This window comes from Ambystoma mexicanum, chromosome 5p, assembly GCF_040938575.1.
Source record: "Ambystoma mexicanum isolate Mex_15411 chromosome 5p, UKY_AmexF1_1, whole genome shotgun sequence".
Lineage (NCBI taxonomy): Eukaryota > Metazoa > Chordata > Amphibia > Caudata > Ambystomatidae > Ambystoma > Ambystoma mexicanum.
In genome coordinates this window covers 623,532,630-623,676,808 of record NC_090930.1, presented here as the reverse complement: position 1 = coordinate 623,676,808, position 144,179 = coordinate 623,532,630, and positions in this window count along the sequence as shown.

The window sequence follows — 144,179 nt, the reverse complement described above, 5'->3', positions numbered from 1 at the left end:
GGGTGCACATCTTGATGTCATACAAATAAAGCTGTCCACTGTCTAGAAACCTAGTCTAGCTGGATCCTAATCCTACAACTACAAAGTAATGAAATGGTTAAGGAATTCTCCAACATAGGTATGTTCCCAATGGCTCCTGTCTGTGGCATCATGACAGCAAAGTATTTTTTACACCTTTGGGCATGCAGTTCAGTTATAAACAAGGTTTCTTAAAATGTCTTTTGTTGGCTGTCCTTTCCCGATGTGGTCTGGAAACCCGCTGGTTTCTGCCCCTCTCCGGGGTCTCAGGTTTAACACCCCCGCTCAATTTTCTTGCCCCGCTTGAGCTGTTTGCTCTATTGACCTCTCTCCGGCTCTTCGTGCTTTCAGCCACCTTCCCTTTGCTGTGGTTCCCCCCCCACATGGGATGATTGGTTTTGCAACCTAACTTGGTCCCTGCTTGACCTCACGCTCCATCACCCCTGCTTGGCATATGCACCCTATTGCCCCGTCTTGGGCAAAACAGTCCCTTTTGGTCAAGTGGCACAGCGAGTAGAGCGCTCGCTTTGACATCCGTGCAGAGCCTGCTAACACAGGTTCGAATCCCAGCGGGGCCAAACTCAGCCTTTCATCCTTCCGAGGTCGATAAATGAGCACCACACACCGTGGGTAATAATAAGCAGCGCTCAGATACCTGAGGGTTTGTAGCGCTATATAAGTGCCAAATTATTATTATTATTATTATTATTATTATTATTATTATTATTATTATTATTATTATTATTATTATTATTATTATTCATTCCTTCTCCCTGACTTGGGTGAGTGACCTCTGTTCCTGTCTTGGGCACTATAATGGTTCGGTCCCTCTTAGAACCTCTGTTCCATCACCCCAGCCTGCAACATCTCTAGACGGTCTGCCCTCCTCTCGTATTCCAGAGTATAACAAATTCTTGTCTCTTGGTTGGATTGTTCCTCGGGAGAGGTGGCAGCATGGCTCCTTCTTCTCTTTGGTCCTCCGCAGTGGTGAGTGCCTATCATTTTTGCTTGTCAGCATCTGCAGACTCTTGTCGACTACATCTCAGGCTGTCACATCACTTCTCTGTGTGGTCAGTCCCGATTTTATTGGGCTCCTGGCCTGGTAGTAGGGATCAGCACTCCTCTCTCTCTAGCACTCCACGCCCCCTGAGCAAGATGGATCTCTTCCTGACTTCACCTCCAAGGAGGATGGACCCACTTCTGCATCTTGGCTCTGCAGGCTAGCGAGCAGTGCTCCAGCTCACTCTCGCATTCTCCTTCATATCAGTGTTATGCTGCCTTTAAATCCATCTCTGAAAGGATTTTGGTTTGTAATGGCCACTGAACTGGTGCAGAAACCAAGCAGGTAAGGAATTCTCACAGTGATTTGGTATAATTTCTTAATTCCCTATGAAGACAATGGTTTTCTGTGATAAGGTAGGAAGAATCAGATCCCTACTAAGGGACTGCTTGTCACCCCCAGTGCAATCTCACTTGTCCTCTCCCCCAAATGGAATGTATCTTAGCAGGGCCATCTCCCTAGTCCCAAATGGGATAGCTACCCATTGGGAAGAGGGAACACATTCACAGGATTAGTCACATCCCTTAAAAATCGGTTTAATTTTTTCTTGTAGATCTTCAAGGACGCAAGAGCCTTTACCATAGGATACCACAAAGGCCCAAGGTATGGGTATTCTTAAGCCTAAATAATGGCCCTGTGGTGCTAAATGTAAGTCTGAAACATCAAGGAAAAGGGCACATCATCAAGAAAAGCATTTTCCTTTCTACAGAAACTCATTCAATAAAAGATGATATATTGAATAGCGCATCTCATTTGGACCACATATGAAAACCTAAAGCAGAACAAAATGAGTGAGAAAACAGAAATGTGGCAATTTAAACGGAGCTGGAATAGCCATCACACACTTGTAGCTTTAGAAAGCTGTAAAACTCACCCCCGTGAAAGACACATTAGATATCAGATCCACAGAATTCCAGAAAATCAGCTGAGAAGCCATCAGAGACTGTTACAAAAACTGTGCTGGAAAAGGTGGAAGGTCTTAGAGATTTTTTGCAGACTTTCACCTGTGTAACATATCCTCAGGAGGAAAGGTAGGCATGGAATGGCGAATTGAGTCAGGTGAGCACTTCAACCATTGGTGGATGGGGGTTAAAAGCAGTTAAATGCTGAGTGTGATATTTAGGGGTGAGAGGAGTGAACGTGGACTGAGAGTCCAGAGGGAAGACAGGTGGTTCAACAGAGTGCTGAGGAGTTGCTGGCAGAATTGATGTGGCATTCCGGTAAGGTATTGCTAGGATATTACCCAAAGGACATTTTCAAATTGACCCTTTGTCTTAATTGACCTAATAATAGTGGTCCTAATTGACCTTCTGCACAATTGACCTTTACCTGTATCTTAGTTCTTTTATATATGTGTGTGGTGGGTTTGGGATATTAAATAATATAAAGGGATTGGTTGGGGCATTGCAGGGGGTTTTGATTGTGTGGAGGGTTGCGGGGGGTTTCCCCCACATATATGTCCTATTTGACTGAATAAATTAGATCAGTTTTCCCGCAAGCAATTCTCCTGCGATCAATTGTGATTAGAGCAATTTGTATACATCCTTTGCTAGTGGGCTAGAGTGCTTCCAGTTTGTGAGAGTGAAGCAGTGATGGAGCAAGTGTGCAAGCGAGTAAGAGTAACAGTGAGAAAGAGTGGGAGATACGAGTAGATGATTGAGGGTAGCACATAGAATGGGAAGGAGTGAGTGCTGGGAGGGTGACCGGATAGCAGAGAGAGATGAAAGACAGGGTGAGGAGAAGGTTGCAGGAAAGATGAGGATACGAGTAAGAATAGTGACAGTGAGTGTATAAGGTATGTTGAGAGAGATAGAAGTTAGTAGAGAAGGGTGAACAGGACAGCATATCCCAGAGGAGCATAGTGAGGAGGGTTGAGCGTAGAGTATTGAGGGGGTTGGGACTAGCATAGTGGGCAGGTGTGAGCATAGAGTAGCAATGAAAGGTGAGTGTGAGGAGGAGAGAGAGAATAGAGATTCAATGAAGAAGGTTGAAGAAAGTGAGCAATGGTGTTAGTCTGAAAAAAACAAATCCCTAACCATCGCCTTGCCCCCCCTGAGCAAGCATGCTCCGGTCTCAGACAATCTTTGACAATCCCCTAGGGGGTTATGGATCACTATACCCCCCCCAGCCCCCCACCCCTGCTGCATTCGTATCTCAGGCCCTATGTGCACTGTGTTACTCCTAGATTACTTCTAACAACAGAATAACATAAGACACAGCACAAAGATAACACATGAATCAATTCAATTATCACAACGGAATACATTTATTTATGATCACACAGAATGCAAAGCATAATAATTCAGGCAATGCTAAAACTCTAGCTACTCTCGAATTTGCACCTTGTATGCGTCTGGTGCAAAGCTACCATGCAGTAACTATAAGCCTTTCAGGTCTCTAATACAAGCCTGTAATGTCTAATGCAGTCTAAATGCAAGCGTCAGCATCCATCTCCTTCATACAGGACCAAATCCACACCAATCCACACCATCTTCCCACTCTCACTCTAATCAATCCCTGTCTGATTTCCCCTTCACCCAAAACTCTTTGTGTGTGTGTGTGTCTGTTCTAATCAATCAGTTTAGACTAGGCCAAAACCATACTTCCCATTTTGCATGTGTTTCCAGCTCTGTCTTTTCCAGGCCTCTCCTCTATGCAATCAGTCAGTCAGTGGCAGGACTCAAGAACTGCCAACTGCCAAGCTCTCTCTCTGCCAGATCGATCTCATCAAGGCCTACGGATTCTGCTGCACCAAGTCATCTCTCTCTCATTGCATCTCGTACTCCATCTTGCACCATCTCCAGCCAACTCTCTGCAACTCTCCCGAACTCCTTCAGCAAACAACTCCTACCAGAAAACACCAGGAACTGTAACGGGCTCTCCTCTCCCCCTTGGTTATACTCTAAACAATGACGCACCCATCCCTATGGTTACTTGCATTCTATAAGCTAAGAATGTCTGTCTGTCAGCCTTTAGCAAAAATGCCTGCCAGACTGTGTTTGCGTGTACTGTCTCGTGCGTGTGCTGTCAAAGAGTGTCAAAGTGACATTGGAACATCGTATCTTCTCTCACGGCCATCTGTGTCTGCAGTGCAAAATACTGTCTATTTCCCCATTCATACCCATTCTCTCCACTGTAGGCATCACAAAATGCTCTCTCTGTCCAGAAAATAGGCCATCTCTCTCTCATGCAAAAGCACTCCCTCCATCTCTCCATGTTGCTCTCTTCATGGCCCCAACCCTCGTGTTGTCTCCGCGGCTCAGAGCTCAAGCTGATTAGGCTCCCTTCTTGGACAAGGGTGACTTCTTATCTTTCAGTGTTCCATAACAATCTTCGCGCTGAGCCCAGTGGCGCTTCTAATGTGTCTCCTTCAGAATGGATTCAAATGCCAGCCTAATGCTTTTTAACGTTTACAATTTCTCTCACAATGCAAAGGCTAACATAATGCAAACTCATTCAAAGTACATACATACATACATACATACATACATACATACATACATACATACATGACAGTCTCTTCATGTCTCTCTACAAAGCATACATGTGTACTAAATGGCTCTTCATGTCATTTAAAATATGCCTGTGTGTGTCATTTCCAGGCCTAATTCATTTATTCTGCTCTCCTGAAAACTATACGTTTCTCTCAGCCTAAGCGCTATATTCTAATGCAAACATAGATGCATAGCAAATCATTCTATAAACAAATTGCAAATGCATACAAAGGTGGCAGTCCAATAATGTGGATAGTGTCTACTTTAATAATGTACTACTCAAAACTGGCCTAAAGGGGATACTACTAATCAATGGTTCTCTACCAGAGGGTACTAATGGTTCTAATGATGGGCCTTATGATTCTTCTAATGATAACAGTCCAGTGTAGAAGATGAAAAAGACAGGAGAGAGGGATGGAAGGTCAGAAGGAGTGAGGGGGAGGGTTGGAGTTTTGGATCAGAGTACGAGAGGGAGGAGAGTGGTGTAGTAATGTCAGGGGAAGAAAGGGAGTGACGAAGTGAGAGAACAGCCAAGGTTTTCTGTAATTGGCACACATAAAGAAACTGGTTATTTATATTGAGTAAACTGGGCACTAGTAGGATACGTTACCACCTATATGAAGCAGAGACTGAGCCAGATAGATAAGGCTGTGGTCTTTAAGCCCTTACTGAAGATAGGCTTTTAGATGGCAGGGGTTACCAATCATTAGTATACTGGGATTTAGAGACACATGGGCTAGGGTGGGGAAGCCCTCTAGAGATAGGAGAGGGATGCCCAAAGGAGTACCCCCATTTTGTTCCAGCACAGAACCTTACTTTTAACAATGGACTCATTGATGAGCATAGCAGTTGATACACCTTAAGCTGTTTTTGAAAATAAAATAAAAAACCTTTAATCGTCCTGGAAACTCCTAGAGTGTGCAAGACAATTTATGACACTACACATAATGCTCTTTCTCAGATTGAGAAAATATTCCTCACCGGTAGTAATGTCCACTTCTTAGTTAAGAAGGCTATTGTTCGATTAATTTTCGTGGCTATTGTTTTAACTACTATTTGGTATCTGGTTGGCTCTATCATCATCTCAGTGTCAGTAGAGAAACCAATGAGATTAGAGAAAATATTGAAATTGTTAATAAGCAATTACTGCTCTAAAGATGACAAAAGGAGAACAATTGCCCATGACAATGACATACTTATGTCCACCCATGTGCAGCTAATTGTTTTAATCTACATGTGAATAAATTCCAGTCTTTGTCTGAACTGTGGGCATTTAAGGAACACTTATAATTCTATCAAATAGGGACATTGTGGAATCAATGATCTCTTAAATTGAAATGTTCCTCTTTATTTTGTTCCAAAACAGAACACAATTTTGAAAAATGTACATGCCAGTAAGAAATGACTAAAAAATATTAATATGCCTTTGAGATTGGTAACAATAAAACAGTTACATGAACAACTGTTTAAGGTAGAATTTCAGGCAAATGTGAGTACTATGATTTACTAATATCTTGAGTAAAAAACGCATTTTGACAAAATACATGTCTAATCTGGAGTGGTAATTTATGGTGGAAAGTGACACATTCAATCTGAAACTCATTTCTATTCCAAATAGGACAACATAGATAAGTGTGATGCAGTCATGTTCAAAATTAAATTTTACAAAGACACACATGAACAGAAACAGACACACAAACTAAATATAGACTGAAGCAGTATTGATATCTAAGAGAAGGTCCAGAATGCAAGGCAGCATTGACTGTTGGCTTCTGGAAAGCTGGTTTGTAAACTATCAAGAAACAGCAATTCCATCCTAGAATATGTAAACTGTGACATTTTAGTAATATCTCAATGTATTTTGACACAATCTCTTTATTTTGACAAAGTCATTAATCCATACAATCACATCCCCTTTATTTAACCTTGGCCCGCGCTGCTGTAGGTTGAATAACACATCATCAAACACTGACTGTGGTATCTGGCTTGTAGGTGGGGCATAGCATCACACACACAAACTAGCCACATTAATAGTAGGACATAGGTGTACTTAATGCATTGATTAATGGTACAATTACCTAGGGAGCTCATAACAAGGGAACCCTCCCAGCTTGCAAGTACAGGAGCTTACAGAGGAGCAGCCATTGTGAGAGTTGTTGACCTGGACCAGGACAAAGGTAGGGCTAATGCCTCCAAGACATCTAGTGAAACAGAAATAGAGAGACTGATAGAGGTGATCTAGGATTCATAACTTAATGCATTGATTAATGGCACAATTACCTAGGGAGCTCATAACAAGGGAACCCTCCCAGTTTACAAGTGCAGGAGCTTACAGAGGACCAACCATTGTGAGGGTTATTGACCTGGACCAAGACAAAGGTAGGGCTAATGCCTTCAAGACATCAAGTAAACAGAAATAGAGAGCCTAATAGAGGCGATCTAGGATTCATAGCACAGATGATGTGAGTGGCAAACCCACCAAGAAAGCTAATAAATACTTGACAGTCCCGGAATCTAAGCCACAGAAGCTCAGTAAGAACCTGAGAGAGGGAGATTCATTGAGAGGCAGAGACAAAAGGTCTCACTGAAAAACCAAACAAAGTGTCTCATTGATTACCCAGGCTACTAATGGACAATGATCACTACCAGCAACTGTGCTTAAACTGAACCTTACTGTTTAAGTTGGGTTGGGAATAGTGAGAGTGAATGAAAAGTAGAAGCCAATCCATGTAGGTATTTGGATAAGTAGACTAAATCAACCAAACATAAAATGTTTCTAGACCCGGACTACGAAGATGACTTTAGGATCTGAAATTATCTGAGCCAGTCAAGAGTGTTCCATATAAAGATATCATTCATGGTTGCCGACTATGATAATGACAGCCTGAAATTGGATGACAGGGTTAAAGTGAATGGACCATTCACCACGCGCAAACCATGGTCCCAATGCATTATGCTTAGGCCAGGCAGGCACTCATCTCTACGTCCAATGGAGTTACAGTGACATATAGGCCCCTGAAGCCCTATGTGAATAACCTTAATGACCCATGTGTTAAACCTACCCTTTACTGAGCGTATTCACTGGAGTCCAGTGCTGCAATAAATCAGTGAATATGTAAAAACATAATATATTATAAATGTAACAATAAATAATGCCCCTTTCAGTCGGTTTATTCTCTGCCCCAAAATTAGCATTAAACAAAAGAAACACACACACATAATCAGGTAATACATGAAAACAATTACTACTAAATAGATAAATAGAGAAACATGGTCAATTATGCTCAGCAGTGTCCACTGTATACAACAAAATACTGATTGAAACCTGGTGTCAAGTTGTTTAAGGGGTCACCCAGTTAAGGAAGCATCTGCCCAGATTATGAGGATTTAACAAGGCCCATACAATGATTGCCAATCTTTTACATATTAAACAGTGGGGTGGACAAGTCAGTGTCTTCTGATGTATCAGTGAAACATGAACACCTGAGCGTCTATGTGCTTGAGGGTTTTACTGTACTTCAACTTGCATTTGTCTACAGGGACAGCACATGCATTTGAACGTCCTTACGTAGTGGTGTAATGATGAACAGCATCGCAGAAGTCGATATCTGAGATAAAATGGGGTCAAAGTTGTGGCACATGTCAGTGACACTGCCAATTGGGCCATTAAGAAAGTGCCAAATATTACAAATGTCAATCTCAAATACATAATTTAAATCACTGTTCAAATCATGTAATGGTACCAGTTATGCTATGCATTGGATGACTAATAGTCAGAAGAAAAATTGGTGTTCTCAAAAAAAGCAAAAACAGGACACCTCCATCTCCTTCAAGAAAATGACACATGTGTTTTGGGTATGGTTAATCCAATACAAGCAGTACTGCAATGACACAACAACTTTTGGGAGTAGGAAATCCAAGACCAGAAACTTCATACACAGAAGCATATTTTTGATGGCAGAGCTGTTGTTACAGCACTCCTTTTTGAAGCATTAGAGACACAGGACAATGGGCCTCATTACACGGAAGGCGGTAAGGGTTAGCGGTCACCGGTAATGATACCGGTGACTGGTAACCCTTACCGCCTTACTACGAGGTTCCTTTGCGGGTTGGTACTTTAACGCCTGCTTTTTAGCAGGCGTTACTAACTAACCCGCAAAGGGACCAGGGTGCTAATTACGGTACCGCAATTTGCGGTACCGTAATTTGCACCTTCCCCATTCCCATTATGCCCTATGGGGCAAAAATGGGAATGGGAATGGGGAAGGGCAATGGGGGAAGGGGGAATTACCGCCCCGCCAACCTTGGAATAGGGTGGTAATTCCCCTTTCCTCCAAGGCGGTGCCAGTATTTTACTGACATGGACCAAGGTGCTAATAGCACCTTGGTCCACCGCCTACCGGGTAATGAGGCCCACTGACTCAAGAAAAGGACACATAGTAGTTGAAGAAATAGCTGCTGTAACACAAACAGAATAATCTCCACATGTAGATTAGAGTGTTGGAGAAAGGCATAATATCAACACCTGCACAGGCAGGTATTGATGGTAATGCCAATTTGGATATCACTCAGGGCTAAGGGAACTATGGGAACAGAAAAAACAACAGATGTTACACCACTTGTTATAGTAAAGAACATCCAACTGATATTGTGTGAAGATAGGATGTCTAAGCTGTGGAATCATTTTTTGCAGCATTATAAACAAAGGGAATAGAAATATCACTCTGATGTTAGAGAATAATAAGAAACTCCATAATGTAATACAGTTGCAACCACACTAACAGCAGCAGTTGGCTGTAATTTCACCAAGTCCACCAAGTACCACAACTAGCGACTTCATCAATGTAACCACACAAAGTGCAGCATTAATGATTGATCATTATTATTTATAAAGTAAATATTCTACTTTCAGATCTACTTGTCATTAGCAGATGCAATGTCACCATTGCAGTATGTGCAATCTGATGAATTTGCATGGAGAAAACCCACAATGAAGCTGATTTACAATTCCATGTTTACTTTTTCTGTAAACTTTATTTTGTGAAGTTGCATAGCAGTTTCAACTAGTACTCCGATGAAACAAGATAACAACAACATAACATTCAATCAAATTAGGTTTGTAGTTGAATTAAATACATGATTCACAAATGTTAACTGCACAAAATAGTGGATTTAATAAATAAAACAATCCTAAGTAATATGAAGGTAAAATATGTATCTAATCAAAACAAGGGTCCAGAAAAAATATCCAAACAATATAATCACAACATATACAAATACACAATAAGAAACACACAATGGGAGCAGGGAATTCACAATTGTAAACTTTCAGCCATACCCTATCAAACACAATCACATAAACATGAACACATAAACATGAAACAATTTAAATATAATTTACTTCTGCATAATCTGCTAGAATCTACTCCAACATGTGCACATGGTATTCACTCAACCCAACTGAGCCATTTCACTGCATTTGGTTAAGAGAAAATTGGCCACATTTTCTAAGCATATTTCGGGGGAACAGAGTTCTGGGAGTAGGGAAAAGAGGAACTTAATGCCATGGGTGTAAAGGGCAAGCGAGCCTGCCCCGCAGAAAAAAAATATACAAATTTGGTGATATGTCCCCTGTCCATAGTATTTACTATCATTACTTATTTATTTATCACATTTGTGTAACGTCCAAACAAGGGGGTATCAAAGTGTTTGCACAGTGGGACAGAACAAAGGGTACTGAAATAGAAAATAATCATATATGAAGACTAAAGATTAAACATATTTGTTGAACAGCCACATTTTCACAGATTTTTTAAGGTTGTACAGGAACATTAATTTCTGATGTTGGGAGGTAGAGAGTTCCAAAGAGAGGGTGATGTGACACAGAAGCTTACGCCTCCTGCTTTTTTACTTTTACAGCACAGGGTGAGCAGGGTGAGGCTGCTGACAGATGTTTGCAAGAGTGCACAAGATGTTTCTGGGCAATGATGTTGTTTAGATAACGGGAGGCTTCTTTGTAAATAAACTAGTGTACAATGGACAATGTTTAAAGTTAATGCAAGCTTTGATGGGTAGCCAGTGGACCTCTCACTTGAATTGCAGGGATATGGTCTGAACGACAAAGGCCCAATGCCGTGCACAAGGTTTTATTTTGAAGAAGTTGGAGCTTGGCAAGGTTTGTTGAAGACCTACCATGAGGAGTACTTTGAAGTAGTCCAGTTTAATAATTAAGATGGCTCTTGCTAGTGTAAAACAGTGGCAGGGAGAGAGAAATGGTCTGCTCTAAGAGATGAGTTTGGAGGTGTAGGCCAGGGAGGAGGCCAAGGTAAGGAGGCAAGTACATTTTCTTCTTCTATAAATGTGGTTGTAAAATTAAAAAGTCTATATCCTTTAGGGAGTGTGTTTGGCAATTAACTGAATAGAAATAAATAACACTATACATGCATGTATTTCCAGATTCCAGATTTCTTTTCTCGTGTATTGTATTAAACCTTAAATTACATAGCATCTAAACTGGGTACCACTTCTGGCTTTTACATCCCCAAATAAGGTTCTATTGTCACAGTCAATGTTTCTCTGAAAAAGACATTTGCTTCATCAACAGTAAGCATTTATTTAAATGTGTGCTGCAAACTCTCATCTCAGAACAGGTTATCATGCCATGTTCTTTCTGGGGAGGAGCACCTGCTACTTTTTTTGAAATATTTGCAAGGAACTTGAGGTTGGTCACCCTGAGTTACTTGGGGGCAACCAGAAGTGGACTCCCTGCTCACTGTGCTCAGAGAGGCAGAGCTTCACCTCACTGATGAGGACCAACAAGGCTGAAACACGTGTATGGGGTTGCTGATGGTACTCTTATTCAGAGAGGAATTGCCATAGCATTTCGGTGCTGGAATGCCCATGTGGGTGGGACAAAGACTGATATGCAAATGTATGTATTCAGCTTTTGAATTTGATTTCTGCTACATTGTTTGCCAGTCATTAAAGCTGATTGAATTCCCAACGGCATTTCAACTCAAGATCCATCCAAGAGTTTTCACAATTATCTTAATTGGATAGCCAGCTTGTGCAGTTGAACAGTAAAATGATGTATTATATATGAAATATTTAGCCAACCCAAACACCCCCATTTCTTTTAAGTCTAATCTGTGTATTTTCTTCCAAGGCAATGCAGGCTTCTGTTCCATCTGTATAGAAATGCCCTCTTAACTTTATATAGGTGGTCATTCCTTGATTACTCCTACAATGCATACATCTGGAGGTATACAAGAGACTTAGCAAGATGTTGGTTTCAATTATGTGCATAATTAATTAGGTGGGTATGGAATATGATCCATCACCATCTAAACAACCGCCTTTATTTTCCTCTCCACTACTTTTTGGTTAGATTGAACTATTTCCTCATTGACACTAGAGACAATTAACACACTTCTCCAATAGATTCCCCATTTTCCCCTGAAATTGAATAACGTCCTGCTCACTCTGAAATTGATATTTGAGGGGTAACAGTATACCACAAGGCTTGCAAGGCATAATGAGCTTTGCATCTTCATTGATGAGGAGGAATATAAATGATCCGTTTCATGTATTTCAACGAAATGTAGCAGGGATTTGGATGTTACTGACCATTAATACTGCCCAGAAGGCAAGTCAGAAAATAGAGGAGGAGCTGCAATTGGCTTAACAATCCTTTTTGTCACACAATACCATCCAAAATGCCAAGGAAAATTGGAAATTATTCAGAAACAGGTGATGGAATATATTAGAATAACAACCAACAAAAACATATAGACATTGAAAAGGGAATTTCAGTAAGGAGGTGTTTACCCATATTTGAGTCCTGAATATGCAAGTCCCAGTTACTGGAACAATCAAGAAGAAAGTAAATGGCCACATTAGGTGCAGCCATACAGAACAACTGTTACATTTCCGGATACATTTAGAAAGTGAAGGCCAATACTACCGTGGTGAGGGCCAATATAATACATTAGAAGAGCTTTTTTAGGAAGAGGTAGCCTAGGTCAGAGAAGACATCCAAGAGGTGAATTCTATCTGCCATTACAGGCACTTCCTCAAGAGCATGTCCCTTCACTACCCCCACAATTTTTTTTAACCCCACAGGAGGACGTATCAGAGGTAAATGGCACCATTGCAGGATTCTATCTTTCCTCAGTCACTTTCTAATTCTGAATTGACTCTGTTGAGCAAAGGATTGTCCTTTGTCCCTATCTGTTATCCTTCCAAGATGCTATTTGAGATTGAGTTGAAACAGTTTATTTTGCAAAATCAGCCTCAAAGATATTTTTGGGCAATGTGGCTACATAGAGGTCTACTCCATTTAGAGCCAAGTCTACATTTGCTCCCACTTCACAGATGGTTTTGAATGAAACCCAGGTTTTTTAGAAGGCGATAATAAAGGGCTTTCACAAAATCTTTGAAGACCCTAATTCCAGAGGATCTAAGATGTGTAATCTGAATAACCAGGAGAGGGTAATAAATCAATCCTTGTGCAATGATGATTCCATCGTCATAAAAAATGCAGATAAGGAAGGTGGGATTGTGGTGTGGGATGCTGAAGCATACAATACTGAATGATTATTGTTTGTTCAGGAATGAGCCTAATAAGATGACCACATGAGGATTTCTTGACATCACTGAGGGATCCTTTGACATGGGCTTTCTGAGTCTGAAATAAATTGAGTTCTTGAATCCCAGGGTCACCCATATGCCCCTATTTTACATTCTGCCAAAGATCCATAAGGACACATTCAGACCACGTGGCAGGCCGATTGTGTCCCTGTCTTGCTCAGTGCTGAAGCAGAATGGTAAATTAATTGATTATTACCACTGGCATCCATCATTAGAACATTCTTGGCAGATTTCACTTCAGTCATTAAGACAGCGGAAGGAACAGAGTCCAATCCGGCTTGGGGTGTCTTGGTTACACTTGATGTGGAAGCTTTGTATTCCAATATCCCAAAAGCTGAGGCATTACTCATTTTAAAGACAGTTCTGGATGGATGAGAGAGACCACACATTATACCTAGTGAGTTTTTGGTACAATATGGTCTCACCACAAATGTCTAAAAGAGAACTTTTATATGCAAATAAAGGGAACACCATTGTGCACAGCTTTTGCATTCATTTTGCAAAATAATACATGGCCACATTTGAGCTGTGGTACATTTGTCTTCAGATTTAAATACTTTTCTCCCAGCCATCAGATAATTCAAGCATAACATACATGATATTCTGATGGTATGGGACACTAGACAGGGCAATCTGACTGAATCTTTGCCATGGATCAATGGATGCAATAAACATTTGTGATTTAAACGCCATACCAACTTTTGTGAAATTGCATTCTTGGATCTTAACATCAAAGAACACAATGGTGTTTTGGTGACTGACTTGTTTTGAAGGAAATGGACAGGAACACCATATTGCACTATAAGTATTTTCACCCGCAAGCATTGAGGAATAATATTCCATATGGACAGTACTTGAGAGTGTACTTGAGTACTTGAGAGCGAGACACCATTTTTTCAATACAGAGGATCATCATAAACAAGTTAAGATCCTCAAACAGAAGTTGAGTAAAAAAGTTTATCTCAATAGGCCATTAAGACAATCTGCCAAATAAGCAAGTTTTCAAAAAGAGAAAATGTATAGGCCCCTTAAAATAAAAATCAAGTGGATTGGACGGTGTGTGCGACCACGTTTAGTACCTGGAGTAATGCCATTAAGAATGTGAATATTAAAAATGTAAATCTGTTGCAACTTGTGGATTCGAGTCTACAGCCTCCACTATTTGCTTTTAAATAAAGAAAACAAATTGAAACAGATGCTGACGACAGCAGATAAAAAGAAAAGTAAACCCTATGAAACTTTAAGTCAGTTATGGGGAATGGGCCCAGTACCGGTCCACTTTCCATGTGATAGGGTATGATTTGGTGTTTATAACATGCCTGTACACAAGTGTGGTGGCTGCAATGTGTGCAAGTACACTACGTAGTTGAAGAATTTCTTGGAAACACTGAAAACTTATACCACATGTAATAGCGCCAAAATAATATATCCAATACAATGTCCTTGCAAGAAAATGTATGTGGGCAAAATAAGTAAATCAGTGAAAACACACATTATGGAGCATAGTTCTCGCATTAGGACATCGATATGTACTGTTGCACCTGTTGAACATTTTCAGTCTTCTGGACAAGCCCACATGGTATGATATGAAGACCGATAGAAAAGGTGACTAATCAGAATTTTTAAATGGTCAAATCTCGGCTATTGCAGCAAGAACAATTTTAGATATATCTCTTGCAATGTCATATAGATGGACTTAATTTACAAGACGACTAGCACAAATTGGGCACATAAGGTAAACAGATGCTGCGCAAATGGCCAGAAATACACTTTTATGGTTCATATGTCTGTCCATTATGGAGCAGACGATACTCAATAGTGGTATGTACAATTTTAATTGTTATATTTTAGGACTTTGGTCTATGATAGTGAACGTATCCACAGAGGTATACATCATCCCTACTGAGTTGTGACGCCACTGTTGGTAGTTTTTCGTGTGTTTTAATTTACTGGCTGTGGTCTTTGACAGCAGAATGCCCCATTTTTCAGGGTAGTGTCAGTTATTCATTACAGTTGATATCTTTTATTTCAGTGGGAGTCCTGTTGGGAAATTGGAAAAGTTTGAACTCTGCATGCCATACCACTGATTGGGGGTTGTACACGTTATAATCGTAATTTCTGTCACTTTCGCAAATTGCTACAAATTTTGCAATACTTATGGCAAATGGGATAAGTGTTACTTTTAGGTTACTTTGTGTTATTTTGTGTAGAGGCGATACATTTGTAGATTTGCATGCACACAGCAACATAACAATGAAACATTGTCACACGAAGGACCCCTCCCCACGCAGGTGAAGCAGTCAATCAATACGTGCACGTGGAGTTTAGGTGTATGAATGGTGGTAATGAGAGAAGATTGTAATAGGTATAATGTGCACAAATAATGGTGCACATGTACGGGAAGTATTTTTTGAATTTAGTAAAAGATATGAAATATATGAGGTGTGGTCGCTTTGTGTATGATGGGTCTCTGTATTGTGGATTAATTAGAAGGGTGTTTTCGCAATCATGGCAAAGGCCCATCAGCAGTCTGGGAACATGTTTCGTAAATTGGCCAGCGGGTGGTTGCGGTCAGTTTGCAGATGGCTGAAGTGCTGGAGAGTGAAAAGATATGACCCTGGTAAACAGGAGAGCTCATTGTTGTAAGAAATAGGCATCTCGCCAGGGTATTTGGAACAGGTAGCTTCTCCCAGGGCACTTACAGAGATCAGTAGTAATACATTTCAGGAGAGCGATTGTGTTTTCAGTGTCGGTGGAACTCATGTGAATAGGAAAGGTCAGTAGACATACAAATCGGACACCGGACAGATTTGGGCAAGGCGGTTAGCAAACCCGAATATGTCAAAATGGAATCTACATGTCATTCTCTCAGTTTCATGTGCTTAGGTATTTTTAGGGCAGGTCTGTGTGCGTCATTAATAGGAATTATGCTATTGTGTAACTAAGAGGCAAGGCTGCCACCAAATATGGAGAGGTTTTTGGAAAGGGGTGTGTTGAAAATGTAAACCTTGTAAATATACGTTTTTAGGGGATTGTCCTATAATGTCTGTGTCCAATGAACTGTGTGGGTTTTAGATTTCTCTGTACAGGGCAACCAATCATGTTTGGGGATGCCTTTGTAATGGTATCTGGGGGAGTGTACTAACTGTTGCAAACTTTATATAATATGTGTTCTTTGTGCAGTTCAGGGAGACCAGGGTTAGTGTGACTAGCACCCTCCCGGCTGTTTGTACAAAAAAAATGTGCTTTGTGGAGAGAAGGCACACTTACTATTTCTAGAGGTATGCCTAATTTGGGTAAAGGGATGAAGCTAAAGGTCCACGCCTACAGTCTTCTGCTCGTTGGGCGCTTCGGCACAGGCTTGCTTGGCATGCATACCCAAATATCTACTTCTTCAGGTTAGTTTCATTTTGTGCTCTATTGAGCACATGCATGAGGTTATGATGTCATGGTCATTAACTAGCCTACCCCCTTGAAGGAATTTAAGTTTGCGTACTTCCGAGTGCACACTTCACGATATGAGGTAAGCAGTTTATCACCTGCTGACACATGTTTCCAAGCACTCCTCTTTCAGCAACACCGATGGGTCATATGGATTGATGGATGATGCGTTCTAAAAACATCTAATAGAAGAAGCCTATGCCGTGTTAAGTTTGGATTGTGTAGTATGAGGACCATGGTTATGCAATGTAGTGCATACCAATACATAACCGCACTGGGAGTTGAGCCGTACATTGGCGTTGTAAATTTTATTAGGAGTTCACAGCCTGACACACGTCTTTTGTGGGGTCGGCGATGTCTCGATATGGCATTTTGAGACTAGTATGGCTATCAGTGCCTCGAGTTTTGTCCTGTGACGAGCATTTGTACGATTTTGGAAGTCACAGAGCATATTTATAAGATGTGTAGATTTTTTCTGGACTAGTCACAAAGGGACAGAATCTGTTCCTTTTATTCTTGCGTTTTCAGCAGAAAGAAATTGAGATTAGGGGGCTGATTCATGGAACAAACGTGCGCCGAAAATCTACGCGCAAGCAGGCGCAAGCGGAAAAAAACAGGCGCACGAGCACGCGTGCGATTCATGGAAGTCCCTGCGCGTGTACACCCCGGGATGTGCGCCAAACCCGTGCATTGTGCACAAGTCACAGCAACATCCCGAAAGGCGTGCGCGACGCGCACAGTGAAAGCGCACAACCTCGGCGCATACACCAGAAAGTGGGCGGGACACAGGGCGTAATGCGCGGAATGGGGAACAACGCGCGAAAATAAGGGCGTAACTGGGGATGTACTGCAGGGAAGCAGACGGAACGCCCACACGCACTCGAACCACACGTATTCATGGAATCGAATAGGGCAAAGCCACGCACAGCCAAAGACACGCACAAGCCGAAACACGTCCGCCACACGAAGGCAGACGGTAGCGTCCCTGCGCATTACAAAAGTGGCAACATACAGCAATTGGGCCTGTGCGAGCGAGCTACGTGTATTTCAGGGGTTCGCGTGAACTTTTTGACGCGATCGGGCATGGGGGAGCGGGCTATGTGTATTTCAGGGATTCGCGTGAACTTTTTCACGCGATCGGGCCTGGGGGAGCGGGCTACGTGTATTTCAGGGGTTCGCGTGAACTTTTTCACGCGATCGGGCCTGGGGGAGCGGGCTAAGTGTATTTCAGGGGTTCGCGTGAACTTTTTCACGCGACCGGGCCTGGGGGAGCGGCTACGTGTATTTCAGGGGTTCGCGTGAACTTTTTCACGCGACCGGGCCTGGGGGAGCGGGCTACGTGTATTTCAGAGTTTCGCGTGAACTTTTTCACGCGATCGGGCCTGGGGGAGCGGGCTACGTGTACATCAGGGGTCAGGGGTTCGCGTGAAGTTTCTCACGCGATCGGGCCTGGGGGAGCGGGCTACGTGTACACCAGGGGTTCGCGTGAAGTTTCTCACGCGATCGGGCCTGGGGGAGCGGGCTACGTGTACTTCAGGGGTTCGCGTGAACTTTTTCACGCGATCGGGCCTGGGGGAGCGGCTTACATGTATTTCAGGGGTTCGCGTGAACTTTTTCACGCGATCGGGCCTGGGGGAGCGGGCTACGTGTATTTCAGGGGTTTGCGTGAACTTTTTCACGCGATCGGGCCTGGGGGAGCGGGCTACGTGTACATAAGGGGTTCGCGTGAAGTTTCTCACGCGATCGGGCCTGGGGGAGCGGGCTACGTGTACATCAGGGGTTCGCGTGAAGTTTTTCACGCGATCGGGCCTGGGGGAGCGGGCTACGTGTACATCAGGGGTTCGCGTGAAGTTTCTCACGCGATCGGGCCTGGGGGAGCGGGCTACGTGTACTTCAGGGGTTCGCGTGAACTTTTTCACGCGATCGAGCCTGGGGGAGCGGGCTACGTGTATTTCAGGGGTTCGCGTGAACTTTTTCACGCGATCGGGCCTGGGGGAGCGGGCTACGTGTATTTCAGGGGTTCGCGTGAACTTTTTCACGCGATCGGGCCTGGGGGAGCAGGCTACGTGTATTTCAGGGGTTCGCGTGAACTTTTTCACGCGATCGGGCCTGGGGGAGCGGGCTATGTGTACATAAGGGGTTCGCGTGAAGTTTCTCACGCGATCGGGCCTGGTGGAGCGGGCTACGTGTACAAACCATGGGTTCGCGTGAAGTTTTTCACGCGATCGGGCCTGGGGGAGCGGGCTACGTGTACATCAGGGGTTCGCGTGAAGTTTCTCACGCGATCGGGCCTGGGGGAGCGGGCTACGTGTACTTCAGGGGTTCGCGTGAACTTTTTCACGCGATCGGGCCTGGGGGAGCGGGCTACGTGTATTTCAGGGGTTCGCGTGAACTTTTTCACACGATCGGGCCTGGGGGAGCGGGCTACGTGTATTTCAGGGGTTCGCGTGAACTTTTTCACGCGATCGGGCCTGGGGGAGCGGGCTACGTGTACATCAGGGGTTCGGTGAAGTTTCTCACGCGATCGGGCCTGGGGGAGCGGGCTACGTGTACATCAGGGGTTCGCGTGAACTTTTTCACGCGATCGGGCCTGGGGGAGCGGGCTACGTTTACTTCAGGGGTTCGCGTGAAGTTTCTCACGCGATCGGGCCTGGGGGAGCGGGCTACGTGTACTTCAGGGGTTCACGTGAACATCAGGGGTTCGCGTGAAGTTTCTCACGCGATGGGGCCTGGGGGAGCGGGCTACGTCGCGATCGGGCCTGGGGGAGCGGGCTACGTGTACATCAGGGGTTCGCGTGAAGTTTCTCACGCGATCGGGCCTGGGGGAGCGGGCTTCGTGTACTTCAGGGGTTCGCGTGAACTTTTTCACGCGATCGGGCCTGGGGGAGCGGGCTATGTGTATTTCAGGGGTTCGCGTGAACTTTTTCACGAGATCGGGCCTGGGGGAGCGGGCTACGTGTACATCAGGGGTTCGCGTGAAGTTTCTCACGCGATCGGGCCTGGGGGAGCGGGCTACGTGTACATCAGGGGTTCGCGTGAACTTTTTCACGCGATCGGGCCTGGGGGAGCGGGCTACGTTTACTTCAGGGGTTCGCGTGAAGTTTCTCATGCGATCGGGCCTGGGGGAGCGGGCTACGTGTACTTCAGGGGTTCGCGTGAACATCAGGGGTTCGCGTGAAGTTTCTCACGCGATCGGGACTGGGGGAGCGGGGTACCACTCACCGTCTGCCTTGTGTGTAGAAGAACGCGTAGCCAACACCCGCTGTGAAGTAATAGCGTGTGAACCCCAACGGATGGAAAACACACGCACCGCACGAAAAGCACGTACAGAACAGTGTAAAGGCACGCGGGATCTCCAAGCCCTGCCAGGGCAACGCCCGTGCGCAAAACGTCACAGACGCGCTTACGCTGTAAGGGCCTTTGGTCCAATGAAATCGCGTACGCGTGCTGACGCGCTTACGCGCTAAGGGCCTTTCCTCGATTTTCACGCTGACGTGCATAATTTTCACGTGCCAAATCACTCCGTATCAAGCTGGCCACGCGAAAACACACGGAAGACCACGCTCCTGCCCAGAAGGCCGAATTACTGCCCCCCAGTGCCCCGAGCAGCCTCCCACGTGCCATCTGCTGCTGCCTGCCTGCCTGCCTGCCTGCTGCCACCGTGCCCTGCCATTTGGTGCCTGCACATCAGCCATCTGCAGGGGTCCAGTTGCTGTGTCCACCCCTGCTGGAACAGAAGACTCCCGACTCAGATAACATCGCTCCACAGCCCAGCCCCAGGACCCAGTTGCCCACCCACTCCTGCCCCTGGGGTTGCCATGTCGGGCACACCCACATCTGGCACCAGTGGCAACCCCCGGCCAGAGGGGCAGAGGGGCACTAGCTTCACTGCCACCGAAGTTGGTGTCCTGGTGGAGCAAGTCCTGGGGCAGTATGATGCCCTCTTCGGATCGTCCCGCGCCAACAAGGAAGGACGGGAGAGGATCTGGGCCGACTGTGTGGTTGCCATCAACGCGGAGGGGGTGGCAACCCGCACCATCCAGAAGGTCAAGAAGCGCTGGGAAGACATGAGGTCCAGGACCCTCATGAAGGCCCGGCGCCTCGTGGAGGGGGGCCGGGGCCGCATGAGTTCCATCCAGATGGGGGTCCTGGAACGCGTACACCCAGCGCTCCACGCCCAGGTCCTTGAGTGGGAGACCCGTCTGGAGTTGAGCGGTAAGTGGCCAAGCATTGCTGTGTGAGACAGGGCATGTTGCAGTGTGCTGGTTGTCTGATACTTGCCTGTATGTGTGACATAGGCCATGTACGCATGTATGTTTGCAGGGACATCATGGTAATGCATGTGCGACCAGGAATGTGTGAACCGCACGGTTGTTGCATGTGTTTAAATGCGACATGGGGAGCCCTATGCAGATTGTACACATGAGAGCATGGCAGTCTCTGTTCCTGGACATGGGTGGGGGTGGGGGATGGGTGCTGATGCCAGGTACATATATGGTGTCCATGTCTGTGTGCCTGACCTGCGTGTCTGTGACTTGTGGATGCCATGGATGCATGACACATGTCTGTGACAATGTACAGATTCACTGATGCAGCCTAGTCATCCTTGTATCCACTGTGATTGGGGTGTACTGTGCCAGATGGATGTGACTGAGGTGAAGTGTGTGCATGTGATAGGCATGACCCATGATGCATGTGAGTTCCATTACATTGTATGTTTCGAGAGTCCATTGGACATGTATGGAAATGTCCATGGCATGCACCATGACTGTCACTGTGTGTGTTTTGCCTGGACTGACACATGTGTTGTGGAGGGACATGATGGAAGTGTACTTTGACAGTGGCACTCATCTGCTATTGCTTCCTGTCTAGGGGACCATTGTACAGTACCCTGATGCTTGTGTTCTATGTCTCCCTCTACGCAGCAGCTAGTGAAGAAGAGGGCGGAGACGGCGCTGTGGAGCAAGGCGGCGGGGATGCCCCCACGGCTGCAGCGGAAGGGGTGGGTGAGCCCCCACAGGGGCCTGCTACGGCGGAAGACGGTGAGGAGCCATCCAGGTTGGTGGTTTCCACAGAGGAGGAGGAGGCCGCCACTGAGGCGCACATGGGGCCTGGTGGGGGCATCCCTGCTGGTGCAAGTGGTGCAGTCCAGGGGCAGGGGCAGGAGGCAGCACAGGTCACCGTGGAGGGGCCTGTGCATGTCGCTGTCCCTGACCCTGTGGGTGCACCACCATGCACCAGCAGGGATGCCCCGTCCCAGGCCCGTCCGCAGGTAGAGGGGATGTCCATGTCATCTGACTCCCCTCCACCTGCGGACGAGGGGACCCCTGGCCGTATGGAGAAGGTCCTGATTGGGGTCGCGATGTGCACGGCTGTGATTCGTGATGCCGTGCGTGCTTCCCAGGAGGAGCACGCACGTCATCACGAAGAGCACCGTGCCGACGTGGCCCAATTGGGATCGTCCATGTTCGGGGGTTTCCTGCATGTGTCGGCCAATCTGGTGGCCCTCTCCTCCTCTGTGGAGACTATACGCCAGTCGTTCTCCTTGCCGTCTTCCGGCCCAGATGCCACCAGGGCCCCCTGTGGACCTGCCCTGACCAATGCAGCCAGCTCGGTGGGGATCCCATCCCTGCCACAGTCGGGAGTCAGAGGTCCAGCAGGCGTGGACACCACAGCAACTGTACCCCAGCAGATGGAGGATGTGCCGGCATCATCAGGCAGGGCACGTGCACGACGGCGTCGGTGGATTCCATCAGCCTGGATGCCGTCGTGCTGGCAGAGGCAGTGGCGTCGGAGGCAGCAGCAGAGTCAACGTGGTAGGCATCATGGCTCGGGTCCATCAACATCGGAGGGGCAGGCATCGGCCGGAGGGCAGGAGGACCCAGGATGGGAAGTGTCTTCCGTGTGGCAGCGGTTGGGCCAGCATATAGGAGCGGCGGCGGGCGGAAGAGGCGCGGCTCACAATGGTCAGGGCGGAGAACTCCATGCGGAGGGCCCTGAGGCGGGCCGAGTGCCTCGAGACAATCCGCAGGGGGTTGGATGAGCAGATGGCGTCGTCCCTGCGGACCCTCGGGGCCATGGAACAGGACCGCCTCCGGGACATAGACGAGGAGTTTGATGATGCCCTGGCCCGGAACACCACGGAGTGAGCCGCTGGACTTGCCCTCCGCCTTTGTATATAGTTCTTTAGTTTTAGGTTTCATTTGTTTCTTCTTATGATTTGGAGTCGACGGACACAGCTCCACTTTTTGTATATAGTTGCATTTTAGTTAGGGTTTTTTGTAGGTTTCCTTTGTTCAGTTGGGCTCATGGACCCTTGGATGTTTTGTACATAGTTCTTCATTGGATTGATTTTATTTTTAATGTGACTTTGAACAACTTTTTTTTGGATTTGGATTTGTAGTTTTGATTTTTATGGACGGACATGCAGCTTATCTTTTTTTCATTGCCATTGTAGTTTGTTTCATTTCATTTGCATTCAATTTTTTTTAATACAATTTTGTTTTCATACTTCACTGTGTGGTATCATCTCATTGGTTTCATGCATGTCATGTTGAGTGTTTTCCCATTCATTTGCAACCATTGTGTGTGACGGACATGGGTTCATTTGCTTTATGAACATTGGGGGTGTAACATGTAATTTCCATTTCCATGTGGGTGAATGGGTTACTTGGTAGGGCCTTTTGGCTGTGGAGGCTGACCATAACGCACATGATTGGGGATTGTGAGGACCTGGGTGCAGGGGGACATGAGTGGGGGCCTGGTGGAGGCTGCCCCTGGTGACTGGGGGGGTGGGGGTGGTGGGAGACATAGGTGGGGGCCTGGTGGCAGGTGCCCCACAGTGCTGGGGGGGTGGGGGGCGGGGGGTGGGGAACAAGAGTTGGACATGGGTGGGGGCCTGCTGGCAGGTGCCCCACAGTGCTGGGGGGTGGGGGGGTGGGGAACATGAGTTGGACATGGGTGGGGGCCTGCTGACAGGTGCCCCACAGTGCTGGGGGGTGGGGGGGAGTGGGGAACATGAGTTGGACATGGGTGGGGGCCTGGTGGCAGGTGCCCCACAGTGCTGGGGGGTGGGGAACATGAGTTGGACATGGGTGGGGGCCTGCTGGCAGGTGCCCCACAGTGCTGGGGGGTGGGGGGGGGGGAACATGAGTTGGACATGGGTGGGGGCCTGCTGGCAGGTGCCCCGCAATTCTGGGGGTGGGGGTGCAAGGGGACATGAGTTGGTGATCATTAGTGCAAGGAGACATGTGCCTTTGCTGGGGGGCATGCCCATGTTGGGTGGGCTGCCTGCGGGACATGACCAGGGATGCAGGGTAGTACCCTGTGGTGTGGGCTGCCTGCAGGGGCCGTGGAGGGTGTACAGGGAACACCTGGGAGGACCCACACTTGCAAATCACATGTAGGACTCCCCGGCACCCCTGAAATACACGTACCCTGCTGAAATCGCGTGTAAAACTTTCCGCGCACCCCTGGTATACACGCACACGCTCCCCCAGGCCAGATCGCGTGTGGAACTTCCCGCGCACCCCTGAAATACACGCGCCCAGGCCAATCGCATGTGGAACTTCCCGCGCACCCCTGAAATACACGCGCCCAGGCCAATCGCGTGTGGAACTTCCCGCGCACCCCTGAAATACACGCGCCCAGGCCAATCGCGTGTGGAACTTCCCGCGCACCCCTGAAATACACGCACCCAGGCCATTCGCGTGTAGAACTTCCCGTGCACCCCTGAAATACACGCACCCAGCCCAATCGCGTGTAGAACTTCACGCGCACCCCTGAAATACACGTATCCTGCGGAAATCGCGTGTGTAACTTCCCCTGCACCCCGAAATACACGTACCCTGATATAATCGCGTGAGGTACTTCCCGCGCACCCCAGTGATACACGTAGCCCGCTTGCTGTGCTGGTACAGGGTTAGCGCAGCCCTTTGCGCTGGATTGGGTATATTGATGGCTTTTGCCTGCGCGAGAGGCGTTCTTGGTGGCGTAACTGGCGCTGCTGCAGGGTCGCTGCGCCACTGTGCGCCACGGCTGGTTTTGGTGGCTGGAATCCATGAATACGCTGTGCGCGGAAATGGATTTTAGCGCACGCTAAAATTCACAGGGATTCGCACGCGCACACTGTGCGCCAGCCGCGTGGGCCACTTGTGCGCTGGATTCTATGAATTACCCCCTTGATGTCTGTTTTGATGTTTAAGAAGAATTGCCCATAGAAAGAATATTCTCAGTAGAAATCAGACCAACTAAAATATTGGATATGATCTGTGTAGGTTTAAAGATACAGATGAACTGAAGGATTACAAGGTAGCTGTGCATTTTTCCAGGAACTTTATTTTCAAGATAGGCATGCTCATTGACACATTTAGATTGCGCATTGGTGCATGCGACTTTGTCTTCTAGGTGATATAATACACCCAGATATTTTATGTTTTGAATGATTTCATTCTCCACAAGAACAAGCTGACAGATTTGCTCGCAGAGGTATATTTATGGTTGTTGTAATCTCCTTACCACCATTGTAGGTGCTCTGAGATATGGAGTTTGTAATGGTTTATTGTTGTGAGTTTTTATGTTTGTGTTTTTGTTTGTTATGTAGATTTGTTTAAGAAGTCAAAACTAGTATTGAATGAGTTTACATACACAGCAATACAAAATGGACTTTTATGACCTCTGCTAGTTGACCACATACTTGATCAACATAAGTGGATTTAAAGAGTGAGCCACACATCATCTCAGTCGATGTTTCATCAGTATCGGCATTTTATATTTCTGAGCACTGTAGCACAGCATTAGCACTTTACATGATAAATTAGGAGTGTGATTGAAGCTGAATGAGTGATGGGGTTTTTGATGTTGGAATGAAAGTGTGAGTTACCACGAGAAAACATTAGCACAAATGCACTTTTGGTTATATTGAAAATGAAACAAATGATCTTGTGTCATGGTCTTGTATTTTTTACCATATTTGTTATAATAAATGATGGATTGTTTACTGTCCTTGCAGACTCTGTTATCTTTGATATGGCTCATCGGTGGGATAGGAGTATGATTGCTGGCTTGACCGTTGTTTATACTTGGAAATGGGGCATGTCCATCAGTCCTCATGTGACATCATGTTGCTGTCTTTTGCATTCTGAACGTGATAGACACACTAAACCAACACAGGAAGCCTGAGACAATCTGGGTCTTTTAGAGATACTTGACTCCCCTTGCCAGTCTTGCCTTGCAGTCGAATGACAAGCCTCAAGCACTGCAGGGGGAACCAAAGCAAGGGTGTTACTTCAGGAAATACCAGGGGGATTCTGTGGAGAAGGTCGAACCCATTTAGTAAGACTTTCATGCAGGACGCATTTTGAGAACTTCATGTTCCCTTATTATAGAAAAGGCACACAAGACTCAGTATCAGTTTTGCACTGGCCATCCCCCTTAAGTACATTATTATTAGAAGTGCGCTCCAGACTTTAATATATGACAGGCTCAAAGCATCCAGCTGAGTGCTGGGAGCTCATTTCACAGTTATGGGCCTTTGAAGGACTCATCAATGTAAAATGGCAAAAAGGATAAAAACATTTCTATCACAGTGTGAGGGTTAGAAATGTAAGTGGGAAAACAGTAGTGGTTCAACCATTTGAAGAAGGCAACACATTATTTAGCCTGTGGGCTACATCACCCAGCAAGGCGCTACCACTGGAGTAACTATTGTAATTGGAACTATGCAACATAATTCAGGAACTGGTGATTCAGACGAAGGGAAATTGGCTCTGACTCTGCTCACAACCTTCTGACAAGATCCACACATTGTTGTGATGAAGGGAGATGGGGAGTATCTCCTGGCATTTTCTCTTGACCCACAGATTAAAGTCAAGGTTGCAATTTGTATACAGCATGTGCGTGAGGATGGAATGATTCCAGAGGGTTTTCAATTTCAAAAGGACATTCCAGGCATGTGTTGCATTGCAGAGATGTTAAAAATCCTAGTTGGAAAGAAAAGCAAGAACTAACAACCAAGTGTGGGATTACACGTTGCGAATATATTTATCAAACCGTGAAAAGCCAGTCTTCAAAGTTCATGACAATATTTCATGTGGCAACAAGGTGATATTTTGCAGGGTGGAAAAGACTAAGAGGATGTGGGGAAGACACCACCACCATCTAGTTTACTGTATGCATCAGCCTCCACTTGGGAATACAGCTGGCCCGCTGCAGACCAGATTGTTGATGCCTGTGTTCTCGACACCGCTGTGTATTGATGATGATTTGCTGCACTTTGGACTTGGCAAGCATTCCTGTGACTATTCATACTTGTCTATTGTGTAAGCCCACAAGAGACATCTCAATTGACACTCACGTGAGAGAGCTTACTTTTATAAAAATGTACGTGAATTTGATCACCAAAAGACATTTCTCCCTTTTCCAATCAGCCCTGGCTGTTCAGTCCAAAACAGTTTGCATTTACATACGTGTAGTGGCTTTCCCACCACCAATTACCTACCCTAGATGTAGTGTTTGAACCAGAGATATGTATTTCCCCACACCGTGTCTCTGGCTTGTTAGATTATTTGCATGGTTGTATCCGCACAGTATGATTTCTTCTCACTAAGTCCCGAAATGTAGGCAGCATGATGCAAAGATAAAAAATATTCTGGACTGGATGGACTGTTGCCATCTGTGACACAGGACAATCATAGTTGTGTGTAGTGTTTACACGACAAGATGCAGCACACAATTAGATTGCAAGTTTGTGAAGCAGTTTAATTATTTTCATTGTATTTGGGTTCTACATACTATAAACAGCAATCACCCCAACGCACCTAGAGATTTAGTTGAAACATCTTACTATCCGTTATGTTGACTGTGAGTGGTGCATCCCCTGCTGTTTGTGTATATGCATTCTAGTACGTGTTTTAATTTTCAATTATGCATGAAGATCTGCAAGTTACAGAATACAATAAAAGAGGGAGGCTGAATGTCCAAATCGCATGTGACAATTGAGACCATTTGAGATTATAGTATAGTATAGGTTTTTTTGGGATTCATTATAATAACACGTTTTATTGCTGTTTTCATTCTTTTGAACAGGCACGTAGCATGTTTTGAACTCGGTGGATAAACATGCAGCTTTTCAAAGTTATTATTTGTGTGCTTGTCCATTAAATGAGGCAGCTTTATGTATTTTCGAAGTATACAATTTGCATTAGTTAAAAAAAAAAAAATCAACAATCAACTATTGTTACCTGCATTGACGGGAGGAGGGTTAACATTTTCACTTTCCCTGAATGACTGGAATTTTGCATTCGAAAGGGGCGCCGAAGATTAACTTGCCTCCATGACCAATTTAACACTAATTATTTACTGCTGGGCATCACGTTTCTGAAAACTGGACTACACATCGCAATTGTCAAATGTAAAGGACAGCCGGAAAGGAAGCCCAGCGATGACAGTTCTGGTCTCAAGGCAGACCTGACTGGGCTCTGTAAATCTTACAACTGGGTAAACATTGGTGGGGAGGAACACCCCCTTCTCCCTTCAACCCTAACCTACACACCTTGTTACATGTAAGGTGAACCATGCTTCTACATTTACGAACATGTTTACCTGAGACCAGCCCCACTACAATACACTCTTGAGAGAGTACGCTTCATTGAACAGTTGCCCTTATTTCTTTACCTCTATAATTGTGCAGCAACATGCAGAAACAGCAGTGTGCTATGCTTACTAACTGAATAACTCTTCCACAAAGTGGCTTCACACTCAAAACAGGCAATTGGGGGAACCTGAGGGAGGCTAAGGTGGTGGGCAAAACAAGGAATTGCTCTCACACCTTGCTTCATTTCAGAATATGTAGCTAAAGAAAGCTCTCCAGAGGGCAAGCAGACTTCACACATTGTCAAAATTCAGCATTATCTCGCCAGCTCTGTCATTCCAAGAGTGCAGTGGGAGTAAACCGGACAGTAGTCAAGGGCCTGTATGGCATCAGCCAAAGCTTTTAAGACAAGGTCTTGTAATATTCTACCATTCGATATTTAGGGTGTTTTGACTACCTTACACATGCACTTGTTTGTTAACTTCACGTTACACGGTTAACATATTTTAAACTGCATACTTTTAAAGCCTCAAAATCAAATGTGTGTGAATATTTGTCCCCAAAATCATATGAAATTCTAGAAGTTAGACTTGGATGCATCCACCAAATTGTGGAGGATTGGCAGACTTTGCTTTTTTTTCCCCCCAGGAACACCCATTTTCTTAAATGTGAAGTGCCCTTAGTAACATTTCTGCCTTTATGCCTGCTAACTTGTAACTAAGAGCCTCCAAATGTAATCTTAAATCTGTGTTTCCTCTGTAACAGCGCCTCGATGCCTCATGGGCTGCAAGTGCGCTTAACAAATGCAAATAAATAAATAAAAAAAAATAACATGTTCTAGGAATGCCAACCAGTCATCTTCAGGTTTATCAACACTTCTGAGACCTATGCAGATTATATAACTTGGAAACCGAGCCCATTTCAAAGAATGATAGGAAGTGTTTCAGATTATTGAATGGCTCCTTGGGCCAGAACACATACATTTTAGGGCAGTGCTCATTTGGTTTCATAGTCATTTTTACAATGTTATATTGCAGTTATGTTGTTCCTTTGAGATGTTGTGCTGGTTCAGTTTTGTTCAGGTATCTTGTATAGGTCCTGCATTTCTCCTTTAACACTTCATCACAATGGACACACGCGTGCTAACATGAAAGTGAAATACTCAGACTGGTTCAACGTCTCATGCAAAGCCTGTGCTCTTTCGACCAATGCAAATTATGTTGATCATTACTCATTACCTTTATAAAGTCAAGCATACGTTTATTAGTAACAGACATAACCCAGAAAGGAATTGGAGAACACAATAAACAAACCATTAACAATACTCTTCCATATCCAAAAAAGACAAAGTAATATCCATACTGTAGTATGTGACAAACCTTGCAACAAAGTTGGTATGCAATTCTAATGTTCTAGGATTACATCTGCCAAAATAGTACTTTGTGGGCTTTATAATGTTGGTAAACTTCAATTGGAGAAGTACGATCTAGGCCCCCGTTTACAGGCATAAAAGGAATTCTTGGGACTGGAAATGTGGTGTTACCATAACATTTAGTCATATTATTATGCCAGTTACAATGGGAATGGATCTTGTTTTTGAGCCCATTCAAAGATAATGCTAACAGAGCAGGACGGAGACTGGCAAGTGGATAATCAATGTTTAGCATCAGCGCTGACAAAAAGAGCTGGGAAGACTTGTGTTCCTTGTGCTTTCACAGATGGGATGTCTCATCAACGTTTAGAATACACAATTCGGGGTCTGTCAGAGGGTGGATCATTCTTCCTGTGATGCATGTTAACATCTGGGATGCATGTACACAGCTGTTAGAATGGAGCTAAGAAGGTGCTTGATTACTGAAAGAAAATGTTGAGTGAAAATAGTGTTAGCACATGCACAATTCGTTAGCGCTAGTGCAGATTGCATTGTATTAAAATTATTTATAATATTTTGTTATAATTAATTATAAAGCACAGACCCGGGGATCAAACCTATGTTTCTCTGCACCGTCTTGATTCCAAGACGAGCACATTGTCCCTGAGCTATCCTTCCAAGACATTAGAGCTAACAGTAATGGAATTGTGCATGAACAGTGCTTCCAAATGCACTAAAATGCAAGTGCACTCAACTAAATAATTTGTAACTCAGCTTGTTCCTGTTGCAAATCCCAAGAGGACATATTTATTAGAAGAGAAGGGATTCACAATGTCATAGAACATGGTATCATGGGGGATATAGTATTATAGGGAAGATCAACGGGAAGACAGAGTTAAGCCGGCCCTCAGCTAGACAATGCGTTGTATTTCAGGTGTTTTGTTCTGATGATAAGTTTCTTACCTTAACTGATCATTAACTCACGTTTTTTCATTGAATATAATTATATATGTAACATATCTACATGTAGGGACCTATACCACATGCAGCTCTAATATTTTACATTCAAAATATTGATCAGAACAGATTGTGACACCACACCTTTTTCTACGAAATATTGCAGTATGATCGAGCTCTCGCTACCAGCTAGTATTCTCTATTGGAACTACAATTGCTATCAGAGGGGGACTGGCTGCTTCTTGCCTGGGGGGCAAGTACAATTTTCTAGCCCATTCTGCAAGTGTCCAAGCTGTTGTGCAGGTGCCCAGGCCCACAATGCAGTGACCCCAAATGCCAAGGCAAGTAATGTGAATACCAACCGATCTATCAATCACACATTCTCAAGTATGTATAGTAGACATTATTAACAATACGTTCCTTTCATGCAACATTCCTTCCAGTATGTTTGTATTTTTTAAAAGACTCGGCCTCAAGCAACCCCTCCACATACCAAACCTATTAAATTAGTTAATCAATAGTTAAATTAGTTAACATTTGGTGAAGTGGGAAAACTATGATTCGATCCCAGGCATCCTCATGTCTCAGTTTGCAATCTGACAGCAGGTTACATCTCCTTCCATATTATCGCATTCCATGTTTAGTTTTATGCCCAAGTAAAGAGGTGGGGAAGCTAGTGAAAACATTGTAAAAGCAGGACCATAGCTGAGCCAGGGTCTCCGGCTTTTCTCTAAAATCATGACAGGAGCTGGCACAGCAAAGACCTATACCTGGCTTCCTGCCCCTTCACAATACATAGACCATACCTGACACCCTCTCTAACCATTGCTCGACAACATAAGACACAGACTTGGCATCCTACCTGCCCACTAGTATGGTTAACCTTGTTAACGGGAGGATGACTCAGGGGCACCGCACTTGCCTTGGCAGCAAGGCAACACTGAACAATACAGGTTTGATCCCCGGGTCAACGCTTAGAAACCTCTCGGTATTAAGCATGTTATAGATAACCCATTAGACTACAATTACAACCGTATAATTACAAAGGTTGTATATATTTGGGTACAGACTTTTATTAATGAAGAAAGGGTTGGAAGAAGGCTTTTCTATCCCTAAAACTAAGAGGGCTTTCCCTGCCTCAAAGAAAACGAGTGAAATTGTCAGTATCCGAAAGAAAAAAAAAATCCCATCACTGTCATGTCTCAAAAGCCTACCTCTGCCCCTAACACTAAAAACGTAACCCAACTGTGCAATGATGAACTCTTCCCATAGTAAACTGTTCATGGTAGTTTTAATGAACAGAGAAGATCCCAGTCTCTCGGGCAAAAAGTGATTAAATAAACAATGTTCATAGGTATATGACTCCAATTCCAGGGTTGTGTTCCCTTCCCCTAGAATTCCTTTTCAGCTTCTGAACGCTGTGTTCTTTTAGGTAAATGTTACTGGGTAAATTACAAGGATATTCTTCTCAGCTTTACGATTCTTTAATCCCATCAATTTGCACAGTTTCCTACCAAGCATCTGATTTTGTCCTTGTATTGAAGGTCCTCCAGGGCTCATAATAAGTTGCCACTAGTAGTAGTCCAAAAAGGAGCAGACAGCAGGCAAGAAGTAATGACATTTATTACAGCTGGGCAAGCACAAAACAAACAGCACAGTGTAACACAACTGGCTGATGAGAGCTGACAAACTTTCACACAGAAAGCAACACTTTTATACTGCTAATGCAATGTGTATACAGTTAGAAACAGTTACACTTCAAACTTCACGTCTTCTCAGTTCCCATGAAGCTGACTGGTTAGAATATGTTATATCCCTATGGCTAGACATACATTAGTTTGACATGGTTGGAGCAAACAGTCCTGACTTATCCCGGCTCATCCCTTCCCCATGTGACACTGCATTGCTTGCTGCTCTACCCCACAAACAGTTTGCAATTAGTAATGACATAATTGTGCTGACCTCCGATCTTTATTCATCTGCCATTGGCTAGCACCGGAAAGGAAGGAGCTTGTTACACCCTGAGCTGGTGACAAGGGAGACATTCACACGGCACCTATCTGATAATAGCCTTTGAAAATACGATTATGGACACTCGGTGAGCTTGTCACATTCCAGGCACACCATAACTTACCGTCTGAACGGCTCTTCTTGGGGCGCCCCTCCATTCCACATCCTAATTCTCATACCCGATGGCCAAGGGGCAATTTGAAACTGCCTTGGTGCCAGGCGAGTGCATCTTTGGATTAGGCCCATTTCACCAGATCCCACGAATAGCCATGGGACTGGTTTCCCGGTCTTGATTGTACATCCTCAGGCCCATTGGGGTGACCTAGTGCTAGAGAAAGAACTGCCTCTCTACCAGTCATATCGTTACCAAGAACCTCACCATGCTGAACAGCCCCTGCAGTTGTGTGCCAGCCACCCCCATGGTTGGGAACCTGAGAACAAGGACTAATCTCACCCTTGAATCCATGGATTGGGATTAAACGCAACCTGAGTGTCAATATACCAGGATCCCTGTGCTTTCATAATCAAACTGATTCTAACTGTGATTCTAGGTTTTTGACCCAATAGAACCAAGAGGACCCACTGGTGCTGCCTTTGGCAGTCAGTCGATATACAAACGGCTGTGATACATCTTTTGAACCCGTTTGCTGTGACACTGTGCAAGCTTAGTCCATCATCACCTCAGCTCAAACAAGAAGCCATTGCTGCACGCACACCTTCTTTTTGAACCACCAGCATCATCAACTGTTTACCAGACCCTAGGGGACCCATCTACTACAAACTTCAAACACTGCATCAAACTGCCCATCTCAAACTGCACAACCAGTCACCAGCATCTTGGCTTACTTGAACAAGCACGACATAAAATTACTGCCTCGTCGAACTGCACCTCGGATCATCAGTTTCATGGTTTCAAACGATCACTGGACCTCAACTCGAAACACTGGAATGTCAATCTCCGACCTTAACCAGTCACTACCCTGACTCGAACAAACCCGATCTTTTGTATAGTTCGTTTACTGAACTTGAACTTAACTGGGCTACAGTTTCAAGGAGAACCATAGCTTCCTCAAGATATCTCATTGCCATGAGCACATAACCTAACTTTATTATGTAAATACAACTGTAAGACATGTAAGATCGCTTGATTCCTTTGTTCAGAAAAGGCCACAATTCTGTTATACAGGACAATTGCATATCTATCGTTTCTGTGCACACAGTGGCAGGTTTTGTTCACTTAAAGTAACCCTAATCCGCTTTTTTTAAATTGTCAAACAAGGTCATACAAATGCAATCAGCATCTGTTAAACTATAATAGGGAAAAACTATTTTGATCTGTGTAGCATACATCTTGGTCATGGAACACTGACACCGGCTGAGCTCCATGTTCAGCTCATGATGAACGGCTGTTGAAGGAGCCAGTGGGGCAATTTCATGATGTATAATAAATTAAGTCTACCATTCAACCTGGAAAGAATGATAGTTTAACTGTACCAAGGATATTATTGTGTTCTTAGATATAATTTTTAAGAGGGAAAGGTATCCCACTATTGTACTAACTGGCAATGGTGTACAATTGGTCTCCAAGGAGATGGAAAGTGTTCTTAAAGGAATGGCAGAGGACATCAACAAGTTCCATTTATCCTCCTGAGACAAGTGTTTTACTCGAGAAAGTTATCCAAGTAAAAAAGCAAATCTTCTATGCTGTCATATCCAAAGGGTCATGCTTAATACTGGCGTTCAGCTCCTAAGCGCGGAGCTGGGATTCAAACTTCTGTTTCTCTGAGTAGAGAGAAATACCGAGGCCCGTTTATCTGAGTGATTATGTTAGTTATGTTCAAGATTTGTACCCCCATTTCTACTCTCTGTAATTATATATAAGTTATCAGTTGTGTAGTAATAGTAGTATTAGTCTGTCATTCATATATCACCTTTGTCCCATTTGTATGGCCGAAACACGCTTATCGGTGAACATTCTCTAGGACCATAGTCCAAGTATGTATATTGTGGAATATTGTGGAACTGAGTAGAATGCGGGTGCGCAAATGGCCAAGGTAGGTGTCAGGTGGCTGGCCATGCTCCACTAAGCAACCCAGGATGGTCAGGAATATATATATAGGTGCTGTGGGAGGACAGGAGATTTAGAGAGTGCAAGAGATTTGCGATGTGACCAGCTTGACCAAATTCTGTCTTAAGTTGAAGCTGCATTCTAGTGCCAGAGATTTGTTATGTGTCCAGCTAGGCCACTTTTTGTCGTAGGCTGTAGCTGCAGTCTGATGCCTGTTGTGCTTTGTGTATTAGAGTGGGGTATGGATGTATGTGTGTGTGGGTAGGTTGCCATGCCTGCGGCTGGTGTCTACCTATTGGTGTTTTACTACGTACCTTGGTGCTTCACTCAGAGCTTTGCTTTTGGTGTTGGTCAGCGAATTTAAGTCGTCCCAACTGTTCTGAGAGTTATACTTTACCTTGCACTGGGAAATATTCTGTATGTACACAAAACTGTGACAGAGGTGTATGGTGCCATGGAGTGAGAGAGAGAGAGAGAGAGAGAGAGAGAGAGAGAGAGAGAGAGAGAGAGAAAGAGAGAGAGAGAGAGAGAGAGAGAGAGAGAGAGAGAGAGAGAGAGAGAGAGAGAGAGAAGCGGGGCAGAGACACTTCAGGTAGCTGCCATGAATAACCATGGTTTGAGGGCCTTTCTGAAGGAGTGGAAGTCTTCATTGCGGCGGATGTGTAATGGAAGGGAATTCCAGAAAGAGGGGGCTTGTATGGAGAAAGCAGATCCTCCCATTCTGGTGGTGTTGTAAGGCAGGACCATGAGGAGTGCTGCAGAACCAGATCTAAGGTCTCTGATGGGTTGGAACCATGTGAGGTTGTCCTGGAGGAATACTGAGCTGACATTGTGCATGGTATGGTGTGTAATTTACATGGCGGTGAAGTACACCCGTTGGCTGATAGGAAGCCAGTGTAGTACTCTGAGGGCTGGGGTGATGTTTGAGCTGAGTGAAAGGGCAAGGAGGAGTTTGGCTGCAGAGGTTTGGATTAATTGGAGTTTCCTGAGCTAATACGCTAGGGCACCTAGACGGAGGGAGTTGACATAGTCAAAGCAGGAGAAGATGATGGCAAGGATTGCAGAGACTCAGTGTGGATAGGAGAGGTAGGAGAAGATTCACCTGAGTATGCGTAGGTAGAAATGGGAAGTTCTGGACACGCTATTGATGTGGTGAGAGAGTGATAATTCTGAGTGAAGTGTGAATCCAAGATTCTTTACAGAGGCGGATGCTGCCGATGGGGCTATGAGGCAGTGTGCCCAATGGGTTGGTTGGGGAAGAAGAAGTGTTTTTCTGCATATTAGAATTTCAGTTTTGCAAGGGTTGAGGGGGATGTGGTTAGCCATTATCAAATGTTAAATATTAGCGAGGCAAGAGGTGAGGTCAGGGCGTGGGGAGGCTGTCGAATTGGGATCTTGAAAATAATCTTGTGTCATTGTTATAGCAGGTAAGGTTTTGAGAGCGGATGTGTGCCTGGAGGGAAAGCAGGTAGAGATTGAAGAGGAGAGGGGACACAGAGGCTCTTTTTGGGACCCCTTTGTGAACAGTGCAAGAGGGGAGAAGAAAGGGGGAAAAGCATGATTTGTGAGTGGTTGGAAAGGATTGAGATGATCCATCTTAAAGCTGAGTATATTATGCCTAGAGTGTGAGTCTGTCTGTGAGTATGTCTTGTTCAATGGTGATAGGTCAAGGAGGGTGAGTGCAGCACAGCCTTCATAGTCTGATGTTCTTTTTAAATCATCCCAAAAGGAAACAAGCAAGGATTCTGTTCCTCAAAGAGGTCTGAATCCAGATTGAATGGTGTCAAGAAGGCAATTGGATTCTGTGGATAGCCAGGGCTGCTTGAAAGCTGTGTGGTCTAAGAGTTTGGCAATGAAGAAGATGTTTGAGATAGGGTGGTTGTTTTGCAGAAGGAGGGGATCAAGAGAGGGTTTTTTAAGAAGTGGCTTGACATGGGAGGTTTTGAAGGCCTCTGGGAAATAGCCAGAAGAAAAAGAATAGTTAATTACGGATTGTGCAATGCTGCTTGCACACGTGGTAGATAGGATGTTCTTAAGGAACAATAGTTACTTCAAGGTCATATTAGAATGTTTGTATATTTATGTAGTTATTATTATTAATATTCTTATCATCATCTTAGTTCTGAGTTCAGTAAACATATGTTTATGGTATATGAAGAGAGGAGATGTTTAGCATTCATCTTGGTCATGGAATATGGAAGCTGCCTGGGTTTGATGTTCTACTCATGAAGAACGGCAGTTGAAGGAGATGGTGCGGAAATGCCATGATGTACAATAACTTCTGGGTACCGTTCAACCTGAAAAGATTGGTCATTTCAATATGTTTGCTAGAGAATGAATTTTGAACTTGCAATCCTGAATCGGCACAAAGAAAACCATGACCATTTATAGATTAAGAGCATGATTTACAAAAATATTTTTTTCAATGAGATTTTCCCATGTTTAAGAGATAGAGAGAACTAGGCTGTTTAGCCTTCGGTGTGGTTGCACACTCTATCCACTATGTGGTTATACTATATGATTGAATGATTTTAATTGAATGTAGAATTCTCAATGTAGTTCTTTGTATAAAGAATAATTCTTGATTCTTCTGGTTTTCCAAGTATTTGTAAAGTTTAATCAAGTGCAGATGCAGACAGTGCAAATGCATTTCGGAAATTGTGATAGTCCTTCATCAGGGCTTGTAATCCTCATCTGATCCATATTTTGTCAGTGACAATTTATAATCACTTTTAGATTCAACCCCCAATGTAATTCTTCATCATACATCATGTTTAAACCAATATGTACCCAGGTAGAGTATCATTTTAAGAAAAGAAATTCACCATATTGGGCCTCATTACGACCCTGGCGGAGTGGGATACCGCCAGCGGTAATCGCGGCGGACCCGTCCGCCCTACTACGAGTTCCCTTAGCGCCATGGAGGTTTTCTCCGCCTGGTTTTACCGGGCGGAGAAAACCATGGCGCTAAGGGACCTCGTTGTTAATTACGCCGCCGTACTTTACGGCGGCGTAATTAACTCCTTCCCCACTCCCATTATACCCTATGCGGCAAGAATGGGAATGGGGAAGGGTAAAATGGGGATTGGGGATTTACTGCTCCGCCAAGGTCGGCATGGGGTGGTAAATCCGCCAACCCCCATGGCGCTATCGGCGGCTTTCCGCCATGCTCCGCGGTGCATTTTGCACCGCGAATTCCGCCAGGGTCGTAATGAGGCCCATTGTCCCATGTTCACCACATGAAGTATTGGTCACATTTCCGATGACATTACATATCGTGCTAGCCTTGCCTGATGGCTATTCCATCACCAGGAAAGATGTGAACAACATCTAAAGGAGGTGGAGTCTCTTTCATCACCAAAACAAACCTCGGCCTAAGAGAAATAATCAACCAAGCCTTTCTGGCAGGATAACTGTTGTCTGCCAAATTAGCCCTATCGGCCACATCATCTCTCTCATTAAACCTCATCTATAGAACCCCAGGCCCAAACTCCTCATTTGAGGAAGGCATAGCCTCTCTATTGGCAACAAATACAAAGCCTATTTCCAAAGTTATCTTCCTAGGGGAGTTTAACCTAGGACCTAATCACATCACCAACACCCAAACACTAACAGTAGCCAACTCCATCGAAGCACAAGGCTTCACCTTGTGCATATCAAACCCACCTTGGACTGGCTTGCTGACCATATTTGCATCACTAATATTTACAACAATGACCCATGCCCCTGGTCTGCCCACAATATTATACTTTTCTCCATCAGCACCCTGCACAACTCTTTCCATCCTCGCCCATGCAGCTCCCGCAAGCAATCATCGCAACATCACACCTGATAACATGTTGTCTATGTTATTGCCTCTCACCTCCCACACGGATCATACTGCTAATCCTACATCTTTAGTAGATCTCTACAACCAATCCTTCAAGGCAGCTATTAATGAAGTGGCACCCCTGGGCATTTGTAAAGCTAAACCCATAGCTCATATAAACCCTTGGTTCACCGCAGGCCTCAAACATCTGTGTAGAAGAAAAAAAGAATGGCAGAGATTAACTGAAAAAAAAACACCCACTCACGTCAATAAACAGTATTTCACTGCTCTAGCTGCTGAATACAAAGAAAATACTTTCCAAGCTAAGAGCAACACATACAATATAAGAATAGAGAACGCTAACACAGGCACCAGAGAGTTCCTTTCCATCCTGCGGGAGCTGGAATTACCTTCCCAGGCCCCAGACAACTGTAATAAGGACCAAGTATGGTGTGAAAACATTCAAAAGGCCCTTACGTACAAGACCTCATCCCTCCAACACAAAATCCAAATAAGAAAACACAAGCTTTGCCTGACCACTCAGTTTACAGCTGATGATTCCAAGACACCAACCTTACACCCCAGCTTTGAATTCACACCCAACACCACCCCGGAAACCATTAAAATCATAAAGGGCTTAAAACCTTTGAGTTGCCAAGGTGATATCTGCCCAGCCACACTTATCAAAGATTGTGCAGACAAACTGACCCTGTTTAACCAAATCAAATACTTTAATGTGATATAGATTGAAAATAAATTAAAACTTTACACATATTTCATTTACAAACACAACATATACATAAAACCATCCATATCAACATCAAATATTAAAACCGTTTCAAGAATCATAAGTTCATCAGTATACAATACATGTTAAATTTGAAATAAAATAAGATAAACAGATGACTAGGCAGTTATTATTCAGATCTAATTAGAGACCTAAGCCTAATTCAGTCATTTGCCAGACGTTATAAAGTGCTATGAATAGGTGCATGTTGCAAGTGTTGGTACAGTAATGCCAGAAGGACAGTTCATGGATGGCTAATAGATCATGCACAAATTCACCCAAAAAGTTTATAATCGGCTCCTTCATGGCCTGGCATTGCGTCAGAAGATGCCTAGCTGTTTCTGGACACGATAAAGATTTACAAAGCCGACATGTCCGCTCATTAGCAGGGATATTATTCCAAGCTCCTCTATTGGTTAGAGTAGGCAACTGTTCCAACCGGAACAGAATGATAAATCGTCGGAGTCTTCTGGTAGGGCAGAGATATAAATAGGCCTGTGGTTTCATAAACTGATATGTTCGGTATTTCACAAAATTATATGACTTGAGACTACTCAAGTGGGAGACATTTTCTAACCAATCCAAAAGTTCTACTTTTTTCTCAAATGCATTTAAAGTTTCATTAGATACACAAGCCCCTCTGTGAGTCCAGCCAATTTCGGTAAAGAATTTACTCATATCTTTATAAAAAGGTGAGGTAGTATGTTTTTTAGTTAATTCCTGCTGAATAACCGACAATAAAGGATTTGAGGAACCACTTATCTTCAAATAAAACCCAGCTCTTTTTTTCAATATCAAAGCTTTCAATGAAGGAAGGCCCAATTCCAATCTTATCACAGCCATCGGTACCCCCGGGGGAAGTCCCAACATGCGTCTCCAGAACTTGCCCTCGATCACTTGAAGCCACTCTAAATCAACTGTTAACAGCGACTCAATGCCATATATAACCATAGGTACAAAGACTTGCATATAAAGATGGCGAGTCCCCCATAAGGTGAAACCACCCTGCTTATTAGTAAAAGATGAAACAAGTGAAATTACTTGTAATGCACGGGTGGTCCGCCCCTGTTTGCATAGTGTATAATCACCTAGTGGTTCTATTTCCACTCCTAAATATCGGTAAGAAGGGGCATAGAGGATAAGATTTTTATGTACCACCAAATTTACACGGGTTACCCTTTTCCTGGTGAATCTGAGTACTTTAGTTTTATCCAGATTAATGGACAAACCATTGGTCCTAGCATAGTCCCAAAGAATATGTGCCGAGCGTCTTAGGCCACCTATGGTGTTGTCTAGGACTACCAGATCATCAGCATAGGCCAAAACGGCACTCAGTACATCCCCCAATTTTGGAGGGCAATTGTCCACATCTGTAAGAGCCGCGGGGATGTCATAGACATATAAGTTATAAATAAGAGGTGCTGTAACACAGCCCTGCTTAACCCCCCTATTTTGAGACACATTTCTATTTGTATTGCCCTCTTGATTAAGTCTAAGGCGCACCGAGGTGTCATGATGGAGTAATTTGAGATAGTATAATAGTCCTGAAGGGCATCCCATTGTTTCCAACTTGGCCCAGAGCCGCTCACGAGGGATGGAATCAAAGGCGGCCTTAAAATCAATATAGAGGGCGTACAATGGGGGCTGTCCTTTACTAAGCGCTCTAGTGCGTAATATGTCCATTACCAGTAAATTATGAGATGTAGAGAAATCCCGTCTAAAGCCGCATTGGAATCTGCTAAGTATATTGGCATTATCAACCCATTTTTGCAGCTCAGTTAGTAGTAAAGAGGCGAAGAGTTTCCCTGTGATATCTAACATAGATAGAAGCCTATAGTTGTTAGGGTCTGAGCGCCTACCTTTTTTGAATACTGGAATAAGAATGGCAGTTTGCCAGGAACTAGGGATAGTTCCCTGGGCTAGTATCTTAATAAAGAGTAAGGAAAATAACTCCGCCCAGAATACAGAATTATTTTTGATCACAATATTCGCTAGCCCATTAGGGCCAGGGGCTCTCGAAGACTTAAGGGAGGCAATTTTATTAAGAATTGCCTCCGGAGAGACATCAAAAGGGGGAATAATCGGGGCCTTCTCCATAGGTATACTCCAGGACTCCTCTTCTTTCGTATTACGATTTAATAGGAACTCTACCCATGTATTCTCGTCAATTGGGTTGACCATCGGGCCTATAACTTTCCCTCTATTCTCATTGAGAAGTGCCCAGAAGCTACGCGAGTTCCTAGCACAAATCGTAGTTATGAGTCGCTGATCCCTGTTATTTCGCTCTATTCTCTTAATATTTTTGATCTCAGCTCTATATAGGGTTTTAGTGGTTCTTAATTTCTCGCGGTACTGGGTTTCAGAAAGATTCAAGGTTTTTAAGCCACGGATCACTCTTCTAAGCCCTCTCTTGGCATCTCTGATTTTTCTGTTAAAAGGGGGTAAAATACCTCCCATTTTTAACATGTGGCCCTTTTTGGCTGAAGCATGGTAACCTACAAAGCCCGATATCCAATTTTCAATTTCGTTTATCGTCATATCGTGAAAATCATGAAGGCCCTGTATGGTGGTAAGTTTGAGAGCTTCAGAAGCCGCTCTGATGTTTTTCTCTGACCATATAATTCTGGTTCCTGAACAATTAGATTGTATATCTCCAATATGCGCAAGGGGAGTGAGGGGGATCGGTATATATATTGAGCAATGCAGCGCAGCATGGTCACTCCATCCATTAGGCTTAACCCACATATCCCTTACTTTGGATTGCATCTCGGGGCTCATAAATATATAGTCTAATGTACTGAGTGATGATCCATTTGCCCAAGTATGCTTCCCAGGTCTATCCCCAAAAGTGCGGCCATTAATCATCGCCAAGTCCCAGGTTTCAAACAGTTGTAACCACTCAAGTCCTTCATTCTCCCTCTTACTATGGGTCATCAGGGACCTCGCACTAAGACCTGGATTGGTGGGTATAAGAGTGTCGTCAGACATGTGGCAATTAAAATCCCCCACAACAATGATAGCAACGTTGCTAGTTCTTAATGTCCAGGTAGACAGTAAATCCTGTATGGCCTCATGTAAGGTGTCCCTTACTACTGCTCCGGGAGGGTTATACAGATTAATTAGTAGAAATCTGCTACTACCATTTTCAGTAGGATATTCTACTTCCACTGCCAATAACTGGTCTTCAGCTTTACACTGTATTTTCCGGGACTTCATAGTGTTGGTAACCCCCGTCAGCAGGCCACCAAAAGGGCGGCCCTTACAGCCTTGTTTCGCAGGTGATTGATGTATAACAAAACCGTCTAACACTAAAGAGTCTAATGACCAAGTTTCCTGCAGACAAATATAGCTATGTTGCGACAGGAAGGCAGAAGAACCATCTATCCTCAAAAGATGTGAAAAACCTCTGCAGTTCCATGAGAGTAATGATAGATATCAATGATTTTGCAACAGCTGGGGTAAGGAATATAACAAGGACTTGAGTGCTAGTTGTACTTCTACCAATAAAGGACTGTTTCCTACTCCTGTATTGCACTCATTACTAGAAGATGATATCCCAACAGGTTCCTCAGAGACAACTGAGAGATCCTTCTCTTGCGGGTCCACATCAATATCAATATCCACTGCTCTCAGTTCTTCTTTGTAATTTCTCAATAATTGTACAATATTAAAAAAAGAACAATGTAGGGCAGTGTCATGATCTCTGCTTCCAAAAGGTCAGGGTTTTCCCAACTCCCTTGGAAGCAGATCTATAACCCAGGTTCCGAGTGCCAACCAGTCCCAATTGGGACCTTTTGGACCCAGTCCTGGCGCCAGTGGCACCAGGCTCATAAATATGCCCAGTCCCAGCGCTGGAAGCGCCGGGCTCATCATGCTTGGGTGGACTTACCTGCAGGAGACCATGCTGCTTACTTGCCTGCCAGTTGAGCCTCTGATCCTCTTCTGTTTGGAACTACTTTTCCTGTTGGGTGGGGCAGGAGCCACTCCCTAGGTTCAGAACACTGGAACTCTTCTGGAAAGCAGGAACTCTTTTCTTACCTAGGCGTGGCTGTGGAAGGAGACACCTAAGCACTACAGGAGGCTATTTAAACCACACCCGATGGATGAATCTTGCTTTGCGTTATTCTGCATCCTCTGCAGCAGAACGCTCATCGTGTCTTCTGCATCTGATCCTGGGCCTAAGGAAAAAGGCTTACCATCCTGAATCCAGTCTTCAGCAATACCTATAAAGACAAGAAAGAACAGGTTAGCATTACGGTCTTCAGTGACAGCGCTTCACTTACCTGGTCCATCGGCTGTCACCAACGCCTCGCGCTGCATTCCGGCATCTGAAAGACAAAGGCTTAACTACTCTTCGTGCGCTCCGGAGGTCTTCGCACTGCATTCCGGCATCTGAAAGACAAAAGCTTACCAACTCTTTGCACGCTCCGGAGGCCTTCGGCGCTGCATCCCGCATCTGAAAGGCAAAACAAGGTGCGTTTAAAGACATTGGGGAACTTTAATACTCACGTGCCATTACTCCTTTCCACATCTAACCCAGTGGGTATTCTGGCACCCTGCAGCCGCTCCGAACTTGTACCTGCAAAATAAAAAGACAGTTAGAGCGCATCGTGAAGCAGGCAACAAGCGCTTACTTACGTGCTTCCAGGTGCTTCTATTCATCACACGGGCTCCATCTTCAACTCACTTCAGCCCGTCATCCGCCATCGCCGGAACCCTGCAAAACAAGAGACATCATTCCTAAAGACTTTTAAAGACATTAGAATTACTCGAAACTTACCGTTCGTGAAGTAAACGACGGACAGCAGTCCTCTGAAGTCAAGAGGCCTGCTCCCCTTATCCAGTGAAGAAACTGGTTACAGCACCCTGCCCCGAGGCAGATGGAGAGCACGGCGTTCACTTACCTAAGGTGAGAGCGTTAACCTTTGGGGTTCTACAGGAGAAGAGAAAGGGAAGAAGAGAGAGACATTCATAACCCAGTTCATTAATCCCATATTTTCTATCTGCAGACATCTTACCCTTCGAGTCAGACATACAGTGCACAGAGGTCCAGCCCAAAGAGCCAGCCGTGTGTTACACATCACCTTTGAAGATACGGTATACGCCCAGTCAAGACCGGCATCTCTACGGGAATCAGGTGAGCGTTACAGAACGCAAAGCCTACCGCAAAACTCCCGTCCAGGCGCTATGGAAACCTCGGATACCGACCAGCTAGCCCAGTTACTTGGGGAACTAAGGGCAGAAGTGCATGCAGCCCGTCAGGAAACGAACGCTCTAAGAAGGGAACTGATTATTTCCAAGGAGCGAACAGATGATCTCGCTAGACAATTGCTACAGTCACAAGCCGGACAGACCCCGTTACCCGCATCTGGGGGAAATCTTCCTTCTACATCCTCTATGAATCCAGTGCAGATCAACCTACCTGGGAATGTACCTCTGGCTCCGCCCGAACGATTTTCTGGTGACCGAAAGAGGTTTGCAGTATTTATCAATCAGTGCCGGTTGCATTTCTTATGCCGGCCAGCAGCCTTTCCAACTGATCAAGCTAAAGTAGCTTTCGTGCTTTCGTACCTTAGTGGCAATGTGGCAGACTGGTCGATCCCTCTCGTAAATCAAGATGATCCGGTCCTCCATGATTTTCAAGCTTTTCGGCTCAGTATGGAAAAACTGTTCGCAAGATATTCACAGGGGCAGGCCTTGGACAATGAGCTTCTTTCGTTGCGACAAGGTAATCAAGACCTTTTGGCTTATATTGCGTCTTTCAACAGACTGATAGTGGAAACTCAATGGCCTGAGGACAAAAGGATTACGCTGTTTTATAGAGGTCTACGTGGAGAGCTCAAAGATGTGTTAGCCCAAGTAGTGAATCCCCCACAAGATTGTTCGGACTATATAGACTTAGTCGTTCAAATAGATCACAGACTGCAGAACAGGAAGGCCGATCGTTCCAAGTTTGATGCTCGAGTATTTTCCAAACCGCCAACTCCTTCCAAAGGAGTAGACTCCGGGGAACCCATGCAAATAGGGGGTCTGAAAGGTCCTCTAACACAAAAGGAGCGGGAAAGGAGAAAACAGTTGCAATTATGCCTCGATTGCGGAAACTCAGGGCACTTTCTTCGAGACTGTCCGGTGAAACCTGCCAAGAAGGCAGTAGGAGCTGCAGTTACCAAAGTTACAAACTCTGAGCAGGGAAACGACCTCGCCCGACAAGAATAGAGGTCCTCTTGCCGAGCGTGAAAACCAGTTCCGTGACCTCGCATTTCGTGATACCTATGGTCCTCATTAGCCCTGATAATCCGGATCGATTACATGCAATTGAAGCTTACGTTGACAGCGGTGCCATCGGCAATTATGTGGATCATGAAATGGTTTTGAGGATGAATCTAACTCTTTGTCCCAAGGCTGTAAAGGACGTCATTACTACGGTGGATGGTACGGAGATAGCCTCCGGACCAGTAACGCATACCACTCAAGAAGTGACGCTAGTAAGTCAAGATGGACACCATGAGAAGATCGTGTTCGATGTGATCAAGGCCCCTCAGTTTCAGATTATTCTAGGAATACCTTGGTTAGAGAAACACAATCCTCTGATCGATTGGCGAGCAAGAACGGTCCAGTTTCCAGAATGTGTCTCTACTTGTCACCCTCCACCTGGTGTTGCACTGGCAGCAATTTCTTCAGAGACTCCCCAGTTACCTCCCGAATACCTAGAATACCAAGATGTTTTCCGGAAGGATCAGGCTAACTCTCTACCTCCTCATAGGTCTTATGACTGCCAGATAGACCTGATACCTGGATCTACTCCTCCTTGTAGTAGAATTTATGCCCTCACCGAGCCTGAGAACCTTCACCTTCGACAATACCTGGATCAATACCTGGCAAATGGGTTTATTCGTCCTTCCAAGTCCCCTGCTTCTTCAGCTTTGTTCTTCGTTCCAAAAAAGGAAGGAGACCTTAGAACTTGTATAGATTATCGCTCCCTGAACCAGATCACCGTCAAGAATAGATATCCGTTACCTTTGATCCCTGAACTCCTGGACCAAGTCAGAAAAGCATGCATATATACAAAGCTGGATCTTAGAGGAGCCTACCACTTGGTACGAGTAAAAGAGGGCGATGAATGGAAGACGGCCTTCCGCACCAAATATGGGCTATTTGAATATCAGGTCATGCCCTTCGGACTTTGCAATGCCCCGGCCGCCTTTCAATATTTTATGAACAATGTCCTCAGAGAGCTCATAGATGTGTGTGTTGTTGTTTACATTGACGACATCCTCGTTTATTCTTCATCGGAATCTGAACATCGGAAGCACGTGAAAATGGTCCTCGAAAGATTGCATCAACACAAACTTTTCGCTAAGTTGGAAAAATGTGTTTTCAACGTGACTGAAGTTGAATTCTTGGGATTCATATTATCACCTAGCGGAGTGCGTATGGATTCAAAGAAGGTCGATGCAGTTCTCAAATGGCCATCACCATCCTCCGTAAAAGGTGTGCAAAGCATGTTAGGCTTCGCTAACTTTTACCGCATGTTTATCCCCGAATTTTCTCGAATAGTCCAGCCCATCACTGCCTTGTTAAAGAAAAACAAACATTTTGAATGGTCTACCGAGGCGGAACAAGCTTTCCAGGATTTGAAGACTAAATTTATCTCTGCACCAATCTTAAAACACCCTCGCCCCGAACTCCCCTACATCGTGGAAACTGATGCTTCAAGCCTTGCCATGGGGGCAGTTCTATCACAAAAGGACCCGGTAACCAATCAGTTGCATCCCGTGGCATTTTGGTCCCGCAAATTCTCGCCTCCTGAAATCAATTACACGATTACTGACAAGGAACTTTCGCTATCAAGTCTGCCTTTAAGGCTTGGCGGCATTATCTGCTGGGGGCCCGACACACCGTTACTGTGATTACGGATCACCGAAACCTGCAATATTTGAAAACCGGAAAAGCCCAATCCTCTAGACAACTCCGTTGGGCATTATTCTTTGCCGAGTTTGACTTCATAATTACCTATCGACCTGGTACAAAAAACGGTAAAGCTGATGCCCTTTCTCGGATGGGAGTGGAAGAACACTTGATCAACCCTAAACCTGTACCAATCATTCCCGAACAAAGAATTCTGGGTGTCATCACCACACAATCCATAGAGGAAGTTAAGGATAAAGCCAGGCAACTTGTAACTCCAGCAGACATACAGAATTGGCATCTGCAGGGAAAGGACTTTGCAGTAAAGGACAACTTATTGTATTTCCAAGAGCGATTATACCTGCCCAGCACAGATTTACAGAAAAAATGTAATCTCTTGTTATCACGATTCTTTAATGGAAGGACATCCCGGTATGGCCAAGACCTCAGAAAAGATCAAGCGCTATTTCTGGTGGCCGTCTTGGAAAAAAGATATCAGAGACTTTATAATGTCCTGTGGAGTATGCGCCCAAAACAAGAGTCAAAAGGAAAGACCAGCAGGCCTCTTACGCCCTATTGACGTCCCACTTCGCCCTTTGCATACACTTTCTATGGACTTCATCACCGATCTACCTCCATGCTCCGGATACAATACGATTCTAGTAATCGTGGACTTATTCTCCAAGATGGCGCATTTCATTCCGCTCAAAGGCTTGCCAACAGCAGCAACTCTGGCCCGAGAATTTCTCGAAAACATCGTCCGACTGCACGGTTTTCCTTCGGTTCTAATTTCGGATCGAGGTAGTCAATTTATTTCTCATTTTTGGCGTAGTTGCTGTCGGTCGGCTCAAATTGATGTGAGACTATCGACCAGTCACCACCCTCAGACCGACGGACAAACCGAGAGGACCAATCAAACTCTGGAACAGTATTTACGCTGCATGCTGCAACAAACTGAAAAAACGTGGAAAGACATCCTTTGGATAGCCGAATATGCCTACAATAACTCTGTCCATTCGGGAACTGGGAAAACCCTGTTTTTTCTTTTATACGGCAGTCACCCTCGAACCTCGGAGTTGGATCCCCTCCAAGAACTTGAAACACCAGCAGTAGACTACCTGCATTCTACAATCACCCAAGCCTTTAAGGAAGCTGTTTCTCACCTTCAAAGGGCTAAAGAACAATACAAGAAAGGAGCAGATCAACATCAGAAGGAAGCCCCTCAATATCAAGTAGGGGATCAAGTCTGGTTATCCACCAAATATCTACCTCTAAAAGGGCCACGCACATTCAACCCAAGATACCTTGGTCCCTATTCCATCACTACCATAGTAAACCCAGTAGCGTCAAGTTGGACTTGCCCCCGCACATGCAGATACATCCGGTCTTCCACATCTCTCTATTAAAACCCGTGCAACCTCAAACCCGACTAACTAAATCTCCAAAACCTATCCTAGTTGATGGAGAACTCGAGTTTGAAGTCAAAAGCATTCTGGACTCCAAGATCTCCAAATCTAAACTATTTTACCTAATTGACTGGAAAGGCTACGGCCCCGAAGAGAGGTCCTGGGAACCTGCTGAATATGTCCACGCTCCTCGCCTAATCAAAAGATTTCACCGAACATTTCCTGACAAGCCAAAACCCCCGGAGAAGCCCGGCTTGGGAGGGGCCTTGAGGGGGGGTACTGTCATGATCTCTGCTTCCAAAAGGTCAGGGTTTTCCCAACTCCCTTGGAAGCAGATCCATAACCCAGGTTCCGAGTGCCAACCAGTCCCAATTGGGACCTTTTGGACCCAGTCCTGGCACCAGTGGCACCAGGCTCATAAATATGCCCAGTCCCAGCGCTGGAAGCGCCGGGCTCATCATGCTTGGGTGGACCTACCTGCAGCAGACCATGCTGCTTACTTGCCTGCCAGTTGAGCCTCTGATCCTCTTCTGTTTGGAACTACTTTTCCTGTTGGGTGGGGCAGGAGCCACTCCATAGGTTCAGAACACTGGAACTCTTCTGGAAAGCAGGAACTCTTTTCTTACCTAGGCGTGGCTGTGGAAGGAGACACCTAAGCACTACAGGAGGCTATTTAAACCACACCCGATGGATGAATCTTGCTTTGCGTTATACTGCATCCTCTGCAGCAGAACGCTCATCGTGTCTTCTGCATCTGATCCTGGGCCTAAGGAAAAAGGCTTACCATCCTGAATCCAGTCTTCAGCAACACCTATAAAGACAAGAAAGAACAGGTTAGCATTACGGTCTTCAGTGACAGCGCTTCACTTACCTGGTCCATCGGCTGTCACCAACGCCTCGCGCTGCATTCCGGCATCTGAAAGACAAAGGCTTACCTACTCTTCGTGCGCTCCGGAGGTCTTCGCACTGCATTCCGGCATCTGAAAGACAAAAGCTTACCAACTCTTCGCACGCTCCGGAGGCCTTCGGCGCTGCATCCCGCATCTGAAAGACAAAACAAGGTGCGTTTAAAGACATTGGGGAACTTTAATACTCACGTGCCATTACTCCTTTCCACATCTAACCCAGTGGGTATTCCGGCACCCTGAAGCCGCTCCGAACTTGTACCTGCAAAATAAAAAGACAGTTAGAGCGCATCGTGAAGCAGGCAACAAGCGCTTACTTACGTGCTTCCAGGCGCTTCTATTCATCACACGGGCTCCATCTTCAACTCACTTCAGCCCGTCATCCGCCATCGCCGGAACCCTGCAAACCAAGAGACATCATTCCTAAAGACTTTTAAAGACATTAGAATTACTCGAAACTTACCGTTCGTGCAGTAAACGACGGACAGCAGTCCTCTGAAGTCAAGAGGCCTGCTCCCCTTATCCAGTGAAGAAACTGGTTACAGCACCCTGCCCCGAGGCAGATGGAGAGCACGGCGTTCACTTACCTAAGGTGAGAGCGTTAACCTTTGGGGTTCTACAGGAGAAGAGAAAGGGAAGAAGAGAGAGACATTCATAACCCAGTTCATTAATCCCATATTTTCTATCTGCAGACATCTTACCCTTCGAGTCAGACATACAGTGCACAGAGGTCCAGCCCAAAGAGCCAGCCGTGTGTTACACATCACCTTTGAAGATACGGTATACGCCCAGTCAAAACCGGCGTCTCTACGGGAATCAGGTGAGCGTTACAGGCAGATACATTAGGATTAGGATCAGACAGAGGTTCGATAAAAAGAAAATCGTCAGATTTTAAAATACGAAGTTGTGGAATGTGGTGTAGCCGAGTTAATAGCTCAGAGCGTGCCAACCAGGAGTTCTTGTTCCTAGGATACAGACTCTTAATGAAGCATATGCGATTAATCTTGATTTCAGGCACTAGCTTCTGCTGTTCCAAGAGGGCCTGCTCAGTCTGGTCCTCTGAGGACCGTGTTTCTGGAGCAGGCTCAAGGTGGGAGGGCGAGCTTACTTCACAGCTAGGCCCCGAGTCCTCTAATGCAGTTTCCTCTAGGTCCATGCCCTGGGACTTATCTTCAGGGATTAACCAATCTGTAAGCGGACCTTTTTTTGTTACTGCTCGCAGGGCGGCTCTCGTCTGTCTTTTCCTGGCTTTTTTTGAGCGAGTTTCAAATATAGGTCCTGACCCTGCCGTAGGAGATGGGGCATGAGTTATGGCTGACTTATTTTTAAGGGCCTTTCTGCCCATTCTACGTTGTTTACGCGTAAGGGGGGGTTGGGGACGATGTTCCAATTCTTGTTCCTCTGCCTCTGTGGGAGTATCTTCAATTAGGATATTACTATGAGGTGTCCCATGCACCATTTCCCTCACCTTCTCGTCAGCTTGTTCTTCCATCTCCTCGGCTATTAGGAGAGCGTCCGAAAGATTAACTTCTGTTTCTTCTCGCAGAATATCCTTCGAGTTTAATGTCGTGGAGATAGAATTGGTATTAGATAGGATACGTCCCGTCATCTGTAGCAGTATCTTTAAAGCAAATTGGAGGGAGGCTACAGACGTTTGGAGCTCAGCTAACTGTGTAGCATTGGATTGGGAACCAGTGCTCTCAACCGTCTCGTGGTCTGGCTCGTCCTCCATTGAGGCCATTGTAAGGTTCGGGAGAGGGATAGACGTTCCCCACTTCCAACTATATTATGTCCCCCTGAATCAATATTCGTGTTATTTTCTTTCAGGGGCGAAGAGACTTTAGATGTTATCTGTGGCGTGTGTGTCTGCATCCCTCTCTGTATCGTCAAACACAGATCCAAAAGAGAATTATTGTCAATGTCATCAAAGTTAGAAGAATTTAGAAAGGTGCCTCCTAAATTTGCCAGTTCAGTCGTCTCCTCAATTGTAGTTGAATTGGTCTCAGGGGGGGGGTTAACAGGGAAAAACGCCGTAATAGCTCCCTGTACCACAGGTAGGGCATATTTCAAGTTTCTCTTAGCTTTGCCTCCCTTTCTGTGGGTCTCCTTTGGCTCTTTTGTAGCAGGGGTCCTGTTTTTCCGTAGATTATAGATCGAATGCTGCGCTCTTTTTCCCCGCTGCATCGCTGCGTTTTTCTCACTCTTTCAAACGGCTAAGGGCAAGCCGGCCGAAAGCGCACTGCCCAGTCAGATTACAGCAAAAAAGGGGAAAGAGCTGCTATCACCTGGTCCAATCCTGCAGTACGGGGGGGGGATTTATCCAACGTAACCCCCAACCCTCCAATAAGGGGAAGACCGTTAGCAGTAAATACCGGGTCAAAGACCATACACCTCTGCAGTCCCCGACTTGTGAACCTCTATTGGCTTCTTATTCAGGGCATAGGGAAGGGTACTTGTGGATTTGCACACTAAATATCAATCCCCCAGCGCACCCCAACAGGCTCGTAAGTGGAGGATGCCGTCGTACGGACACCTCTGGAGCCCAACAAGGAGGCTGAACAGGAAGGAGAAACAATGGTCCTCTATTTGATAAAAATCAAATAGAACCAGTGATTTTAAGCTACTCCCTCCCCTTCCGCTCTTTGGTGCCCACTACAGCGTAAAGCTGCTCTTACCGCAGCTTACTGCTGCAGTGCTGTGACTGTAGATACTGCTGTTCTTTAAAGGAGCCAAATGCACCAGATGAGCCGTGAGAGAAAATGGGACTGTAAGGAAATGGGAGGAGATAGGAGGAAATATAGGGGGCTGGAGGCCGTTAAGTGGAGCTGAATTGCAGCAGAACTTTTCGGGGGCAGGGGTGAAGGCATACAGGTCACTAGTATTATCAGTGCCTCTGCGGATAGACTTATGGTACCTCAGACAAAGGCAAACAGGGCATATGGTGGTGTGCTACTACCACCCCTCGCCGTGCCTCGTCTCACCTCGCTTCTTTCGCCTCCTTTGCCGCCGAAGGAAAGCGCTTCCTGGTCGCCAGCTCAGTGCAGTGGGTAGTGATGCCACTGCGATTCAATCACTCCAATGCGGGCTCCCGGGAAAGCTGCTTTCGCTTCCACAAAGTATGCTTAGCCTCCTCCTCCGCTCCGTGTCCGCATCCTCCTCTGCTAGAGGAAAGGACCCAATGGTTACGTCAAGCCGCACCAACGTTTGCCGACACTGATTGACAACACAGCGTTAGCAGTGGCCGCTTCCGACGTGTGTTACCTTCTTTCTCTGTCAATACAACATTAATCAATAACCCATTTGCCTCCAACAAAGTACTTGAAAACTTGAAGGAAGCCTAGGTACTCCCACTGCTGAAGAAACCCACATTAGACCCCAATGTGCCCACCAACTACTGACTCATTACAACAGTTCCCTTACTATTAAAAATAATAGACAGAATAGCTTATGTTCAGATTCCAAAGCCTTGAAACACATAACCATCTTGGCCTCTGACGATCAGGTTTCCCCCCAGGCCACGGAACAGAAATGGCCCTCTTGGACCTTAAAATCCAAATGGATTAAATCAGAGACAGGGGCGATCTAGCCATTCTCCTCCTTTTGGATATCTGGGTAGCATTTGACTTAGTAGATCACAACATCCTGTGCCAACACCTAGCACAGGCAGCCCACTTCTAAAATAATGCCATGAACTGGATCATGAGAGTCTTCTCCTCGTCTGCTACAGCACCTCCCAACCCCATCAAGTGCAGAGACCCTCAAGGTTCCTGCGTCTCCCCAACATTATACAATGTATTCACCTCTCTTTGACCTCCCCAACAAACATGGTGTCACGTATACAAACTATGTGGATGACACCCAAATACTACTGCCTTTCACTGGAAATCATGACATTGACTCTAAATCCTTCAATACCATCTACCACACCATCCAAGCCTGGATGGCACAACAAAGAAATCTGACTTAACAACGATAAAACCGAGATCCTCTTTGAGAGTAGCTCATCAAGTCTAAAGAACCTACCACCAGCCTACAAATCCTTTGACATTGACAGCAACAGTATCATTGTAGCCAAAGAAGTAAAAACACTAGGGGTGTTTCTGGACTCATCACTCTCCCTAACGAGACAAGTCAACGCCATCACCTCGGTCTCAGCCTATACTACCAAACTTATCACTGCTTGCAGATCTTTCCTAACAACGGGTAACATCATCACGCTTGTCAGAGCACTTATCCTCTCCAAGATCGATTACTGTAATGCCATCTTTGCCGGATCCACTACGACAAACATTAAGAAACTCCAGATAGTGCAGAATAACGCTATTAGAGCTGCTCTCAATATCCCCAAAACAGACCATATTTCCACAAACAGAAGAAACTGGCTACCAGTGAGAGATCCTATTAAATGCAAAATACTATACCTAACACATAACTGCCTATCCAAGACTGCCCCGCTATACCTGACTAAACAAAAATTCAAAAGCACAATCCACTAGACCAACCCGCTCGACTTATGTTGCCCACCTGTCCACTGAGAGATTCAAATGACAAAAAGCTGGAGGCTCCAATTTTTCGGTTGTTGCAGCCAAATATTGGAATGCTATGCCCCTTAAGCTATTATGTTGGTCCTTCCGTAGAAGACAAAAAACTTGGCTTTTCAACCAAGATATGGAGAACTGAATCCTAACCTATCACTGAGCATAATGCACCCCTGTAACTATATGCCCAACACATGCCTGTAAGAACTGTACACTCAAACTGTCATTACCCATGTATGTACTTCCTGTATCTTGACAGAGAATGTAATGTAACTGACTAAGTATGCAATGTAACTACCTGGATCCAGACCAAGAATGTAATGTAACTGATTGAGTATGCAATGCAACCATATTTTTAAGTTTAATCACCCAGATGCCTAAGGGTTAGATGTGCTCTATACATTATAAAATAAATACATAAATAAAGAAATAAATAAATGTTTCAAAATGTATTCGTAAATGTAATATTTCATAGTTCTAGAACACATGTAGATATTTCATCAGAACCAGTCATTTTATATATTTGATATCATTGCAATAATATCCAACATTATTGAAAAATGTATTAGGGCACAGGACATACAAACATCAACCACATGTAAAGAAATAAAAAACATATAGCGAACATTGTCAAAGCGATATATCTTACTTATTTTACTGATCTTATAGTATACCCATTGGTGTGTGTGTGTAACACTGTAATCGAAAGTGAATACCTTTCATGATCTTAAATATGCCTTTCAGGCCATTTAGAAAAAACTTGGCATGAATCAACACCAGTGGTAAACTCATAGGGGGATTAAATGACATGTTAGTTCCCACCTGTCCTTATCCTGAGGTGCGTGCTGTAGCTAACCATGTGGCAATTCAACGTAAAACTGACAGACCTATCTTCGCTCAGACAAAGCAGAGCACGATTTGCTGAGATTCTGTGGAAATATTATTTATTTGGTCACCTTTTTCTCTGTAGCGCGATACCTCATATTATTATTATCATAACCCCACTTACCGCTATACCATTATGAATGTCCTATTCTCGTGCACTAGTTCATACCACTCTGCTTGAAAGGCATGTAAGGGAGAAGTGCAGATACCAATATTAAAGTCAATACATGGTTGTCACATGGTCAGCCAAGATGGCTGACTGTGTATGTTCAATCAGGGTCCATATGTCAGTCATGTTGGAATAATGTCCATACTGGTGTATAACGTGCAAGGGAATGTGCATAAACATTACAAATATTTAAAAAAATCCAATATTATACTCATAGATTCTAATGGTCACTGTTTTCTTTGTAATATATACAAAATTACTTTCTCATGACCATGTTTTGAATGGCTGATTGTCACAAAGTGGAATAAATATCGGAACTATGCATTAGAACATTTTGGTATACTGAGTACAAACATATGTATCTAAATACTAAAGTGTTGGTAATCATGAAAAAAGGAATGAGTAGGTCACCATTTTCTAGATACAATATTATTTGATACTACTTGTCACACCATCACATATATGTTAGGGTATATCGCTCTAAATTGTCATTTTGGTCTTGAAATCTCCTACACTGTGATGAGGATAGACGTTGTCAATGTTCAGTCTCGCATGATAACTCTGGTGAGGGACCTACTCATATTCTATTAATTAACCCATGATGGTTGCCCATTGGGTGATCTCAAACCCTGGGTGACATATGAAGGAGGGGGGTCCTTTCATTAATCTGATATATTCGAAGGCCTCTACCTCTGATTTAACAACTGCAGTATGTGAGCCTAGAGTTACAGTTAAACAATTTCTTCAAGCCAAGGAAAATATCCATAATCTAGATCACATAACAAATAGTTATCTGAATGATCATACAAAGCAGTTCAGGTTCCACTCCTTATTCATTCCATTGGGGGAAAGTGAATCGAGTCAATCTATTCAGTACGCTTCTTGTTGTGCTCTCTTTTCATATCTTGTCTGTGATCTTGTATGCCTATGACCGCAATACCTGAAATTTGAATTGAGCAATGCTGTGCCCCTTTTCGTTGAAATGTTTTGCAACTGCTGAGGACATTTTCTTGTTCCTAATGCATGATTTGTGTTAATTCATTTTAACACCAATCTTCCTTCCCGTTTCCCCAAGATAATAGATACCACATGGGCATTTGATGCAGTATATTACGTTTTCAGTGAGGCAGGCCGTGTAACATCTTAATTTGATCTTCTCACTTGTTCTTGGGTGAAATACAAATTCCCCCTTTGTCAACATTGTTCCAGTTCCCATAGTTCAGGTGTGGGAAGGTTCCCTGGTGTCTTACTCTTTTTTTTCTTTTCCATTTTCTCCCCTGGTGTTGACCAAGAAGTTACTTAAATTATTGCTCCTCTGATATGCAAAAACTGGGGGATTTGGAAATAGACCTTTAATTCTTTTATTACTTGTAAGAATGTTACAATGTTTCAAGATACACCATTCAATCTGCGGACTTTGAGTTGAAAATGTTGAGACAAATACTATGGATGATGATTCTCTTTGCGTTTTACCTTGTAGCAGGCTTTCTTGTGTACGTGTCGTCAATTTTGATTTTCCTGTTGATAAATCTTCCTCTCAATATCCTCTTTCACTCAATTTCTTGCACAGTTTTGATGGTTTGACTTCGCATTCTGTTGGATCACTGACGATCCATTTAATCGTTAACACCTATGTGTGTTTTGCGGGTGAAAATGTATTCTATGGAGCAAGTTATTTCTAGCTATTGGTTTGGTAAACAATGTTGTCGAAATGTTTTCTCATACTTTAACTTTCACACATCCAGATAATGTACTTCTGGGTTACAACTTTCTGCTGTGAATTGTATACTTGGATCAACCGATCTAGTGCTTCACGGCCACCATGCCAGACTCCAAAAATGTCATCAATGTATCGTAATCATGTCTTGATATTTGCTGACCATTTGGGGTGTCCTAGTATATAGTATGTTTCAAATGTATACATGAAGCTGTTGGCATATAACAGTGCCATATTTGCTCCCATGGCTGTTGCTGAAATTTGAAGATAAAATTTGCTGCCATATTTTATATAGGAATTTTCTGCAATAACTCCAACAGAATCATGATAAACTCTTTTGATGCCCCTATTCCTTCTGCTTGTAATAACAACCATTCCACTGCTTCTTGTCTTAAGTTATGAGGTATGCTTGTATATAGGCTGTCAACATCTATAGTGAACAGAATATCTTTTTCTGACAGCTCAATTTGATCAAGTTTTTGCAAAAAACGGGTATTGTATTTGATATAGGTCTATGTCTTTTGTATCATAGGTTGCAGAAAGTAGTTGATGTAAGAGCCCAGTGGTTGGAAGATCCCTCCTGTGGCCGCTACGTTAGGATGACCAGGTGGGTTTTTCATGCTTTTGTGAATTTTATGAAGCCAGTAAAAGTAAAACATGTTTGTGAATCGGGCCCTGAGAATAATGATGTCTTTAGCTAACAACCTGTGACAGTCTTAGAGAAGGTTGTGGCTATCTCACAGTAAACTTCCATATGCAAAGCCATTTGTAGCACCTGTGTGTGCACATGCACATATCTAGCATAATGTCACCAGGAATTCCAGTTGTGGGATGCTCTGAATGTCTATTGGGTGCTGTAGTGCATTTAATTTTGAGCTGCAATTGAAATTGTGCATGACCGACAACCTGCACATTTGCATTCCAATTACATGCGTTGGCAGTAAATATCATCTTACTCACAGGTACATACTAACGACGAGTTATGACATGTATATTGTGGAGTAGCATTTGCAAACCTACCATAATTTGTCCTCTGGGTGTTTTGAAGTCCTTTCTCATCATTTGGTGAAGAAGTGGGCCCATGGAAGGCTTTATTAAAATGCAACACACAGTTTTTTCAAGCATGTGACATGGTATAGGTAAACATGATTTCAGATTGTGTGGTGATGCGTGCAATACTTACTTAAAGTTGACAACGTCAAGATTAATTGAAATTCCCTCAACTTTATCTTTATCATCTGTAATGTAGATTTCATTATTTTAAATATTACAAGCTTCCATCATTTTATCTCTTTAAAAAAAGCACTTTAATTTTGCAATTCTGATTCAGCACTAAGAAAAACCTGGAATTAAGGTTAAGGATAATTCATTATTCAGCTAACAATCTGTTGTGGTGATATGGAGCTTGCTACCACGCACAGTAAGGCGCCGGCTGCAAACACATGTTTAGCTTTTGTGCGAGCACAAGCTGATAGTTAGGGGGTAATTCATAGAATTTAGCGCACAAGTGGCGCACGCGGCTGGCGGACAGTGTTCGCGTGTGAATCTCTGCACCAGCTGCGTGCGCTAAAATCGTTTTTCGCGCACAGCATATTCATGGATTTTAGCCTCCAAAACCAGCCGTGGCGCAGAGTGGCGCAGCGACCCTGCAGCAGCACCAGTTATGCCCCCAAGAACGCCCCTAGTGCAATGAAAAGCCATCAAAAATCCCCAATCCAGCGCAAAGGGCTGCGCTAACGCTGGACCAGTTTACAGGGCTGCCAAACAGCAAATGCCAAGCGGGGAACGTGTATTACTGGGGTTTGCGTGAAGTTTCACACGCGAAAGGGCCTGTGCGAGTGGGGTACGAGTATAACTGGGGTTCATGTGAAGTTTCACATGCGATTGGAGCAGGGTACGTGTATTACGGGGTTTGCAGGAAGTTTCACATGCGAAAGGGCGCGTGCGAGTGGGGTACATGTATAACTGGGGTTTGCGGGAAGATTCACCTGCGATTTCAGCAGGGTACGTGTATTACGGGGGTTCGCGGGAAGTCTCACACGCAATTGGATCCGGGTACGTGTATTTCGGGGGTGTGCGGGAAGTCTCACACGCGAAAGGGCCTGTGCGTGTGGAGTACGTGTATAACTGGGGTTCGTGGGAAGTTTCACATGCGATTTCAGCAGGGTACGTGTATTACGGGGGTTCACGGGAAGTTTCACATGCGATTTGAGCAGGGTGCGTGTATTACGGGGTTCGCAGGAAGTTTCACACGCGAAAGGGCCTGTGCGAGTGGGGTACGTGTATAACTGGGGTTCGCGGGAAGTTTCACCCATGATTTCAGCAGTGTATGTGTATTACAGGGGTTCGCGGGAAGTCTCAGACGCGATTTGATCCGGGTATGTGTATTTCGAGGGTGCTCGGGAAGTCTCACACGCGAAAAGGGCCTTTGCGAGTGGGGTACGTGTATAACTGGGTTCGCGGGAAGTTTCACACGCGATTTCAGCAGGGTAAGTGTATTACGGGGATCGCAGGAAGTCTCACACGCGATTGGATCCGGGTATGTTTATTTCAGGGGTGCGTGGGAAGTTTCACACGCGAAAGGGCCTGTGCGAGTGGGGTACGTGTATTCCTGGGGTTCGCGTGAAGTTTTACATGCGAAATGGCCCTGTGCGAGTGAGGTACGTCTATTCCTGGGGTTCGCGTGAAGTTTTACACACGAAAGGGCAACGCCCATGCGTGATACGTCACAGACGCGCTTACGCGCTAAGGGCCTTTGGTCCAATGAAATCGTGTATGTGTGCTGACCCGCTTACGCGCTAAGGGCCTTTCCTCGAATTACACGCTGACGTACACATTTTTCATGTGCCAAATCACTCCGTATCAAGCTGGCCACGCATACACACACGGCAGACCACGCTCCTGCCCTGAAGGCCATTTTCCTGCCCCCCAGAGCCCCAAGCACGCTCCCACCTGCCATCTGCTGCTGCCTGACTGTCTGCTGCCCATGTGCCCTGCTATTTGGTGCCTAAACATCAGCCATCTGCAGGGGTCCAGTCGCTGTGTCCACCCCTGCTGGAACAGAAGACTCCTGACTGGGATACCAGCCCAGCCCCAGGACCCAGTTGCCCACCCACTCCTGCCTCTGCGGTTGCCATGTCGGGCACATCTCCATCTGGCACCACTGGCAGCCCCCAGCCAGAGAGGCAGAGGGCCACCAGCTTCACTGCCATCGAAGTTGGTGTCCTGGTGGAGCATGTCCTGGGGCATTATGATGCCCTCTTCGGAACATCACACGCCAACAAGGAAGGCCGGGAGAGGATCTGGGATGATGTAGTGGTTGCCATCAACGTGGAGGGGGTGGCAACCCGCAACATCAAGCAGGTCAAGAAGCGCTGGGAGGACTTCAGGTCCAGGACCCTCCACAAGGCCCGGCGCCTCGCGGAGGGGGGCCGGGCACGCCTGAGTGCCATCCAGATGAGGGTCCTGGAACGCGTAGGCCCAGCGCTCCACGCCCAGATCCTTGGGAGGCAGACCCGTCTGGAGTTGAGCGGTAAGTGGCCAAGCATTGCTATGTGAGACAGGGCATGTTGCAGTGTGCTGGTAGTTTGATGCTTGCCTGTATGTGTGACATAGGCCATGTATGGATGTGTGTGTGCAGGGACATCATGGTCATGCATGTGAGACCAGTTATGTGTGAACCACATGGTTGGTGCATGTGTTTTAATGCAACATGGGGAGCTCTATGCGGAATGCACACATGAAAGCATGGCTGTCTCTGTTTCTGGACATGAAGGGGGGGTGAGGAATGGGTGCTGATGTCATGTACATGTATGGTGCACATGTGTGTGTGTGTGCCTGAGAAGTGTGTGTGAAGAGGGCGGAGACGGTGCTGTGGAGCCAAGCGGCGGGGATGCCTCCACTGGGCAGCGACGCAAGGCCCAGCCACCCTCCCAGGAATTACCATCATCTGGGACCGAGGGGGCTGGTGCTGCGTCTGCAATAACGGCTGTGGCAGAAGGGCCGGTTGAGCCCCCACAGGGGCTTCCAATGGCAGAAGACGGTGTGGAAACATCCAGGTTGGTGGTCTCCACAGAGGAGGAGGAGCCCGCTACTGAGCCGCACATGGGGCCTGGTGGGGGTAGTACCACCGGTGCAAGTGGTGCAGTCCAGGGCCAGGGTCTAGAGGCAGCACAGGTCACCGCGGAGGGGCCTGTGCATGTCGCTGTCCCTGACCCTGTGACTGCACCACCATGCACCAGCAGGGAGGCCCAGTCCCCGGCCCGTCCGCAGGTAGGGAAAGTGCCATGTCATCTGTCTCTCCACTACCTGCGGACGAGGGGTCCCATGAACGTAGGGGCTCTGTCCTGGTTGGTGGGTTCCTACATTTGTCGCGCACTCTGGCGGACCTCTCCTCCTCTGTGGAGACTATGCGTTCTCCACACCGTCTTCTGCCCCAGAATCCAGCAGGGCCCCCTGTGGACCTGGCCCGACCAACACAGCCAGCTTGGTGGAGCTCACATCCCTGCCACAGTCGGGAGTCGGCAGCCCAGCAGGGGTGGACACTACAACTGGAGACCAGCTGATGGAGGATGTGCATTCACCATCAGACATGGCACATGGGCAGCAGCAGCAGGAGCAGGCTTTAGGTGGGAGCAATGATGGCTCGGGGCCATTAACATCGGAGGGGCAGGCATCGGCCAGAGGGCAGGAGGACCCAGGACTGGAAGTGTCTTCCGTGTGGCAGCGGTTAGGCCATGCTATATATGCGGTTCGGCAGCGGGCAGAAGAGGCACAGCTCACAATGGTCAGGGCAGAGAACTCGGGCCGAGTGCCTCGAGGCAATTCGTAGGGAGTTGGAGGAGAACATGTCGTCGTCCCTGCGAACCCTCGGGGCCATGGAAGAGGACCGCCTGCAGGACATTGAGCAGGAGTTCGATGATGCCTTGGCCGGGGACATCCAAAAGTGAGCCGTCAGACTAGCCCGCTGCCCTTGTAAATAGTTTTTAGAGTTAGGTTTCCTTTTCGTTTTCCTTTTATTTGTGGTCAATGGACAATGCCACACAAATGTGTATATAGTTATATTTTTAGGTAGTTTGTTAGGTAGGTTTCATTTGTTTGGTCGGGATCATGGACCCTTTACATCCTTGCGCTTGCTTTCTCACGCTTGCGCCTCCTTGTGCCTGCTTGCGCTGGGATTTTCGGCGCACGTTTGTTCCGTGAATCGGCCCCTTAGTGTAGTGCTGTGTAATCCAATACCTTATACGCGGTTGGCTCTGTACGCACATTGGGGATGACAGCGCATTTAATTTTGCACTGCAATTGGCATCTGACATGCATGTCAAAATAAACATGTGTATTCTAATTAAATGCCTCATTAGTAAATATCGGCAAGCACACATGAGCATGTAAAAGACTGGGTTCATCATCGCCATTCGTTGCTTCATTTATATATCTGCCTAAATGCTCCCCTGGTTCTTTTAGAGCCCGCTTTTATGTTTTGGGCGACGTCGTGATAGTGCTGTGCTGTTTGCCAAGCCTTTGACAGGTCACGTGCATAGATGGCTTGAGACCGAGTGGCCTTGTGCTCAGTACTTTCTTAACCAAAATTAGAAAGGTAAAGATTAGTGGCCATATTTAAAAACAACTTTTTTCGATGGGAAATAAATTGAAAACACTTTGTAAATACCATGCCGTTTCTGTATGAAGGTTATTACAATGCTATTTTGATTGTTGTAAATATGTCAAATTACATTGATTGCTTTCTTTAGAAAGAATACCACTGTGTAATGGTATTTCCGTTGTAAAACATATATTTTTTTAATGATAAAAAAATGTTTATACTGACGCTAATGACGGCAGCTTTACGGTGTCAATTAATAATAATAATAATAACGTGTTATTATATAGCTCTTTCTTCCAAAGTGCTTGACATAGAAAATATGTAAATTCATCATTAGCCAATCGACGTTGGTACTCACTTTGTAGAGTTCGGTAGGATGTCATTTGCTAATTGTGAATGACACAAACAAAAAGACGACTTTCTTTGGGCCTAATATGTGACCGTAGTCACTAAAAAAAAGAGACAATGTCATACCATCTCCAGACTGGAATTAGCCAATCCTAAAGGTGACCACCTGCTTTAGAATTCCAGAAAAAGTACTTCCAGGCAGCCCAGTGCCGTTTTCAGAAGGAGCTAGTGTGTGTAGTTAAGCTTGCAATGTTCACAGGAGGCACTAGGAAAGTTCTTGTCGATGAGAACATGCATTTTTAATACATGCAGTTGCATCATGGGCAGTATAAGATTGCATTCTATGATCGTGAATGAATTTCAAATCCTTGTATGGGCACCATTCCCACTTAAGCAAATCAATTGACTGGTTCCCAGTGTAGCTTTGATTGACTCGCGATTGCTATGATGAATTTAGATAATATAGATCCGAGAGACTAGAAAGGTAGAAAGTACGGATAAAATAACAGAAGTTGAATGAACACCTCTGTGTCAGGCATGCATCAGTGATGTTCAAACGAAGGAAGGCAAGCGATCTCTGCTTACTTTGAAATGTGCAGCAAAATATACATGTTGTGCTCAAAAGTGAAAGATCAAAGGCAGGTGCCAAAGAAAAACTATTTTTAAGAAATACAAAATCAAATCAAATGTGAAGAAGTTATCTTTGAAGAACAGTAACAAAGTCGATGCACAGCATGCATAATAGGATAAGAACTTTAATTGGTGTACTTTGAAGCCTGATCGGAACAGCACACGAGAGACAGAATTATTTGGCACCTTGGAAACTGACTGTTAGGAGAAGTTGAAGAAAGGTCTAAAGCACCTGATTTGCATGCAGTTTTGTAGTTATGGACACATGTTAATCTCATGGGGTCTGATTTATGAAAGGGTTTTTCAATGGGAAAATGCTACTGAAAAAACGCTTTGTAAATCAGGGCCATTGCATGCATTACTGAAAAATAAGAGGATCAAAGACTTGCTAATGCGTGGGATCCACATCTTGGGGTTCAGCCTGCAGAACGTTTTTACAATGTTCGCTTATTGCCATACTAAATGAAAGTTTGGAGAATCCCTTGAGGTTTTTTTTTTTTCAACAGCATTTGCACAGAAATCCCACACAACGATTCCGTGTATATTACCTATCTGCACATGTCAGAGAAAGACTGGGATGATCCTAATGTGGGCTATGATACTAGCTGAAACAATGGAGGGCTTGGACAATCCCAAGAAATATGTACCACCTCAAAGCAGGCTCAAATCATGCTTCAAGAACGTCCAAAAGTGAGAAAATAACCACAAACTCACAAATCTATCAGTACTGAGGAGAGCAACAGGAAGGTCTGTAGCCGTGATTCAAATTTCAATATTGATTGCAACGGTCCTATCACATGAACATTCAGCTGTTCATACCTTTGCCCACCAAGCAGCCTGAAAACCTGCCCAGCAGACAGCCATTCAGTAAATCAGGAGGGTAGGAGGAGGAGGAATCTGAAAGGACCTGGTTGAAAGCTCAAGTTTTGTACAACAAGTGCCAGAGGCTGATTAGTTAGGAGGTAATGAGGTATCCATACTGTCAATTTTGAGAGATCTGATAAAAGCCTTAAGATCTGCTGGATCTTCAAAGGCCGCAATTCTACCATTGATGGTAACCTTGAAAGTGCCTGGATGAAAAAGGCCAAATCCTGCATTAAGTTGTTTTAAGGCCAAGCGGTAGGTCAAGAATTCCATCGTTTGCTGAGCTGTCTTTTTAGCCACATCCTGAGAAACAAAAATGATGCTACAGTGCCAGATACGTTTTCTTGTTCCTCTTTGGCTTTAGATATAATACGCTGAAATTGAGTGTATTACAACAGTAGGACAATAAAATTATGCAGCATAGACTGGGATGGATGAGGGGCTTTCATGGGCCGCATACGGTGCACACGTTGAATGCTCATGGCAACATGAGGCGGGAGATAAGGCAAAGCAGGTAGCATTTTTTGTAGAAATAGAATAGCATTGTTTCCATCGCAACCCTCAGGCAGTCCTGAAATGCAGAGTATTACACCTTCCTCTGTTTGCCAATTTCTCATTGTTCTTTTGCAGATCTTTAAAAACATTGTTCATCTGCAGCACCCTAGGGGATATGCATTCCACAATACCAATTCTGCTGTCAACTTTATTCATTCTGTTCTGAAAAGCACTCCACCTATCATCCAATTGCTGCAATTTTTAATTTGTGGCCACAATAAAGGGGATGAGCGGCCCTATTTCCTGTAACACAACACCCATGCCAGAGTCTGAGGGCATGAGCAGTTGAAGGGGACTCACTTTTTGGTCTTTTATGGGTAGAAGACGATACTATGACTTGAGAGTCTTTGCTAGCCTGAGAAGTCTTTTGACCGCCTTTACTTGAGGCCATAGTAATTAATTACACTGACTATATATGCTGATTGAGGCAATATAGGTAATTTCTAGGCTTCTAGTGAGGGTACAGAGACATAAACACCTCAATCCAGAAAAGAGTTGACAGGAAAATCCAGTAACAGCACCAGAAATATGCAGAGGTAGTAATATTATGGCATTTTTATAAATTTGTTACATCATAAAGAAAATAAAGTTAGGCTCCTGTTAATGTTTTTTATCCACTAGATGGTTTCGATAGAGAATGAGCGGCCCATGTTCACATGACACGCGACGTTGCGTCAAAGAATAATCTGAGCCTCTCCTCAGCAAAGATGGTTGTAAACAGCAGCGATGACTGCAGCAAATACCGGAACCTCCACGGTCCCTGCTGCAAGTTGCAGACCCAGAAAAAAAACAACACTGCTTCATGCCGGCACCAACATCCAACAAGTGAGGAGCATTAGAAGAACAAGTTACTTACCCCAGGTAACATTTTTTCGACTGGATGTTTCTCCCACGTATTCCTCATCTATGATATCTCCTATATGAAGCTTCAGCTGCTTCAGAAATAAACATCGGCAGAGGGCACTGTGTGTCAATGTGGTCGACTCAATGTACCTCGTGGGCCTCCATCTCGAGGATTATGTCATTGAAGGTATATATGGAATGTGCAGCACCCGTGGGCTTCAGTTCAGTTTGTCTTACAATAGAACTACCAGCATTAATGTGGTTTAGACCAGACCAGACTCAGAAGGAACGTAAATTGTGAATGGCAGACATTCTACTGCAGGGTAGGATTGGAGGGTAGATGAGGAATACGTGGGTCGAACATCCAGTCGAAAGAACATTACCAGCCGCAAGCAACTTGTTCTTCGAATGGAATGTGTCCTCCCATGTATTCTGCATCTATGATAGACTCCCAAAGCAGTATTAGTTTTGGTGGAGGGAGTATGAATTTTGCTATCAAGGGTTGTCATGAACTGAATTAAGGACTGCTTTCCCAAAGCTTCCATCTTGGCATAAGGTGGAATCAAGGGAGTAATGCTTTGTAAAAGTGTGAATGGTAGAACAAGTTGCCGCCTCACAAATATCTTTTATTGGAACCCCTCTTTGCAGAGCAGAAGAAGTAGCCTTGCCCCTAGTGGAATGGACTCTCAAGCATTCTGGGGGATATTTTGTGGCCAGTTTATAGCATTCAGTAATAGCTAATATAATCCATCTGGGCAAGGTTTGTTTAGTTACAGCCTGTCCCAGTCTTTCCCCAGTATATCCTATAAACAGTTGGTCATCTGAAGGAAACTTTAAAATTCTTGAAATGTACAAACTCAGACTTTGTCTTGGCTCTGCATAACCTTTCCTCCTCCTTGCCAGGATAAGGTGGTGGGTAAAAGGTAGGTAATACTATCTTTTGTCCCAGATGAAAATCTGATATAATCTTAGGTAGGAATGAAGGTTTGACTTTAAGGACAACCTTGTCCTTATAAAAAAAACATAAAAGGTGGTTTAGAAGATAGTGCCTGCAACTCAATCACCCTATGGCTGATGTTAACTCGACTAACAAGATGGTTTTGAATGTTAGTAGCCTTAAAGGACATGAATGGAGTGGTTGAAATAGTGCACACATGAGAAATTTCAAAACAAGATTAAGGTCCCAAATAGGAACTTGAAAAGGAGATGGAGGGAACAGGTTTTTGAGACCCTTTGGAAATTGTACTATCAACGGTATTTTAAAATATGACATTTCCTCACAGGAGCATTTAAAGATGGAAAGCGCCATCAAATAACCTTTAATGGTTCCAACCTGGAACCCCAGATTACCCAAATCAAGTAGAAAAGATAACACCTACGGTGTATGGCATAGAAAAGGATCCACATTCGTATCCTTGCACCAGCTACAGAATTTGTTGCAACAGCAGGGGTACAAAGACTTTGTTGCTGGCCTTCTGGCCGAAAGCAAGATCTCCATTACGTCATCCGGGAGATCCCAATCCTTGTATCTCAACCTCTCAGAAATCATGTATGAAGGTTGAGCGTGTTGACCTCTGGATGTAGAAGCTGACCCTCCTCTGATGTGAGAAGTTCCTCTCTTTGTCAAAGACGTTTTGGAGGGCAGATGGACATGTCCAGAAGGTACGGGTACCAAGTCCTCTCGCCCAATCCAGGGCAATAAGGATCATGGATTTCACAAACTTTCTCAACCTCCTGATTGTATGAGGAATGACGGGGACTGAAGGAAATGCGTACATAAATGAAACTGCCAGTCCACTACAAATGCGTCCCCTATAGCTCCTCTTGGGGGAAATTCCCTGGAGCAGAACAGTTCGCACTGCGGTTGACACTAGTCACAAACAGATCCATTTGAGGGTTTGCCCAAAGGGTGAAGATCTCTTGAAGGACTTCCTGAGCTAGTTCCCACTTGTGAGAGACTGCGCTCTGCCTGCTCAGAGTGTACACCGCCGTGTTCTCTTCTCCAGCTGGGTGAATTGCCGATAGGGAGATTTCTTCTTAAATTTTCCAGAACCAGAGCCGCATTGCTTCTCTGCACAGTTGTAGTTACCCTACACCTCCTTTCTTGTTGAGTTTGTACATGGCTACTGTTTTTCTTTCCTCATACATATGGTAGAAAGGTCTTCGGCGCTAGTCTGATTGCCCTCAGCTCCAAAAGGTTGATGTGTAGTTTGGACTTCTATGGAGACTAACAACCCCTGATTCTCAGCTTGTTGGCATGGGCTCCCCACCCCGTGAGTTAGGTGTCCGTCAATCCTGTTATCTCCTGCCATGGTTGCCAAAAGCTTCTTCCTTTAGAATGTTGTCCTCGCAGGCACACCACAGAAGATCCTGTGCGACCCTGTTTGGAAACTGAAGTAGGTCTGACATGTTGCTCGAGAATTGAGACCATTGTATCCTGAAAGACCATTGAAGGGATCTCATTCTCAGGTGAGCATCTAGCACCAGGAAAATTCAGAATGCCATGAGGTCAAGCAACCTCAAGAAGTCAAAGTCCGGGAGACGTTGGGCACTTTGAAATTTGGTGATCATGTGCAGAATGTGTTGAGCTCTAACCTTGACAGGTGGGTTTTTCCCAAGGATGTATCCAGTACAGCCCCAATGAATTGGAGCTTTTGTGATGGTATCATATGGGACCTCTTGTAATTGAGGGAGAAGCCCATTTTGTGGAGAGTGTAGCAGATTATGCTGAAATGATCCAGGACATGTTTGGGAGAATGTGCCCTGAGCAGCCAATCGTCCAAGTAGGGGTAGACATGAATCCCCCCTCTCCTGAGACTTGCTGCCTCCATCACCCTCACTTTGGTGAATACACTTGGGGCGGAGGTCAGCCCGAATGGCAGATCTCGGAACTGATCATGAGAACTTCCAACAGTAAACCTCAGGTACTTTCTGTGCTTGAGATGGATTGGCACATGTATCTCAAGTCCAAGATGGTCTCAGTCCTCCATCCTTCTTGGGGATTATGAACTATGGATAATACCATCCTTTGTTCCTCTCTGTTACAGGTACTAGCTCACCAGCACCGTTCTCTAGCAGGCTAAAAATGTCCTGCAAAAATAATGGATCTGGAACCTTTAACAAATGGTTTCCCGGTGGATGATTCTGAGGTCCATGAATGAAGAGGAGACAGTAACCCTGGACTATAGTTTCTAATGCCCAAGCATCCAAAGTAATGCCTCACCATTCTTTCAGATGTTGAGACAGTCTGCCTCCCAATGGGGTGTCATGAATCAAGACCTCAGAGAGGTTTTGAGGCTGCTAAAGCAGAGGCTGATGGTAAAGATGATGCTGCTTGGGCCTTCCCCTTGTCCACCAGGAGGGATCATTCTTTGGCCTCTTTGACCCACTATTCCTCTCACTCTTCCAACTGAGGAGTAGAAGTGAAAGGATCTACCTCTCCAAGAGGGTCCACTGGGGTGAAAAGGCTGAGGCTGCCTGATGGCGGCATCTAGAGACTTTGCGGCCGCCTTCGAGGTCTGCGGCTTCTCAATGCTTTCATCAGTCTTGCTGCCAAACAGATGAGACACGTTAAATGGCATATTAAAGAATCTAGACTGCATGTCCAGTGAAAATCCAGACCTCCTTAACCACCCAAACCTGCATCATGGTGCTTGCCGCCATGGCTCTGCTGATACTGTCAACAGAATCCAAACCCGACTGTAGAAACTAACACATGGCCCCTTTCCCATCTTTCACGATGGTCATGAAGCCGTCTCTTTCTTCCCCTTCAGAAATATGTTCAGCCGCCATGGATATACAGTCCCATAGGGTGAAGGTAAATTTTGTAAGGGCACATGTAGAGTTGGCTGACTTCAGAGCCATGCTCCTGGCAGAAAAGACGTTCTTTGAGCAGGCATCTATACGCTTATCAAGCCAATGTGGTGGAATGATCGAACAGGTAGCTTGTTTGGAGGTAAAGGTTGCTGCTTTCACCACCAGGCTTTCTGGGGTAAGGTGTTTAGACAAATAGCTGGGGTTACTACTTGACAGTCTATATGTTTTAGTCAAATTTGTATTGACTGCCATACTTGATTCTGATGCTTCCCAGTTTGCACTTACTTTTCTTTTCATAGAGCAACATGATATTGCAGGATTGGATCCCTTTGATGACCTTTGTCCAGCATATCAGTGAGGTTATCCAGTTAGAATGGGAGGGCGGCCTGGCCACCACCATCCCAGATAATCAATGACCTTGGACATTAATTTCCTGTAAGAGGCATCTGCTTGATCTGCTGGGTCTGGCTTGCCAAATTCTAATTCTGATAGTTGTCCACCCCACTGGCTGTTTGTAAATTATCACACAGGTCTTGCATCCTAGATTCCTCTGATATAAAACTATCAGGAACATTTGGTGTGACATGTTGCCAAATTGTAGCCAAAGGGAGTATTGTTGTTGTCTGAAGGCTTCATAAATGGATGTGAGGGATTTTTAAAAATCCTTTCTTTGCTATGGTTTAAAGGATTTTTTAATGTCTGGTGGAGGTGTTGATGGTGTGGATGTTTTTGAGCCAGATGCCGATGGAGTCCACGCCAAACCTGGTTTTGGGTAAATGAAGTCGGTGTATTGAATGCCGATGGCATCAATGGTTTTGACTTTTCTGTGGACTTTGTCTGTGATGGACTTCAATGACTTGATGGAGTCTTCGATGAATTTTCATCAGTTCAAGCCCTTGGCGGTTCTCAATGAAAATCTGGCCTTCATCCCAGGCTTGAGGGCGTGCAAGATTTGGCTCTAGTGCTTTCCTTACCAGCTCCAGATGGCGCGGTAGGAGCATGGCCTATTTGCTTAGAGGGTGCTTGTTTTTCAAATTTTTTTTAATTTCCTGCCTGAATGATTTTCATTCAGCCGGAGACGAGGCCTTAGTAGGGCAAGATATACTCCTTTCTGGAGATGAGTCGGACAAGGAAGACGAAGTAGGCAATCTGTGATGCATTATCTTTGATTTTCTCATTGACGACGAGAAGTGGTGAGAGCCACTCTCTGACCTAGACCTTTTAGTTATTAGAGCCGCCTCTCGCTTCATCGGAAGAATGTTTTTTCGAAGGGATCTTTTGGGGAGTCTACCTACTGCCAATTTCCCTTTACACTCCTTCAGAGTTGTTCCTATCATTGATTGAAATGACTGACAGGCCGAGGTCTTGTGCTCCAAACAAGGCACCAAAAGCGCATCCCATGTCGGTCCGTCAGCGACATTTTAGTGCCGCAGTCTTGGCATTTCTTAAACCCGGTCTTCGGGTTTGTCGGAGCCGAAGACGAAGATATTAATAAATTAACAATATGAAGCGCGCCGTAGCTCATGAAGCAATAGCTTACTCAGAAAAACGGAACTGAAGCCAAAGGGCACTGCGCATTACATAAATACCTTAGATGACCTCATACTCGACACAGAGGCCCTCGAATGACATCGAGTCGAGCGCATCAATGCACAGCGCCCTCTGCTGACATTTGTTTCCTGAAGCAGCTGAAGCTGGATATAGGAGATATCATAGATGAGCTATACGTGGGAGGACACAATCCATTCGAAGTAAACATATGGACATTACAGGGAAAGATTAGCACTGACACAGGCGGGAGATAAAAGATGAGGCAGCCATCTTCATTGGCGCTTGAGACTTCATCTGTGCTTTCTCAATTTCTTGTTTCACTTTTAAATGGCATTGCTGAATTATTGATCTAAATTATTAAGTAAGAGTTTGGGATATTGGTTGGGTGCCATTCTTCTGGTGGACACCCTGTCGGATCCTTTTAGGTGTCACCTAGTTCTCAGAGTTTCCTTTGTTTACCCCTTCCGTAAACTTGACATCTCTCCCTATGATGTCGTTGTCTTGCATTACCCTTATTTTATCAAGCTATGTCTTGACTCTTTGTTTCTTTATGTACTGGATTATTGATGTCAAGTTTTTACTTCTCATAATACTCCTTCTTGTTTTTTCTCTGTGTGTTGCGCCAATTCCTAATATGGTGCATTTCTCACTTGTGTGCTGTACAATTCTTCCATCTTTCTATCATCCACATTACTTCACTATGTTTATTTATGCATTTAAATATATTCTATATTTGATTTGCAATGTTCATAATGGGATTTAAATGTGTGACATGGAAGGTGAAAAGTATCAACAATCCACTTAAAAGATGTAAAATGATTACACCTCTCAAGAGATCTAACCCCTCTGTCACTTGCATTCAATAAACCCACCTTTCAGGAGGATTACTGTCGGAAGCGGCCAGGCATGTGACAGAGATTGAAACGTTTCTCATGATGTTGGTGCAGCTTGACGGTGCTTTGGGTCCCTTTCTCTAGCCTCTTCTTGCTGGTGTATCGACTGTGAGTCGTGAGCAGAGAGCATCAAGCTGCGGGCTGCGGGTTGCAGGCCGCGGCAGTGGTTGAGAGCGGGTGAGCAGCTTTTTTAATGCTCCCCACGCTGCACGGAGCCATTTTAGCTCATGTTTGTGAAGCCTGACTGTGAACAGTCTAACCCGTGGAGCTCCCAACTTGAGTGGACCTGGTAGGTCTTGCCGTAATCAGGGTACAGCGCATTACACCTGCAGGGTCTCTGCCTACCATTGTCCCAAGCGTAATTGTCTGTAAGTGTGTGCATGCTTCTACGCCAAGGAACTGCTGCGGGTCTGGGTGAGATAGAATTGTGTAGCTGTGAGGGCTTAGTGCCCATATACTGTGCCCTGTGCTTTAGAGTGGCATGAGAGCTGTCAGTGTAAGAAAAACACGCCTGGAAACCCAAGGTGTAAACAGAAGCTCCTTGGTGCTGCTGCCTGAGCTAAGTTTCACACACACCTGGGAGTCGGTATCCTAGGCGAGATGGTGAAATCTAAAGCTGTAAAATCTCGCTACAATCTAAGGAAAGGGAATATTAATGAAGAAAGTGCAATTGCAATGCCACACACTAAGAAATCGTTGGTGCCATCTGCTGGCGGCCTGGCTGGAAAAGGGACTAGTCCAGACCTCTTTCAAAAAACTATTCCAAAAGTTACTTACAAGGACCCTATTCAAGAGGGAGAAACTACTTTACAGAATCTGATTGGTACTGAGGGTTCAGTAGCTTCCATTTATGAAGATATTGATAATAACTCCTTATTGGATTTGTGCCGTTCTATTCAAAAGATTATATCAGCCACAGGAAAGGAAACCATCCCTGATAAGGAATGCGCCATTAAAGTAAAAGCCCAGGTTCTGTGTGCAGAGACTCTCACACTACCTGATCTGACAGAAAGGCAAGAACAATTAGAGGCTAATATTCAGGCGGCTTCCAATTCAGAGGAACATCCCTCAAATCCGAATAGTAACATATTACCAACTCCTGCTACTGGACGGCTGACGGCTTCAGCTAACATGTGCATGTGCATCAATCTTGAAGGTTCTAACTAAATTGCATTTAATACCTCAGCTACGAGTGATTCGCTCGGAAGACTTTTCTTTTGTGGAAGCGCTCAAGGAATGGAATCCAAATGTGTCAGCTTTGCACTGTACCACAGCCCAACTGATTCCGATTCGCAAAAACAGTCCGACGCAAGTTGGAGTGGGGGTGGACGTTGCTAGGGATGAAGAAGATCAGGATCTCCTGATTCACCTTAAGATATCGGGTAGTAAAAGGCTATCTAAACCGGAACCTATCAAAGAGGACAAAGTCCAGATGTGTGATATTCATAATACACTGAAGTGGCTGGCAGATTCTTTACCAATGGTTTTACAGAAGCCCTGAGCTTGTTCCCTGTTGAGTTCGAACACTCGAGTGTTTAATCACTTATTGACTATTGAGGGATCTTTGCCATTAATTGATAAGCAATAATTTTTTCGGCTACAAGAAACTTGGTTACTTGCACCAACTGCCATGGATGGATACACCCTTTATCATACGCCTGCCAAGAAGGTGATCAAGGGTCGTCCATTTGGGGGCCTATTGACTGGTGTTTCCAATTCAGTGACAAGCAGGAAGTTAACGACTTTATGTGATGATCACATAAATGCTTTCGAAGTGAATTTAAGGGTGAATGAAAAACTGGTAAAAATGCTGTTGATCAATATATATAACCCTACGGGTGCCACAAACAGGGAACAGATTCTGGAGGCAATACACATGTTATTGGGCCAATGGAAGTTCAATACTAATAGTCGCTATATCATCCTGGCGGGAGATCTTAATTGCCATATTGAAGGGGGTGGAGGCACTGCCAACAACACCCAGATATATCAACACAGTCTTATGAAACATAAGGTTGATGATATAGAGGGTGACTGTTGGCGTGGATTTCTGGAGGGTTGGGAGCTTGAAATTATCAATGGCCGTAGCAGGAGTAATAGGCCGGGCAACTATACATGGGGTAATGACCTTTCTTGGAGCACCTTGGATTATATCTATACTGGTCCCCAGGTGGCTACCACTGTGACTGATATCACTGTATGTGAAAGCCCATGGAGTGACCACGATCCACTTATTATGAATTTAGAAATCACTTCTCCCCCATGTGAGGAAATAAGTACAGGAGTGTTAAGTGTAAATCATTCTGCCAATCGAATTACCTGGTCGGTAAAGAATATTGAAAAGGCGACTAAGTCAGCGGGTGAATGTAATCTGAATGATGCTTGTAAGTTTGGATCTATGACATCGGAGGAAATTGAAAAATTGATGTACAGTTTCTCGGGCAAACATGCCACTGCAGAATTCCTTTAGTGTCAAAACAAGTAGCATCAGAAGCCCCTTTTGATAAAGAGATACAAGATGCCAAGCGAATATTAAGAAGAGAAATACACAAGGTTAGGAGCTTTAAATATCCACTACTCTTAACACAGAATAACATCAGAAAATTAAAGAATTCATATCGTATTTAGGTTAAAAGATGGAAAAAGGGAAAAAATGTGAATGTTGGCAACGCACATTTAAGATCCTTTGTACTAGATATTTGCGCAATATATGGTCACTCTTGGGGGAGGCAAAGGGAAACAAGTAGGCTCTTATGATTTACCTGTTAGGTACCCAGGTATGGATAACTTTCCTTGAGAAACGTAATGGCATAGATACTATCCAACAGCCTGTGAAGAATGTTCCTAACCTTATTACTCCCCCCCACCCATTTGTAACCTCTATAGAAGATCTTCTGGGGAAAATTGGTAAATTAAAGGCATCACGAGCTCCGGGTCCCAATGGCCTGTCTAATGCAATCCTTAAATCTAATCCTCTGTTCTGGGCAAATGTTATGGAAATCTTGTTCGAAAGGGTGTTGATTAAAGGAAGAATCCCTGAATATTGGCAAAAGGCTTTACTTATACCAGTCTTCAAAAAGGGTAATAGATCAGACCCCAGTAATTATGCTTACTCTCTATGCTCGATATTACTGGTAAAATCTTTTCGTCGCTACTATTAAGAGAATTACAAATGTGGGCAGATAAAAAAGGACCTGGTTATCCAACATCATAAAACCTGTTGTTAATGGATACATTAAGGAACAAAGCAAAGTCACCAAATTGCCCTCCTTTATACGCCCTGTATATTGAATTTAGAGCAGCTTTTGATTCTGTTAATAGAGAGAAACTATGGCAAAAACTTTAAAATTTGTCATGTTCCGAGAGTCTGATTTATTACCTGAAATTACTACATACCAACACCACAGTCCAGTTGAGATTGGATAACCAGGGTCACATGACAAATTCAATATTACAGACAAGAGGGGTAAAGCATGGGTGTACAATGGCCCTATGGCTCTACAATTTCGTTGTCTCTGATATCCCTGAATATGTCCAGGGAGTACATTACTGCCCCCCAAAGATCGACTCGTCCCACTGTGTGATTCTGGCCTATGCCTATGATCTGGTGTTGCTTGATCATACATTTAGTGGAATACTCAGATCAGCTCAGAGGCTGTGGCAATATGTAGAAGCTAATGAATTGGTTATCAATCATAACAAGACTGAGCTGATTCTCTATACAGCTGGTAAGGTTGAGCGTCCCAGTATGCATATGGGAATGATTGAGATAAGATACACAGACTCCTATAAATATCTTGGTGTGGAGTTTGACAGTAAAGCCAACTATCTCCACTGCATCCAGGCTCGTAAAACAAGGGCAGTACAACTAACAACTATGATTCATAAGTTCACAAAAGATCAAAGTGGGTTTTCCATCTGGGGAGCACGTCAGCTTTATATTCAATGTTTTGTGCCCATGGTAATTTATGAATTAGAATCCTTGGTGAATATGCATCTCGACTGGTTACAGGTACTGGAGGGAACATTTTAGAGGCGTCTTTTGGGTCTTGCGCAAAGCATTCCTATGGCTATATTAAGATTAGAACTGGGAATGTCTTTGTTGAAGACAATGGTGCTCCGGAAACGAGCGGAATTGTACATTAAAATCCAAAATAATCCCACCAATCCCCTACTAATGTCCGTAAAGGAAGACATGGGGAAAAATAGTCAGTCCAAGCTCGAGAGAGACACCAAAGCACTGTTTGAACAGATCTGCTGGTCTCCCGAATGGGAACAAGACAGTAAATCTATGTTTTATCATCTACATAAACGCCTATTTCTATGGGATTGGCAGAACAACTTTACACATCTAGCAACATTAAAAACCTATACGTTTGTAACATTTGTACTTTACACCTATAAAAAGGCCCAAATGTACCTAGATCTTTGCCGGGCCTTGCTCTTAGGCGTTTTGTATTGCTGATGCGTATAAATCACCTCCCAACACTGGTGAACACTGAATTGGGGCAAACTGTGACCAAAGCAGAGAAATTTTGTAGGGTTTGTGAAAACCGCTCTGAGCTGGAAACAGCTAGACACATACAAACTCAGTGTCCGAAGATGAGCATCAATTACAATACAAATCTTGGAAAATGTATACATTGTTTTGAACATTTAAAAAGTAATGAGTTTTAGTATCAATGTCTGAACACACTGAACTCTGGTCTGCATTTATCTCTTTATAGAGTTTGGCGGGAAGCTGAAAAAATATTTACCATCAACGGGCAAGTTGAAATATCTCTTGTTCAGTCTGTGAGCCAAAACTGTTGACCGTTCATGTAGATAAATAGTTGTGGAATGATCCTTTTGGCCTCAGAGAGGTCCCAGAGAGATAACACTGTAGTGAGTGGATCAACTCAGCCCTTAATGACGTGTCATTTATTATCTATTCACAATTGCACTTTTGGTTGCTAATGATTTCCCCTTGTGTTGATTTGATGATCTGATGAATTAATTAATTGATTAATTGAATTGAATCGATGAATTGATTTCTGATATAGTTTTGAGAGTATATTTGTGTTTTTCTAAAATGTGCTTGATTGATTGATATGATTGTTATATTGAATGGGTAATGTTTTTATTTGTTTATATAAACTGTATCACATTAAATAAATAAATAAACCCACCTTTCATTAGCTGAATCTATGAAACTTAAAACACTATGGGTTCAGGGTGTAATTGCCAGTCCTGCTGCAGGAAAGAAAAATTGTGTTGCTATATTAATTAGTAAGAATTTGCCCCATAAGATTTTGTGTCAGGGAAATGATAATGAGGGAAGATAGATATGGGTTAAACTACAAGTTGGAGGTAATGTTATATCCATAATGAACATCTATGGTTCAAACCTTATCAGACGCTGGATTTTGGAATATCATTAAACAAAATATATTACAATCTGATCTTATTTACCTTGTTGTATGTGGAGATTGTAGTAATATTTTAGAACCCTTCATGAATAGATAATCCAAATACATCTCTAAAGGCTCTAAATCCTGTGAACAATGTATTTGTTGTATGTATGAGGTTGGTCTGGTTAATAAATGGTGGCTTTCCCATCCAGCAGACTTTGACTTTACTTTTCAATCCCTTCCCCATGGCACATTTTCAAGATCGGATTATATCTTCATAACCAAATCTTTATCGGGTACAATAGTCAACTCTTGTATTAATAATATTGCAATCTCAGATCAAGCCCTGTTATAACAACTTTTGACTTCCTTGACATTTATAGACACCCAAACAGATGGCTATTTAACAACATATTATTTCAAGACATTTTGTTCAGTCCTTCTTCAGCTTCCAGCAGCAGTTCGTCCATCACAATGGAGATGAAGATACTTCTACTGTTACTAACTGGGGTGCTTTTAAGGCAGCGTGAAGATGTCTCATCATTGCATATATGAGTTTTAAAAAAAAGAATGTGTTTAAAAAAAAGGAATGCAAAACATAACTTGTTGCATTGTTTTTTTAGCCTCCTAATGCTCAAGAACAATACTATTGAGCCCCCTCTCAATTAGGACTTCATAATGTTCTATCATTGTGCTTCCAAATCAACTACAGACATCTGGTACCATCCTTAAGTATAAATCTAAGATTTATCAAACCTCTAATAAAGCTGGAAAGGCTCTTGCCTCCTAGCTTAAGGCACATAAAGAAAAACACTTTATTTCACAAATTAAAAATACTGATAGCACTATTATCACTAATTCAGGTGACATCTTGGGAGTCTTTAAAACATTATATTTTGAGTTATATTCATCAGAGGCTAAAGCTACATCCACCAATCTTAATTCTTTTTTTCATAACATCAGCAGAGATTCATACTATGAAATGGACCTCAGCTACCAAGATGGTCACATTACCACTTAGGAAATTACACATTTGAACTTTGTTGTGCCTTATGGTCACATCTAGACCACATTTGAACTTTGCTGTGCCTTATGGTCGCGTCTAGACCACATTTAAACTCTGTTATGCCTTATGATCACATCTACACCACATTGAACTTTGTTGTGCCTTATGGCCGCATCCAGTCCACATTTGTATTGTGTTGTGCCTTATGGTTGCATCTAGACCACATTTGAACATTGTTGTGCCTTATGGTCGCATCTAGACCACATTTGAACTTTGTTTTGCCTCATGGTCGCATCTAGACCACATTTGGACTTTGTTGTGCCTTATGGTCGCAGCTAGACCACATTTGAATTGTGTTGTGCCTCACGCTCGCATCCAGACCACATTTGAATTGTGTTGTGCCTTATAGAAATGCGCCTAGCCAACATACTGTACTCTAACCATGCACCAAGCTCAGTGACTATGCCTAGCCTGATCCGTGCATAGCCTAGACATCGTAGACCTTTCTGTGGCCATGGTGATCCCATTATATATACCTGTGCCTTACTCACCAGTACCCTTGCTTGCCTGACACTTAGCTAGAACCTGATACCAGCTTAACCCTCTGACTTGTTGGTATCTGGCACTGCCCTATGTCACTGATGCCCCTCACTCGCCTACACTCTGCACGGTGCCCCGGCCCTAGCCTCCTTATTATGCTTCTCTCCCCTTTTGTGTCATGCACAGCATGATACCCTGCATTGGTAATAACTACATAGCCCATAACAATGGTCTAGCCAGACCTGCCTGCCCAAGACATCACCCTATAACCTGCCCCACACCTTTCTTGCCCACCGCACCAGCCTTCCTCCCGGTCTTACATTCCGCCGATCCTTCATTTGGCTATGCACGCTTCTCTGATGTCCTAGCCAATAAGAACTCAGATATCCCCAAGCGGAACCCCACCGACACGAGAGCCCCTTGCCCCACCCTGGACTACAGCCCTTCCATAACTACGAACCTAACTATCTCCCAAACTACCACCGTCAGCCCTACTGATCGTAACAATAGACTTTGTGCTAGAACCCACTACAGAACTATTAAACGGCCAGCTAAACTACCCGACAAGACTAACAATCACACGGTAATGCCCTTCAACTCCACCCCTCCTACAAAAAAAAGGAGCTCATCTAAATGTTAGATCATTAGTCGCCCATTCCACAGAAGTCGCTGACATTATTCTAACTAACAACCTGGACTTCCTAGCAGTGACCAAAACCTGGTTGCATGATGCTGCGGGACCATCTCTTACCTTAGCTATCCCTGATAACTACACCATCCTCAGAGTAGATAGACCTAACACTCGAGGAGGTGGTGTAGCCATTATCTTCAAGTCCTCGCTTGATATAAGACTATCCTCCTCTCCTCCACTAAAATCATGTGAGCATCTCACAGTCAAATTACAAACTTCCCCGAAGAGTACTATCACGATGCATCTAATTTACAGACCCCCAGGCCCACCAGGCTCATTTGAGGAAGACATCACCGCACTAGTTGCCGAAAGTTACAAACCCTCAGCACAAATGATTATACTTGGAGACATTAATCTTGGGTTTAATTACCCTCTCGACACCCCAGCCACTGCCATAGCCACTGCATTAGAGGAGCATGGCCTCCTACAACTCTGCTCCAAACCAACCCACTCGAAGGGCAAAATCCTTGACTGGGTAACTGTCCTTAACTGCAACATTACTCTGAAGGACCCCGTACAGCTTATCTGGACTGATCACCACCTCCTCCCATTCTACATTAATATTAGCAATCTAGTGCATAAAAAGCCTGCAATTGCACCGGCCTGCCCAACTAGGAAAAGGAGTAACATCACAGCGGAAGCCTTAATACCCTTGGTGACCCCCACTCTGAACGCACTACCAGCTACAACTGACTTGAACCTACTGGTCAATGTTTATAATGATTCCATGGCCAAAGCCATAGACATCATTGCACCATTAAAAATGCGCAAAGGGAAACCAAAAGCGCAACACTTGGTACACCCCGGAGCTCAAACTTCTCCGCCAACAAAAAAGTAAACTTGAATCTCTATGGAAATCAGTGCCTTCAGTAAATAACAGAACCAACCTCACCAATATTTCCACTCTCTACAAAAATGAGATTACACGTGCTAAGAAAGAATATCTTAACTCCAGGATCTCTCAGGCAAACTCTAGCACAAAGGAGCTCTTTGACATCCTAAAGGAATTAGAAAACCCCATTCCTCCCACAGATACTTGCACCAAGGATTAACCATGGTGCACAGGGATCCAGAATGCCCTTGCTGACAAAATTTCAGGGCTCCAAACTAAAATTGACAACAAACGACAACAACTCACTCACGTTCCTACTTCCAGCCCCACCCTTCCCCCACCCTCTGCCACTAGCTCAGGCTTTACTTTCAAAAAGGTATCCATACCTGAAGTACAAAAAATTAAAGCATCTTTGAAACCTTCGAACTGTAAGGGGGACAGCTGTCCCGCACAGATCATAAAAGATGCAGCCAGGTATCTCTCCCCCTTCATCACCAATGAATAAACCTGCCATTCGCTAATAACTTGGTCCCTAGTAATCTGAAACAATCCTGGGTCCTACCTCTGCTAAAAAAACAAACTCTCGATCCAGATATACCCACGAATTATAGACCCATTACCACTGTCCCGTTCTTACTAAAAATTCTTGACAGAGTGGACTATCTACAAATTCAGGATTGCCTTGAGACAAACCCATTACTAGGAACTCTACAATCTGGCTTTCGTCCTCAACATGGGACAGAAACGGCCCTTGTTCTCAAGTGCCGGATAGACGAACTCAAAGATAAAGGTAAGGTGGCCATCCTTTTTCTCCTCGACCTTTCCGCTGCCTTTGACCTGGTTGACCACAGAATCCTGTGCAACCACTTGTCATCGGCAGCACACTTCTCCCACTCTGCGGTCACATGGATCCAATCCTTCCTGGACAACAGGACCATGCGGGTCTTCTCACCCCTAGCAGTGGCCGACCCTATCCCCATTACTTGCGGTGTCCCACAGGGATCTTGTATCTCTCCCACTTTGTATAATATATTTACAAATCCCCTTTTCGACAAACTGGACCATCTGGGTGTCAACTACACAAATTACGCAGATGACACCGAGTTACTTCTCACCTTATCTGGCAATTACAACTCGGACGCCAACCGGATCAATGAAGTCTTCTCCATCATTCAGGCATGGATGGCCACACATGGCCTTTGCCTGAATGATGACAAGACCAAATTGCTCCTTGTCGGCTCACCTAACACCATCCAGAAATTCAGTCCCACTACACCAGCTTCACCATTGACGGTAACACCATTCCCATCGCCAAAAGTGTAAAAACCCTTGGTTTCTACCTAGACACGAATACCAAGCTTACCAAACAAATTAATATGACTGTCTCAGCCATCGCCTACACTGGAAAACTAATTAGGGCCTGCAAACCACTGATCTCCCCCAACAACTGCCTCACCTTAGCCAGAGCACTTATACAATCCAAACTGGATTATTGTAATAGCCTTTATGTAGGGGCAAACAAAACGGTAATCAATAAATTGCAAGTCCTACAAAATAATGCACTCCGTGCCACCCTAAATATTCCCAGAAGAGAACATATCTCGGCCACAAGAATCTCATGCAAATGGCGCTCTATCCATCAGAAAATAGACCTAAAAACCATCTGCCTCACCTACAAAGCTCTTAACCATTTAGCCCCGCCCTATATAACCAACAAATTCACACTAAGACAGAATACTAGAACCACTAGATCCTCTAACACACTACAACTGACGGTGCCCAAATATTCCCTTAAATGAGCCGGCGGATCCAGCTTCCCGGCTCTAGCCTCACAACTGTGGAACACCATTGGACTGGATATCAAATCCACCCCCACCTTCCAACCTTTCAGAACTAAGGTCATCTCTTGGTTACTCAACAAATAGCCAACTATATATGCATGTAGACCGAATGTAAGGATGTATCCTTTACTATGTCTGCCTGTTCCTATCTCTGCACTAACTGCTCTCTTGTCAAATATACATATGCTTCACAATTGTTCAAATGTTCCTCATCCTTGCCTGTAACCTGATATTTGTGCCTGTAACTTGATGTTTTAAGCACCCATATACCCTTGGTTCTGGAGCGCTATACAAATAAATAAACAAACAAACAAACAAACAAGCTATTGCTGACTTTAAGACAGCTAAGGCTCCAGGTCCAGGTTGCTTATCCATTGAATTATTCAACCACTTTTCCAATTCTCTGTCCCCAAAGCTTGAGGCGCTTTTCACTTATTTTGTGGGAAGACATGTTTCTTCCGTATCGTTTGCTGAGGCGTTATTAATACTTTTCCCAAAAGATCAAAAAGATGAAGACCTCCCAAAGTATTACAGAACAATTTCCCCCAATCAATATCAAATGTAAGATCTTCACCAAAGTACTTGCTAACAGAATTGAGGGTTTCCTCCACACATTAGTTAAATCTGATCAAGTTGGATATGCTACTTTCATTAAAGCTGTACATTTGATTTTAATCCATTTTCTATGGGGAAATGGCAAAAGTAAAAGGATTGCCATCAGCCAGCTCAGCGCTCCCTCTGAGGAGAGTGGTGTCAAATTCCCTGATTGTAAGCGTTATCATAATGCGTTTTTACTTAAACAAACACGTACGTGGTTCACCTCAACTGATGGCGATGAACTCCCCACATGTTTCTATCTTGGAAAAGAATTGGAATCTCCCATTCACATCTGTGATCTGGTGTATATATTCTGGATCCATTTTTTCTAGATGTAATGGTCCTATTAAAGTCTCCATTGCTGCACTTCGAGTTTTCCTCTTTTCCTCTGTTAGATCTCCATCTAAAAAGCAATCACTGTTTTTATGGCATAAGTCTATTATATTTGATGGGAGGCCACTATCTCAGAAAATCTGGCTTAATAAAGGTATCAGATTTATTCATCACATTTACCAGTTGGAGATCCTTTCATGTTCCCAGTAAAGCCTTCTCCATACCTTTATCTGACTACAATTATTACATCAAATTGATTTTTCCCTGCCACACAAATTTGATCACTTCACAAATAATTAACTCATTCCAGATCCTATAAAAGTATTATTTATGGCCAGAGCTTTTGATGTCAGAGCAGCTCAATGTTATACATTGTCGTGTATAATCAAACCTCCTAATATGAGATGGTCTTTTGAATCTCAGTGGGAGGCTGATTGTGGTAGGGAGTTTGATGATGGGATTTGTGCAAGACTATGGCTCAAGGACAAATATATTTCTGCTTCAGCAAACATTTCATAAATTCTATTCTTTGTTAACCACACAGAGCATTCCTAACGCCAATGAAATTACTAAATATTAAATTTGGCTCAAATGGGCATTATTGGTTCTGTGGGAATGACCATGGCTCCTATATGCATATGTTGTATGAGTGTCCATATGTCTATACAGTTTGACAAGACATCTGGACTTTTTTAGAGAATATCTTTTGGATAACTCTCCCCCTATCCCTCACTAATATTCTGCTGCATAGTGTTGCTATCAGTAATGATGGGTCAGATCCCTCCTTTCTCCTATAGGGCCTGTTTATTGCTACAGCAATTAAGTTAAATACTACTAACTGGAAGAATCCTCAAAACTTAATGTGAAAAGAGGAAAATAATATGAGGCCGGGGAACACAAAGGAAACACACCAAACACTGGTTACAAAGGAACATACAAAGTACTTTATTTTAAGGTCAAGCAATGACAAAGACAAATGACAGGTCAGATAGCTATCAGCCCTCAGTGCAACACAACAAACTTTAACGGGGTTCGATGTATTCAGTGAGAGACTGTACATTGGGACATTCAGGCTTTTATACATTTCTCCAGGCAGTTGTCCAACCCCTTCGCGGGTTAAACATTCCATGAATGTATAACAGGTCTAGGGTCTCTATCAGGTCAACTCTAATTTATTCATTAGTATGCGCATAGATCAGTTTCCGTTGATACAGGTAATCCATTTACATGTTGGTCAACAGAAGGACAAGGTCTCATTTCACGACCCTAACAAGTGGCCTGCAGGCAAGTTATACATTAGCTGTACGGAGGTCATGCCGACCAGGTTCTGTTCGGAATGGCATCGTCCACCATTTTGATGTTCAGGGTGACTTTTACACAGCAAGAGAACCTAAGATGGCGAATTACATCAATTTGTAAGGTCAAGACCTTGACGTAGAGAGTTATTCGGGTACAGTTTTTTGCGACTTGGCGTAGGCCAATATACATACAATCGTTTACACCAGGAGGCATAATTTAATATCCAGTTTGACAAACCCTCCTTTTGGCCTATGCCAAGTGCTAAGACTACTTCTGATCTCCTTGCAAGTAACTCCATACGTCATCGTCCATACACCCTGAATCACTGTCAGAGATATCTATGGCCATCAGGTCGTTCACTAAGATATCTTTTAACACATTCTCCTTGGGAGTTTTATCCGGGGCATATACTTTGTGTCCTATTGTACCTATCGCCTGAGCACAACATCCCCCTAGCATCGTACATATACTAGGCAGACATTGGATACAACAACAAAGGAATAGCAGAACTCCCAAAATGATCAACAAAACTGAAAGTACCTTCCAACCCCAAGATCGCAAGAAATCCCAAAACCAAGCACTAAGATTCCAGTTCCCCTCGGGAACATGCACTTCTGAGCTAAGGACGTGCAGATTCTGAATTGCTTTGAAAATGGTTGGGGAGGAGTCTGGTACAAAAACACAGCAAGCGGACCCCACTAATTTACATACTCCACCACGTTCAGCCAGAATGACATCTAATGCCTTCCGGTTCTGGAGTGCTACTAATCTTACCGCTTTCTGCTCTAATGTCATGTTATAGAGTGTATCTGTGGTCCGGTTGATATTTCTCTCCAGTACTCTCGCTAGTCTCCTGATGTCTTCAGAATTTGCTATCTGCCCCCAGAATGGCACAACTGGTTTCGCTATATCTCCCATCACTTGTGCGGGGGTATCACCAGTCTCGTCCCGTCGTCGATGAGCCTTTGAAACTTCCAAAGTACTTGCTATGAATACCCCAGGTAACAGGATCCCTAAATAACAGGTTCCCTGCCAATCCCTGGGTAACCATGGAAATGCTACATTACCGCAAACGAAATAGACAGGTTCACCCACATACAAAGGTCTGTCTTCCCCAGTCAAATTTGCAACATCGGCACAGCCTTTAAAATCTCCCATTGACCGGGTACCATTCTCCGTATGCAGAAAGAAACTGAATCAGGGCTATGGTTAACAGAGTAAGAAGGAGGCACGGCATCCTTATTGCCTATCGGAGCCATTTTAAAGGAAACTAAAGATTGGAAAGGATGAGATAGTCTATCAGAAGGCCTAATTGAAGCAACGTTGAGTTTGCTCCTATTTGCGAAAAGCGAGCATCCCAGGGGAGTCAGAACACGTTTCTCAAAATCATTCAAATTAGTTCCATCGAAGTTCCCCGAGATGCTATCATTCCATCAGCCAAAGAACAGTGCTCTAAGAGAGGCATAACAAGCAGTCGTCAAAGGTAAGGGATGAATATACCAACCTAGCCCCTTATCCCCATGTTGCGGTAAATGTGAACAGACCGAACAATTGGTTTTGTTAAAAATGGCATGTGTTAAATTCATAATTAGCATCATAGTGTTATTGTGATACTCTGTCTATGCTGAGAGTCCCTAGGTGACAGAGTATGCAGGTGTACAAAAGGAGTAAAAACAGTAGGTGCAATTTCACTTGGCAAAAGAGGCTCTAGAGGATAAATCTCCTCGACGTACCACAATCCTAAAGCAGTTACTATAATAACCCCAATTATTATCATCAAAACACAGCAATACGTTTTCGGGGCCCAGGCACATTGTTCATTGCCCAAGTTGGTCACCCCCTTATTTACAGGTCCAATACGGGCAGTAGCGGTAGCAGGCATCGTAGTCTTCGGATGGAAACCTCAATGTTTGTTGCTGGTGACCCCCTGGTCACGCGGCTTCTTAGTCCTTCCCCAACCCTAGCCGTCAGAACCCCCTTTCTCAAACTTGGGCAAAAAGGCAAGCCCTTGACGATTCTTTCCTTCTTTCGAATGCACAGTAGAACCGTGCTGTAGGTCTATTTTCTCAGTTGAAGATTATATCTGATGGTTCCCGGTACTGTTTGATCCAGAAATAAGGTAATGTCACTCCCTGAGGGAAGCAACGTATCAGAGGCAACAGAAGTTGCAGAATTCGAAGCAATGGTTTCCAGAAATTACTTTTCCAAAGAGTGTTGGTTCAAAATTAACGGTTCCCCAAGCCCCACGGGCTCAGAGAGATTCTCCGATTCACTCACAGTGATATTAGCTGCTTCAGGATCATCGATAGTAGCGTTAGCGAGGGGTTCTGTTTCTTCTGTAACGTGCGGCGTCGGGTGAGGAAGTTTCTTGACATGCGTCGCATGTATCCAGTTCTTCTTTCCAGCCACCTGCACTGCCGTTTGGGTGACCAACAAGACCTGAAATGGTCCCCGCCAGCGAGGCGCGAGGCAAGAGGACCGTTCGTATGCTCTCACCAGGACCCAGCTTCCAGGCCGAATGTTGTGCCCTGGGCCTTCATAACGTACAGGTAAAGCTGATCGTACCTGATGATAAATGAAATACAGATTTTTAGTCAACTGGTTACAGTAGTCTGAAAGCAATACATTCTCAACATTTATCAGTGCTTTAGGTTTCGGAAGACCCCAAATATTGGCAGGTCTCCCCATCACCACCTCAAATGGAGAGAGCCCAGTCTTAGTTTGAGGGGTAGTGCGCATGGCTAATAACACGATCAGTAAGGCTTCCGGCCATTTTAGTTTGGTACCGGCACACATCTTAGCGAGTTTGTTCTTTAGGATACCATTATGTCTCTCCACCAACCCGGCACTTTGAGGATGTCTAGCAGAATGAAATCGCTTATCAATATGTAGTGCCGTACATATCTGTAAAATTACAGCAGCAACAAAATGTGGACCATTGTCCGACCAGAAGACTATTGGCAACCCAAACCGCGGGAAGTACTCCTTTATCATTATTTTTGCAGTGGTCATGGCTGTAGCATCTTTGACAGGGAAAGCCTCAACCCATTTACTGAAGGCACAAATGACCACAAGAACATATTTTAAATTATTGCACCGCTCCATCTCAATAAAATCAAAATGTATCACTTCAAACGGGACAGAAGGAGGCCCAAAGCTACCCCTTGGAGTTACCGTCCCCTTCCCCACATTGTGCTATAGGCAAATCATGCAATTTTGGACATAATGCTGAGCAATTTTTGAAATCTTATCATTTACCCAGACTTTCTCTAACATTTTCGTAATCTGTTGAGCACACACATGTGTGGGACTGTGTGCCATAGTAACCATCATGACTATGTAGGCATTAGGAAGTAACCATTTCCCTTCAACTGTGTCCACCCAACTTCCGTCATCATCTAATTTCCCCAAGCCTTCAGCCCATTTCTTAGATTATTCCATTGTGGCATCAGCTTGGATATCCCGCACAGACCCAATATCCTCGTCCATTACATAGACATCCCTAGTTTCTCTTAGAGCATACATTTCTGTGCGAAGATCTGTGGCAGTTTGTCTGGCTATCTGATCAGCGAAAGCATTCCCTTTTCCTACATCGTCTGTGATCTTGCGATGCGCTGCGCATTTCATGATCGCTAACTGACTAGGGAGCGCGAGCGCCGAGAGCAATTGTGCTATCAGGGGGCCATGTTGAATCTTGGTCCCATGTGAAGTTAGAAACCCTCTCTCTGACCAAAGTCTCCCAAAGTTGTGAGCCACCCCAAAAACATACTGACTGTCAGTATATATATTCACTGTTAGCCCTTCGGAAAGCTCACAAGCTCGGGTTAATGCTATAATCTCTGCGGCCTGCGCGGAGTTATATGTAATTCGCTTGGTCTCTACAACCGTGCTCAATGTAGTGACTGCATCAGCAGCTGTGGATGTACCATCCGGAAGTTTGAAACAGGAGCCATCATAAAATAGCTCCCCTTGCGCATTATCCAAAGGAGTGTACTTAAGATCAATTCTGCCCTTTGTTTCTTGTTCAGTAGTATACAGGCAGTCATGTGACTCATCATCACTGCAAACAGTATTTTGCAGGAAAGGTAGGAGTTCAGCCGGATTAAGAACACAACACCTCCTAATTTGTATGTGGGAGCAAATAAAATTAACTCATATCTCGTCAATTGTGCGGAAGTGAGGTGTTGCGTTTGGGTTTTGTTCAATAGAACATCTACAGAGTGAGGCACGATCAGGGTTAGATCATGGCCTAGGACCATTCCCTCACTCTGTTTTACAGACGCGGCAGCAGCAGCGACAGCTCGCAAACATCTTGGCAAAGCGCATGCGACAGAATCAAGGGCGAAAGAATAGTAACCGCACGGCCTATTCTTCCCTCCATGTTCCTGCGTTAATACAGCCAAAGCACATCCATCACATTCATGCACAAACAACACAAAGGCCTTGTTGTAATTTGGTGTACCCAAAACCGGTGCAGAGCATAATGCAGTCTTGAGAAGCTCAAATGATTGTTGATGTTCCGATTTCCATGGCAATGGCGAAGGAATGCCCTTCTTTGTCAAAGCCAACATCGGTTTTATCACTAGTGAAAAGTTCGGGATCCATAACCTACAGTAAGAAGCCATACCTATTAAGGCTCTGACTTCCTTCTGTGTACTTGGGACAGACATGCCAGAAATGTGTTTTATTCTTTCAGGTGTCAATATTCTTCCCTCCTTTGACAGGAGGTGGCCTGAATAGGTGACCTCCTGGCAACAATATTGAAACTTTTTAAGCGAAGCTTTGTGACCATGCTTAGCTAGATGGATGAGCAACAATACAGTGCCCTCTTTACAAGAGCTCTCAGAATCTGCTGCTAAAAGCAAGTCGTCAACGTACTGAAGCAGCGTACAAGTAGGGGGTAATTCAAGAGTATCAAGATGTATTTTCAAGGCCCTACTGTAAATGCTAGGACTCTCGGTGTAACCTTGAGGTGCACGAGTAAATGTGAACGAGCGTCCCCCTAAGGTGAACGCGAACAAATATCTACTGTCCTTGTGTATAGGAATACTGAAGAAAGCATTCTTCAGATCCACAACACTAAAGTAAGTAGCCGTAGCTGGAATCATAGTTAATATTGTCGTCACATCAGGCACAATTGGAAATTGTGCAGCGACAACTCTATTGATGGCACACAAATCAATTATAAAATGAAACGGAATAGCATTATCGCCTTTTTTGTACACGGGTAGGATCAGACTATTGCACAAACTTCCTGTAATCTCCTCAATCACCCCACGATGCACGAAATCGGAAACAATGCTCTTCAAAGCTCGCTCACCGTCAACCGAGATCTTATACTGCAGAATACGTGGCAGCTTAATACCATGTTTCAAGACTATTCTAACAGGCTCAATCTGTAGAACACCGACATCATTGTCGTCAGCCGCCCACAAACACTCCGGGACATTACTGAATTCTGGTGGCAAAGGTCTAGTCAAGAATTGTGAAACAGAAAACTGCTGTGGTGAAATCGTCAAACGCACTCCATCAGGTGAACAATAAATTACCGCATTTAATTCCTTCAACAGATTCAACCCCAACAAATTCTCTCCACAATTCGAAGTCAAAAGAAAGGGACAATGGTCCGTAAAGGGACCCAAAGAAATAGGTACTGGCGAAGAAACTGGACAAATGACTGGTGTGCCAGAAAACCCTATGGAGACATTGGTTTGCCCTGACAGTGGAATGTTTGGAACCCGAGAATGATCAATGGAGCACTTATGTGCTCCAGTGTCTATCAAGAACTGATGTTTCCTATTTCCCACTACCATTTCAACGTAGGGACCTTTCTGACTAACGGGAATAGGTGTAGGTTCCAAACCCTGCTTCGGGCAATCCTAACGAAACAGAATATCAACAGAAGGAAGCTCCTCAGAGAGGTAAGCAGCAGAAGGTGATCGAATATGTTTCTAGTATCCACACTCGAAGTCTGATTGTCCTGTGAAAAAGGTTGCTGAGGATCATGTGAAAATTGACCTCTGCCAGGGCCCCCCACCCCGAGGCGACCTCTGGGTCATCTACCCATACTCCCAAATGTGTTATTCGACCTCTGTCGAAGGACGGGGCATTGTGCACGCCAATGACCCTCCTGGCGACAATAGGCACACTGGTTAATGTTCACAGGACCCAAGCGCACATTCCCTTGTGGAACATACTGACCTCTAATCTGTGAACTACCCCCTCTGGAGCCTCTAACAATTTGTTGTAACAATACATTAGTCTTTAAGTCTCCTTTTCTCTTTTCTACTCTATCTTTTTAATTATTTACACGGTTCTCGTAGTATTGAGCCATGTGCAGTACTTCTGATTGGGATTTTGCCTGCCAAGCGCTCTCAGACAGTCTGTGACTGGATGTCAGGCAGCAGTCCACGCACACATTTGTCCACAAATAACCTTTTCCCAGATTCTGTGCCTAAATCCTGTCCACTGAAGTCCGAGAATACTTGTTCAAACCGATTAAAGAACTTGGTGGCACCCTCAGATTTTCCTTGGACACAGGCCATAAGCTTGTCCCAAATAATTATTTTTTCGGGAATTATAGTTTTTAATTTTGCAATGATTCTGTCAGGCAAAGTAAGTATCACCTGAGGCGGTCTCTCACCAGCTGGCCTTTCCCCGTCAAGCCTAGTTATATTAGCCCACGTATCTCCCAACCCAGGTGCATCATCTATTGTTCTAACCTGCTTCTACAAATCTACGGGCAGGAGTACAGGGAATAACAAGTCAATATCACCTAGGGTGAACACTGAGGACTGCAAGACGGACTCTATCTCTTTATAGAATCCTGTCGGATTTTTCCTAAGGTCGGGAATACATTGCCTAATAGTGTTCACTTCCTGTCGCGAAAATGGGACGTGAACAAACTGTGATACATAATGTGCAGGAATGTCCACAGCAGCTAAACCTGCTGCAGCATTAGCGGCAATCTCAACTTTTGGGACAAATGTCGGAGGTACCTCTCTCATAGGCAACTAAGATATAGGCAACTCCGAACGCTTACTAAGCAAGAGAGCTAAGTCGAGCGCTAAAGCAGTCGAAGAAGTGTCAAGTGAAAAAGCTCTCTTATAAATACCTAGTAACTCTGTGGGACAACTAACCTTCTTCCTCACACATTCATCCTGCAGGTACTCTACCATTACCTGAAACACCTTCCTCTGCATTTCGAGCGTATATTGACTATATGTGTCATATACCTCAACCGGAGTTATCGATAAATATGAAATCCATCTAATCGCATCTATTGTACAAATTTGTGCTTCCTCAGATGCCCATTTACGACACAGAAGAAATCGTTTCTGTACATATATACTCTCTTCTTCATCATATCACGAACTGCAACTTTTTGTTGAAAGTTCTTGATAAAGTGGCCACCCAACAACTACAAGAGTACGTGGACAAGCACGATCTGTTACATCCCCAGCAATCAGGATTTCGAAGTGCACATAGCACGGAATCAGCATTACTTGACCTTCAATCCAAGATGCTAGAAATTCTGGATGGAGGCAAGGCTGGCCTGCTTGTTCTATTAGACCTCTCGGCGGCGTTCGAACTATTAGACCACGGTAAACTCCGTGAGGCCCTGGGAAAAGCAGGTAACTGTGCCGAGGAAGCTATTAATTGGATATCCTCTTTTTTGAATGACAGAAAATCCAAAATCACATGGGGTGGACACTCCTCTGGCACGAATCCAGTGGATTGCGGTGTCCCACAAGGTGCAAGTTTCTCCCCTCTCTTATTCAATCTTTATATCCGTTGCCTCTGCGCCCTCCTCTCACAGTTGGGTATTTACTTTACCAACTTCGCAGATGATACCCAACTGATTATAGAACTCAGTGGAGACCACATCACAGACAACAACAGACTCTCAGCAATCTATAATACTATAGAAAGCTGGATGAAAGCCCACTGGATGTGTCTGAATAGTTCTAAAACTGAACTCATGACTTTCGGATCTTCAAAAGCCCTATCCAATTTAGGCCCAGCCTACTCATCTTTTACTATTAAGGACTCCAACATCCTGGTGTCTAATAAGGTGAAAACACTTGGCATATACCTACAATCCTCATTAGGAGCAGATGCTCAGGTCACTTACCTCAAAAAAAACTGTCAATAGTATCAGAGACTACTACACCGTATTAGGCCGTATCTTAATGCCACAAATTGCGCCACTATTGCTAGAGCCACGATTTTGTCCCGACTGGACTATGGGAATGCGCTGATGCTCGGTTCAAGTAACTCCTGCATTAAACAATGCCAAATAATCCAAAACAATGCCGTTAGAACCATCACCGGGAAGTCCAAGCGTGAGCATATTACCCATGAACGCAGAGGCCTTCACTGGCTCGCCATTGAGGAGCGCATTAAATTCAAATCCTTGACACTGGTCCACCGCTGTCTTTATGGCACGGCCCCCACATACCTAGAGAAGGAATTTCGCTGGTACGAACCAAGCCGCTGTCTTAGATCAGCAAAAAAAGGGCTACTCAAAGTTAGCCATACTAAAGTCAAAGCTAATGGACTCGGGAGAGCTTTCCCTACCAAAGCTATAGCACTCTGGAACGAGTTGCCTGACAATCTCAGATGTGAAAGTAGGTACTTGCTATTTAGGAAGCAGCTGAAAACGTTACTTTTTCGGTAAGCCGTTACATATTCAGCACGGACTCCCTTGAGTCCCCCGTCCTTTCTTTTTTATGTTGTCCTGTGATCTGTCCGCTCGTGTGCTTGTCGCGCCCTGATGCTTGCGAGCTCCGGCGCGTTACAAATATATAAATAAAAATAAATAAATAAAATCCTCATTCCGTAACTTCTCCAAATCTCTCCTCTACTCAAACAACCTCTCGACATGCTCATGTACTTTCTCCACAGTATCTCTGGATAGTGTAAGGTATTCAGATCCCTCAGCCCTTGTGGGAGATCCACATTATTTAATTTACCCCACATTACGCATAAATGAATCCCTAAACCTTCAATAAAAACATTTTTCTCAGGAAAATTATCCATATTAGACAGTGTGGCAAAAACATTAGCTCAATCATCTCTCTCCATACAATGCATAGCCCATGCAAACAAATCCCGCTTTTTATCTGTAGGGACAGTATTACTAGTAACAACCTTCGACCCCGCACCCCGATCAACTATAGTCGGTACAGAACCACTCGAAGTGGAGCAGGCGGAGGAACAACAGCCGGAATAATAGGAGCAACAGGTTGAGCAGGGAGAGCAGGAATAACAGCAGGAAGAAGCAAAGCAACAGGAAGAGGATCATACGGAGGTGGTGCAGAGGCACCAGGCCTTCGCTCATTTAACAATTTGTCGAGAAACTCATCAGAAACATGAAGGTCTTTAGAATGATAGATTTTCTGAATACCGAGTGAGAAAGCCCTATCCGTATTCTTAATTGACTCAGTTTGACCTGATCATATAACAACGCCTTTTCAGCATTTGTTTTATGACGCCGCACATGTTTTTCCCTAGTCTTAAGCTGCTGCAACGCTTCTTTTTTCCAATTCTGTAGAACAGCAAATGCTGCAGGTCTGGCCTTTTTCTTTAACAAGACCGACTCTAAGTATTCAATACGAGGGATCTCAAAACTACCATTGATTGGCCACTGAAGTTCGGAGGCATGTCTGGTTTGTCTGTGCCAAATATCATTAAATACTACACTTTCAATGCCATGTTTACAATACATAGTAAACGCTGGCAACCCCTCCTGTGGTGCCGGGCGGCTAAATTCCAAAGATTGTCGATCGCTGCGGAATAATGCCCTAAAGCAGCTAGACAATTTCCCAGGCATTTCTCAAAAACTTGGTGTTACCTGGTCAATAATTGTGTCTGCAGATACAATGTGCCAAATTTAAATTGTCAGGGTTAAATTAAGAGTCGGGTCACGACTCACCTGACCAAACCTAAGGAGGACAGTACGGTTTATCAAAGAACTTACCTAACAAATTTTACCTTGTGTTTGGTGATTTCAGCAAATCTGGCCGCCTCAAAAGTGGACCCTTGTCAAGATGCCGTCTGAGACCGCACGGCTATCGTCCAAGGATCGCATCGTGCAGCGCTGTAGAGGTGTCGCGTCTCGTTCAGTCGGGCCCGTAGTATCACACTGTCCGATCCCAGTCCGATAGCATGCGTCAACCTTCAATGTTCCGGCATCAATCTTGAGGGTCCTTATTCGGGCGCCAACTGTGGAAAGAGGAAAATAATATGAGGCCGGGGAACCCAAAGGAAACACACCAAACACTGGTTACAAATGAACATACAAAGTACTTTATTTTAAGGTCAAGCAATGACAAAGTCAAATGACAGGTCAGATAGCTATCGGCCCTCAGTGCACCACGACGAACTTCAACGGGGTTCGATGTATTCAGTGAGAGACTGTACATTGGGACATTCAGGCTTTTATACATTTCTCCAGCCTGTTGTCCAACCCCTTTGCGGGTTAACCATTCCATGAATGTATAACAGGCCTAGGGTCTCTGCCAGGTCAACTCTAATTTATTCATTAGTATGCGCATAGATCAGTTTCCATTGTTACAAGTAATCCATTTACATGCAGGTCAACAGAAAGACAAGGTCTCAGTTCACGACCCTAACAAGTGGCCTGCAGGCAAGTTATACATTAGCTGTACGGAGGTCATGCCGAACAGGTTCTGTTCGGAATGGCATCGTCTACCATTTTGATGTTCAGGGTGACTTTTACACAGCAAGAGAACCTAAAATGGCGGTTTGATTCAAGATGGCGACTTACATCAATTTTTAAGGTCAAGACCGTGCCGTAGAGAGTTATTCGTGTACAGTTATATGCGACTTGGCGTAGGCCAATATACATACAATTGTTTACACTAGGAGGCATAATTTAATATCCAGTTTGACATTAACTGTTAAGGGTTGGTGGAATAACATCTGTCATGTACACAGACTTGAGTGTTGTATGGCTATATGTCTTAATGTAACAACTAAATTGCCAAATGGAAATATTTTAACAACTATCTAGACTTCCATAATATTTCTGCACATTGCTCGTGAATCATTATCTCTTACTTGGATTTTTGTGAATGATCTTATCTCCTTTGTGATGTTTTGCACCAAGTCATTATATCTAAATGAAATAATTATCATACGTTCATCCTCTCCCCCCTTGTCTGTTTTCTGTCAGTTGTCTTTCCCCTGTTAGTTGTATTTTACATTATTATTACCTTCTTAGATCATACTTACCGGCAATTTACTATTTGGTATCTATGCATTTGTATTATCTTGTATGCACATAATAGACTTTGCATTCCAGTTCATCTGTTGCTGTTTTTCAGCTTGCTATAGTGTTTTATTTCAAATATTCCATTATGTTTTTATTACTGCTGTTCTATGGGCCTCATTACACGGTAGGCGGTAGGGATTTAACGTTACCGGTAATGGAATACAATGTGTATACACGCGGAAGCTTGACCATGCACTCCCTATTCGCCATTGCCACCACCAGCATTGGGAGGCTGCCTAGACGTGCGCCTGGTGGTGCGTGAGGAGTGGCGGAGGGGGCTTGTCTGCCTCGAACTGGCGGTTGAGGAAGTGGCTGACTGTCCAGGTGGTGGTGGTGGTGGGAACTGGTGGTCCATTGCATCCGCGATCCGTATGAGGACCTCCCTAAGTCGGACAATCTCCCCACACAGCCTTTCTGTACAGGCCTCCATCCCCTCCCTGGAGTGCCTTGCTGTCTCTGCAATGTCCGCCCTGAGACGGGCAGCCTCCTCCACATGCTGCCCAACTATTTCCTGTTGCCGCTGGCTGATGCTGGCCAGGTCGAGGGCAGTGTTGCGTTCTGGTGGTGTGGCTGCTGTGGCTGCTGTGCCCTCTGATGCAACCAGGTCAACAGGTGAAGCCACTGGAGGGCTACTAAAACCTCCCATGTTGTCCTCGCCAGTGACACTAGACCCAGGTGTCTGCTGTGGTGATGCCTCAGGGGTTCTGGGGGGTTTGGGGTGTGCATCTCCATGTGGAAATCGGTCGTATCCTCCACATCTGAGAGGTGTGCAGTGGCTGCCGCCTCTCCTGCGGAACTAGTTGCAGCTGAGGGTGGGCCCTCCGTGGTTGGGATCAGTGGTGGTGGGTTCACCTCCGGAGGTGGGGCAGTTGTTGGTGGTGTGGACACCTGCATCTTGGCAGTGGCGCTCCACCGATGTTTGCCACTCTGCATGTGGACCCTTCTACCTTTGCCCCTTGATTTTCTACTCGCAGGGGGTGCCTGAGATGCAGTGGCAGCATCCTCACTGTCTGTATGTGAGCCTGTCGGGGACAAAGAGGGGGATGGCATTGGTTAAAGTTATATGTACTTAATGCAGTATACATCAATAATGCAGTTGTGGGCATTTTGACTTCATTGTTAAGGATGCAGGTGATGTGTCAGTTCAGTGGCTCATCCATGCATGGTTGTGTGTGGCACTTGTCTCTGGTGATGTGTGCATGTGCGTGTGTTTGGGTTTGACACTGACATAGCCAGGGTTGCATGCATCTGTGGATGTTTGGCCATGCATGAGGTGATTCCGGACTTTCATTTGGGGGGAACAGTAGATTCACATTGCATACTTTCATGTGTACACTCACCTCCATCTGAAGTGGTTGCCACGCCATGCTCCATTGTCCCGACTCCCTCTATGGATTCCACTCCAATGAGGTTGGCACAGGTCTCGTCCCATTCCTTCAATTTTATAGGGGAATCAGATCCACCTGATGTGGCAATGTTGTGGTTTGCTGATAGGATGCTTCTAACCCGTAGTCAGAGATCATCCCACCGCTTTCTGCACTCATGCATATTGCGGGTGGTGGTGCCCACGGCACTGACTTTAAAGGCAACCTCAGCCCAGATTGCCTTCTTTCTGATTAGTGTCTCCCGACGCATGTTGCTGGCAAAGACCACGGCGGCATTGGCAGCAAGGGTCTTGGTGAGCATCATTAGCTCCTCCGTGGTGAATTTTTTACAGCCTTAGGCATGTCGAGGGTGTCCCTGTGGATTTCCTATTGCAAACTACTCAGAACAGGTCAAGGGGGCAGAGGATGGCAATGGATTGTGTTTTTAAAGATGGCCGCCGTGCTCTTTCCCGTTCCTGTGCGATGACGTTATTTCCGGTTCCGGTATTTAGCGGTGGCCGCTATTTGCATGTAACGTGAGGGCAGAGGTGCTATCTACTCTTTCGTCGAAGCCGGTAAGGGACTTTTTGGGGACTTTAGCGGCATGGCGGTGGGGTCATTACCCGCATGGCGCTATGCTCGTGTCTGCGTACTCGTAATGACACGCTATTAGCGCCCTCTTGCGAGGGCGGACACGTTAATAGCGCCATGCCGGTAATTTGCAATTTTTACCGCACACCGTATAATGAGGCCCTATGTCTCCATACTGGACTGATATACTGTAAGTGCTTGATCCTGGTTATAATTATCTATTCCTATGTCTTGTCAACCTCAAAAAACGTATTAAACTAAAAAAAGATTTGAGCGACAAACTGCAGCGTCCCACCTAACAGCTTGATATGCCTGAAATTTACTAAGCATGACTTAGAACCACACCAGAAGATCAGAGCAGCAATGCTTTCCCTGCTGAAACGGCATTTGAACTTCTTTCCTGTGCAACCTGATCTATCCAGGTTATTATGGCAACTGCCCAGGGAATTACAAAGCACTGCAAATTCTCACAAAGGCACTGAGTACAGTATACAGCAATCAGAGAAGTACATCACTACCCACATGTCCAAATGTTGTAAATGCCAAACTATTCACTATTTAATGTTTCCCACATGTGGTGTGTGCCCATAAGAGCACACATATGCCCACTTTTTCAGCTTTGAGGATAGAGGTAGACTTCCAGAAAAACGGAATGCTACATTGTATCAATTTCCAACTGTTCTGTGACATACACCTGCTCTTCACCCATGACTGTACACGCTTCACAGGATACACCCATGACCCATTGATCATGTGGCAGAGGTATCTTTCCTGGATCTTGGTGGGTGTATATCAATTTTTGAACATGGGTATTCAGAAAGTGTGTATCAACACCTGAATGGAAATACATGACACCACATAAGTGAACAACACAGTAAATGCCAGAATGTACTCCATGATCCCTGCATCGCTGCATTACCATGTGAGAATGAACATAAATATTATGGGCTACAACAACACAGCAAAGTCAATGAAGATACGCACAATTTAAAAGCACATCAGTGAAACCAGTATGTAAATCTTTGTTTATATGCACAATTTTATACTGACATCCTTCGTCCCTCGTTCATGATATGATATGATATGATATGGCATTGATAATGCACCTATACACAAGTGTTTGAAGGCGTGATGCGGCAAGGGAGGGGGAACAAAGGGAAGACAGAGACTTCAATCCTACTAGACCAGGTGACATTCAGATCACGCAAGTGCAGGGGAAGGGGGAGAGGAAAAGTGCTGAGTGGGAGGGGGTGGGAAGAGGGCAGCACAGGGGTAATAGATTAAATAAAACAATAAGAGCAGTAGGGCCAGCTGGTGGCAATGCAAGGGTAAGTGCAGACACCAGGTGTCAAGTGCTGGGGGGACTGTAGAGATACAGAAAAAGTTCCCAGGTGCAGTGGTTACCAGGGAGGCAGTGCAGGTGTGTAACTGGCAGGGGAGGGGATCTGGGCCCGAGATCAGAGGGTAACCAGTACAGTTTCAGCAAGGAATTCAGCAGGGGAGAGGAAGAGAAAAAGCAGAAGCAAAGAGGAAGGTTTTGGGGTGCTTCCGGAACTGGAGATGGTTCTCCTCAAGTTTCAGGGACGCAGAGAGGCTGTTCCAGAGGGAAGCCCCAGCTGAAGAAAGAGATCTACCACCAACTCTTTGATTGGAGAAGCGACTTACCCTGAGGGAGTTGGAGGCAGAGTAGCAAAGAGCTTGAGAAGGAAGATATGTAGGAAGAGAGAGTTGAAGGTTTTGAGGCCCCAGCCCCAGAAGGCCTTGTGGACAAAGCAGAGGATTTTGAACTTAATCCTCGCAGCCACTGGGAGCCAGTGCAGAGATTTCAGTCCTGGGGAGATATGATCCCTGGGATTGAGCCCAAGGACAAGTCTTGCAGTCCTGTTCTGGATGAGTTGCAGAGGACGGAGAGTAGTAGCAGGCAGATTAAGAAAGAGGCTGTTGCAATAGTGCAGCCTAGAGAGAATCAGAGCTCTGGAGACAGTGAGCTTCTGGGGGAAGGAGAGGAAATGAAGAATACCTCTCAGGAGGTGCAGCTGGTAGTGTGACTTCTTAGAGACGTCAGAGATGTGAGGAGAGAAGGAGAGTGTTGAGTCGAAGATGACCCCAAGGTTTTTAGCCTTGCGGGTGGGAGCGGGAAGAGGGCCAAGAGAGGCCGGCCAGAGAGTGACAGGGTTGGCAGGAGCAAGTGTACCAACGAGGAGAATCTCAGTCTTACTGGCATTAAGGCAGGGATCATTGGCGGCACAGCACTCCTGGATAGCAGACAGACAGTGAGCGATGAGAGACGAAGAAGAGGTGGCCGAATGTAGCTTGAAAATGAGCTGAGTGTCATATGCATAGCACTGAAAGTTGGGGCAGAGAGCGGCAATGCAGTGGGCAAGAAGTGCCAAATATAGGTTGAACAGCCAGGGATAGAGTCTAGACCCCTGGGGTCACCACAGGTAGAGATAGAGATAGAGGAGAGGAAGGACACAAGTTGGACCTGGGAGGGTCAATCAGAGAGGAAAGAAGTCAGCCACGCCAAGGCCTGTCCGGTGATACTGAGGGTATCACAAACATGGTTGATCACGATGGTATGGTTGACCGTGTGAAATGCAGAGGAGAGATCAAGTAAGATGAGGACACAAGGGGTGTTGGAATCGAGGTTGGAGAGCCGGTATTCACGGATGTTCGTGAGAGCAGTTTCTGTGCTTCTGGCAGCTCTGAAGCCAGACTGATGGTCATGAAGACAACCAACAAATTCCGTGTGAAGATTAAGCTGGGAGATGGCCAGCTTTTCCAGATATCCTTAATAAACCTGACTGATGACACTGGTACACCAACCTTTTTCGCCAGTGCAGAACAAGCAGAAAAATGAACACATTGGTACCAGGAACACAATAATGCTCGTATTTTGAGTCCCGAAAAATAATGTTCAGCTATTGCACAAAACTGTGGAATTTACAGTACACAACAGGCACGGCATGAAGGTACTGAATTTCTGTGCAACATGCTACAAAATATAGCCTTCAGTTTTAATGAGCTAATATCTGACCAGGAGGATGGTGTGGATGATGGCACTGGAGTGCGGCAAATGAGATGGACTAATGGGACCGTGAAAACCTGGAGACAGTACGGATGTGGTCAGCCTGACAGTTTAGGGAATACATACATTATTCTGCTGAAAGTAATTTCCAATGTTTTATTTCAGCAATGATCAAAATCATCCCAACCCAAAACCCAATAAACAACAAAAAAGATTTTATGCAACTCCCTTCCATTTCTTTAACTCCACCCCCCACTCCCACATCCCCCAAAACAGGAACATACAAAATATCCCTGCTTATCTCCAAGCTTACAAAAAACAACTCAAAACAATATGGTCCTGAAGAAGGGGTATGCCGTGCAAATATTCCAGAGCATTACAAATGGACAGCAAGATGCAAAGGGCTTGATTCATGGAAGTGGTTTATAATGGCACAATGCCATAGGAAAACCTTCTGCGAACCAGGCCCAAAGTGTTCTGCAAATGGGGAAAATATACTGGTTTATGAAAATAGGGGCCACATCTAAAGAGTTATGCAAATCGAACGAGAAAACAAAATCCTGAGAATTCTGTCAAAGTATTAGGGGGTAACATTGTCCAAAACAGGCAGAAGTATGAGCTGCCTTACTCTTCCTTAAACGTTAAGGACCTAGTCTGTTTCAATGGCTTGAGCCTTGTCAGACTCAGCGTATGCCTTGCAAGAACAGTTTACCAACATGGCTCTGCAGCGTCCCTTCAGGACTCACAAGCTTCAGCCAACATCACCTGGCTCAGGGTATTAGTATCACCAGAACATGCCCTAGGAGAGAGTACACTGCCACTAGTTCTCTCAAATTTTTAAGCATCCTTGCATTTAGCATGCCTCCATTACAGATTCACTAGCCAGGACATTTTTATGGGGGGATGTTACAGCTGGGGATCCAAAGCTGTTACACCTATCAGTGGTGGTAGCTGTGTCAAATTGGATTCTTCCTCACAGGAGTAAAAGGGTAAGTATGGGTAAAATGACTCACTGAGCCCTGACACTTCTACAAACCAAAAAACAACATAATCATAAAGTTAAAACATGGTAAATGAAGGAATATGACTAACGCAGGCGATGGAAGGCTATACTCTCAAGAAGAGTGTGAAGGTGATCCAGTAGAGACCCAAACAATACAGTATCGAAGTCCAAAATAAAAGGGACTGTCCAATCAAGGTTCTATAAAAACACCATCTGCACGTAGAACGAAAAACGATTACTACACAAAAACCCACCCCAAAGGAAAGAACAAAAAAGATGCAAAAGACTGGAGAAGCAAAGCACTCTGAGCATAGTTCCAGGGATAGTAGGTAAGATACTACCATAAAAAGGATATTAAATTTAAAACAGAAGCTATCGTGACCTAGCCAGCCTCTAAAGTTCCAGTGGACCGTGGGGGTAGTTCAGTGTCACAGTACTTGGATTCAGTTCTTGGTGGGCTAATGCATCAGGCCAGGGTCACATGATAATGCTAGCTGATCAGGCTCAGTCAAGCACGTATGATTGTGCAGTCCCTGGCAGTAAGCGGGCATTCAGTAGGGTTGAATGCGGGTCAAATGGCGATAGTTCAAATGATGCAGGTTGGGGTGGTCCCAAGAGTGCATCTCAGTTGGCCAGGCTGAGTCAGGCTTTTAGACTCTGTAAGAGGTCAGCGAGTGATACTCCAGCAGTTGGAGCCACCAGACGATGGTCTAGCTAAGCCATGGTTGTAACCCCGGTTAGAGTTGGTGAATGACACTCTTGAGATTTGGTTCCGGGTTCAGCATTGAGCAGACACTTTGGTTCTAGAAGGTGATGTGCTTCGCCAGGCCAGAACACAATGCAGTGTCAAGCTGTTTAAGATGCAGTGTAATAGTTCAGCTAGTTGGAGGAACCCAGACACCAGCGCTTTCCACATTGTTGAGGATACGGGGAACACGGAGCAACAAGTCTGGTGGGATAGTACTGGGAGTTTCAGCTGGTCTTGCTCTCTAGTAGCTGTGAGGCGTTGCAAAGGACTCTAGGACAGGATACTCCTGTTAAAGGTCTGCTCTTCTGGCCCAGAGGATCTGTTAAAGATTGTTTCATCCTGACCTACAGCACATGTCAATCCCAATGTTCCCTGGGAGTGGTTAGGGGGCAGATCTTAATTCTGTCTTGGACGGCTCCTTACTTGCCTCCTGCAGACACAATTGTCCCAAAGGAAGTCCAAAGAGAATGTTCAGAACATCTCTTCGGCCTTAATGGATCCTTCAGAAAATGAGGTCATTCTACTTAAGGGGTGTGGTAATCCTTCTTTTAAAGGCACAAGCAATCAGGTGATTTAGGTGATTTGTCTAAAGCTGGCCTTCATTTGGGCACCAATCCTGCTCTGGGCTGGAGTGGACTTTGTCCTGTTGATTTTGCACCCATCGGTTTGCTCCAGAGGAAGTGTAGGAGACAGCAAAGGGAAAGAGAGACAGTGAGATGAAAGCTGGTGGAAGGGTTTATCCAGTGTACATAGCGTTCCTTGTTATACTACTCCCTCCTCCTTCCTTCCTTCTGAAAACAAAGATCTTTGGATATGAAGTAACCTGGAGTGAGGCTTCTCTTCCTGAATGGCTGTGTTCCTTTGATACCTGGTACTAATACAGCCCTCACAAAGAGAATTGAATAAGAGAACATGTTGGACCCTTTGTTTTTCGACCTGCATTGTGGCAGTATCTACACGTCTCACCTGAATACTCATTCCTTTCCACAGGACAGCTGACTCACAGGAGCTGACACAGGCAATATCAGTTGGGACGTGGCAGCCATGATCATAATTGTTGCCATGCACTATGCCTAAACTCAGGCATAGTTTATTCTTGGAGATTAACCTGGCATCAGCATCGGGTCTCATGGTCATCATAGTTTGGGTACAGGGGACATATCTTAAATGTTGCACCATGCAGCAATGACTTTGTTGTCGCTGCTGTGGATGAGTTGGCATCTTGTGAGCTTGGAACCTGCTCTGCGCCATAAGCAGAGTGGGTGCTGCAGGTCAGGCTACTGATACACCAGGACAGAAGTACACTATGCTTTTGGAATGGAGTTGCAACAAAGGAGGATCTGGTTGGCAGATTACCCCTTTCGAGAAGGAGTCCACATAATTTCATGTATTAATAAAAAAATGTTTTAAAGTCAGGGCTTTACACCCTTGCCAGATGGCAATTCCTCACAGTAGCGGTGCAGTGTCTGTGGCACAAGATGGCAGACTGTATGCTGGGGTGCTGGGGATAGTAATACTTGCCTTTTAGCTTGCAAGAACTAACCTCTGGTGGCAGCAGGAAATTCCAAGCCTTCACAAATCTTTGATCGGTCTGTTGGATGGGCTGTCACCAGTGGCCCCCATGTGTGTACAAGGTGGGGTGAAGTGGTATTTACATGGCGGTTGACAATGGAACTTGAATTACTAGTCACTCCATATATGGTGAGTACATGGTGAATGCAATATTACTTGTCCCATTGAACTGCTACCAGCTGTTGAATATTCAGTGATGTCTTGCATCTCACCTGTAAGTGATATTATGGTGTCCGTATTCATGTGGACACACGCATGTGTATATAACTTGCCATTAGAAAAACAAAAATTAATGTTTTGGTGGTAGATCTCCTCACTTCATTGCCATCAACTTTTGACTACCCAATCGCGTCGTGCATAACACAAAAAAGTAATATTTCGGTGTCAGTTTGTATGTGGTTATAGAAGTGTAGATATAAGATGCATGTTTTGGTGGTATATCCCCGGGCTTTTAATACTATTATTTATAGAACAGGGGTGGCACATATAAGGGCCAGTGACCAGATCAGACCTTCCACTTGGAAACTGCACATTGCAGAGCAAAGCAATCTTCGAGGATGAATAAATAAAGTCTCTTCTGCTGTAGTGACTTAAGTTTCCATATGGTGAGAGAAATACGCTGTTGCCAGTCACTGTTATTTGCAGATTGTCTGGGTGCACCGCCAGACTAAAAGCTAAACTGTACGAGACCCTGGCTCATTGTTTATATGGCACACGTTTAGAAGTGTCTGTTGTGCATCCACGGGTTCCATGGGCCAACCAACTTTACGTTAGGCACATCCACCATTCGCTGAAATTAAATGCTTCGGTGTATTGTTGCTAATCTGTCATCTGAAGTATTGCAATAAGTGATGGGCACATGTAAAGAAATGTGTTTAAGTCTAATGACTGTTTATCCAGTGCATTGCTGAAATGCGTGCAGTAAATTCTCAATTTCTACAAGTGGTTTCAGCCTGTCTCATTTGTCTTGGCCACCTTCACTAACCATTCAAAAACTAAACAAATCCACAATTCACCATTGTGCATTTCTATACTTTCATTTCATTGACCCAATGGTGCGACAGGTGCTTTTTGTCCTCTAAACTAGACGACCACTTTAGATATTCATATTTCTATCAACCTCGGATACCTAGTAGGATGATCTCACAATCTGGACATCGCCTAGTTCCTCACAAACCTATGCTCACCAAGTGTTTGATTCACCTTTCATCTTCACGTTTACAGTACACAGTTCAAGTGTGACCCTTTTGAGAATGTGCAATCCCCATGAACGAGCCCTGCACCTTGCCTAACCACACAGTTTGTCTCTTTCATGGGGTCTCCACTGGCTCTTCCACCAATATTTACCTGAACGGATTGTGTGTCCATTAGGAATTTGCCAGTAAAAGCAGACACGTCAGGAAAAAATAGAGTGAGTCTGAGTTCAAAATGAAGAGAAACAATCGTGCCAACAATATAATAACTTGACTAGATGTAGTATGTTTGCAAAATCCATATATAGGCAAGTCAAATTTCTGGACATATTATGCCACGTGTACTTCAACTAATGGCATTGATGCAATTGGATGCTGTTGTGGCATTTATCAGGTTATGGTACATAGGAAACATCAATTAACAGAACATGCCTTTAAATGTGAGATTAGAGGTTGTGAGATCAACTGGAGCCATACATTTCTTCCAATCATGGCACACAGTTGCAGTGATACAGCTTGTGGTTTTATAGGTTTTGAGATGCCCAGTGGTAGGTGGGGTCATACATATCCTTCTAGCAAAGAGATAACGTTATCGGATAGCTACATTGGTAGCATTTCGACTACATGGGTGAATGGTGTGGACATTGTTTTTGGATACCTGTGTCATCCTGGATTTGTTTTGAATCATTTAAACTCTGACATTATTGTTGTAAAAACATGTACAAAATACATTTTGTTTGATCAAAACGTTACACAAATTAATCCATTTATTTTTGTCTTTGCAATTAACATGTTATTTCGCATTGTACGGTGGGTTGGTTAACATTTTTCAACCCTAAAACATGTTTAAATATTGTCTACTGAATGAGTAGTTAAACTACCATGTAATAGGATGTTTACAATTGGCCAATTCATCACATCTGTTTTCCCTTATATATATGGTAGACGCCCTAGAACATTTATGTTTTCTACTTAGTATAAGGAACTGCATTAAATGGGCTTTGACAACTTTTTTTTTAATCATCTTTGAGGCTTTACATGCATGAACAATTATAGCTTTAATGAAGCTAAGTCATGTCTTATAATAATTTATTGGTTTTACCACGAGTTTTGCAATTCATGTTATTGTTATTTTTCATTGCAGATTTGGCAAAGTGTATTTCAGAATCTTGATTCTTTGGAAAGCTGTTTTGATTTTGCTGCATAGTAGTTTTAAAGACCTGCTAAAAAAGTCAGTGGGCCTCATTACGAGTAGCGCAGTAAAAACGGGGTCATTACCGGCATGGAGGAACGAGCGGGTCCGTGCTCGTATGACGCCAATAATAGCGGGTGATTACGAGTGCACAAGCACACGCGAACCCCCATGCCGGTAATGGCCATACCGGCATGCCGCTAAAGGCCCTCCAACCCCCCGATAGCACAATCACTGGAACCGCCGATACCGCCACCGCCTCGGAAGAACCCCTAAATACCAACACCCGGTAATACCAACATGCTAATACCGGCTCGTAATACTTGACCCGGAAATAACCTCCTCGTGTCGGAACGGGAAATGAGCCGGCGGCCATCTTTAAAAACACAATCCATTGAATCCTCCCAAACCACCAGTTCTTTCCAGGAGAGCTCAGTGGCAATACTTCGATAATGTCTAAGGCAACCCGGAAGACCACCCCCCGGCTGCGGAAACAGCGCTTTTCCGATGCTGAATTAAATATGCTTGCAGACGACTTTGCGGCACATGCAGATGTCATCAAATCCCAGAACCTGAAGCGTGAGGTGCAGCAGCAGAAGAAGGACATCTGGCAGGAGGTAGCCCGCAAGGTGTCAAGGATTGCAGGAAGAGGTGGGACGACCTCCGCCTTAGGGTCCGTAACATCACTGCAAGCAACAGGAGGGAGGCCATGGCCACAGGCGGGGGTCCTCACCCTCCTGCCAAAAAGACCACCTGGGAGGAGACCGCAAGCCCCTTCATAAATCCAGAGTCCATCGAGGGATTTGGGGAGATGGAGACAGGTGCGGCATCATCACCAAAAGGAGGTGAGTGACCGTGCAAATCCCTGTAGGGGAAACCATGACGTACCACAAGTGATGTGGAAGAGAGTCTAGGCAAGGCAATGCATGTTCCAACACCCACATGAACATATCCAAGTCCAGATGTCGGGCCAAACCCTGTCAGACAGAAATGCATGCTGAGTGCCAATCCCATAACCAACACACAGCCAACACACATGGACTGTGCCCATGTAATACATCACACAAACCCCAATTCAGCGGCATGCCACTTGCCATGCAGCAAATGCCAAAATGCCCACTCAGACTACCCTGTGTGACACACCTGTAAAACATGACTGCATGATTAAATGAATAATGAACAGCACCATAGTATGCTTCTGGCATGTAACACTATCACTGATGCTCTGCATCTCTTATACCCCCCCCCAGGCGCCGATGGAGAAGATGCCAGCCAAGACACCACCGCAAGGGCATCCATGTCCCGCCTAAAGAAAAGGGCTACTGCCACGACCACCTCCGGGGCAGCCACGCAGCCCACACCCTCAGCCAGTGTGCCTGACACAGTCGAGTTCCTGCTACCCACACCCACACCAGTGGAAGGGGAGTCCCTACAACAACGGCCACCACTGAAGATGACTTGGAGGAGAATGTGAACCAGGAGATAATCACAGAAGTGACATGTCCACCCACCCCAAGCCCCGTGTCCACCCCCCTGCCCCAAACTCAGCCCTCACCCACCTACAGCAATGCTAATCCCTGCCTGCATGATTCAGACCTGAGCCCCTTCCTGGAGGACAGCACTGAAAATGCAGGCCCCGTGACTGCACCCCCCACCACTCCTGCTCCCACCAACACCCTCGAGTCACGTCTGATGAGGGTGGAGGCCCGACAGGTGTCGATGTTGATGCTCCTGCAGCAATACATAGCGGATGGCGAGGACACCAGGCGGGAAATAGCCACATCCATAGCGGGGACCACTGCCGCCATTACAGCCAACACAGCCGCTGTGAATCCGTCGGCAGTGCTGATGAGGGACTGTCTGGGGCCATAACACAGGTACTAACATCCATCCTGCTGCACATGCAGCGGCCACGACTTGCAGCAGGCGTGGAAATTGCCACCGACTCCTCATCAGCCACCACACCTGCTTCCTCAGTCCCCACCAGCCCTGTGCGTCCTACCAGAAGGAGTGTAAGGCACACTGAAATGCTGCTCCCGGACAGCAAAACGTTCTGCAAGTAGTGTGGGCAGACAATGGGAGTGGGACACATGGTGTTGGGGGTGAATGGGAGCATTTGGGGGAGTTCATTGGGGGTTTGGAGTTAACTGGGGAGGGGGTTGGGAGTTCACTGGGGGGTTTGGAAGTTCACTGGGTGTTTGGGAGTTCACTGGGGGAGTTTGGGGGGGTTATCACATTTTTGCAGTTTGAACCAATACACCCGTTGTGAGAAAAAACATGATGGCTGGACATTGGTCATTTCGTGTGTATCCATTTATTGTATGACGGTGTTCAGTGCCCAAATCCCAACATTCCCTGTGTGCATGTCCACATGGACCCAGTGTGTCACTGACACATGCCTGTCAAAGTCCCTGTGGTTCAGAAGTATTCGTGAATCAGTGATTGGTGTACTGCATGACCATCCTGTGCATCACGTACTGGCAAGGGTGCTGCTTCACCTCCATCTCCATCCTCATCATCCTCACCCGGTGCATGCATGTCAATGTCAGGTGGCAGTTGTACATTTCTCCGGACGCACATGTTGTGCAGCATGACACAGGCCATGGTGATGTTTGCCACCTTCTCAGGCCTATAAAGGAGTGCTCCACCAGACCTGCTTAGGCAGCATAACTGCGCCTTCAACAGGCCAAAGGTCTGCTCAATCACAAAAGAGGTACGGGTGTGTACCCGATTGTACTCCTCTTCATGGCTTTTCCGTGGGTTCCGCACAGGGGTAAGTAGCCACGGCCTCAAGGGATATCCTCCATCACCTGCAAGCAAATACAAATAGGTGTGTGTCACTCTGAGCTGCCACCTTTAGGAATCATAGTCATGGCCGCAGCTATTTGGTGTGGACATGCACATGTCCCTGTACGTATGCACAATTGTCATCTAGATGTATAATATACTGCTATGAGGTGTGGTAGTCTGGATGGCGTTCAATAGATGATGAAGGGTGAAATGATGCATGCTGAAGGGGATTTACTGTGGTTGTACGAAATTGTTTAGCCTTCCATTTATGCTGTGTATACTACACTCTGCATGGACACAGTAGCCACATTGGCACAGTTGCAATCCTGTTTAGTCATGCATGGCTTGACATACAGATGGTGGTCAGTTTGTGCGTCTTACATGTAGTCATTGATATGCGTTGATTGTCATATGTGTGCCAATGATGTGTCCTGTTGGGGGGCTCAGGTCATGTGTCATTAGTTCTGCGTGCATTCTCCACTCACCGTCTATTCCCACCCAGGTGGGGTATGCATCCCTCCATTCCCACCCAGTTGCGGTATGCATCCCCCCATTCCCCCCAGGTGGGGTATGCACCCCCCCATCTCCACCCAGGTCTGGGCATGCATCGCAACACATCCCTACCCCATTGCACTGCCATGGCCCACTCACGCAACTCACCAATCAGCCAGGCATGTGGTCCAGCATGTCGCTCCATGTGACAGGGTAGCGTGGAGTTACGCAGCACCATGGCATCATGTGTTGATCCAGGAAATTGGGCACAGCAATGTGTGATGATCTTGCTGGAGTCACATACCATCTGCACATTGATGGAGTGGTATTGCTTGCGATTGCGGCACACTGCCTCTACGGCATGGGGGACAACCAATTCGACATGGGTGCAGTCCAGGGCACCAACCCAATTGGGCATGCCTGCCAGTGCATGGAAGCCTACTTTGGTGTCGGCTATCTCCTGGGCAGTCCGTGGTAGGGATATGTGTGTGCTAGCGTGCTTCAGGAGGGCATCCAGCACTTGGGTCAGCATGCGTGAAAATAGTGGTTGTGAAATGCTATGCAGCTGGCCCACTGTGTGCTGGTAGGTGCCTGTGGCCAGGAAGTGGAGCACAGACACCACCTTTAGTAACGGGGAGATGGCAGTACATATTTCTATGAGGCAGGCAATGTTGTTGCCTATCATGTCCACTATGGTGGTGATTGTATCCCGGTCCAACCGGTACAGGGTGTGGATCTGCTCAGGGGTTAGATTGAATGGACTGGGTCTGATGCAAGGGATTGGCGGCTGCCTACGAGGGACTACTGGCTGCACTGGTGGTAATTGCTGGGCCTGTCTCACTCCTCCTGAGTCTCCTCTGTGCTGCCTGTTGTTGCTGCTGTTGTTGTTGTTGTAGTTGCTGTTGTTACTGTAATTGTAGCAGTATAGGGATCCTCCAGTGCCATGATTGCAACAGCTAGTGGTGTCATTTTGGTGTAGGAAGGGGTGTGGTGTGTGGGTGTACTCCTTTTATACTGGGCCAGACTCCATTGAGTCCACCTGTGGTGATCGTGTGCACCTGTGGCAGTTGGCTTGATTGCTGATTGCTATTTGCGGGTGGTCCGCAATGCCTGTATGGCTGGCATCATGCAGCCCCTGATTACCACCTTCGGGATGTCAGCATTTGCATGTCCGCGTGGGTTGTGATGTCCTCCTATAACCGGCATGCCGGTATTTGCTCCCCGAAGTGGCACGTCTACGCGCACATGCCGTTTCGAGGGGGCACGGTACAGGCGGCGCCAGTATTGGCTGGTTGTCGGGTCGGAATGCCCCAGACCCATTACCATTCTGCCTTCCTTTTTTCATTACCTCCATTCTCATAATGAGGCCCATTATATCTTTGAGCTTCATTACAATGCCAATGGATTATATATAATTGGATCATTTCATTCACAAACTTGAATTTTGTTTTATAAAGATTCTAGAAATAATCTATGTTATATAAAGTGATTTCTCATACACATGAAGGAAAATCTGGGCCAGAGTGCCTGATTTGCAATGTGTTTTCCAATGGCAGCGTGCGATTTAAAAACGATTTTGTAAATGAGGCGCATTGTGTCCCTTTGAAAATAGACAATTGTGGTTGAAGTTATGTACATGTTATAGTTTAGATGGGCCTTTTAATTAAGCTACTAACCAGCGAAGAAGTGGTAACATATGTAAAATGTCTAAGCAAGTATTTATATAGTAGTAGTAAATACTATGTTAGATGTGTTCTATTACAATACATATAGCTGGATTTCTTCCGTGAAATAACATTCTTCTTGTATTCTCAATGCTTCCTTGCAGGACTCGAGTGGCAGAAGAAGTGGCCAATGCATTTATTTTATTGTATGAAGATGAGATTATTGTATGAAGATGAGGAATTAGTCATTATAAAAGCAGATAAGGGTGGTGGACTGGTCTTTATGAATAGGACCGAATATGAATTAGAATGTAAACACCAACTGGATGATAAGCAAATATACATTCTACTAGATGGTGATCCCATTTAAGACTTTCATAACAATCCGAACATCCTACTTGACCATGCAGAAGAGATGTGTTGGATAAATGACAAAACTAAAGCCTTTGGGCCTCATTATGACCCTGGCATTAACCATGGCACTATTCGCGCCATGGTTGATGCCGGTATTTTACCAACTTCGCCATGGTGAATGGCGGAATTACCACCCCATTCCAAGGTTGGTGGGGCTGTAATTCCCCATTCACAATTGGCCCTTCCCCATTCCCATTTTCGCCCCCATAGGGCTCAATGGGAATGGGGAAGGCGGTAATTATGGTACCGCAAATTGCGATACCGTAATTACCTCGAAAGTCCCTTTGCGGGTTCCTTCCTTAACGGCTGGTTTCACCAGCCGTTAAGGTCGGGACCCGCCGCAAAGGGACCTCGTAATTAGGCGATAAGGGTTTAACAGCGCCGACACCTTTTACGGCGCCGTTAACCCCTTAGCGCCTGGGTCGTAATGAGACCCTTTGTATCCAAATCATACACTATAACACCCAGTCAATGTTTACCTTTTACCAAAAATGCATAAAAGCTTGGTAAAACCATTTGGAAGACCCATGGGAGTACATATTACATGGCCACTCCGCTCTCCCTGGACGGATCCTCACCAAACTTTGCAATAAGAGTAGTTGGGTCACTCTGATTTTGTTTGCAAAGTTTGGTGAGGATTCGTCCAGGGGGGGAAAAGTTAAAGGGGGGGTCCCAAAACTTTTTTTTTCCCATAGACTAAATGGGAAAAAACTTTGCGCATGACTACAGCCCGAACCGCTGGACGGATTTACAGCAAATTTGCGGCAGGAGCGACGGCCTGGTCCCAAAAGCGTGCTTTTGTAAATTTGGTGTAAATCTGTCCAATAGTTTTTTTAAAAATGACCAAAATGTAAGGCAAAAAAATTAGTGATATCTGTGTTCGCTTCGCGGACGGACTTCCCTGTTCGCTCCGCGGACAGCACCCCGATTGGCCCATGGCCTTGCGTCATGTCCGCGGACATGCGACGTGTTCGCTGATTGGACGGCGAGGGCGTGGAGTGCGTCAGATTTTCTGTGGCGCCCGCCATCTTGTATTCGCAGTCGACCGCGTACAGCGCAGTGAAACGTGGATACAAAATTGTATTTAGTGCAGTGTGTTGGTGTGTAAGAGTGTTTGGGGAGGGTGGGGGAGTATGAGATAGGTTCAATGTTTTTTTTTTTAATGTGCTAGACGTTTTTGTTGCGTTCGATTTGTCCGCGAAGAACACGGCTGTTCTGACATTTGGGTCTGATGCAAGGGATTGGCGGCTGCCTACGAGGGACTACTGGCTGCACTGGTGGTAATTGCTGGGCCTGTCTCACTCCTCCTGAGTCTCCTCTGTGCTGCCTGTTGTTGCTGCTGTTGTTGTTGTTGTAGTTGCTGTTGTTACTGTAATTGTAGCAGTATAGGGATCCTCCAGTGCCATGATTGCAACAGCTAGTGGTGTCATTTTGGTGTAGGAAGGGGTGTGGTGTGTGGGTGTACTCCTTTTATACTGGGCCAGACTCCATTGAGTCCACCTGTGGTGATCGTGTGCACCTGTGGCAGTTGGCTTGATTGCTGATTGCTATTTGCGGGTGGTCCGCAATGCCTGTATGGCTGGCATCATGCAGCCCCTGATTACCACCTTCGGGATGTCAGCATTTGCATGTCCGCGTGGGTTGTGATGTCCTCCTATAACCGGCATGCCGGTATTTGCTCCCCGAAGTGGCACGTCTACGCGCACATGCCGTTTCGAGGGGGCACGGTACAGGCGGCGCCAGTATTGGCTGGTTGTCGGGTCGGAATGCCCCAGACCCATTACCATTCTGCCTTCCTTTTTTCATTACCTCCATTCTCATAATGAGGCCCATTATATCTTTGAGCTTCATTACAATGCCAATGGATTATATATAATTGGATCATTTCATTCACAAACTTGAATTTTGTTTTATAAAGATTCTAGAAATAATCTATGTTATATAAAGTGATTTCTCATACACATGAAGGAAAATCTGGGCCAGAGTGCCTGATTTGCAATGTGTTTTCCAATGGCAGCGTGCGATTTAAAAACGATTTTGTAAATGAGGCGCATTGTGTCCCTTTGAAAATAGACAATTGTGGTTGAAGTTATGTACATGTTATAGTTTAGATGGGCCTTTTAATTAAGCTACTAACCAGCGAAGAAGTGGTAACATATGTAAAATGTCTAAGCAAGTATTTATATAGTAGTAGTAAATACTATGTTAGATGTGTTCTATTACAATACATATAGCTGGATTTCTTCCGTGAAATAACATTCTTCTTGTATTCTCAATGCTTCATTGCAGGACTCGAGTGGCAGAAGAAGTGGCCAATGCATTTATTTTATTGTATGAAGATGAGATTATTGTATGAAGATGAGGAATTAGTCATTATAAAAGCAGATAAGGGTGGTGGACTGGTCTTTATGAATAGGACCGAATATGAATTAGAATGTAAACACCAACTGGATGATAAGCAAATATACATTCTACTAGATGGTGATCCCATTTAAGACTTTCATAACAATCCGAACATCCTACTTGACCATGCAGAAGAGATGTGTTGGATAAATGACAAAACTAAAGCCTTTGGGCCTCATTATGACCCTGGCATTAACCATGGCACTATTCGCGCCATGGTTGATGCCGGTATTTTACCAACTTCGCCATGGTGAATGGCGGAATTACCACCCCATTCCAAGGTTGGTGGGGCTGTAATTCCCCATTCACAATTGGCCCTTCCCCATTCCCATTTTCGCCCCCATAGGGCTCAATGGGAATGGGGAAGGCGGTAATTATGGTACCGCAAATTGCGATACCGTAATTACCTCGAAAGTCCCTTTGCGGGTTCCTTCCTTAACGGCTGGTTTCACCAGCCGTTAAGGTCGGGACCCGCCGCAAAGGGACCTCGTAATTAGGCGATAAGCGTTTAACAGCGCCGACACCTTTTACCGCGCGTTAACCCCTTAGCGCCTGGGTCGTAATGAGACCCTTTGTATCCAAATCATACACTATAACACCCAGTCAATGTTTACCTTTTACCAAAAATGCATAAAAGCTTGGTAAAACCATTTGGAAGACCCATGGGAGTACATATTACATGGCCACTCCGCTCTCCCTGGACGGATCCTCACCAAACTTTGCAATAAGAGTAGTTGGGTCACTCTGATTTTGTTTGCAAAGTTTGGTGAGGATTCGTCCAGGGGGGGGAAAAGTTAAAGGGGGGGTCCCAAAACTTTTTTTTTCCCATAGACTGAATGGGAAAAAACTTTGCGCATGGCTACAGCCCGAACCGCTGGACGGATTTACAGCAAATTTGCGGCAGGAGCGACGGCCTGGTCCCAAAAGCGTGCTTTTGTAAATTTGGTGTAAATCTGTCCAATAGTTTTTTTAAAAATGACCAAAATGTAAGGCAAAAAAATTAGTGATATCTGTGTTCGCTTCGCGGACGGACTTCCCTGTTCGCTCCGCGGACAGCACCCCGATTGGCCCATGGCCTTGCGTCATGTCCGCGGACATGCGACGTGTTCGCTGATTGGACGGCGAGGGCGTGGAGTGCGTCAGATTTTCTGTGGCGCCCGCCATCTTGTATTCGCAGTCGACCGCGTACAGCGCAGTGAAACGTGGATAAAAAATTGTATTTAGTGCAGTGTGTTGGTGTGTAAGAGTGTTTGGGGAGGGTGGGGGAGTATGAGATAGGTTCAATGTTTTGTTTTTTTATGTGCTAGACGTTTTTGTTGCGTTCGATTTGTCCGCGAAGAACACGGCTGTTCTGACATTTTGTAAATAAACTAAATGGTGGGGTGTTTAGACGACAGAGTATGTGTCATTTTTGTTGGCAAGGAAGGTAAAAATGAGCTATGAACACTCGCAGTGTACTTAATTGTTCATAAATACACAAACTGGGGTGTCCTCAGGACGCTGTCCATATTGTAATCTGTCTAGTTGAATGTGTTCTAAGAACACTCGCAGTGTCCCAAAATGGTTGCAATTACACAAAATGGGGGTGTTCTGAGAACGTTGTTTGTATTGTTCGTTGTCAGGGTGAAAGTGTTTTAAGACCACTCCTTTTGTCCGCTAATAGTACAATTTCCTAGGGGCGTCAACCGACTTTTTGTCCACTAAAGAAACGATAAATCCGGCTGGTGTGCGCCGACATTATGTGATAATCCTATGACTGGCGCTATTGACCTGGCTGACTTGCTTTTGCGACACTAAATCATATCTCCCGCCCCTAAGCCTGATATTATCAAAGTATTCATATTTCCCGCCTCTCTCCGTGACGTTACAGGGTGCGTAATCAAACACGCCCAGTTCTCTGCAGTCCTAAGTGACTTTACACAGAACCCGGAAGACAACACATATTATGTCACAACACAGCGCGCCACAATTCGGAATATGAAACAGTGATTTAAAAGCAAACAGCAAGATTGTAAATGTTGTAAAGTACATTTATTTGACATCAAATGTTTAGAAAATATTCAGCAATTTGCATTTGTCTTTGTTGTCGATCCGCAAAAGTTCATGTTGAGGCACGCAATGTTCCTTTGCGGTACAGAGGGTGTTAGATCAGCTTACAACTCAGTGCGCCACAATTCGGAATATGAAACTGTGGTTTAAAAGTAAACAGCAGGATTGTACATTTGGTAAAGTACATTTATTTCACATGAAATGTTTAGTGAATATTCAGCGATTTGCTATTGTCTCTGCTGTCGATCAGCAAAAGTTTATTTGGAGCCACACGTTGTTCCTTTGCAGTAGATAGGCTGTTGGTTTATGATAAAAGCAGTAAATGGTCGCTCTGATAACCGGAAGGTTGCTCCAACAATGAGCCATTAGACCACCCTATTGGTTGGTATGTTGTTTGTAGCCGCTAGTACTGCGTAAGGGCATATTGGTCCTTGGCGATTGTCCCATAAAATGGTGAGGGTCATGAAGTTGCATATTTGGACCTGCACCTGGCAGTTGAAGACCCCATCCGCTGGAGTCTGTAAATCGTGACATAGGCAAAATGGAGCCACATACCTCTTAATTAGTCTCACCAGCCGATCTTCATTAAAAATCATCATTTTATTTATTAGGGCGTGAAACTATTTGCTATCGAAGATAGTGCAACAGTGTATGTTAATAATAAAATAATAATATTTTCGCATTCATATAGCGCTAAGAACCGTGAGGTATCTAAGCGGTGCTTATTATTAACCACGGCGTGTGGTGCTCATTTATCGACCACAGAATGATGAAAGACTGAGTTTGGCCTTGCCGGGATTCAAACTTGCGTTAGCAAGCTGTGCACGGATGTCAAAGCGAGCGCTGCACTCGCTGTGCCACTTCACAGGCTACAGTGAAGTGGCACAGCGAGTAGAGCGCTTGACCGCCTATAGACCGGTTAAATTATTTCTATTAACCCACCCTGTGTCGTCTGCCTTTTTCAGAGCCCTCTAAACGACAGGGGATCAATTTGGCGGTATTAGTGCGCGGTAGAAAACATTATGCCACTTTCAACGAACAAGTTCAACTTGAGCGGTCTTTAATGCTACGCTATTGTAATTATATTTGGTATAAAATAATCTAAAGGGTTACTTACAGTACAATTGCAATTTCCATTGTCTACGACTGGTGCAGTCCCAAAATACGACTCCGCGTGTGCCAACGATCTTTCGCATAGTGATATAATATATAAAAGTGGTTTTGTTTCAGAAATTTCATCTTTATCTTCTCTTACGTTTTAGCAACACTGCTTCAAGAGAAGTCTTTCATCACAATCTCTGTCTGTCAAGGTCAAAACACAATACAACCTTATAGTCCGCTTCGTGAGCCTCTCCGGGGCCCGAGAAAAAAATGGAAGCAGCTGACCTTCACTGTGAACGAGCATAAATTCTTACTTTGCAACATTCTGTGTAAAGCCATCTGTAGAAGTTGGTTTTTGCACGCCATGTTTGTATATTGTTTGCGTGATATTAAAAAAAGTTTGTTTAAAGGACGTTATGGTTCTAAGTACAGCCGAAAGACCCCTGAAAATCGCAAGTTATGGTAAGCTATGAAAAATAACTGGCGCCACCACCGTGCACTGCTAAAACTAACACCCAGGACATCAAAGATGACATTGCAAATGTCATTGATGAAATCACTGATGACATCACATGTGTATGTACTTTTCATGGAATTTGTGTACTAGGGATTTTTATTATAATGTTGCGAAAAAAGTGTCAAGGATATTGCAATAAATATCATACCGTTATTAGTCCTTTGAATGATGCATTCATATAAATAGCATTGTATTATGGGATTCTATCTAGTATCCTGAGCTACTAATGGAGAACCATAGCATTGTGTGCAGAGTACAAGATGAAAGTATAATATTTCTAATGTTAATATGTTGAATAATGAAATAATAATTGTCCTGAAATGTTCGAAAATTCACAAAATGGGGTTGTTCTGAGGACATTATTCGTATTGTGTGATTGCTTAGCTGTATGCAATGAGGGAATGGCACAGAGAGTAAAGTGGACGCCGTCCGCGGACACCGCGGCTGTTCGTGGACAGGGCGTGCTACATCCGGGTTTTTCCGGGAAATCCAACATGGAAAGAAGACTGTACGGATCAGCCAATCAGATGTCGAGGTTGTGGATTTGTGTTGAAAGAGACTGTGTGTGGTGAAGATGGCAGAAGTGGAGAAAGTCAGGGTGTTGGTGCTCGGAGATATGTTTGTGCATGGTTTACAGCAGTACGCTGAATGCAGGCATGTTGCAAAGAACTTTGATGTGAAAGGAGTGGAGGTGGTGTGGAGCACTGTGCCTGATTGCAATGTACAGGGAATTGTACAAGTTTGTGAGGATATGGCCACGATGAACAGTCCGCATGTGGTAGTTTTGCACTATGGTGCTTTCCATTTGGGCAACGTCAGTGCCCCTACTTTGTTGGCTGATTTGGGACGCTTGGTTCAAGCAGTAATGAAGATCCTTCCAAATGCAAAAGTAATTTTTTCTGGATTACTACCTAGGGCAATATGGGACAATAGTTCAGTTTTTTGTCCTCAGCAAAATATTGCTAGGTGTGTCATCAACCGAGGCATGTGTGCCTTCATGCTTAGAGCTGGTATGTTCTTCTGTAACAATGAGAATATTGATGCCAGTAATGCTGTTAATTTTAAAGAAGATGGCATTTCTTTATATTTTACGGGAAATGCCTTTCTATTTTGGAATGTAAGGGTTGCTTTGGAGAAGGTTATTTGAAGATTTTAGGAGTAAAGTAAGAAAAAAAAAACAAGAAAAAAAATACAAAATATTTGTATGTGTCTGTCAAGCATCTGTTGAAAAAAAAAAATGTCTCTTTTCAGAGCCAACTTCAAAGGGGAAATGGGGCACACTATTTAAATTTACATTCACCACGCTCAGATTTTCGATGTGTCCGTGGACATGGCGGTAGTCCGCGGACATGAAAATCACTACGAGGGGGTTAGTGTGTTCTATGTTACATGTATATGAAGTCAGAGATATTATGGTTAAGTTGTGCTACTAAAAACCTATGAAATTCAGTGAAAAAACTTTGTTAAAGGGACGTTATGGTTAAGTTGCGCTACTAAAAACCTATGAAATTCAATGAAAAACTTTGTTAAAGGGACGTTATGGCTCAAAGTAAAACCGAAAAACCCCTGAAATTCGGCAGTTATGGTAACATAACGAACCATAACTCGCGCCACCGTGCACTGCTAACACTAACACCCAGGACATCAAAGATGACATCACAAATGTCATTGATGACATCACTGATGACATCACATGGCTGGCTCTCCCTTTTTATCCTTTACTGACATATCGAAGCCACATAGTTTTCTTCAGTAACAGTCACAAAGTAAAAATTGAAAAGGTACTATATTTGTAGACTTAGGGTCCAGTCACATCATATGAAACATATACATAGCGGAAGATACAGGCTTGAAAGAGAGCAATCCTTTCTGTGCATGAAGATAATCATTATGGTTATCAGCACTTTCTCATAGTTTTATTTTTATTACTCTACCTTCCCTCTATATGCTCATATTTGTATACATTATACTCACTCTCCATTGACTGAATGGGAAAAAAATTTTGCTCGCGCCTACAGCCCAAACCGCTGGACGGATTTCCACCAAATTTGGACCAGGAGCAGCGGCTTGGTCCCGAAAGCATTTGGTGAAAATCCGTCCAGTAGTTTTTTTTTAAAATGACCAAAAAGTAGGTAAAAAAAGTGATATCTGTGTTCGGTTCGCGGACACACTTCCCTGTTCGCTCCGCGGACAGTGTCTTGATTGGCCAATCATCTTGCGTGATGTTCGCGGACATGCAACGTGTTCGCTGATTGGACGGCGTGGAGCGTGAAGCGCGTCAGATTTTTCGGCAGCGCCCGCCATCTTGGATTCGCTGACGTCCCCGGACAGCGCGGTGAAACGTGTATTTTGTAGAGTGTGTTGGTGTGTAGGAGTGTTTGGGGAGGGTGGGATTGTATGAGATAGGATGAAAGTTGTGTTTTTTATGTGTTAGACGTTCTTTTTGTGTTCGATTTGTTTGCGGACATCACGGGTGTTCTGAAATGTTCTAAATAAACTGACTAGGGGGTGTTCTAAGGACTCAATATGTGTCCGTTTTGTTCGCAAGCAAAGTGAAACTGTTCTAAGAACACTTGCGGTGTCCGGGGAGTGTTCGTAGGGGGTGTCCTGAGGACGCTGTACGTATTGTTCTCTGTCAAGTTGAATGTGTCCTAAGAACACTCGCGGTGTCCTGAAATGTTCGCAAATAAACAAAATGGGGGTGTTCTGAAGACGCTTCTAAGAACACTCGCGGTGTCTGGGGAGTGTTCGTAGGGGGTGTCCTGAGGACGCTGTCCGTATTGTTCTCTGTCAAGTTTAATGTGTCCTAAGAACACTCGCGGTGTCCTGAAATGTTCGCAAATAAACAAGATGGTGGTGTTCTGAAGACGCTTCTAAGAACACTCGCGGTGTCCGGGGAGTGTTCGTAGGGGGTGTCCTGAGGACGCTGTCCGTATTGTTCTCCGTCAAGTTGAATGTGTCCTAAGAACACTCGCAGTGTCCTGAAATGTTCGCAAATAAACAAAAAGGGGGTGTTGTGAAGACGCTTCTAAGAACACTTGCGGTGTCCGGGGAGTGTTCGTAGGGGGTGTCCTGAGGACGCTGTCCGTATTGTTCTTTGTCAAGTTGAATGTGTCCTATGAACACTCGCGGTGTCCTGAAATGTTCGCAAATAAACAAGATGGTGGTGTTCTGAAGACGCTTCTAAGAACACTCCCGGTGTCCTGGAATGTTCATAGTGGGTGTCCTGAGGACACTGTCCGTATTGTTCTCTGTCAAGTTGAATGTGTTCTAAGAACACCCGTGGTGTCCTGAAATGTTCACAAATAAACAAAATGGGGGTGTTCTGAAGACACTTCTAAGAACACTCGCGGTGTTCGGGGAGTGTTCGTAGGGGGTGTCCTGAGGACGCTCTCCGTATTGTTCTCTTTCAAGTTGAATGTGTCCTAAGAACACTTGCGGTGTCCTGAAATGTTCGCAAATAAACAAGATGGGGGTGTTCTGAAAACATTTTTGAGAACACTCCCGGTGTCCTGGAATGTTCGTAGGGGGTGTCCTGAAAACGGTGTCCGTATTGTTCGCTGGCAAGTTCAAAGTGTTCTAAGAACACTCACATTGTTCGCGGACATTAAAAGTTTCCCATAGATCATAGTTGAAATGTTTGACTCTATGGATGTGATATGCTGCGGTGGTTGTTGCCAGGGCATAGAGTCTTGGGTGCATGGCCATTTGGCCATGCACCCAAGACTCTATGCCCTGGCAACAACCACCGCAGTATATCACATTCATATTTGCTTATAACTTTGGGTGAAAAACAAATGTATAAGGAACAAAGGTATTAGACACTATGGATGTGATATGCTGCTATGGTTGTCCTTATTATTGTATACTTACTGTTTGGTCTAGTAATGGGAGTCCATGTTTTTCTTCTTCATTTCTGTGATAAAAGAAAATAGCATGTTAGTATTAGTATTTTGTAATGACTTATTACATTGTATAAGCAATATACTTTTATTTTTTTCCGACCCTCATATTTAGTAGAGTACAAATCAGAGTACTGTGCAATTTGCTCAGTTTCTGTATTTGTTGCTAAAATCATTGGGTCTGTGGGAGAAAAAAAAAAACCATGTTGGATAAAAAAAAAAACCTTTTTTGTTATGCTACAGTTTATTTGTTTGTTTGTTTTCAATGTTCACTTTTTGTTTCTGGCTAATACTTTATACTTTGCTTTGTTGTATTTTTTTTTGGAGCAGTAACAGATTCTTCATTTGTTTTGATATTATAAAATTTTGGAGCAGTTAGATACCAATTGGCGTATTCTAACTGTCTATTTTTTTAATATATTTTAGTGGTTTTGATTTATCTATTTGGATATTGTTAAATTTTGGGACAGTTAGATACCAATTGGCGTATTCTAACTGTGTATTTTTTGGCCTAATTTAGTGGTATTCATTTATCTGATTAGTTGTTGTAGAATCGTTGAGCTGTTAGATAGCTTTTGGAGTATTCTAACAGTTTATATTATTTTAACACAAATTTCTAATTTTGGGACAGTTAGATACCAATTGGCGTATTCTAACTGTGTATTTTTTGGTCTAATTTAGTGGTATTCATTTATCTGATTAGTTGTTGTAGAATCTTTGAGCAGTTAGAGAGCTTTTGGAGTATTCTAACAGTTTATATTTTTTTAACACAAATTTACTTAAAGGTTTAAATACAGTTTATTTATCACATTTTGGTTTTAAGAACATCAAATAAGCGTTTGTAAGATTTGCTGGTAATCTCTGCTTTAGAGTAATGGTACTATCAATACATTCAAACCATCCACATTTCTTTTTTATATATGCAGTGTAGTGCCCTGAATTGGTTGTGGCTCCTGCGTGGTAGATTACACCTATTGTTGTGAAGGTTTTCTTACCAAGTGATATTTGAGAATGTGTGAATCCAGTTAGCTTGCAGTTGTTTTTGGTACCATCTGCATTGTAACATAGAAGCATTAGTATTACGTATTTACTATGTGTTTGTATTACTAACGTGGAGCGATTATCTGAATTGCAGGTAGAGCATAATCTACCATGGTTTGCATTTTGTACAAGTTGCTGAAATGGAATGGATTCACAATTTGGTATTGATATATATATGAAGCGTTCATTGGGGATTTCTTCTTTTGTCACATTGTTGCAGAGAGTGCATGTATGTTTCCACATGTATGAAATCTGAAAGATTTCATTTATAGGTATGTTTTTGTTTTCCAGTACTTGTAGTAAGTACATTAGAAATTCTTGTGGATCTTCCTGTGAGTTTATAGTGAATTTCACCATTTCAGCACAGTAGTCCAATTGTCATCTTATTCCAAAAACACTATGGGGCCGATTCATGGAACAAACGTGTGCGGAAAATCTTGGCGCAAGCAGACGCAAGCAGGCGCAAGCGCAAAAAAACAGTGCGCGTGCGATTCATGGAAGTCCCTGCGCGTGTTTACCTCGGGATCTGCGCCAAACCCCTGCATGGCGCACAAGTCACTGCAATATCCCGAAAGGCGTGCGCGACGCGCACAGTGAAAGCGCACAACCTCGGCGCATACACCAGAAAGTGGGCGGGACACAGGGCGTAACGCGCGGAATGGGGAGCAATGCGCGAAAATAAGGGCGTAACTGGGGATGTACTGCAGGGAAGCAGACGGAACGCCAACACGCACTCGAACCACACGTATTCATGGAATCGAATAGGGCAAAGCCACGCACAGCCAAAGACACGCACAAGCCGAAACACGTCCGCCACACGAAGGCAGGCGGTAGAGTCCCTGCGCATTACGAAAGTGGCAACATACAGCAATTGGGCCTGTGCGAGCGGGGCACGTGTATTTCGGGGGTGCGCGGGAAGTTACACACGCGATTGAGCGGGGCACGTGTATTTCAGGGGTGTGCAGGAAGTTACACACGGGATTGAGCGGGGTACGTGTATTTCGGGGGTGCGCAGGAAGTTACACACGCGATTGAGTGGGGTACGTGTATTTCGGGGTGCGCGGGAAGTTACACATGCGATCTCATCAGGGTACGTGTATTTCGGGGTGCGGGGGAAGTATCACACGCAACATCAGCAGGGTACGTGTATTCCAGGGGTGCGCTGGAAGTTCCACACGCAATTCCATCAGGGTACGTGTATTACAGAGGTGCGCGGGAAGTTCCACACGCGATTTCATCAGGGTACGTGTATTAAAGGGGTGCGCGGGGAGCACCACACGTGAATTGCACGTGTGGGTCCTCCCAGGTGTTCCCTCTACACCCTCCACGGCCCCTGCAGGTGGCTCACACCACAGGGGCCTACCCTGCACATGTTCTGCAGGCACCCCATCCACCATGGCCATGCCCCCCAGCCAACCCACATGTCAACTTGCACTACTGCCCACCAACGCATGTCCCCCTGCACCCCCAGCCACCAGGGGCACCCTCCACCAGGCCCCCACCCATGTCTCCCACCACCCCCCAGCAGTGCAGGGGCACCCTCCACCAGGCCCCCACCCATGTCCAACTCATGTTCCCCACCCCCCCACCCCCCAGCACTGTGGGGCACCTGCCAGCAGGTCCCCACCCATGTCTCCCACCACCCCCAACCCCCAGCAGTGCAGGGTCACCCTCCACCAGGCTCCCACCCATGTCTCCCACCACCCCCACCCCCCAGCAGTGCAGTGGCACCCTCCACCAGGCCCCCACCCATGTCTCCCACCACCCCCACCCCCCAGCAGTGCAGGGGCACCCACCACCAGGCCCCCACCCATGTCTCCAGCACCACCACCCCCCAGCCACCAGGGGCAGCCTCCACCAGGCCCCCACCCATGTCTCCCACCACCCCCACCCCCCAGCAGTGCAGGGTCACCCTCCACCAGGCCCCCACCCATGTCTCCCACCACCCCCACCCCCACCCCCCAGCAGTGCAGGGTCACCCTCCACCAGGCCCCCACCCATGTCTCCCACCCTCCCACACCCCAGCACTGTGGGGCACCTGCCAGCAGGCCCCCACTCATGTCCAACTCATGTACCCCTGCACCCCCACCCCCCAGCACTGTGGGGCACCTGCCAGCAGGCCCCCACCCATGTCCAACTCATGTTCCCCACCACCCCCACCCCCCAGCACTGTGGGGCACCTGCCAGCAGGTCCCCACCCATGTCCAACTCATGTCTCCCACCACCCCCACCCCCCAGCAGTGCAGGTCACCCTCCACCAGGCCCCCACCCATGTCGACTACCACCCCCACCCCCACCCCCCAGCAGTGCAGGGTCACCCTCCACCAGGCCCCCACCCATGTCTCCCACCCTCCGACACCCCAGCACTGTGGGGCACCTGCCAGCAGGCCCCCACTCATGTCCAACTCATGTACCCCTGCACCCCCACCCCCCAGCACTGTGGGGCACCTGCCAGCAGGCCCCCACCCATGTCTCCCAGCACCCCCACCCCCCAGCAGTGCAGGGGCACCCTCCACCAGGCCCCCACCCATGTCTCCCACCACCCCCACCCCCCAGCACTGTCGGGCACCTGCCAATAGGCCCCCACCCATGTCCAACTCATGTCTCCCACCACCCCCACCCCCCAGCACTGTGGGGCACCTGCCAACAGGCCCCCACCCATGTCCAACTCATGTCTCCAACCACCCCCACCCCCCAGCAGTGCGGGTCACCCTCCACCAGGCTCCCACCCATGTCTCCCACCACCCCCACCCCCCAGCACTGTGGGGCACCTGCCAGCAGTCCCCCAACCATGTGCAACTCATGTTCCCCACCCCCTCACCCCCCAGCACTGTCGGGCACCTGCCAGCAGGCCCCCACCCATGTCCAACTCATGTTCCCCACCACCCCCACCCCCAGCACTGTGGGGCACCTGCCAGCAGGCCCCCACCCATGTCCAACTCATATTCCCCAGCCAACATGTCATCACAATCTAGATCCCTGGTCCCTATGGTCAGCCTCCAAATGCGAAACACCCACTCATAATTGGCAATTACATGACAGAACACCAATTGCAAGTTCCGAAACAAACACATTTCCCTCACATACACCCAATGGGTGTCAGTGAATCTCAAAACCCATATCATGAAATGCATGAAACCAATGAGATGATACTACACATTGAAGTATGATAAAAAAATATGTATTAAAGCAAACATAAATAGAATCAAAAATAAAGAAACATAAATGTGAATGTACAAAAATTAAAAGAAGCATGTCCGTGAAAAAAAGCAAAACCAAAAATCATATCCCAAAGTAATGGTGTCCAAAGTCACTGTCCATAAAACAAAATCCAATGGGAAAAAAAAAAGAAAGCCATTGCTCCATGGTTAAAATGTGAAAGAAAAATACAATCCAACAGTGAACTATGTACATGGGAACAAGCCAGGGTCCATTATCCCAACAAAAGAAAGGAAACCTATCTAAGTACACTAACTAATAAAATAAACTATATACAAAAATGTGGCCAATGTCCAAAAGGTCCAAATTAAATAAAAAAAAAAATGAAACCTAACACTACCTACATAACTATGTACAAGGGCAGCGGGCTAGTTTGACGGCTCACTTGTGGATGTCCCGGGCCAGGGCATCATCGAACTCCTGCTCAATGTCTCGGAGGCGGTCCTCCTCCATGGCCCCGAGGGTCTGCAGGGCCGTCGACGTGTCCACCTCCAAACCCCTGCGGATTGCCTCGAGGCACTCGGCCCGCCTCAGGGCCCTCCGCATGGAGTTCTCCGCCCTGACCATTGTGAGCCGTGCCTCTTCCGCCCGCTGCCGCTCCGCATCTATGGCGTGGCCCAACCGCTGCCACACGGAAGACACTCTCTGTCCTGGGTCCTCCTGCCCTCCGGCCGATGCCTGCCCTCCGATGTTGAAGGCCCCGAGCCTTCATGGCTCCCACATCGTTGCTGCTGCTGCTGTGCCTCTGCCCGTGCACTGCCTCCTGCTGCTTGCACATCCTCCGCCGGCTGGGGTGCAGTCGTTGATGTGGCCACCCCTGCTGGACGTCTGACTCCCGACTATGGCAGGGATGCCTTTTCCACCAGCCTGGCCGCACCGTCAGAAGCAGCTCCACAGGGCACCCAGGTGACTGATGGGTGGGAAGATGGCACGGAGGATGACTGGCGCGTAGGGGGTTCAGTTGAGGAGGGGGTCGTAGCAAGCCCCATCATACGGAGGAATCCGGCCTGGGTGACCTGTCCCAGCAGGCTGACGTGGTCAACGCGCCATTGGAGATGATGTGCAGTCTCCTCATGAAAAGACTGCAGGTCACCTCGCATGGCCCGTTGATGCAACGCCACACCACTCAGAACAGGCTCAACCCGGACCCGGATAGCCACGTCCGCAGGCAGAGGAAGGCCAGTTGACGTGAGCTCACCCCCTGCCTGAAAACGGGTCTGGACGTAGGCATCCCTGCTGGTGCAAGATGATGCAGGGACAGGATCAGGGACAGGATTGCACACAGGCACCTCCGCGGTGGCCTGTGCTGCCTCCTGTCCCTGGTCCTGCACTGCACCACTAGCACCAGTGGGATCCCCACCTCCAGACCCCGTCTCTGTTGCTTGCACGGCCTCCTCCTCCACCAAACACCCCACCAACCTGGATGAATCCGTGGCATCTTCCCCTGTTGGGCCCTGTGGGGTCCCAGCTGCCCCTTCTGCTGCTGAGGAGTCCAACTCCGACCTACGCCTCTTGGACCTCCCCCCGGCAGCTGCGGCCTGGGACGCGGTACCGGACTCCTCACTCCCCGACGAGATCACAACATGGGAGGGGAGCCGGGCCTTGCGTCTCCGGCTGGCGGTGGGATCCCCACCACTGTGCTCCACAGCACCTTCTCCGCCCTCTTCATCAGTTGACGCTGCAGACAGGGAGAAATAAAACACAGGCATCAGGGCACTGTACAACGGACACATACACACATGACAGTTGTACATGAGTGGCATTGGCAAACCTCAGACATGTCATCACAATTCCCAACACACATGTCATTTCAACTCGCACACATGAGCCATACCACAACTGCCACCACCATCCATACACATACAACAGCATGAGCAGCCAAAGGTGAGCCAGACATCACATGCAACACAGGAAGTGCACCACACATGTACACACACCACCACACTTGCATGCATGTGTACACCTCTGCCAAGTGTCGCAGTGTTCAGACGGGCATCCATGTCACATCTGCCGATCAGGCTTCCACATGCCGCTGTCACATGCATCCATGTTGCATCACTGTTGCACCCTTGTCAAATACACACACATGCACATGTACACAGTGCTGATACATGCAGATGAAAACAACATACATGCGTGACATCACGGACATGTCTACTTACATACACATTCATCCAAACATGTGTGCCCACACAACTGCATTTGGCATGCAAGCCTACACACACAAGCACCATCCATGTTTCACACATTCCAGCCCTTGCATGTGTTAGCCCCACGGCCCTGTACACCCCCACCCATACTCGACCCCATACAAACAGATGTGCAACCTGCACACTACTGAAAAATCACCACACGCACTGCTCACAATCAGGATGCATGTACACTTACTGCTCGACTCCAGACGGGTCTGCCTCTCAAGGACCTGGACGTGGAGCGCTGGGGATATGCGTTCCAGGACCCTCATCTGTTCTTCCGACAAGTGGCCCTGGCGCTCCATGACATCCGCTGCCTTCAAGAGGCGCCGGGCCTTGTTCAGGGTCCTGGACCTGAAGTCCTCCCAGTGCTTCTTGACATGTTGCAAGTCGCGGACTGCCACCCCCTCCGCGTTGATGGCAGTCACGATGTCAGTCCAGATCTGAGTCCGTCCTTCCTTGTCGGCGCGGGAACTTCCGAAGAGGGCATCATACTGCCCCAGGGCTTGCTCCACCAGGACACCAACTTCGGTGGCACTGAAGCTGGTGCCCCTCTGCCTCTCTGGCCGGGGGTTGTCAGTGGTCTCAGATGGTGTTTGCCCCGACATGACAACCCCAGAGGCAGGCGTGGGTGGGCAACTGGGTCCTGGGGCTGGGCTGTGGAGCGATGGAATCCCAGTCGGGAGTCTTCGGTTCCAGCAGGGGTGGTCACAGCAACAGCACCCCTGGCTGATGTGCAGGCAGCAAATGGCAGGGCATGTAGGCAGCAGGCAGTCAGGCAGCAGCAGATGGCAGGTGGGAGCGTGCTCGGGGCTCTGGGGGGCAGTAGTTTGGCCTTCTGGGCAGGAGCGTGGTCTTCCGTGTGCTTACGCGTGGCCAGCTTGATACGGAGTGATTTGGCACGTGAAAAATCTGCACGTCAGCGTGTAATTCGAGGAAAGGCCCTTAGCGCGTAAGCGCATCTGCACGCATACGCATTTTCATTGGACAGAAGGCCCCTCAAGCGCAAGCGCCCCTGTGACGTGACGCGTACAGGCGTGCATGGGCATTTCAGCGCGCGTGGAAAACTGCACGTCCGCGTGTAATACGAGGAAAGGGCCCATGCGCGTAAGTGACGTGACGCACGCGTGCGTTTCCCTCAGCACGGGTTAAAGGTGAGCGGGCCCAGCAGTTCACTGTACGTGCCTTTCATGGAGACCGACGTGTGTTGCTGCTTCCTGTTGTTTCGCGCGCCATCACAACTTCACAGCTATCAAGGACGTATCTCTTCTTTTGGCGGGGGTATTGGCTACGCGTGTTTTTCTGCATCGCGCTAGTCAGACGGTGAGTCGCACACGCTCTTTTTCCCACTGCGGGTGCCCCTGTGTATCGCACCCATTTTCGATGTCATAGTAGCCTGGGTGCCCGACGCGTACGCGTTATTCGTGTTACTGGGTGCCACCGCGTACTGCGGGAGGTTGAATCCACGCACGTAGGCTGCAGGGTTGCATGCACGGTTTTACTGCAGTTTTGGGCTGCCTGAGCGTTGCGTGACCCGTCACCACATCACCGGGGTCACATACAGCCTTGCAGGTGCAGGGGGGCTGTTAACATCTTGCTTCTCACCCCCTTCACCCCAATTGCCCAGGTCAATTGTGGTGTACACCTCCCATTGGCACCACTCCATCTGTGCCAGCACTACTACATCTGTGCCATGGTTGGGAGGGCACCAAAGGTGAGGGGCGCCTCAGCTGGGCGTCCTCCTCGTGGCGGGCATGGTCGGGGACGTGGCCGTGGTGACCAGGGAGTAGGGGGACTCCAGGGTGTCCAGGGCAGCAACAGAGGGGGAAGAGGCAGGGGTGCGCCACTTGAGCACAATGTTGTGCCATGTGTCGGTGCAGCCATGCCACCACCCCCTGTGGTTCCGGGGGATGCAGCTCCTGCATCTGGCACTGGCACCTGTACAACCCGGCAGTCCGTTCCATCGACTGCCACGGGCCCAAGGGTAGTGGTAGCTGCAGGTGCAGCTGTGGACACCGCCACCCAGGTTCAGGGTCTGCCAGCGCAGGCTGCGTTGGCACTTGAAGAGCCCTTGGTAGATCTCCAACAGGCCAGGGGGGAAACCATAGAGGCACGCCGGGCTGCTCAGACCAAGACACGTGTCCCTGGGGCAGTCATGTCATCTGCTGCCCCGAACAGCCGGGTGTTGGCAAGTGCAGGGGCAGATGCACCCAACAGCACCCCGGTTGTGAGTCTGCCAACCAGGACAATGACACTGCCACAGCTGATGTTGCTGCGCAGGGTCCATTAGTGGGCACCCAGCTGCCACTGACACAAGTCAGGCCTTTGGTCATCCCTCCACCTGCCACTCCCTTGGCTCAATCCACTGAACCCACTGGCCATACTGGTCAGGGCGGCATTAGCCAGCCAGGGTCTGCGCCACAGTCCAAGAGGAGGAAGGTTGCACCTGCAGCACAGGCTGGGACCCCACAAACAGCCACGACCTCCTGCATGTCGAGGAAGAAGCCTTTCTGTAAGCAGGAACTGGACTTCCTTGTGGACTACCTGCAGGGCCACAGCCGTGACATGCTAGTGGGTGCCAATAGTCAGACTACGGCTGCCCAACGTGACACCCACTGGAAGCATGTTGTGGAACATGTCAGTTCATTCGGCCATGAGGTGCGCACGGCGCAGGAGTGCAAAAAGCGTTGGAATGACATCAAGCGCAGCACTAAGGCTAAGCGTGCCTCTAATTACAACTTGACTCTGGTGACTGGCGGTGGGCCTGCACCAGAGGAAGAGCTCACTCCGCATGAGGCTCTCGTTGCGGAGTTCATACCACCTGAATTGGTCGAAGGAGTGGGAGAGATGCTGGACTTTGATGCCCAGTCCAGTGAGTGTTGATGCGTGTTTGTTGAGGACGTGTGTGTTTCACTTGTGGGATGTGTTGTGCATGATTTCTGCTACATGTGACGTGTACATGGTTCTGATGTGTAAGTAATGCAATGCTTCCGTCATGCATGTCTCCTCTGCCTGCATGCGGGACTCCATGTGGGCATGCTCCCTTGCCCCTCCTCCGCCACTCTGCACCCCAGTTCCACCTTTGCACTGGTCTGCTTCAATCTTGCCAATGTGTAGTTTCTTGTTCATGTGTCCTGTGTAGATGCTAACTTCCAGCGTAGAAACTGACAGACATATGCCTTGTGGTACAGCCTTAGTACTCGATGCAGGGTATCTCACTTGTACTGTGCATGGGTCAGATGTCCCGCAGGGACATGAGTGCCCATTCATGCTCCATGTGCATTGCACGCATGCCCCTATGTGTCTTTGACTGGATGATCACTGTAATAGGAGTCCTTGGTTACATACATTGCCTGCCATCTCATCAGCCTTCCCATGTCAACTGTGGCTCAGTCCTGCGTTGCACACATGTTTAGGCTCTGAAAATCTGTGTGGCTCACAGACCTCAGCCTGTTCAATGGCCAATGACTCTGTCCAACTCTTGTTGTGTCTTCTTCACACGTGGGCGGCCTCCGGAGTTTTCATCATGTGTCCTGCCTACTGTCCCAGCATCATTTGCAGTGTTGTAATTTGAATCACATTAAGCTGTTGATGACAGTCAACACTGCCTGTCAATACACAGGTGTATGGTCAGCCTTTTGATACCATGCTAGGCATCCCTGCTTTGGTACTGGGGTGGAGGGGTGCTTGGCTTCTAGATATGGTACACATTGAATGCACAATGCACGTGATGTGTGAATTTGACATTGCACTGCCTTCACATTTCCTGGCACACACCATGGAGTGCTTGTACATGTAGGTAGTGAGTGCCGTACACATTTTCTGCACTGCATAGACCCACTTCCATGGAAACTGCCACCTTTCAACAGGTCTGATCACAGAAGCTATTCAAAGTAGACCCAGCATGCATGCCAGGTCATATGTTGTGTGTCACATGTCTGCCGGATGCCTTTGCTGTCGGTGTGTGTGTGTGTCGTGTGCTTCTGACATGTGTAGTGACCTTTTTTCTCTATTTTTCAGGTGATGACGCAATGGAGGCGGAGGATGGTGTTGTCATGCCAGATACAGGGTTGGTAACACCACATCAACCCGGCACTAGTGGGGGTCGTGGGGTGGTAGGCCGCGAAAACCCCAAAGTGCTGCAGTCCATCTTGTCTCTGGCTGCCTATGAGTCCAGCCTTGATGACGACTCTGACGTCCATGTTGAGTTGGATGAGCATCAAGTCCATGTGTCAGGGGTGAGTGATTCTGATGTGGACACTCCTCTGTCTGCGACACCTCCACTGAGTGATCAGACAGTCTTGGTTCCTCCACCCGTGGTGGATCGGGACGCAGGGTCACCCTCCACACCAATCACTGATGTGCCTGGGACATCACGTCTACGGGGGCATGTAGTCGTGCAGCCGCAGGCGGTGCCAACACACCGAGGACCCCCGGTCCTTGGGTCCTGCAGGGGTCAAGCCCGGCAACGCGGTCGCCGCGCGCAACCGCTGTATACTGAGTGGGAGCAAGACATGACTGCCAATTCCAAACGGCAGGGGGCAGCAATGGAGAACATCGCTGAGAGCATGGAGCGTGTGGGCCGATCTGTGCTCCCCCTGCTAGGCAGGTGCTTCTCCAGCAGCAGGCGGCACGGTCCACGGCCCGCTCGCAAAGGCTGGGCATGACGGCCTCAGACAGGGCACGCCAGGCTGAAATGTCGTCTCTGCGTCAAGCAATTGCTGCTCACGCAGAGGCGCACATGGATGCCCTGAGGGAGGAGTATGCTTCCCTCAGATCCACTCTGGGTGTCCTTATGATGTCCCAGAGGCAGCAGGCAGAGGAGAGGTTTGCACAGCTTGAGCGTACCATCTCGGCTGAGCTACAGGCTTGCCGGGAGGTGCAGCGGTTGTCCAGCCAGGCCTTGCAGGAGGAACTCCGTGTTACACGTGCTACCTTGCAAGAGGAAGCACGTGTATCACGTGAGGTTCTGCATGCAGACCTATGTCACATCGCCACACAGAACCAGGCTCACCCGTCCAGCAGACTTGCTGCCGACGAGGTGCAAGCTGTGGCTAGGCATGGCCAGGCTACTGTGCCACGTCCTCCTTTACAGGATGAGCCAGACTCGGACGACCATCTATCTCCCACATAGGTCGGGTTGTGCAGGCGTTGAGCCCCTGGAGGTTTTTTTTTTGGCTCAGCTTCATCGCATGTGGATGTTGAGCAGCACCCTGTACCTCCCCCCTCCTGGGTGCCTCCCCCCCTGGGTCGTATGTGGCCATTTTTGATTTTTCTTTTAGTTTAGTTAGTTAAGTTTCTGTTTGATAGTTAGTTTAAATAGGTAATGTAGGTTTTCCATTGTTAGTGTAATTAGTTAATAGTTGATTTAGTTTAAAATTGCTAGTCTATTGTGCTTTCATGTGACGTGCGGTGCTTTGTGGCTTTTGAAGGCATCCACTGTCTGTTCCAGCTGGGCCCTTCATGGTTGTCTTGTGTATGTGTTTGCTGCTTGGGGTCCTTGACTCACATATGCCACTCCTGCCTCCCTTATCCATGGGCTCGCAAGGATGGTTCGGTGTTACAGAATATTACACAAGGGCTTTGGACTGTCATATCTGTGGCATGTCTGGTGTTGTGTGACTTGTGTTGACACCCCTAGTGGGGATGATTTTGGTGTTATTGTCCACTGTTCAGCTTTTGCTAGATGGGGTGTGTCATGATTAATGTGTACATTGATTGCTATGCATTGTGTAATATGTTTCATATCTTTCCTGTACACGTGCTTGTTGCAATTCATGCTGTAGATAGTGTTCCACACTTTGGATGTGAAAGACGGACTGATGGTGTGATTTGTGATGTGACTCTCTGACATGGTCAAGTAATGAGATGCCTGATGAGACACACACAGATGACTTTGAAGCATTAATCATGTGTTTCATGCCCTTTCTGCAGGGGTATGAGCCTCCAGAGCACCTTTGCTAGCAGACATGGCCCATTGGACGACGGAATTCTGGACCCGTTTGTTGGTGCCCACATGCACATGTGTGCACAAGCAGAGGCACAGTGATTGCAGACCCACATCCTAGAACTGCTGACATGTTCCAAGGAACTCCAGGCAAGGTGAGCATCACAGGGGGGCCACGACACAGCAAAGCTTGCACCAGGCGAGTTGCACATGCAGGCTTAGTCACAGCACTGAGGGTGAGCTTAGACAAATATTGGTGTTGAAGCACACAATGCAGCTCAGATGTGTTTGTAGACTGATGGCTGTTGATAGTAGGGTTGTCTGGGACACATGCAGGGGCAGTGGCACATACCCTCCGGTACACCAAGGACCATTGAGGCACTTGTATCAACCATGTAGCCTTCCGAGACATGGAAAGGGGCAGCTCACAGGGACATACAGCAAGGGACATACTCGGGTGCAGTGCATGTCTTTTCCATGTACTTTATGATTAATGCACTGCCAACTTTGTTTCGGTCATGGTGGTACGCAACTTGCTCTGTAGTCATGGCTTGCTATATGGGTCTGTCTGCTTACCCAGGGAACATTGCATGTTGTGTGAATTGTGACACATTGGTGTTCCATTTGCCACGCAACCAACAGCGGCTGACTTACTGCATTCACTGTGTATGACCCGTCACAGGGGTGATGTTATATATGGGTACGAAGCATCGACCCCAGATTGTCTGTTTGTAGAGTAGTTTGTTGCTATGGGGCATGTTTGGTTTTGTGTTTTTGTGTAATTGGCACGTACAGGTTGTTGACTGTGGCTCTCTTTGCAGCTTTGCAGTGCTCCTTTAACCGGACCTGAGAGTGCGCAGGCAGGAGGTCAGCACTCAAAACCAGAGCTAAGTGTCTTGTTGTTTTTCTTTCGAACTGCTCTGCAAAGGCTTGCTGGGGAGTGTACTAATGCATGGATGTATGTGTGGTTCAATTTGGTATGTTTTTTCTCCCTAATCACCCGTGATCCTATGCAATTTTGAAACCTGTACCCTCTACCCGGTGTTCCTGCTTCCCGTACCTATCCAAGCAACGTTCCCTGACCCTCTTTCCCCGCTGGGGTTGCGGATGCCTGTGTAAGCCCCGAACTTGCAGGCGCCAAAACCCTAGAGGGGGTGGTTGGTTCGTACACCTGAGCCTGGACTACAGAAGGCCATGACAATGATGTCCAAGTTTGTTTGGATTGTGTATGTGTTCATGCAGGTTGTACATTTTCGTGAATTGCCTAGTTTCATGTGTCATTCCTCCTCCCCTCTCCTACCACTCATTCCAGTCATCCAGTGTGTCAACACCTGTCCCGACTGCATATCTCTGAACCTCCTTCCCCACCAGGGTCTCAGGGGCCTGTGTGAGTTTGACCTTGCAGGCACCCGGGACATGGTGGGGTGGTTGTTTCGTGACACTCCCGCGCCTGTACAGGGGACCTGTGACAGTACACATCCGTTCATGGTGCATCATCCTATGTCATGTACCACACATGTCTCACATCCTGTCCTGACATTGTTTTGCTGTGCTACCTTGGTTGTTGCATCATTGTGGTAGTACTTGGCCTTTGTGTGGTACTGCTACGTCAAGTCATCTACTGGAGGGTGTTCTGGTTCGTTTTTCTGGCTTGGATTTTGTGATTTTGGACATTGATTATGAGGGTGCAGGCACCTTTTTACACACAAGGTGGGAGATGGTGACGAAGGGTAAAGGTGATCCTGTGGCCAGATGGAATTGAGGTTTGAAGGCTCCATGACCCAGGTGCAGTTGTTCAGTGGGTCATGGTCATTTGTGAGGGAGGGGGGGGTTGTTGTTGATAGTTGCCTTGCCCTGCAGTGTGATGGGAACTCTGAGATTGTAATGGTGGTATCCTATGTACATGTTGTGTTCTGCTGATCAATGCCTGTTCATGTGTTGTGTTTTCCTTTCAGGTGCGAGGGGATAGTTGTGGTTTGACATGCTGGGGTGTACACATGGTGAATGTTCACATGTGATGTGTAGAGAACACTGATGGTCACTTGAGTGCACATGCATATGTGGAGTGAATGTCCTTGCAGAACCACACACTTGCACTCTGATGCACTACATGTACTCCCACCCTTGCATATCCACGTGTACACTGTTTGCCTTCTGGTGCCCACTGTGTCCCTGCAGCACATGTTCTGTGACCGATTATGGATCCTGTACATGCCTAATTTGCTGTTTGATGTGGTCTGTCACTTAGATGTGATGCTCAGGGTGTGCATCACACACAATGGCTGTTCACTGTGCTGTGCGCTGAGCAGTGTGTTGCAGGAGTAGGACACTACACACATGAGCTGCAGTGTTGATTTTGCAATGCATAATGTGCATGTAGACAGGCATTCATAGTTATGTTACGTCTACGACTCTTGTAATGCATTTGGAAATGACTTATTTTGGGTGGGAGATTTTGTTGGTCTGTCATTTCATCTGATTCTGGGTCAGGCATCATTGTCTGATGCCACTGTACATTTAGGACATGGCAATGTGTACCTTATCGTTACTGTGTTGGTGTATGGGTATTGCTTGCCATGTCATGTTGTGGTTTGGGAGGGTTTGAGTGACATGACAGTGATGGCCATGGCTTGTTTTGCAGGTGTGTGTGATGCACACCTTGCATGTCAGGGTCATCCGCTTCTCAGAGCAACTAGCTGGGGGTAGATTTCTCTCCGCGGCAGGGCCCTCCCCCTGGAACAGACTTCCTGCCTGACTTGAACTTGAGGGGAACCATCTCCAGTTCTGGAAGCACCTCAAGACCTTCCTCATTGCTTCTGCTTTCTCTCTGCCTCTCCCTTGCAGAATTCTTCACTGGAACTGCACTGGAGCTGCAACTGGGCCACTCTCACCGACCTCGGTCCCTGGCCCAGCCACTCTCCACTTGCACTGCCTCCCTGGCAACCCCTGCACTGCAGTACTGTCTCTCTATCCCTACAGCCCACCCTTCCCAGCACTTGTCTGCACTTACCTTTGCAGTTGCCACCACCCGACCTATGTATTATTTTTTTGGGCTACTTCCCCTGTACTGGACTCCCCCCCCTTCCCCTTGGACTTTTCCCTTCCCCCTACCCCTGCACTTGCACGATCTCAATGACACCTGGCCTAGTAGTACCGTTGTCTGTCTTCCATTGTTCCCCCCTCCCTGCCTCATCGCGCCTTGAAATACTTGTGTATGGGCCATATCATGTCATATGTCATATGTGTGCCTTTTGGTCACACAGGATAGCTTGTGTTTAAGTAGCTAGGGATGCAGACGATGTGGCCCTTCCATGGCAACTATCTCAGGGTGGTAAGGTTGTGACAGTTGACTGTCTCTTTGTCATCATCGATTGTCACCTGGTATGTGCCAGGCCTGTGTGCACTCCGCAGGGGTGGGAGTTTAGGTGAAAAATGTGGCCACAAGCTGGGTCCGGGCTTCCTCGCCACGTGCCCTGTCCCCTCCCATGGGCAGCGCCTGTGCCTGTGGTTGGGGATGTGGGGGCACCACCATGTCCACCGGGACGCCCTGCCGTGTTGCAACATTGTGCAGGACACATGCTGCCACAATGATCCTGCACACTACTGGTGGTGCATAGAGTAGTTGCCCACCAGAGCGGTCAAGGGAGCGGAAACGTGACTTGAGCACTCCAAATGTGCGCTCCACTATGCCCCTGGTTGCAATATGAGCGGCGTTGTATCTTACCTGGGGTGGTGTGGTGGGGTTCCGGATTGGCATCATCATGTGGTTGCTCAGAGGGTAGGCACTGTCCCCTGGGGAGGTGATAATAGTTGAGATTATTGGGGTTTGGATATTTGTCTGTTTGTGACTTGCATGCATGTGCAAGGGCATTTGTACTGACCTAGGAGCCATGTGTCGCCATGCTGCCCAGCTTCCAGGGCCCGGCTCAGGGCAGACATTCTGTATATGAAACTGTCATGGGTGGAGCCAGGGTAGTTTGCATAGACAAAGGTGATGATTCCCTTTGCATCGCATACCACCTGTACATTGATGGAATGCCAGTGCTTGCGGTTTCGGTAGATGTGCTCAGTGGCCCTAGGTGGACGTAGGGCCACATGGGTGCAATCTATGGCACCGAGCACTCTGGGGAAGTGTGCCACCCTGAAAAAATCCAGGACAACGGCCTGCCTTTCTGTGGGTGTTCTGGGCATGTATATGTGCCTGCGGACTGAGGGGCGCGCTGTCATGATTGCCAGTACCTGGTGTAGGCAGCGTGACTGCGTGGCATGTGAGACCCCCCCCACTATGGCAGTGGTCCGCTGAAATGGCCCAGTGGCCAAAAAATGCAGGACATTGAGCAGCTTCTCCAAGGGGCTCAATGCTTGGGAGCAAAGGGTGGGGGATGTAAGGTCATCTTCCCACTCCCTGACCAGGTCTAGGATGATATGGGGTGGAAACCTATACCTGCCGTAGACCTGGTCGTCAGGCATCCCAAAAAGGCTTGTCCGTGGTACGAATATGCGCGCCCTGGCTATTCTCCTCCTCCTGCGGTGTCCCACGATCAGTGCAGCGACAAATGGGGCATTCATCGTAGCTGTATATACGCGTTTGTTGTTTGCGCGCACTTTTATGCTGTGCGCGGGGTTGCTTCCGCCTGCCTTCGTGTGGGCGGACGCGTTGACGCCTGTGCACGTCTTTTGCCATACGCGGGTTTCCCTTATTCGGATACGTGGTAAGACTGTACGTCCGAGTGTCATCGCGTGTGATCGGAGGGGAGTGAGCGTACACGCGATTGGCCTGGGTACGTGTGTTTCAGGGTGCGCGGGTAGTTCCACACGCGATTAGCCTGGGTACGTGTGTTCCGGGGTGCGCGGGAACTTTCACACGTGATTGGTGGAAATCCACGTGTGTTCTGTCATCACGTGCAATGAAGGAAACACCCGCGCGCGTCACGTCACAGACGCGCTCACGCGCTAAGGGCCTTTGGTCCAATGAAATCGAATATGCGTGCTGCCGTGAATACGCGCTAAGGGCCTTTCCTCGAATTACACGCTGACGTGCAGATTTTTCACGTGCCAAATCACTCCGTATCAAGCTGGCCACGCGTAAGCACACGGAAGACCACGCTCCTGCCCAGAAGGCTGAACTACTGCCCCCCAGAGCCCCGAGCACGCTCCCACCTGCCATCTGCTGCTGCCTGCTGCCCACGTGCCCTGCCATTTGCTGCCTGCACATCAGCCAGGGGTGCTGTTGCTGTGACCACCCCTGCTGGAACCGAAGACTCCCGACTGGGATTCCATCGCTCCACAGCCCAGCCCCAGGACCCAGTTGCCCACCCACTCCTGACTCTGGGGTTGTCATGTCGGGGCAAACACCATCTGAGACCACAGAGAACCCCCGGCCAGAGAGGCAGAGGGGCACCAGCTTCAGTGCCACCGAAGTTGGTGTCCTGGTGGAGCAAGTCCTGGGGCAGTATGATGCCCTCTTTGGAAGTTCCCGCGCCTACAAGGAAGGACGGACTCGGGTCTGGACTGACAGTGACTGTGATCAACGCGGAGGGGGTGGCAGTCCGCGACTTACAACATGTCAAGAAGCGCTGGGAGGACTTCAGGTCCAGGACCCTGAACAAGGGCAGCGGATGCCAAGGGGTGCCGGGGCCACTTGTCGGAAGAACAGATGAGGGTCCTGGAACGCATATCCCCAGCGCTCCACGTCCAGGTCCTTGACAGGCAGACCCGTCTGGAGTCGAGCGGTAAGTGTACATGCATCCTGATTGTGAGCAGTGCGTGTGGTGATTTTTCAGTAGTGTGCAGGTTGCACATCTGTTTGTATGGGGTTGAGTATGGGTGGGGGTGTACAGGGCCGTGGGGCTAACACATACGAGGGCTGGAATGTGTGAGACATGGATGGTGCTTGTGTGTGTAGGCTTGCATGCCAAATGCAGTTGTGTGGGCACACATGTTTGGATGAATGTGTATGTAAGTAGACATGTCCGTGATGTCACGCATGTATGTTGTTTTCATCTGCATGTATCAGCACTGTGTACATGTGCATGTGTGTGTATTTGACAAGGGTGCAACAGTGATGCAACATGGATGCATGTGACAGCGGCATGTGGAAGCCTGATCGGCAGATGTGACACGGATGACCGTCTGAACACTGCAACACTTGGCAGAGGTGTACACATGCATGCAAGTGTGGTGGTGTGTGTACATGTGTGGTGCACTTCCTGTGTTGCATGTGATGTCTGGCTCACCTTTGCCCGCTCATGCTGTTGTATGTGTATGGATGGTGCTGGCAGTTGTGGTATGGCTCATGTGTGCGAGTTGAAATGACATGTGTGTTGGGGATTGTGATGACATGTCTGAGGTTTGCCAATGCCACTCATGTACAACTGTCATGTGTGTATGTGTCCACTGTACAGTGCCCTGATGCCTGTGTTTTATTTCTCCCTGTCTGCAGCGTCAACTGATGAAGAGGGCGATGAAGGTGCTGTGGAGCACAGCGGCGGGGATCCCACCGCCAGCCGGAGACGCAAGGCCCGGCTCCCCTCCCATGTTGTGATCTCGTCGGGGAGTGAGGAGTCCGGTACCGCGTCCCAGGCCGCAGCTGCCGGGGGGAGGTCCAAGAGGCGGAGGTTGGAGTTGGACTCCTCGGCAGCAGAAGGGGCAGCTGGGACCCCACATGGCCCAACAGGGGAAGATGCCACAGAGTCATCCAGGTTGGTGGGGGGTTTGGTGGAGGAGGTGGCCGTGCAAGCAACAGAGACGGGGTCTGGAGGTGGGGATCCCACTGGTGCTAGTGGTGCAGTGCAGGACCAGGGACAGGAGGCAGCACAGGCCGCCGCGGAGGGGCCTGTGTGCAATCCTGTCCCTGATCCTGTCCCTGCATCATCTTGCACCAGCAGGGATGCCTACGTCCAGACCCGTTTTCAGGTAGGGGATGAGCTCACCTCAACTGGCCTTCCTCTGCCTGCGGACGTGGCTATCCGGGTCCGGGTTGAGCCTGTTCTGAGTGGTGTGGCATTGCGTCAACGGGCCATGCGAGGTGACCTGCAGTCTTTTCATGAGGAGGCTGCACGTCAACTCGAATGGCTTGTTGACCACGTCAGCCTGCTGGGACAGGTCACCCAGGCTGGATTCCTCCGTATGATGGGGCTTGCTACGACCCCCTCCTCAACTGAACCCCCTATGCGCCAGTCGTCCTCCGTGCCATCTTCCCACCCATCAGTCACCTGGGTGCCCTGTGGAGCTGCCTCTGACGGTGAGGCCAGGCTGGTGGAGGAGGCATCCCTGCCACAGTCGGGAGTCGGACGTCCAGCAGGGGTGGCCACATCAACGACTGCACCCCAGCCGGTGGAGGATGTGCAGGCAGCAGGAGGCAGTGCACGGGCAGAGGCACAGCAGCAGCAGCAACGTGGTGGGAGCCATGAAGGCTCGGGGCCTTCAACATCGGAGGGGCAGGCATCGGCCGGAGGGCAGGAGGACCCAGGACAGAGAGTGTCTTCCGTGTGGCAGCGGTCGGGCCACGCCATAGATGCGGAGCGGCAGCGGGCGGAAGAGGCACGGCTCACAATGGTCAGGGCGGAGAACTCCATGCAGAGGGCCCTGAGGCGGGCCGAGTGCCTCGAGGCAATCCGCAGGGGTTTGGAGGTGGACACGTCGACGGCCCTGCGGACCCTCGGGGCCATGGAGGAGGACCGCCTCCGGGACATTGAGCAGGAGTTCGATGATGCCCTGGCCCGGGACATCCACAAGTGAGCCGTCAAACTAGCCCGCTGCCCTTGTACATAGTTATGTAGGTAGTGTTAGGTTTCATTTTTTTTGGATTTAATTTGGACCTTTTGGACATTGGCCACATTTTTGTATATAGTTTATTTTATTAGTTAGTGTAGTTAGATAGGTTTCCTTTCTTTTGTTGGGATAATGGACCCTGGCTTGTTCCCATGTACATAGTTCACTGTTGGATTGTATTTTTCTTTCACATTTTAACCATGGAGCAATGGCTTTCTTTTTTATTTCCCATTGGATTTTGTTTTGTGGACAGTGACTTTGGACACCATTACTTTGGGATATGATTTTTGGTTTTGCTTTTTTTCACGGATATGCTTCTTTTAATTTTTGTACATTCACATTTATGTTTCTTTATTTTTGATTCTATTTATGTTTGCTTTAATACATATTTTTTTATCATACTTCAATGTGTAGTATCATCTCATTGGTTTCATGCATTTCATGATATGGGTTTTGAGATTCACTGACACCCATTGGGTGTATGTGAGGGAAATGTGTTTGTTTCGGAACTTGCAATTGGTGTTCTGTCATGTAATTGCCAATTATGAGTGGGTGGATGCAATACTCGGGTGGGTGTTTCGCATTTGGAGGCTGACCATAGGGACCAGGGATCTAGATTGTGATGACATGTTGGCTGGGGAATATGAGTTGGACATGGGTGGGGGCCTGCTGGCAGGTGCCTTACAGTGCTGGGGGGTGGGGGGGTGGGGAACATGAGTTGCACATGGGTGGGGGCCTGCTGGCAGGTGCCCCACAGTGCTGGGGGGTGGGGGTGGTGGGAGACATGGGTGGGAGCCTGGTGGAGGGTGACCCGCACTGCTGGGGGTGGGGGTGGTGGGAGACATGAGTTGGACATGGGTGGGGGCCTGTTGGCAGGTGCCCCACAGTGCTGGGGGGTGGGGGTGGTGGGAGACATGGGTTGGACATGGGTGGGGGCCTACTGGCAGGTGCCCGACAGTGCTGGGGGGTGGGGGTGGTGGGAGACATGGGTGGGGGCCTGGTGGAGGGTGCCCCTGCACTGCTGGGGGTGGGGGTGGTGGGAGACATGGGTGGCGGCCTGGTGGAGGCTGCCCCTGCACTGCTGGGGGGTGGGGGTGCTGGGAGACATGGGTGGTGGCCTGCTGGCAGGTGCCCCACAGTGCTGGGGGGTGGGGGTGCAGGGGTACATGAGTGGGGGCCTGCTGGCAGGTGCACCACAGTGCTGGGGTGTGAGAGGGTGGGAGACATGGGTGGGGGCCTGGTGTAGGGTGACCCTGCACTGCTGGGCGGTGGGGGGGGGGTGGTGGGAGACATGGGTGGTGGCCTGGTGGAGGGTGACCTGCACTGCTGGGGGGTGGGGGTGGTGGGAGACATGAGTTGGACATGGGTGGGGACCTGCTTGCAGGTGCCCCACAGTGCTGGGGGGTGGGGGTGGTGGGGAACATGAGTTGGACATGGGTGGGGGCCTGCTGGCAGGTGCCCCACAGTGCTGGGGGGCGGGGGTGCAGGGGTGCATGAGTTGGACATGAGTGGGGGCCTGCTGGCAGGTGCCCCACAGTGCTGGGGGGTGGGGTGGTGGGGAACATGAGTTGGACATGGGTGGGGGCCTGCTGGCAGGTGCCCCACAGTGCTGGGGGGTGGGGGTGGTGGGAGACATGGGTGGGGGCCTGGTGGAGGCTGCCCCTGGTGGCTGGGGGGTGGGGGTGGTGGGAGACATGAGTTGGACATGGGTGGGGGCCTGCTGGCAGGTGCCCCCCAGTGCTGGGGGGTGGGGGTGGTGGGGAACATGAGTTGGACATGGGTGGGGGCCTGCAGGCAGGTGCCCCACAGTGCTGGGGGGTGGGGGTGCAGGGGTACATGAGTTGGACATGAGTGCAGGCCTGCTGGCAGGTGCCCCACAGTGCTGGGGGGTGGGGGGGTGGGGAACATGAGTTGGACATTGGTGGGGGCCTGCTGGCAGGTGCCCCACAGTGCTGGGGGGTGGGGGGGTGGGAGACATGGGTGGGGGCCTGGTGGAGGGTGACCCTGCACTGCTGGGGGGTGGGGGTGCTGGGAGACATGGGTGGGGGCCTGGTGGAGGGTGACCCTGCACTGCTGGGGGGTGGGGGTGGTGGGAGACATGGGTTAGGGCCTGGTGGAGGGTGACCCGCACTGCTGGGGGGTGGGGGTGGTGGGAGACATGATTTGGACATGGGTGGGGGCCTGCTGGCAGGTGCCCCACAGTGCTGGGGGGTGTGGGGGGTGGGGAACATGAGTTGCACATGGGTGGGGGCCTGCTGGCAGGTGCCCCACA